Source organism: Micromesistius poutassou (genome assembly GCF_964030765.1).
Source record: "Micromesistius poutassou genome assembly, chromosome: 11".
Classification (NCBI taxonomy): domain Eukaryota; kingdom Metazoa; phylum Chordata; class Actinopteri; order Gadiformes; family Gadidae; genus Micromesistius; species Micromesistius poutassou.
The window spans coordinates 14,885,947-15,010,946 of NC_140281.1; the positions used below are offsets into that span (position 1 = coordinate 14,885,947).

Genomic DNA, 125,000 nt, shown 5'->3' on the forward strand with positions numbered 1-125,000 from the left:
ACCTACTGCCTTTGATGTGTCAGTCTAAAATTCCCACCTGCGCAACTGCGCGAACAGCGAAATGTGGGATCCTCTTTGAGGATTTTTAAAATAGTTTTTAGATAAAGAGTTTGCCTCTGTATTATGGAATGAGTGCATTCAAAGTAGTATATAGTAAATTAAAATAATTATTTTTGTCTAGTTGTATACTATATTGCAGTAGGCTATGGTTGTCACAAAATCCCACGGCACACTTGGACTTGCCTCACGGCACACCAGTGTGCCGCGGCACACAGTTTGGGAACCACTGACATACAGTAATGTTCTTATGACGGGAGAAAGGAGCAGAAATATAGTAGGCCTATAGAGACAACTTGGAGCTGTGTGTGCGCGTATGTTTGAGTGAGAGACGGGAGTGGATGAGAGACAGAAAAATCTGACCCCCCTCCATTCTACCTCACAGGTACAGAAGGTCTCCGACAAGGATGGGCCACTGAGTGCAAATAAAGCTAGTGCATCCCAGAACAACAACAGACCAAGGAGGACGCCAGAGCAAAATGCATTGTACACACAGGATTAGCAGTCCAAAGATGAGGACTTTGTTTTAATGATTGATACAGTTGATAGGCTGACTGTTCCCCAGAAAACTAATAAGCATCTGATTGACAAACATTATGAATCATCATTGGTGTTTTTGCAATTTTTTATTTTTCTGCAAAGAAAAAGCAAGGCCATATTTCTTTTTTATATGAAGTTGTTTCATATCACAACAGTTTAGTCTGTATTTATATTTCACGTTTATTTCATTAATACACAGGAGCAGATGTTGTAAAAAAAAAAAAAATCCTTAATTTTAGAAGAGTTAAAAAAAATAAAAATTATTAAAAAATAGAAATATATATATATATTTCAAAAATCAATCAATACATTTTTTTGACCTGCACGCATGTTTTTTTGGACCTGCGTGCGCATGTTTTTTTTTTAGACCTGCGCGCATGTTTTTTTTTTTTTTTTTTTGCTACTTCAGTGTAGCAGCTGCTAACATACTTGATTCAAAGCATCATAGTGCAGACACATCAAGTAATGCCTGCATTAAAGTCATGAAGTAATGCCTGCATTACTTGAGGGAACCAAGTAATGGAGGGAAGCACGTACCACGTGTACGATATTACTGGGGTTGGTCTCCTGAGACTCCAGAGACTTAGCACTACAGTATTCTGGTGTCGTACTACAGTACTTGTGGGGTCTCGTGTGTGGAGAGGGGTCTGACCTGAGAGCAGGCGAACCCTGCAGCGGTCCACCAGGTGTTGGCAGTAGCGGACCTCGGCCCGCGCGGGGCTCAGCTGGGCGTGGTGCTGGCGGTACCGCATCCTCAGGGCCCCCAGACAGCTCACCAGGGCCTCCTCAGCGTCCTGGGACTCCTCGGCCTCCTGGACCCGGCCTGCAGAACCACAACCCCAGCTTTATTGGCAAGGTTAGCCTTCAAAAGGCCTTCGTCACACTGGATCTCCATCCAAACCCCTGTCTACGCCGTCGCCATGGTTACACACCGTGAGTGTCCCGGTGCCGGCGCACGGCCTCCGCCGCCGCGTCTATGTCCCTCTTGGCGGCGTTGAGCTCCTGGCCGAGGAGGCGCAGGTCGGTGCGGCGCTCCTGCAGCACCTCCTTGTTGCTCCGCAGGAGACGGTGGAGCTCTGCCCCGCCCGACGCCTTGAACTCCTCGAAGGCCTGGGCCTTGGTGGGCGGGGAGCTGCAGGGGGGAGAGGAGAGATGTAATACCCACACGGGGACCCGGTATCCAGGCATGCCTCACCTCAGGGCCCGACGCCATGAACCAGGAGCTCCAGGTGAGCGGTATGGGCGAGAGAGAGGGTGGGACTTTCAGTGACATGGGTTTAGTGGAGAAAGAGGGCGGGACTTTCGGTGACATGGGTTTAGTGGAGAGAGAGAGGGGGCGGGACTTTCAGTGACATGGTTCAGTGGAGAGAGAAGGTGAGACTTTCACTGACATGGGTTTAGTGGAGAGAGAGAGAGGGTGGGACTTTCAGTGACATGGGTTTATCGGAGAGGGAGGGACTTCCTATACTACAGAGGGATATCCGTTTGCTACAATTCATGATCCTCTCTCCGCCTAGCAGTAACGTGGCTCAAGTTAGCGTACATACTCTGTCTTGATTGGCTCTACTCCCAGAGGTGGTGCGTCTTGTACTTCCTGGTCGGGGGGGTCCGTCTCTTCCTCAGGGGTCTGGGGCGGTTGTATCCTAGGACTGGATCCAGTCCCTGGTGTCTTCCCAGGAACAGGACTCGCGGCTCCAGGTTTTCTCCCCCGGCTGAACCCACATCCACAGAGGAAGCATGTCAAAAATATGAAAATCACCACACACATTTTCCAAAATAAAAGTCCTGTTTTTCCATTCAGTAGATTGAACTCATTAGTTTGTAACTCTGGGTTCGAACCCTGATTTCAAATGTAGAGGCAACACTTTAAGAATGTTATTTATTTCCAAGCATTTAGTCTCTGATGTTCATATCCTTTGTGTGAAATCACTCGTTAAACAAATTAGTTTCTGTTTTCTTATTGTTTTCTATTCTGCCCACCAAAACACTTTCAACACCATTTGTGAAATATTTATTTTGTCTAATTCCGACTACAAACTTGGTTGAGCGCATTCCCCATGGCTCTCCTGGGTTGGGGACTTACCTGGGCGGGGCTTCTTTAGCCTTCTTGCGTTTTATCTTTGCGTTGGCGCGGCCGGTCATACCCCCCACCCTGACGCGGCCACCCACCACCTCCTCCTCCTCCTCCTCCTCTTCCTCCTCCTCCTCCACTTCATCCTCCTCAGGTTGTAGGGATGGTTCACAAAGCAGAATGAAATAAGCACTGCTGTCATCAGGCCTCAGATCTGGCATCACTCTTTAAAATGATCAGGAAGCTGGATAGGTCTACACTACAGAACAACTTCCTGGTTTGCTGTTCCTGACCTTGTGATTGGCCGAGCCGTCAGTCGGGTCTCTCTCCACCAGTGTGTAGGTCTGACAGAGCTTGTCCTTCACTCTCTGCTCCTGCTCTCTGTTAGCACACACACGCACACGCACACGCACACACACACACACACACACACACACACACACACACACACACACACACACACACACACACACACACACACACACAATAGCAGGATATTTACAAGGAGAGCAGGTAAGGGGGAGATAATGTATGCTCAAGGATGCCCTACTGGTAAACTGTTGAGTTTCAAACCCAGAACTATTGGCCTGAGAGTCAAACACCCTCCCCACTAGACTATCCTGCCCCATCTAAAAAAGCCCTCCTCATTCTGCTGTTGTCTTGACGATGGCCCCAAGCCATTCAGTAAACAGAGCCTGCGGTCACATGACTACTCACTGCACAGCCAGTCTGAACTGAGAGAAGACCTCCTGCAGCTGTCTGACACTGACCACCTGAGGAGCAGGAGGAGGAGGTTAATCTACTAATTTACTACTCATCTAATCTGGGTGTTTGTGTGGTTAACCTGTGTATGAATCTGGGTGTTTGTGTGGTTAACCTGAGTGGTAATATGGTCATCTGGGTGTTTGTGTGGTTTACTTGAGTGTAAATATGGGAGTTTGTGTTAGTGGTAATCTGGGTGTTTGTGTGGTTAATTTGACTGTTGATCGTGGAGTTTGTGTGGTAGTGTTAATCTGGGTGGTTGTGTGGTTAATCTGGGTGTTAAACTGTGTGTGTGCGTGTGTGTGTGTATGTTGGGGTTATACATCTCTCACACTGATCTCCTCAAGACTTCCTTCCAGGTAACTCTGCACCTGGTCCTGGAGTTCAGCCCGTTGGGCCTCGGAGAGAGGCTGGTACCTTGCCCCCCCTCCATTCACCTTGAGTTCATTTACACACTATAAGTAACAGTTTTTACATACAAGGAAAATATGTGAAGGTGATGTACTAGGAACCCATTTGGGTTTATTTAAAACCACAGCAAACATGACAACTAATTAAATAATTTAAAATAGAAACTAGGATGGAGGACACCCATAACATTCATCCATTCATTTTTAAAGGATCAACCAGCGAGGAGGTGGTGGTGATGGTGGTGGCGGAGCTACTCACCAGGAGATTTTGGATGGACAGCTCATCCCTTAGCCTCTCCACTTCCTTCTGGAGCCTCTTCACCTCCAACTACAAACAGTTCAACACATTAATCCCATGTCAAGATCCTGTGTCTCTGTGTAGGCAGCGGTGGCACTCAGTATAATGAAGATTATGAGAGTGCGTGTCTCACTGCAGGGTCAACGTGTTGGTTGATGGACGGTTGGCTTTTGACACTCTTCATCCGACTGGCGAACCGCAGCGTGGAAAGCTGCAGGACACAAAGCAGATAAACAAATGACACGATGACAACCACCAACCATCACCTTTAGCAAACCACAAACAAACACCTCAGACAGCCAAACAAACACATCAGGCAACAAACAAACAAACACCTGAGGCAACAGCCGAACAAACACCTCAGACAACAGGTAAACAAACACCTCAGACAACCTAACACACTTCAGACAACTGTCAAATAAACAACAGCAGGAAATCCGATCTGGAAAGAGGAAGTCGGAGCCGTGATGCTCACCGTCTCGTCGATCTGCGTCTCCTCTCCGTAGATGTTGGCCACCAGCACTGTGTTGCAGTTCCCTCCTGATGAGAGAAAGCAGACATCCAGACGTTAGACAAGAACCTTACGGTGCAGGTTCACCGCACAGACCTACATCATCATCAGGGATCAAAGCCCAAGCTGCTGGTTCCCAACCTTTCTGTGCCTATGATCCCTTAGGCCAGAACATTCTTTCTGACCCCAATGGGCACCATTTGACCCCTATCACCATGGCGCTGCACTAACGCCGCGTTCACACTGCACACGTCCATCGACGTATGACGTGACTGCCTGAAATGCCTGAAAAGTGGAACATTTCTCAACTTTTTTTCGCAGGCAACGGAGCTGACAGAACAGACGGACCCACAATGCATTTCGAGAGCGCCCCATGCAAAGTCAATGAGATCCAACAAACGTATTCAGTGTGTACGCCGTGTAAGAGGTGAGCAGTCTGTTGCAGGGTAAGCATCATGAGGGAGTCTGTGTGTATTCACAGGACCTTTAAAACACTTTCCAAAGTGTGTGTGTGTGTGTGTGTGTGTGTGTGTATGTGTGCATGCGTGCGTGCGCGCGTGCGTGCATGCGTGCGTGCGCGTACCCAGGGAGTGTTTAAGTGCGTGGGTGAGCTTGCTGTGTCTAAAGGGGACGTGGTCTCTGCGGGGGTCCGCCAGGGCCAGGATGGTCTGCTCCAGGAAGGACAGAGACTTGTTGATGTGTGTCGCCTCCCGCAATGTCTGCCCCGCCCCCTGCACACACACAAACACACACACACACACACACACACAAAAACAAAAGCAAATAACACACACTCATAAGGAAAACACCTTTTATATACACGTGAACCACATACATCCATAACGAACACGTTTTATGTACACATGAACAACATGTTGCAAAGAACATACATTTAAAACACACACACACACACATATATATAAAGAGAACAAACTTTAAATACACTCACATACACAAACACTCACATACACAGCAACAAAATCTATCAACACAGATGAAACATACAAAAACACATTAAATGTATAGACCCTTCAAACACACATAAATTGAGAACACACACGTTTAAATGAACAACCTATTGAAACACACAGACTGCTCTTATGTGGAACCCATTAGAGCATTATTACCAGTAGAACCAGAACCAACAGTAACCATTGTAATCAAGGATGAGTCCTCACTGGGGGGCGTTGCACCATGCACATTGGATGTACACACAGTACTAGCACCGTTTTCTCCCAGCCTCGTTCTCTCCTGTAGAAGACACGCCCACTGATGTCGTCATGGTTTCGCACCTCAGGTCAAGGTAAACCTGCTATTTTTCGGCTCCAGTTCGACACCAACCTTTCGAGGTGCCGAAGCAATACATTTTCAGTCTTAATGCTCCAAACGGTTAAATTGAGGTGCGCACACCGGAACAGCAACCCCTTCCACGCTGTCTGCAAAAGGGGGTCTCAGCAGACCGGACCACTCACCCCAGTCCTCCCCAGGCGCTCCGACCCGGCCAGGTCCACCAGGCTCAGCTTGGAGCGCAGGTACGTGGCGCCAGAGAGAGACCTGGAGCGAGACTACAGCCAGCACAGAGACGACACGCAGACATACGTGTGTTAAGAAGCTGGAAAAGTGTTGATAAAGAGGTTCAAATACGTGTCATAAGACTACTTTGATGTAGCTGTTTCCCGCCCACTATGCATACAACCTACACACACCCCAACCCCAAAACATACACAAACCCACATTCACACCCTGGTACAGAGGTCAAAGGTTAAAGGTTAAAGGGGAGGTACCTGTATGTGTAGGGTGAAGATACAGTGGGACCTGGAGGAGTGGTTGTTCATAGCGTGAGCTCCCATGATGCGATTCAGCTCCCCCTGAGACAGGACACAACAACCACACACCAACACTATGTTAACACAACACATGAACACCACTCTGATCCCTCCTCGTGAGTGCGGATAGTTCCTTTAAGGAAAACGAAACGAAGGAAGGAGATAAAAATCTAAACACAGCCAGCCAAAGTACAAACCAATTACAGTGGAACACACAGTGTCTTACAGTAGAACGTGTTTCACACGGTGTCTTACAGTGGAACGTGTTTCACACAGCGTCTTACAGTAGAACGTGTTTCACACAGCGTCTTACAGTAGAACATGTTTCACACAGCGTCTTACAGTAGAACGTGTTTCACACGGTGTCTTACAGTAGAACGTGTTTCACACAGTGTCTTACAGTAGAACGTGTTTCACACAGCGTCTTACAGTAGGAAGCTTGTCACACAGCAACAGCTCCCACCTCAAACAGCAGGTCCAGGGCCTCCTCCTGGCTCTGGACAGGGTGCAGGGACAGACCCCTAATGGACACCCGTCCACCGGGCTCCTCCATCAACGCAAGACCCGGCCGGGGAGCGGGGCCCGGGGCGGGGGCCAGGTGCTGGGGCCCGGCCAGTGTGGACAGCAGGTCCGTCAGGGTCTCGTTGTAGACCTCCAGGTAGGACAGCTGGACAGAGAAGATGTGGTCGCTACGCTTCGCCACTTCCTGAAACACCTGGGAAAAAAAGAACAAAATAAGTACAAAAGTAGACACAGACATAGACAAGACCAGAAGTGTGGGTCACCTGCTCCAGACAAAGACCAGACCATACGTCTGTGTTACCTTCTCCAGACATAGACCAGAAGTGTGTGTTACCTGCTCCAGACCAGACCAGAAGTGTGTGTTACCTTCTCCAGGCATAGACCAGAAGTGTGTGTTACCTTCTCCAGGCCAGGCCAGAAGTGTATGTTACCTTCTCCAGACCAGACCAGGCGTATGTATGTTACCTTTTCCAGACCAGGCGTGTGTGTTACCTTTTCCAGACCAGGTGTGTGTTTCATTCTCCAGACCAGGTGTGTGTTACGTTCTCCAGACCAGGCGTGTGTGTTACCTGCTCCACTGCACGGGGGATGATCCCTCGCTGGCAGTAGGACTCGGTGGCGCCCGTCATGGTGTAGGTCTTTCCTGCGCCCGTTTGGCCGAAACACAGGACCGTACCTGGTGGGAACAACACAACAATATTAATATAAACCTACACTATCTGGTCCAGTCTCACAGGGGAGGGACTGAGGGAAATTTACTCCAGCAACCACACAAAAGCACAGACACAGTCTTCACTTCATTCTCATTGATGCTAACATTATAAACCAAATAATGAAAATTATTCTGCAATTATCCGGTAAACACTTTGCTCTTCTTGTATGTCTCTGCTGAATAACCTGTTTGTGTTTTAATGGGATTCACTTGGAAGAGGATTCTCTTTCCCACCATCAACTACTATATGATAAAACATTTCCACGTCCTAATTAAGAACAGAATCAGTTACAAACTGATTATAAACGTTATAATGGATATAAACGTTTTAATAAAATGCCGATGTTTGGACGGACCGTTGTATCCGTCCAGCGCCCCCAGCACCACCTCCTGGCCCACCCTGGCGTACACCTCCTCCTGGGACAGGAGGTGCAGGACACCGTCCAGCTGGAAGCACCAGGAGCTGGGGGCGTGGTTAACTCCTCCGCACCGCCTCCCTTTGCTCTGGTGGATGTTCACCGTCTACGGCAAGCCACAGAATCCAAAGGGTCAGAAATGGTTTTAGCCCGGGTAAGCTAGATAGTCTTTTTTTATTATAACATTAAGAATAAGCAATTAGCGATTATATTCAACTTCAAATTAAATATTGACATGACATAGCTTATAATGACTGTATACATGTAGTCTTATCTCCATTTCCAACGTGAGAAGACATTTGACCATACCATTGGGCTTCTAAGTTGTATATCAAATGTACCGTCATTGCACCTGTATTTCTGTTTGCTATAATTCAGTGGTAAAGTCCTCATAGGGAAGGTGAAGCTGACGTCACACCGTGCTGACCGCAATGGGGACCGGCTCATGTTCAGAGGTCACTTCCTCGGTTGTAGCCTACTGATGGTTAACTGAGGGGCTATTGGGCTAATATTGTAAAAAAAACAAAAAACATAAAAAACGAACTACACGAGACACGGGGTTTAGAGACAGCACACCTGTAGCGTGCTTTGGGATTCAGATTCAGTGTGAAAGGAATTGGCTTGACGGCAAAAAAAAAAATCCAAACGTGTCAAGCTCACATTTAGTCTCATGTTTTATTAAAAAATATATATATATTTTTTTTTTATCGTCAAATGTTTACGTATAACGTAATGGATAACGTAAGGTTAGTGGCGTTTGTAATATTTCTTTTTTTGGTTTGATTGGACACATTGAGGAAACGTTCCGATTAAAGTCATTTGTCTTACTTTTTCATCGGGGAGAATTTCTATGAGCTCTTGAGCAAACTTGGCGGTCGGTCTGCTTCTCACGAAGACCTTCATGTTCCTGAAGACAGTAACTTATATCACGACCCATCCGCGGAACACCTTCAAGTTCCTGAAGTCCACCACCTTATATCACGACCCCACGATTCCTCACAGCGCTACTGCAGCATCAATAGTCTGGTCTTGTACCGTCAACCGTCACACGGTGAAGGGACATCGGCCGTTAATCTTTAGCACTCTTCAACATGTTTATGTTGACGTTCAGAGCCATGACAACGACCTGACCCCCCGCCCCCAGAACCAAACCTCCGCTCACTTATGGAGGGTTAACCTCAGCATTGAGTCTATGGTCTGTGTGCCGCGGGGTATAAAGTAGCCTAGGCTACTAGAGAGTCATACATGAGTAAAAGTACAGATGTCGTAGTTGACAGTGACTTTGATCCAAACAGAACCCCCTTCATTACGGCATTATTTGCTTTTTAGTTGGCGATATTTGATCAACCTATGTTCAGAACATGGCCACATAGGATAGCCTACTGTAGGCTATAAGATTAAGGATTTGTATCCCAGAACCCCTAACAGATATCACAGAGAGACAAAGACCTTTGATCGAAAGAAACATGTTTTAAAATGTTGAAACGTATGGATTCATAAAATGGTATTTTCTTGTTCAGATATGATGAAATTCATGACATTAATTAGTTGAAAGTAACCCACCCTTATGTTATGTAAGCGCACCACTTTGAGTCGATATAATAATCATACCTGCAAACTCATAAGGGTTGAAAAAGATGACAAACTAAACCGTTGTAGGGGGGTCTGGGGGCATCCCCCCCAGCCAAATTGTGCTATTTTAACATGTAAATTAAGCATTCTGGTGTACTCCCAGAAGAACATAAAGGGAAAAGACAACTTTTTCTTATAGTAAAAATGGCACATTTATTAACCCATTAACTGGTCAGTTACGACTGAGCAGTCCACTCCAGGACTGGAACGATGGGGAAAAAAACGCGCGCTGTGGTATCGATTGGTGGTAGTGAAACATGGCACGTGGAACGTGGAGTCATTTGACCAAAGATTTTTTTATTGTGAAGATAGCAAACTTGTTTCTCGCTCATTAGGCCTATACAGTGGGTTATTATCAGGGGTGCACATAACTTTTTTTAGTGAGTTACTCATTTGAGTACCAGGAGATGGTGTTCGGTACGCACTCCACACGTAGCGTCGTTTTGATAATAATAAAGGCGATTAATTAATTAATTAATTAATGATAAAGGGGGGGAGAGTGTTTGGTTGCGGTCGGGCAGGATTGTTGACGGGGGGGTCCAGTCCGTCACTGCCACGGAGCGATAGGATGTCTCACAGTGACGGATATTGCGATCAGCTGATTTTGCGCAGTTCTCCAGTGTGCGCGCGGTGCACACAGCGGTGCACACAGCGCTCCGGCTCCGTTTTGCCTTTTTTTTTTTTGCAGGTGGGGAGACGCAGAAGTAGTACATACACGTGTAGTTTTGTTTTGATGACCTGACGGTGAGTTACGCAAAGGCGCTGTAGTGGCACAAGTGACGTTACGCATCGCTGATTATGGGCGCGCTTGCGTACTTGCGTACCAGTTATGCGCACCCCTGGTCATATAGTCTATGGTTGGTTGATTGGTTGGTCGTTCAGCCGTCGTTTCTCCCCCCCCCCCCCTCACGATTCACGTAAATGATCTATTTTGAGTTTAAAACGGCGAAAGGTGACTAGTTTGCAGGTATAATATATATATATATATATATATATATATATATATATATATATATATATATATATATATATATATATATTATATATATATATTAAAATATATATATATATATATAAATTAATTAAAAATTTGACCTGCGCGAGCATCTTTTTTTTTTGGACCTGCGCGCATCTTTTTTTTGGACCTGCGCATCTTTTTTTTTTGGACCTTTTTGGACCTCTTTTTCAAAAAAAAAGATGCGCGCAGGTCCAAAAAAAAAGATGCGCGCAGGTCCAAAAAAAAAGATGCGTGCGCAGGTCCAAAAAAAAGATGCGTGCGCAGGTCAAATTTTTTTTTTTAATTTTTTTTAATAATAATTTTTTATAATAATTTTTGATTTATAATTTAATTACCTTTTTTTAATCGAATTTTCTTTTCTTCTTTTTTTTTCTTTCTTATATATATTTATATATATATATATTTTTTTTTTTTTATAAATTTCTTTTTTATATATATATATATTTTATATAATTATTATTATTATTATTTTTAACTCCCCGGAGTTTATTTATTTATTATTATTATTATTATTATTTTCGCGTCCTCCTTGGTCTGTTGTTGCTTTATTTGCACTCAGTGGCCCATCCTTATCGGAGGCCTTCTGTACCTGTGAGGTAGAATGGAGGGGGTCCGATTTTTCTGTCTCATTTACTTCCGTCTCTCACTCAAACATACGCGCACACACAGCTCCAAGTTGTCTCTATACTCAGAGCCGGATTAAATAAATGGACTACACTAGGCAGACTGTATTTTTTGGGCCCCTCCATCGATGGTATTCATAAATTGAAATCTGAAACTTACCAAAGTTACTAATAAAAGTTAATTCACATTTTACATAGCGTAGTCTTTGGTTACAAGTTGGTTACTTGTACGCCAAAATAAGTCATGTGTTGTATATTAAACAGTCTATCAGACTATTTTATGATTTTTATTATTTATATGTTATTACACGGCTCCATTAAATGCTATTAAATTATCCTTATCTCTTATCCATTGCCAGTGTCATTGTTGAGGCAGTAGTAGGCCTACCAGTAAATCACCAATAGGTGTCAGCATTGCAGGTTCACAGCTGTCGGACGGCTCGTGATTTTCACATGATTTTTGGGGAGGGGTTTGAGTCCGTCCGCCATGATGGCATCCACGGCTATCGGTTGCCAGGGGCAACGTTGTCAGAGCGGCATAGAGACAGATGAGGAAATACGCGACATAGAGACGCAGGAGACATTACGAGATAGAAATAAAGAAATAAATGGAGAAGAATAAGGCGAAGGAAAAGGGTCCTAGTGAAAATGCAGAGAACACACTCTCATCGACGAAAATCGGCCAAGATTATCCTGTCTCTAGTGTTCCAAGATATAATCTCATCAACTCCAAGAGCACCCGATCGCAAAATCGGGGTTATCCAACATGATAGATATTTTCGGAATGTTGAGTGAAGGGCAATTTCCACCAGAACCGTCACGGAAGCGGCACGGCAATAAAAACGTTCGCCGAAGACATTAAGCCCAGTTCAGACCAAAGATTCGCGACGCAACGACTTGCAACGAGACGAGAACGTCGCAGGGGAAAAGTTGCAGCAGTGTGAACTGGTCGTCGCAAGGCGTTGCAAGGAGTCGCCAAAGATTGAACATGTCAAATCGCCAGGTCCAGTTTTAGAACGCAACGATGTGGCTATTTCTCTTCAGCCAATCATGACACAGCACAGAACAATTTAGGCTTATTAAATAGGCCTACAAGTTGTAGATCCTTATCTTTGGTTCCAGAACAACGATTGTAGATAACGTTAGGCTTGAGCTGATTCATTTACATTATTTTAACGGGACCACCGTTACCGTGTGTTCACACCGCACTTCGCCCCGCGACACGTTTCAATGTTAAGTGAACGTAGAGACGCGTATAGGGCGAAACTTTTTGTCGCCGGGACCCGCGACAAGATTTGATTGACGGGGCGACAGTTTCCCCCAACACGGGCGGGCGCGTTCACGTGGATTTTGTCGCGCAAATGAGCGACAGATGTCGCAGAAGTTGAAATATTTCAACTTTTCCGCGGCATTCGCGTTGAAACAGCCAATCAGCGTTCACTGCCTGTGGGTAACGTGGGTGAAGTAACGTAAAACAGCCAATCAGCGTTCACTCCCTGGGTGACGTCAAGTAACAGCCAATCAGTTCACTCCCTGGGTGAAGTAACGTAAAACAGCCAATCACCGTTCAACCGTTCAGTGAACCGCAGCTTGGAGGAGAAAGTGATTGTTGCCGTTTGTGACTCCCGGAGCGCTATATCTATATATAATATATAAATATCTATATAATATAATATATACGATATATATAATATCATGGCACAAAGCGGTGTGCGCCTCCGGATTATATTATTAACCCGCGACACGTTAAGTGCACACAAATAAGCACACATTAAGCACAGCGACAGATTTCGCTGAGTCGCGCGACTCGGCGACATTTGTGTCTTTTGGTGTGAACGCACAGTTACACGTTAGCCGTTGTTATGGTTACATGCTGCCAGTCCGACGTGTTCCCATTCCGACAGTCCTGTACGCGTATGCAAATTAGCCATGTGCGCCAAACAGAAGAAGGGCCCTATCTTGCGCCCGGCGCAATTGACTTTCTACACCGACGCATGTGTCGTTGCTAGTTTGCACCCGGCGCAAAGCTGATCTTCCCCCGCAGCAACCAGGCACCACTACACTTGCATGTTAAATATGATGTCAAAGATTATTCATACGTGTGAAACTGCATAGAAATAGCGTGTGGATTGTGGAAACATTTTTTTTTACATAGGGCTGCATGAATGAACATGAATGAAGTATAGTAGGCTATGCCATGCGTTAAAATAATAATAATAACAATAATACATTCGAGCAAAGTATATTCCAGGCTTCCAAAACAAAATCTAGTTTTAGGGTAAATGATTGGTTAAATGATTTGGGAAAGAACAGCTGATACAGCGGTAAGTTGTAGGCCTACTTTTAAATCAATGCATCTGCAAACACCGTACAGCAAACACATATGTTCTTGACAAAGACATCGTGTACAAGCCCATTACTTTTAGGATTGATGAGTAGCTATTTGATCGTGAGAAAACATCGTTTTACCGCGAGTGAGTGTTTAAAAGAATGAATGAATGCGGGTGATGCTTGGTGCGCGTGTGTGTGCGCGCCCATCTAAACACGCGCAAATTAAACACGTAAGTGTATGAGAAGGAAATCGAGTCAGTCGACCTGCGATAAGCAGCTGATTCTGAACGAACTCGTCTTCGAGATGGACGTGTTCTAACGCATTTTTAATCAATGAAATGTTAACACAACAGTATATATCCGACCATTTAATTTTCGAAATTTTAGGTGAAGCCGAGCTTCCCTTGCAGTCGAGAAGTCGCCACTACGAAAGAATGCAATGTATCCAACTAGCGGGATCTAAACAAACTAAACTCCAGCGAATTACTACAATGCAGACGTAGTGGAGAATGGCGAAACACAGCAACTCTAGCCTACTCTCAACCAAAATAAAACTAATCGCAAACCTAAGTTAGGTTACTATTTAGCAGGATGGAAGTGATGCTGATGCGGCTCTCAGCTGTGCCAGAGCGTTCACAGTTACTAGGGAGACCACCTGCCGTCGCCGCCCGGTGCAGCGGTGTGAACTGCCCAGTTTTTAGAACGTCTCAGCCCGTCTCGTCGCAAGGAGTTGCGAGTTGCAAGCAGTTGCAAGCAGTTGCGTCGCGAATCTTTGGTCTGAACTGGGCTTTAGAAACAATTATAGTCAATGTAGGCTATTCCACTGGATACGGCAGCGGCACGGAACCAAACCGGCACTACTTTTTTTGAAAGTTGCCGGTTCGCAGCCGTGTCTCACAACACTTGTAGGCTACAGCCATTCAGTTTATGATGTTTATGATCTTTATTCATTAATTGCGCCGCGGCCGAACTGACACGGATATTCTCTGATATTATGTAAGCATAAGCACCGCGGAAACCACTGCTGTCAAAAGACGCTGATCCATCTTCACTGTTGACGCGAGTTGCTCTAGTTCTACCTCCACAGCCCTGCAGCGGGCAATTATCGGACAAGATTGCCCTATAGTGTGTGGTGTTCCGTCTTGTGTTCGAATCTCATGTATTTGTATTTACGATCGGAGAGCAACAATCGGCTGAGATTCTCTTTATGTGTGCGGTGTACATTCGACTCAAAAATCGTAGTGTGGGGCAGCCTTCAGTGCGTTGTCCATTTAGGGAACCAGACAAACTGTAGTCCACTGTTCTTATGGTTTCCTCGACGATCGTGTGAGGCATTGGAGCAGTTTTTAACGCAGCAGTTATTTCCAGGCATTGTTAAAACAGTAGGCCTACAGAATTGCAACAACCTCCTCTGCTAGCAGCTACCGTGTCAACAATAACGCAAAGCTCAGCTGCACTCGGAGGGGCGTACCTTCCAACATGGCGGGAAGGGGAGGGGCTCTGTGCCGTGACGACAACTCCTCATTCTCAATAGCCCCCCGCTGTCTCTTCTTTTGTTCCTCTTCATTTTTTTTCTTTTTACGTTTTGCCACACCCGAAAGCATCTTGAATGTTAGCCTACTCAAAAAACGACCTGCCTGCTAGCTTTATTGTTCCGCTTAGTCTTGTCCCGCTGACCTCCCCTCGGACTTAACTGATTGGCGTTAATGTGACGTAACGTTAAGATAAACAACGTCACTATTTTTAGTTAATTAATATATATTGATATATTAACACTGAAATAAATAGTAGATAGGACATTTGTATAGGCTATAAAAAAAAAAAAAAAATTGTCCTTCTGTCTGGGCCCCCCCCCTCCCGCCAATCAGGCCCTAGGCACGTGCCTAGTTTGCCTTTGGGTTAATCCGGCTCTGTCTATACTATATTTCTGCTCCTTTCTCCCGTCATAAGAACATTACTGTATGTAACCGTGGCTATCTGTTGCGTGGCTTTCCCACTAAGATAGCTTTCTTTATAAAACATTAGTATTCATTTTTAGTGTTTATCATGTCACAGAAACCACAGTGAATTCTGTGTTTCTGTGCCCCTCTGTGGTACCTCTGTGGTGTCGACAGCACAGAGCTCCGGTACCGTTACAGGACAGCGGTGGGGTTTTGAGAAAGGCCTATCTCGTTTTTATTTTTTCTTGAAAACTTCTCAGAAAGAGATTTCAATCATCATTTGGCCAATTCAGAAATACATAAAATCTTACTTTTCTCAGAAAACTGAGATTATAATCGTGTTCATTCAGAAAAACATGACATTTCTTTCTCAATTGAATTTCACACTGTTTGGAACCCTAACGCATTTTAAAACAAAACCTGCTAAATTGAGAGACTGACCAATGTTTGTTTCATTTTTGCTTCTTCTCCTGGGGTCATTTTTAAGGAACCAAAATCCCAGGATCCTTGGGGGTCTGTCCTGGGATCACGGGCTCTCACAACCCTAATCTTAAAACCAAATTTGGGTATCAGGCTGCAGCACCGCTCCTGGATAACAGGCTGTACAAATAAAGTTGCCTAGCCCCTCGTTCAGAGCCGGTCAAAGTGCACTTTAGGCTGATAACTCCGCCTGGATGCCCCAGATGGCCCCACTATAAAACTGAAGTCTGGATCGATGAGCCAGAGCGTTCGCTGTTAAGCCAAGACCTTGGAATAAAGATGAGAGCTGTGATATTGCTTTGTTTGGTGGGTCTTATTTTGGCACGACCAAAAATAAGTGTGGTAAGATGTTATTCTTATATTACCTATTTTATATTTAACCCTATATTTTATATACTATTTAATTAATATATAAACATAAAATCTATATATTATATATATATATATATATATATATATAAAATAACTAGGTTAGAATGGCATTTTTTTCTTTAAATTTAGCAAGGCTATGGAAAGGGACATTTGTGTGAATATCTTAATGCAATAGTGTTGTAGACATACATAGGGTGACATTCTTATCGGATCCCATTTTATGACACGGGAATCTGTAAACAGTGGCCTGTTTGTTTAACGGTCAGTGTCAACGTTACTGCAGTAACTGAGTAAACGTATTGATCAAAAATGTTTTTAGTAAAATAAAGAATTTCCAAATAAAATCCTTGTATTTGTGTACAATTGATTGTATTATTACGTTTTCTGCCAGCAGCCTGCGGATGGAAAGGTGGGGTCAGGTGTCTCCTCACAACCACCATCAAGGGATAAGAGTGTGGACCTGGTAAGTGGAACTTCACGTTAATTAAGTACAGTGGCACAGGAGCGGCACATACCAAGACAGCATGTAGGTAACCCTGGTGCAATTCTACACTGAATGTTGCATTTTGTTTCTTTCAGTGGTCTCAGCACTCCGGTTTCGAGTTCTACTTCGGGACAAAGAAAAATGAGACCTTCAACAATAACACAACAATGGATGAACGGCCGATGAATAAACCAGAGAAGCTATAGATGTTTGTTTTAAACACATTGTGACCATTAAACAGAGACTCCAGCAGACATTCAAACGAATAGTTACCTCCAACTGCAGCTGTATACCATGTTGATTCATTTGTGAAAATAAAGTCTTCATTCAATTTCAATAACATCAAGATAATCCTGACATTCTATTCTTCTAACCAACAAAAAAAAAAAATTAAATATTAAATTCCTGCTCAAACGACAGATCAAGACAAGCCGGCAGTCACCAGGATCACTTTATTGTCGTGTTACGGTTGTTTGTGTTGTTCCACCAGTGCTTATATAGAGGCAGATGTTCAGTTGTCAACTAGTGCCATCTTAAGTTTGCAATACCAAAACAAAGATCGGAAAGTACATGGTGGTCTGCCTAATTACGGACTATGTTAATTAACAAAGAGTAGACTGTAGTGGATCCTAAATTAAGCCTGTTCCATCTGCTCCAGAATTTTTTTTTTGAATATACTGTTTATTTTTAAAAGAAAAATCACAATCAAATCCAGATGTCTAATACGGGGAATGTGTTTCACTACACAGAGGACCAATATTAACCACACCGTAAAGCATTTGAACTGGAAATAGGATTTTAAATCTGTCCACAGAACCCAGAGGTGGCTTTTTAGACTCGCGAGTCGACCCCTGTAACATCCATGATCGCATGGCAACCAAACCAAAAACTAGAAAACTAAAACATGGAAAGACGTTGAAGTAGGACTGATTAAACACACCATTAGAGGAGTGAGTGGAGCCCAGAAGCATTAGGAGGATCACAGTGCGAGTGTGGAGGACAGACAGCCTGGTTGTTGCCTTCTGTGCTCCAAAGATCCAGAGACACGACCTGGGGCGTCTGGGCTTTTCGAAAAGAGTAAGGCCACGTTTAACAGCACTTCTAAATCACCACCACGACACTTTTTTATTTCTCCTCCATTAGATCTTTTACAGTCTCACCATGAAGAACAAAAACACAGAATGAAAGCAGCCATCTTGTATGTAAGGGCTAGATGTTGTAAACCCCTCCCCCCTCCTCCCCACCACAGCAAGTAGTTCAGTCCACTCAGCCTTGCTGTTGCCTGCCTGCCTGCACTGAGTGTCCAAACCACATCGTCCACACCCACCGAAACTTAACAAAAAAAACACCACCTGTGATTCGGGCAGAGGAGCCATCTTGCAAAAAAAATTGATATATTTCAACGCAAGTTCATAAAATCATCTGGACACGGAGTCATCTTAAACGCTCTGGGGGTCCAGAGAGTGAAAGCCACCGCATGTCCGCTGGGTTTCATCCCCCAGAGAAGCACAGCGTTGGGGGCCGCGGCGGTGGTAGAAGGTACGGGTGCTTGGTTGGGTCAATTCTGGTTCTTTTCTCTATTTGCCCCATGGTGGTGGCGGTGGTCTCACAGCCTGCAGCGCTGCCACCGGATGTATTAGCAGTCAGTCAATGTAAGGGGGAGGGGCGGGGGATTCAGGTGATGTTGGTTCCATGTCGGATTCAGCTGTGTGTGTGCGTAGGACAGAGTGTGTGCATATGAGAGTGTGTGTGTGTTTGTGTTAGACGGCGGCAGCGCAAAAGTTGTCAGGACTGCATTGTACATGGCTGGCTAGAGTTCATCTTCCTTCTTTGGGGGGGCGGGGCCAGACCACCCTATGAGGGAGGGGGCGGGGTTTGAAAAGGGGGCAGCTCTACTTATCCCCCAAGATGGCGTACTGGTTGTCGAGCTGCAGTTGTTGCTGAGTAGCTCCGCCCCCTTCTTCTCTGCCGCGGGTTTTGTGCTTCACCACCTCAAAGGTCTTCTCTAGCTCCCGGTCTCTTGAAAGGAGAAAACAAACAAACCACCTCATCATCATGGTTACATCATCAGGGTAACCTCATCAAGATAAGGAGCAAATCGTCCTAATAAGGTAAGCTTAACAAACTAGCAAGGTGAATTGCAGACAAACAGCAGGTACCCCTTTGTTTAGAAAGCTAGTTTAGCTGAATCCCGGGCAAAAAAGGAATTTGACGAGATGAGGTGCATATATTAAATATAGAGGAACATTCAAATATAAAATAAACAAGCCAAACTATAAATGATGGACCAAAATGTACAACAATTACCAATTAACAAAAGACCATGGGGCAGAACCTATTGGGTATAACATTTAGTAAGAGTTAATTAAATTGAATGTGCAGAGAATACAGCGAGATGATTAATTGTGTGGCCAGGTGTGAGGGTTCTTACTTGCGCGTCTCCACGTGCTTGGATGTGGCCAGCAGAGAGGGAAACTGGGTGTCGCTGTAGATCTCCGGGGGCCCATGGGCGGGGCCTCGTTTAGTGCTGGTCAGCCGAGCCCCCGGGGGGCGGTACACCCCACTGGGCTTGGACTCTGGCACCTCCTCCTCTTCTGTGAACGGAACCAACACTCAGTTACACACCCAGTCTTGTATTTTTGTTGGGATCCATCTATCTACATACACACTTTGTGCCCATTATCTAATGTTTATGTATTCATATCATGTTTTTTTGTGTTACTTGCCTTTGTTTCCCAACACTACATGTTCATTATATTTTGCAGAATTGTTGGATTTTACCTATATTTATATTCAGAGTTGGTTAAACCAATGAGCCTTAGAAATGTCTTCCATTTAAGAGCCGCCAAGTGTCATGGTTAGAACTCCCCGGCAGAATGTTCTGGGTTCGATCCCCCAAGTCTACCTCAAGATGCCCATACCCCTACCTACTCCTGAATGACTTGTATCTGTACTCACTGCATATCTGGAGAGATACTTCTCCCAAACGTCTAAATATTTGGATGGACGGGCAAGAGCTCCAAATGATCCCTTTAAGCTACAACATATGGTGGTCAATTTAACAAGTACTTTATCCTAGACAGGAAATGGATCTAAAGCTGTAGGAACAAGCACTTGAAAGCGCTCCACTAGTTGATACAACACTGAGCTGTCAAGCATCCGACAACCAACCAGAAGAAGTGGCCACTAGGGGGGTGTGGTGTTCTGACTCACCCACGGGTGCAGCGGGCTGGGGTTGGGCACCGGATTTGTTCCAGGGTCCGGACATTTTGTCTCCACTGACCAGTATGATCTCTCCATCCTCACCCACCTCCTCCTTCTCGTACTCCTCCTCCTCTCTTTCGTCGCTGCCAGCAACCAGAGGAATCATGGTCAGAGAGATTTTAAAGAGGCACAACATGCTACCAAAAGACCACACGTTACACTTCTGGGAACTGGTTACCTCAGTTATCATGTTGACAAGCATTTTTGTGTGATTGTGTGTATAAGCAAAGACAAAAGCTAAGAAATCATGCTTTGGATTGCCTTAATTGAAAATTTGTTATGGGGTGGGTCTCGTCATACTTTGGAACTGTATTTGTATTTGTACATTGTTAAAAGTACAAACAAACAAATGACAATGTCATTGTAATCCTATGCTTTGGTAATACTTGATTTGAAACTGCTATGTGCACTAATTTGTATATGACTAACTGTTGCCCAACAGGTGAATAAGGATTGGCTCTCTGAAAGCTCAGCAACAAGGCGGCTCAGTGATTTGTGTCTTTTGGAAAATAACGGACATCTGTGGCACTGAAGTTAGGCACACAAGGGATTCTTGTGAGCAGGAGTAAACATGGTTGGTTAGTTTAATTTGGGGGTGTCGGTTAATGTGGATAAACATGTACACACTACTAAGCATTGAACCGACCTGCCGCGTTCTGGATAATATCTTACCTGATCTGTAGAGCTTGGAGCCGCAGGCCGCTGTAGTCTACCTCCTTCTGCTCGAACTCCTTCCACTCCTCGTCCTCCTTCCCGCAAACAAAGACCACGGATAGACGGAGACAGAGTATAGCCGAGTTAACCTCACATTGTGACCTCTAACCCACAGACCATTTCAGTGACAAAAGGAATGTAGATCAATTATATATATTAAAAACCATCTTTAATGGACAATTGCCCGTTTGAGCGACGCCGGCTGTGGCAGAGCCCCCCGTCCCCCCGGATCTGATGAAGACACGTATGCTTAGTCTGTCGGGCGGCACCGGGCCACCCTTGCACCCCGTTACACGTCGTGTTTGGAGGATACATCACAGCACTCCACTATAAAGTAGTAAATATGAAGTTTAACTGAGGCTGTCAACGCCCAGATCCCCGCACAATGGCGGTGCGGCCTAAGAGACCCACCTACCCAGAACCCGCGGACGGCTAGCGTCCAGAGCTAACCTAACGAGGACCACGACCTCGCCGACTGGGCCCAGAGAGGCTCCATCATACTGGGCGGACACCTGCGAAGTGTCTGCCTTAAATGAGCCAACACATGTGAATCCTTTGGACATGTTTTGTGTGGTGAAAATTAGCCGGGGTGAACTTAGTTGGATAACACCGGTGTGTGGGAGTCTGCCAGCTGGGCCGCATTTACCTTCTCAACGGGCGCGTCTGGGTTCTCATTCTTGGCAGATTTTTCCTTTTCTTTCTTTATCTTTTTTACAAGGACGGTCGCAGTAGGGACCGGGGTCGCCTCTTTGGTCTTAGTCTTCTCTTTCTTCTTCTTTTTATCCCTTTTGGCAAAGAAATCGTCCAGGCTCTTCTCCGTTACATCCGCCATTTTCCCCCGAAAGCAACGCCGCTACCGCTAGTTAGCTCACACAGCGATGGGAGATATCAACAACCGGAAGTCGCGACAGCTGACAAAACCAGATAAAACCCGGAGAGTTCTCACTCCGCTAGTCGACTTGGGATTTTTGAAAGAAATAATACGTGTTCAATGTGTTTGCTTTGGGAATAAGGTAACAGCTGCACCACTGAATCGCATGGACCATGCGATGGATAGAGTCTCTCTGTACCGGAAGCACTTCCCCTGTCGCCCGGAAGTGTGCAACCTGCCGGCGTTTTGCACGCAAATCTCTTTTAGACTCGAGTATAGAGTATACAGCTAATATGTCACTTATATACGGAACATGTTATGTAAATAGGATCAAGTCTTGAGAAAAACCGTTCTTATCTTTTATTTTATTCATATCAATCAAAGTTTAGGAAAGTTTCCGACACTGTCCATGAAGGGCTTAATAGGCTGCAAGAAAAAACGGGTACACACTATGTATAGGCCTACCATACTATACTATACCATGCTATATTATACTTATCTTCCTATCATCTCCTAATTACTGTAGTTATTAGAACGTGTATATTCTTGTGTAGATTATTCTTTAAATTCAGGGATTGATACATTAAATCAACTCGGCCTGTGCAAGTTTAATCACATTGATATGTTGAATTAATTTTCGTCCAACACTGTGGTTTGCAACGTCAACAAGGCGATTTCCATTAGTAAAATATATGTTTATATTTTGTTTATACAGTATCAGAGATACGGTCCACCAGGTCCAATATGGCTGTTCCAACTGACCATGAAAGCATAGGCTAACAAAGACGACATTCTAGCTTCACAAGTTGCTGTTTTGCTTGGTCAGCAAGGCAAAGCCTCAGTGCACAGCTGAATTTCTTTTTGCTATCTTTCTATCTATCTAACTATCAATCTTTCTATTTATCTATCTCTCATTTGTCTCTATCATGTACATGTATCTATCTATCTGTGTAGTATATATATATATATATATATATATATATATATATCTGTGTATCTATCTATCCATCCATTCATCCAGCTACAGGTGCATCTCAATTACTTAGAATATTGTGGAAAAGTTAATTGATTTCCCTATTTTCATTTAAAAAGTTAAACTCACTTCCACCAACAGTGAAATATTTCAAGCCTTTATTTTTATTAACCTTGATGATTATGGCTTACAGCTCAAGAAAACAAAATCAGTATCTCAGAAATTTGAATATTACATAAGACCAGTAAAATAATGATTTTTAATATGGAAAAATCTGCCTTCTGAAAAGTAGGTTCTTGTATATGCACTCATTTGCATTAATTACTGCATCAAAGTGCAGCATCAGAGTTCACCCTGTTGCCCTGCTTAGGTGTTAGGGAAGACCAGGTGGCTTCGATAGCGACCTTCAGCATGCTGCATTGTTAGGTCTCGTGGCTCTCATCTTCCTCTCATACAATACCTCATACATTTTCTATGGGGTTCAGATCAGGCGAGTTTGCTGACCATAACCATATGGTCATTAAACCAGGTATTGGTACTGTTGGCAGTGTGGAGAGGGGCCAAGTCCTGCTGGAAAATGAAATCTGCATCTCCATAAAGCTTGTCAGCAGAAGGAAGCATGAAGTGCTCTAACGAGACAGCTGTGTTGACTTTGGACTTGATAAAACACAGTGGGCCAACACCAGAAGATGACATGGCTCCCCAAATCATCAATGACTGTGGAAACTTCACACTGGACTTCATGCAATTTGGATTCTGTGCCTCTCCATTCTTCCTCCAGACTCTGGGACCTTGATTTCCAAATGAAATGAGCGACAGACCACTGAGCGACAGACTACTGAGTGACAGACCAGTTCTCTCAGCCTAGGTAAGACGCTTCTGACGTTGTCTCTGGTTCAGGAGTGGATTGACACGAGGAATGCGACAGTTGTAGTAGCCCATGTCCTGGATACGTCTGTGTGTGGTGGCTCTTGATGCACTGACTCCTGCCTCAGTCCACTGCTTGTGAAGCTCCCACACATTTTTTAATGGCCTTTGCGTGACAATCCTCCCTGGGGAGCAGTTATCCCGTTGCTTGTGCACCTTTTTCTACCACACTTTCTCATTCCACTCAACTTTCTTTGAATCTATGAATCCATTAAAAGACTAAGGAAACCATTGCCGGCATTTTGAGGTAATTAGCAGATTAGTGTGAGTCTACAATATTGAACTTTTTCACAATATTCTAATTTTCTGAGATACTGAATTAGGAGTTTTCTTGAGCTGTAAGGGTCCGTTCGGAATTTATGGAATGGACCACTGGAGGAAAATAGGGGGGTTATGTCTTAATATTCTTTGTTGAGTGGTGGGTCACCCAACAATTTTTTGTCTGGGGGGGGGGGGGGGTTTCCTCAATTTTTTTCATTAAACAGCAACATTTCAAAGTGCTTAAAAAGTGTGTTTGGAGCATATTTTTCCATGTAGCTCTCAGTCTCGGCCCCCATGATGAACCACACCTGACCCTTCCCCCTTAATCACAGGCATGTTATCAACAACGAGCCAGGGCCCGGTTTCCCAAAACCTTCCTAAAGCCTTCTTAACGCTACGTCATTCATAACCTCTACTTTAAGTCCTACCTTAACATCACGTGTGTTTCCCGAAACGTTCTTTGCTACGAATCTCTTTCGTAGCCTACGTCGTTCGTTGGTAAAGTTGGTCTGAAGCGCTAGAACCTTCTTAGCTCTACCGTAGTGATGTTGCTCCTGACGCTAGTCGCCGTCACTAACCTTTAGAAATCCCTGTTGCGCATGGAACTGCCACATTGGCAGTGTCATGTTTCACCAATATTATATAGGCCTACAGTAGGAGTAGCCTACATATATAGGCTATGGTACAGCAGGCGAGGTCAGTTTGACTTGCTTCCAATTATTTAAAAAACTTGCAACTTCAAAAAATGATTGTATTTATTTTACAATTCAAAAATGAACAAAACCGTCTTCTAAATTAAGGAAATGATACTGGGAAACGAATAAACCATTATAAGCAATGAGTGAACTTAATAAGCGGTCTAAAGATTTTTTTCAACCACCGCATCTTTCCCTTGACGGTGCGCAAAGCCCGCACACAGACAGGTAGCAAAAAGCAAAACAGTCTCAGCATAAACAGTAGCCTATTATATAATAGGCTAAATAAACTATTCAAAATGTAGACACCTTTGTAAACAGAAAATCTAAAAATAGCCTAATTTGAACGGCTGCGACAGATGTAATTAAGGATGTAATCAATCTCCTTCGCTGCTTCTATATTAAATTATATTCTATATTATATAAAAAATCAGTGTAGGCTATGCTAAAATAAATGTTTAGGCCTACTAGAAGGAATTCGAGCAATGTTTTATTCGCTGCAATATTTTTTAGAACGCTATGCACCTGCGCATGAAATGGAAAAGCACATTTCAGCATGTTCTTTCTGGACAGCGCCCTTTACGAAAGACGTAAGGAGTGTTTCCTAAGAAGACTCCTAAGAGACTGTTCGGGAACCACGCCTATAGAGGTAAACAAATGATACGTCTAAACGTAGGAGTCTTCGTAGTGTGCTAAGAGTGGACGTTATCGGGAAACCGGCCCAAAGCTCTTCTGAATGCGCAGAGATTCCACAAGATGGATCATATCTGAAGCTGACTGATTCCACGTTGCCTAGCAAAGTAAACATTCGTTGAACGCTTCTACTACCAGCAGAAACGCTAGGAACATAAAGCATGTCAAATGTAAGTAACATAATTAATATAGGCTACCTTTCCCCAACTCTGTCTCTGGGACTTGCTGGTGGTTGATTGGTGTGCATTTACAGTAGATGCAGGCATTGCCCTGTGGTGGCAGGTCATAGTCCACGCATTCGTCAGACTTCAGGAACCTACCCCTCTGCATGCCACGTTTATCCTTCATGTTCGTTTTTTGCTGGGTAGCAGTTACTCTTCCTTGGCCTTGCGCTGTGGCTTTCGAGTGAAGCGAGAGAGGTCTGTTTGGACACCACCCGTAAATATACGTATTCTTCACATATTCTTTCATTGAGCGGTGATTATTTGTGAAATTGTGCAAACGACAGCCTTTTCAATGCATTTTAGGAAGGTGGTAGCATGTAGTTAAAGCTCTCAAATTGACGCTCGTCTGAGAAACAGAATGTCAGCTTCGGCTATAGACAAGTTATTGAGCCGTTTCCGCTCTACATCCTAAACTCCTCTCATCGATGCAATCCACTTCCGTTCTGGCGGGCTGGGTTTGTTTTGCTAGCTAGCTCCGTTGTGCCGAAAAAGCACTGATATCGCAGTGCTTTGTTGTCACTTTGTTGTTTGTTTTATATCACTTTGTTGACAAAAAACCAACCAAGGATAATCCTTTCCCAGAGTTGTGGTTGGGATACAATCGCCCTCCCCAGCCAAAGAAGCGTCAACTCACCCAGCGGACCACTGCCTCCCCCCAGATAAAGAAACGCAGACTTGAATCAGAAGTCAGAAAAAAAAAAAGTTCAGCAACTTTAGCTATGAAGCTGACAATACTGTTAATTATGAAGAAGTTGTCATACGCTAACATTGCTACCGATATTTTGCTAAGGCAGTTGATTGTTTTGGAGATGGGACAAACAATGCCCATGATACATCATTAATTGTGTGTGTGTGTGTGTGTGTGTGTGTGTGTGTGTGTTAGTCTACATCATAAATACAATGCAAGGTGGCAGGCTGTTGTGATGATGATTGTGTGTGTGATTGTGTGTGCGTGTGAGTGCAATGTTGTAGTACAAATTTTGCCATTGTGATGTTTGTAGTGAGAGGACTCTATGCCTGCATTAATTTTGCTCCATCCATGTTTTCTCTTCCCCTTTTTAGATGCTCCTGAAACCTGTCAGCCTGCCTGTGAGGCCGAGCCTGCTACACTAAAATTTTGAGATGCCCAGACCCAATGGGAGGATCCGTCACATATTGACCACACGTACTGTTCAACAACACAGTCTGTTAAAGTAGACAAGGCCCACCCTGGTGACGATGTTGTTGCCTTTCAGTAAGCCATCAATTACCCTTCCTGTTGTTGACCAAATCCTGATGACCTTGATAAAGCTAAAACTAAACTTAATATTAGGAGATATTGCTCACCGCTTCAATGTGTCTACATGGCAAGCATTGTGATTAGTCACTGGATTGACGTGATGGGTGAACAGTTCAAAGTCCTGATCCTCTGGCTTCCAAGAGAGACCATTCATGCCACCATGCCCTTGTCGTTTCAGAGGAACTACTCTCGAACCACCTGCATCATTGACTGTGCCGAAAGTGCCATGCAGAGAGCCACAAACCACGACTCAAGGAGTGACACTTTCAGCCAGTACAAATCACGCAACACTGAAATATCTCTTCGCTGTGGCCCCTAATGGGCTAATCATGTTTATATCTGACGCCTATGCTGGCAAAAGCAGTGATAAGTTTATCACCATGGACAGTGGGTTTCTAGACTATCTGAGAGCTGGTGATGAGGTCATGGCGGACCGTGAGTTCACCATTCGAGACTTGCTTGATGAGAGAAGGGTCAGTTTGAATAGCCCTGCATTCACCTACAGGCGCAATCAGTTGACCAATGAGGAGACACGCACCAGGCGAGTAGCCAATGTCCGCATACACGTGGAAAGAGCAATCCAGAGACTGAAGGTCTTTAAGATTTTATCCCAGACCGTTCCCATCAGCATGGTACCGAAACTGGACAACATCTTAACCATCTGTGCTGGCTGCAGTTAACCTGAAGAGTCCACTGATCAGAGTGCCTCGTGAGATTTTGAATCTTGCCTTGTTGTTCATTAAATACAGATAAACACAACAAATACTGTGTGCATTGTATTTTTTTATATTATATATGAATATTTTTATAGTGATGTAATTGTGTGGGCTGCTTTTGTAATTTAGTTTTTAATACCTGTTAGGATTAAACACGTGATCTTTCTTGTTGAAGCCATTTGTTTAGTTTCCTCAAAACAATGAATTCATCCAGTGTTATTTATGTACAGTATGAGCTTACTATGAATGATGAATTGTGTTAAAAGAAATTGTAGCACTCTAAGGAACATAAGGCCTATCATTCATGATCGTAGTTCAGTGCAATAATAAAATGAAATGAAATGAAATTACATCAAACTTTATTTTCACTCAAACAGTACAGGCACACTGATATATTGCACAGCATAAACAGATAATGTAAATTGTGCATTATGTAAACAACGGACATCTATTGGCTCCTGTGGGCATGACCTAAACAAGGCAGTTTATTTCGGTTTTAAAATGCTGAGATATTTACTGCAGAACTGTAACCTTCCCTCAACAAAATCATCAACAATTTTCGGGAGCATGTGGGCAAAGTAGAATGTGCGCAGCCTTATGATATGCCCCTGGACAAAGCCTTGGTCGTAGGGTACTTCGATTTCTAGGTGCTCAATTTTGTTCCAGATCACCAACTTGGAGTGCTGAAGCCCTGTGCAGTGCATCCCAATTTGTACCTGCATGTAGTAGCCTTTTGGACCATTGCAGGCAATATGGTAATCTACCCTATCTCCGTTTGCCACAGTTGTAATTTCGCAGTTCTTTGTTGCCAAAAATTCTGCAAGTGACTTGTTTCCCATCACAGGTGATTTGATCTGAATGTCTTTGTTTATCACTCCATCGGGAGATGCTGCAGGCCACGGTTCCTTTTTGCACTCCACTAAGTCTTTGGTTTCAATGCTGTTGCCCAGAGTTTCCAAATATTCCCTTGCAAGTTCCTCCTCCTCCGCTCCTCTGTCTTTATTTGTTTTTTCCAGATTCGTATGGCGGCCTTATTATGGTAAACTAGCTCATTGGTGAACACCTCGTCAGTTGTTAAACAGCGACACGCACTCGGAGACAGTAGGCTTAAAGAAAGACAGGTCCATAACTGCTATGCGCGTTTAACATCGATTTGCAGTGATCACTTTGCTGAAGGGTTTTATACAGGGCTCTCAAGTCTCACGCATTCGGCATGAGACACACGCAATTGAACCCATTCACACGCTCACACGCCACACTTCGTATTTCTCACACAGAGAAATTACCAGGATAGCGCCCACCAACTTGTGCCGCTATTTAACAGTGGAACAGGTAGGAATCAAATGGGTTTCCCGTACATAGGGTAACCAGACGTCCTCTTTTGCCCGGACATGCCCTCTTTTTGAGACACTTTAAAAAAAATGTGTGGCGGAATTTCAAAATCGGGATTTTATTAAAGCCTCATACATGTTCACATTGAATTTGCGTTGCGTTTCTCTGGGTCGTTCACAAACTAGATAGACTACGCCCTCCCCTACTCAGTTCTGTTCGCTTTGCATTGGTGAAAGTGAGTAGGGGGGGTGGTTAAGTAGAGCCTTCAGATTGGACGGTTTGACTTAGTTAGTTACCGTCATGTTTTGTATTTATTTTTTTACCATTATTGTTTTATAAGGACAAATATTAACACATTTCTCCTACAGGGGATTGATAAAGTTGTATCTATTGAACAGAAAGAAACACTTGGTCATACTTTACACACTTTACCACAACATTGGCCTACTGAATGCCACAGATATATTTTAAGCATTGGACTGAATGCCACATAAATATAAAATTATGTTTTTGCACGTTTGCAACGTTTAAAAGTTCAGGGGAAAGTATATGCCTCTACTGGTGTTGCTTAAGCCAATAGCCTTTTGAGGCAGTGTTGTTTCTGAATATTAGTGTTAAGGGCCAATAATGCTTACATTAGTCACCATGTCTGTGGACACATTTGTATACAGTCACATGTTAACAGGGGCGGAGTGGGGCACTAAAAGCCACCGGGAGAATTCTGACCGGCCCAGCCCAGCCCACCACCAGCCCAGTGGCATAGCGATCGCGATTGTTGACGGGGGGGGGGGGGGGGGGCGAAGGAGGCGAAGGAGAAGAAAGGAGGCGAAGGCAAAGGAGAAGGTGAAGGAGAAGGCGAAGGAGAAGAAGACCGAAGTATACTTCGGTCTTCTTCTCCTTCGCCATACTTTCAGCTACAGAAACCATTCAAATATCAAAACGTCCAGCTTTGTAACGACATGATGGCTATCTATGGCTATCTATCAGCTTTTTTCTATTCATTAAACTTTTCAAACTATTCTACTTTTTCCACCTTTATTTTTCCAATAAAAATCAATGAGCCTCTGATACTTTCACTGCATGCTTAAGACGTCGTAACCATAGGCGTTTACGCTATTACGCTGGGGTCGAGTACCCACCATTTTTTGTCAAGATTCACTTTGTACCCACCACTTAAAAAGACAAAAAAAACTTGAGTTTAAATATTATGGATTATTACACAGCTCTTCTCAGTGCTGTGGAACACTCCGTTCACTTGCATGGCCCTTCCCGACTTCCGGCGGTGAATTATTTTTTGATAATTGACCGTTGCTAAGCACATAATGACCGCTGTCAAGGAAAGCAAGCGAAGCAAGCCACCTCCGCTTCGCGTCGGTGTCCGGGTCGCCCTGTCGGGGCTTATTTTCCCGATAATGACCGGCGTTCTATACATTATCCCTTACTTATTTTTGTATGAGCTGCCAGCCTGGCTTGGACAATGAATGAGGTATTAATACTGATACTCTTTGGCTGGGATGCAATAATGAGGCATCAGACAATCAAGTCATTTTAGCCTGAATACATAGGTAAAAAGCACCAGAGCAGGTTGGTAGTACCATGGACATACAGAGCGATAACCTGTTGAACTAAATGGATGTGGCAGGCTACACCACGGGATGCATCTGCAGACCACTGCCACATAAATAAAGGCGTGATATTTATTGCTTAAGATTTTGCTGGTGCAGTGGGGAGGTCTTTTGTGTTTTTTGCACTCAAGTGGTCGGCTGTTTTAACTCTTGCAATTGATGTTAGCCATAGCCACTAAGTAGCCTAACTTATCCACGGTTCGGATAGTCGAAGTAGTTGACTGGTTTCAGCAATTGTTGAAAGAAAAGGGAGGACGAACGCTGCTATGCACCGCGTTATATACACGGTGCCATGGGGAATGTGGGCGGCGCCCACGTTGATTGGTGCATAGCTGAAATTTTAAGTGTGCGAGCACACGCACGGGACAAGCCCAAGGCAAAGCGTAGACGGCGTAGCCTACATGAAATAGAACGATCATGTTTGTATGACATGACACAACCGACTTGCTGTGCAGATATTGATATGCCTCGGAGGCTTTCAGATTGTCCATTGCTTTTTCATCTATTGCCATGGATTGCACGAAGTAGGAGCAAATCTTGCTGTACGTTATGCTGGGCCACGTCGTCATGTTATCTTCCCAGTTCTGCGCTGAATTCGGGTGGGGGAGAGTAACGCCATCTCCAGTCAAAGTAGTAGAACCGTGTTCCCAAGCTAGCATCGAAATCGCTGTGTTTACACCGGCAGACGCTGCGCAAACCACTTCCGGCGGAAATGAAGTGCATTTGTTAACTTGTGTATACCTGCTAAAATAAATAATGACATGGGTTGAATTTGTTATTACCCAGTGTGCTTTGTGGAATGGTCTCAATGTTTTATTGTTTTATTTCATGTGAATAGCCCCTTTTTTCACAAAGCAGATGTTTGTCACACAATGTCATTGATGTGAAATATTAATAACTGACCATTCGTCACTCAATATTTGTGATGTGACATATTGAGTTGATGAATTGTCCGGGGGGGGGGGGACATATTAATTCTGCCATGTCGATTGCAGGGTCATGTCAAAATAAAATAATGTCGCCGGGGGGGTTATGCATAAAGTGATGAGAGGTCCGAAAATCCCTCCGGTGGGTCTTAAAATAAATAACGACCAGTCCCTAAGCCATAATAATCAAGATTAATACAAATAAAGGCTTGAAATATTTCACGTTAGGTGTAATGAATCTATATAATGAGTTTCCCTTTTTAAATTGAATTGTTGAAATTAAGTACATTTTCCACCTGTATTGATCACTACATCTCTATCCGGCTGTCACTATCGGTGTGCTTGTATTTATCTAGCGCTGTCTTTGTCATATTGATAAAAGAAATGACACATGACATGATAAAAGAAAGATACACGTCATCCGATCATAAATAGAAAACGTTTTTTTCGTGAATATGTGCAATGAAGTTTATTCTTTGATACGATAAATTTGAAAATAATCTGCGTTTTATATTTTATTGCTCAGCAGTAAAAAGTACAGTGCATGCCAGAGTAGAAAAATACATCACATTGAACAACACTCCCCTGTCTCCCCCAAAGTCCGGTCAGAGTCCCTGGGAACCGCCACAGTCCACCACAAGTCAGAGTGTGAACGTCCAGTTCAGCAGACATCAGCGCATAACTAAATTAGTGTGCCACATCACCTGACCACACAGGTTGGTTCCTCAGCCACGATGCAGACAGCAGATTCTTCCAGTGAAACCCCCAGGAAGGCAGAATAAAACTGGTGCAGACAAATTCCTAATGAGAAAACACTTGTTTATTGAACTGCCTCACAGCTCACAGTGTGATTATATATATATATATATATGTGATTATATATACACATACATATATAATTGAAACAGTACTTATTGAACTGTACTGGGCTAGATGTTAAAAGGCATGTTTATATAGAGCTGAGAAGTCCCTCTCCAGACCACAATACACACATGTAGCAAGAGCAAGTGGACATAATGACAGACAAAAGGAATGACAAATGATAACCATTGCGAAAGACTGACAAGTCTTTGACCGACGGGGCAGTCATGCAGAAGAAACACACAGATTGTGATGAAAATAAATGCAAAGCGCAAAGCAAAGTCTCATTCTGCAACGTCCACATCCAACATATTTCAAGTGCAGTTAAAAAAAACAATCTCTCTCTCTCTCTCTCTCTCTCTCTCTCTCTCTCTCTCTCACACACACACACACACACACACACACACACACACACACACACACACACACACACACACACACACACACACACACACACACACACACACACACACACACACACACACACACACACACACACACACACACACACACACACACACACTTTACATGAGCCCAGATGTGTGGCTCCTTGTTGGACTGAACCTGCTCACACGTGGTAGAGGACGGGGTGGTGATGGGGTTTGAGGCGGAGGGAGGTGGTGGTGGTTGGAGGAGGAGGTGGTGGGGGGTAATGGAGGATGTTGGTGGAGAAATAGGTGGTGATGGTATTGATTATGGTGGTGGTGCTGGAGGAGGAGGAGGTGGTGGTGGAGATGATGGTGATGGGGTTGATGGTGTGTAGACAGAGGTTGGTGGTGAATGATGGGAGTTCCCGCCATGCAGGCACCACATCACAGACCACCTCCAAATTCTGCTTAGTTTAGTCATAAAACAAATTTATTTTTTTTGACCAAAATCTGACATCCAAACGTTTTACATCAACATGTCTGTCCCAGCCCAGCCCTCCCTAGCCCAGCACAGCCCAGCCAAGCCCTCCCTAGCTCAGCCCAACCCTGCCTAGCATGGCATAGCCCAACCCTGCCTAGCACAGCATAGCCCAACCCTGCCTAGCACAGCATAGCCCAGCCCTCCCTAGCACAGCATAGCCCTGTCCTCCCTAGCACAGCATAGCCCAACCCTGCCTAGCACAGCATAGCCCAACCCTGCCTAGCACAGCATAGCCCAGCCCTCCCTAGCACAGCATAGCCCAGCCCTCCCTAGCACAGCATAGCCCTGTCCTCCCTAGCACAGCATAGCCCAACCTGCTCTAGCACAGCATAGCCCAACCCTCTCTAGCCCAGCCCAGCCCTCCCTAGCACAGCATAGCCCAGCCCTGCCCAGTCCTCTCTAGCCCAGCCCAGCCCATAACGTTGGTGCACAATTCAAGTTCCACAGGTGAAATGTATTGGAATTACTTAGGGGACCAAATAAAAGTTGTACACTGACCCGATTCTATACAGCGTACTTCTCTCTAAAGCAGGGTTCACATGGCCACGTTCACAGTGTACTTACCATCAAGCCACTGTTCCAAAACAAAACTACATATACTCTGTACTTTAAAAAGACATAAAAACCCTTGTAACAATTACATTTTTTGTAGAAAATGTACATCAGAAAAATATGCAGGCGCATAGCAAATAGTCTGTTTAACTTTGCTCTTTTTCTTCTCTCGTCTTCGCGAATATACAGTAGTATAAAGTTGAGTCTGTGTGAATATTTACCATACATATATATCTATACAGATATATAAAATAGTTGTGAACAGCAGGTGGGTGTCAAAGGAGCAAGGTGTTTACGAGGGACCTTTATTTTCACGGTCCTCTGGTTCTTTGAGAAACTTTTATTTTGAAGGTCCTCGAAGGTAGCGCGGCAAGGTTAATTTTTCCGCTAGATGTTGGAGGCTTTGTCTCTGTTGATGAACAGCGTCTCCTGGCAGAAGGGGTTCACCAGCACCACACTGCTGCCACTGTAGTCACCGTTAGGGGGCAGACAGGTGTCCTGCTCCTAACACACACACACACACACACACACACACACACACACACACACACACACACACACACACACACACACACACACACACACACACACACACACACACACACACACACACACAGTTAGTGGTCAGGCAGATCAGCAGCATCATCAGTGGCCTTGGTTACACTTGTGGTTTCAATGCGACTTTTGTGATGGGATGCACCAGATGGGAACGCAGGTCTGACGCCCACACTTCAACGCAGTCTCTGGGGTGGATCTGTAGTCGCATTTCAGGGTCCCACAAAAATCTTTTCTGGTAAAGCCAATTTGCTGAAATGGTGCTGGTTGGACGAGAGGCCCTTATGTATGTTCTTGCTGTTTAAAACGGTATGTAGTGGTAGGGGCCCCGCACAAGTCGTGTGTATAGGGGGGTGTTGGTCAGAGAACTCAATGCACCAATGACAGAGACAATAGTCCGCCTGGACCACTGTGGGATGTGGTCTGCCTCATCGCGTCACGATGTGAGCAAGGTCCGCCCTTGGGACAGTAAGGACCTTGACAGTTAATCTGCCCCAGCCTGAACGGATGATAAAAGACACATTGAAACGACAAGTGTTGAGGGCTTCTAGGTATCCGGTCTAGACCACAGAGATGGGTCTAAACTTAACCGTGGACTTTAAATAACATCTAAACACTACGGCACTACAAGCAGAGAGCAGGGATTGGATCTTGTTTGGTTACGGAGGAAAGGAAGTGTCTCCTGTCTCTTTGGAAACACCCTTCGAATAAAGATGTCTGCCGGGACGACGCTACGACGGCACGGACGGATGGGAGGGAGGAAAAGGCGGGAAAGGGAGACAGAGGGGGCTAGAGAGAGTGAGGCGGGGGGGGAGGGGAAAAACATACAACTCATAAAAGTACAGAGGAAGGGAGGATGGCGGAGGTAACGTTTACAGATGGAGGGGAGAGAAGGAGGGAGAGGGAAGGAGAGAGAGGGAGGGCGGCTGGGTGGGCTTAAAATGGATGCTGCTGAGTCAGCATTAAAAGGTTATGGGGATAGATTTAAACGTGAGACAAAGAAAAAACTGGAGAAAAACAGCTAATATAACACAGAGGACAGGTTAGAGAGGAACCTTGAGGCTGTTGTGACTGTTTACCAGCTCAGCTACAATATTAAATATTTCACTTCTCTCTTTGTTAACTGTTAAAACAGCTAATATAACACAGGACACTTCATAGAGGACGATGCGCTGACCGTTAACACCTCAGATACAATATGAAATCTCTTACTGTTATAAAGGTGCTTGCACAGTGACTGGACCAACATTAACATCGGGCCAGTGTGCCAAACGCCTGGTGGTTGTTGTCTGTTATCATGGGAGGTTGGGGCAGCCTGCCATTGACAAACCAACTGCCAACATTTTGTAGTTGGGTGATGGTTTTTGTGGGTACTATGAGCACGCCCCTTTATAAAAAGGGGCGACCAATCAGGAAAAGGCATCTTATTTGAAATATGTTAGTGTTATTTTCGGACTTAACGTAATCATAACTTGGAGGATTTGAATATAAGGTGACAAAAATTTACTGAGGCTGACTATGAAGAGGGAGGGGGGCGGGACCAACACCTTGGTGTCAGCAGGAGCATCCTAAACACCATCCCACCCGAGGAGCCCCCTCCTTCAACAAACAGGGAGTGACACAAACAGGGAATAGGAAACAAAAACATGCAAAGGTCAGCAAAACACACCACCACGAGGAAGATGGAAGACAAATAAATGAACGAAAAATAGAACAGAAAATAAAAGTTTTTTAACGTTTAAATGCAACGTTGGCTTAAAAAGCCATACGTCGTAGCACTGAATGGCCAGCAGGCGGCACTGTGACACATCGTAAATATTCCACTAGTCGTACAGGTTGAGTTTGAGAATGAGTTCTGAAGGTTGGAAACACGTCACCCATTGTCAAAAAATATTTACTTTGATATTTTACAGCTTTAGTATTTCACATTTTGTACATAGGCCTATGTTACATTGCGTTTCTCGGGTTCAGGGTTAGAGTCAGGGTGAGGGTCAGGGGTCAGATACCTCGCTCTCCAGGGTGTGTATCTCGCGGGGCAGCTCCACGGCATGGCGGCTGAAGTAGTCCATGGTGATGGCGTTGTTCCAGTAGCTCAGATTGTTCTCCTGGCTGGAAGACTTCTTCTTCCTCCGCATGCAGCACACTGTCAGCAGCACGGCTACAGAGGGGTGGGGGGAGGACAGGTTAGTGGTCAGGGGGTCCACAGTCTACCTGTGGTCCTTAAACCCGACCAGGGCCTTAATGGCCAGTATCTGAATCAGCTTTGGATAAAAGCGTCTGCTAAATGAAATAGGAATAGACGAGAGCTTTAGCATGGCTAGCAGTAGTGTCTGGTGGCTTTTGCCCGTGATGCATCACATCTCCCATGGTTACTGGTTCACACCGGATGCATTTCATTTGTTCACTTTTCTCTTACATAAAAAAATAATGCATTTAAATGTAGCAAAAGGAGTGTTCCCAAGGCTCTCCAGTAGCACAAAATCCAAACCAAAGTGGCTCCAAGCCTCGACCGACCCCCGATGAGTCACAGACGGAAGAGGAGGAAGTCTATCCTTCACAGCGCTCCCTCCTCACCGCGCCGCTCCCCCCCCGCCACTGAGCCGTGAGTCGGGCCGAGTGGCCGGCGGCGCTCTTAGGACGGTGACTTACAGCAGGTGGACACGGGCACGCTGATGGCGAGCACCACCCACACGATGTCCATCCTGCTCAGGCAGATGTCCCCGGGGGCCCGCGGCGCGTCCAGGGTGGGGTCAGAGCCGTTCCCTCCGGTGACCCAGGGGTCGGTGGCCGGCACCAGCCGGTTCAGGAAGCTCCCGCTGGCGGTGGACGGAGGCTCCTCCCTCGCGGCGTCCTCCGAGCCGTTGGACACCCCCCAGGGTGAAGAAGGCGGTGGAGGCGGCGGAGGAGTGGTGGACGGCTCCGGGACGGAGCTGCCGTTAGCGGGCAGCCCCCCCTCCGTCGTCGTGGCGTTCCCCAGCGACGACGACGAGTGCGGCGGCGGGACGAGGGCGTCCGTGGCGTTTCCGCCAGCGGCGCCCTGCGGTGCGAGGGTGTCATTGGTCGGGCCGGGGTTCGCTAGCGAGGCGGTGGCGGTGTCGTCGACCGCTGGTGTGGAGGGCGGCAGGGGATGGGTGACAGTGAGGGGGGTGGGCGTCGCCAGAGGAGAAGGGGCTGCCGTTTGCTCCACCAGGCCGGCGAGCGGAGTGACCACTAGCTCCATGGTGGGGGGCTCGTTGGCGACGGGGTGCACCTCCCGGGAGGTGATGCTGTGGTGCCGGGGCACACCGGGAGGCCTCCGGGCCGGCTCCGCAGGGGGGAGCAGCGACCCCGGGCCGTCCACGGAGGAGCGGACTGAAGAAGGCTGCTGCTCCCTCCAGACCTCCAGACTGGCCGGATGGGTGGGCTGCTCTACGCTGGGCCTTTGCAACCCCGCGTGGCCCCTGAAGACCCCCGGGAGCTCCGGTCCCTGGGCCCCTGCTCTGTGGGCAGAGGCTTCACTGGACACCCGGTCCGGGGTCTTCATACCCCCGCCCCTGGTCGCCGGGTCAACCCGCTCTCTAGGCCTGCTGCTGTTGGATGTCTTAGTGCTGGTGCTGCTGGTGGTGCTGCTGGTGGTGCTGCTGGTGGTGCTGCTGGTGGCCTGGGTCTTGCTGCCAGGTAAGCCCAGGTTCCGGACTCCGACCCCCTTGGTTAGTTTAGCCACGAGGCCCCCGTCGGCTCTGTCCGTGGTACCAGCAGGTGTCACAGTGTTCAGGCCAAGGCGGGTCGATAGTTTGCGCTTGAGGGGAGGGGCTTCCAGAGCCGGACCAATGGTGTGGTGAGGGGGAGGCGGGGGGAGGATGTGAGGAGGAGGGATTTTGGCACGTGTGGGCGGAGCCTGAGGCCTGGATAAGAACGCCCCGCTTCCGGAACCCTCCTGCTGCAAGTCGGGATGGGTAGGGGGAGGGGGAGGGGGGGCGGAGGAGAAGATGAGGGCGGTTGCCATAGAGATATCGGAGTTCCAGGAAGAACGGCTCAAGTGCGGCTCCGGGGCTGATGACATCACAGCTTCTGGGATCAGAAGGAACGCTAGAACACCTGGAGAGAGGGGGAGGGAGAGAGATGGAGGGAGAGAGATGGAGGGAGAGAGGGAGGGAGGGAGAGAGGGGGAGGGAGAGAGGGGGAGGGAGAGAGGGAGGGAGAGACCCGTTATAGTATTTTTTAATAAACCTTTTAAACCTAGGTAGTTACATTTTCTACATGCTTGGCCAATGTAAAAGTTTTTTTTCCGAGTCATTAATATTTATAATACAATACAGAACAATAGATGGATATAGTGATGAGAAATAACTTATTTTCAGAACACTACTTGAGAGCAAAATATTTTATTTAATTTCAGAGCAGGATCATGGGAGGATACAGACAGCAATTTACCAAGCATTCATGACAAGGCTGCATGACAGTTAAAGAACAACTGAACAATCTGAACAACAAAGAAGTCAGTTGACTGGCCTCAGTATCAGACTTCTTCGCAACAGTGGCAATGCAAATGCACACTATCTTAAGGCCAAGGAGAAAGTATACAAATTACTTTTGAATTTACTAGTAATTATATAAACAAGCTCTATATAATTTGTATATAATTTTATATTATAGTTACGATTAATATTTTGACGATAGATAGATAAAAAGAGGGAGAGAAGAGAGCTGTTATTGAGGTACCAGACTGGACCACTACTTAGCAGGTCCAGAAGGTTCAGAACTTTATAAGAGGATGTGCAGTCGGAGATATAAAAATATAAAATCTAATCCTGCAAGTGCTATGATTAATCATCTTATATTTTATTTTCTCCTCATAATATTTATAGAGCATCGCTTTGTGTGTATGTGTGTGTGTATATGTATATGTGCAAGTGCGTGCGTGTGTGGGTATATTTGTGTGAGTGTCTGTGCGCAGTTGCGCACGTGCGTGCGTGTGAGTTTCAGGGTCTCCCTTTTAATTCTGTCCTTTAAAGCCAGGGTAGGCAATTTATTTTAGAAGCGTTTTTTGTCATATTTGTATAACATTTCAATAAAGCAATAATGCAATATATAAATCAACTTCTATGACAGAAAAACTAGAAATATCTGGTATCTGTGATCGCAGGGCTGTTATAAGCCTGTCCAATCATTCAACTCGGCCAGAATGAAATGATTGGACGGCCTACCTGTCTGTCTGCATACCCACCTACCGGGCTACCTGCGTGCAGTCTTCCACAAGGCTAAGCACACCTATTGCTAAAGCTAGCGAGCTAGTCATGTGTTTTGGGGGGAGTGGCTTCAGAGGGAGGCCACGAAGGAAGGGGGTTTGATTTTTTGTGTTGGATACTTTCAAAATCAAGCATACTCTGGCTTCAGATTTGCATCCCCTAGTTTTAAGGACTGAGGCTGAACACATCTCTAAAGCAGACCTCTCAGGTATACACTGCTAGCTATTCCTTCACCCTGCTTTCACAAATTGCTGTTATCCACGACATGCCTGTGAGTGTGTGTGTGCAACTGACACACACACACACACACACACACACACACACACACACACACACACACACACACACACACACACACACACACACACACACACACACACACACACACACACACACACACACACACACACACACACACCTTAATTAATGATAGCACTCCTTTGTTTGGTAAGAGAAGGATATCACTTTCAAAGTACAGCCCAACTTAAAATTAAATTGAACACAGCAACTACGTACCTGTCATTTACTAGTCTGAGCCAACATCCCACATAGAACACCATGAACATATCAGCTAGTGAGGGTTCTTTTATGTTGGGAATCTAACTATTTTCTGACTGCCTTTATCTGGCATATATTATTATACAGTATATTATTCATCTTGGACTTAAGGACCCCAGAATAATATACACACACATATATATATACAATATATATATACATATGTGTATACATGTACAAACATTACATGGATAGTACTAAAGAAATGGCAGCTAGGCACAGTGACTTTTTAACATATAATGGGCGGGCACACACACACACACACACACACACACACACACACACACACACACACACACACACACACACACACACACACACACACACACACACACACACACACACACACACACACACACACACACACACACACACACACACACACCAATCAGAGGCCGCTGTGTTTTAATCTGACCCTCAATCAGCATCTGAGACCTGCTGTCACTGCCTAGCAACCACGTGTCAGTCCCTAGCAACCAGACACTCTGTACCGCTACTGAATTAAACATAGAGTCCTGACGTGCTGCAAGAAACCAAGTTCCCATACACAACTCAGATGCACTGGTACACAGACACAGACACACACATACATACATACACAGTGTCCCTGTGATCCAAGGGCTAAGAGTGTGTGTTTTCATGCTGAACTTATAAATAAACATTATGTCCATAATATTAGGTTTGTAGCTCATGTTATATTTAATATCATCTAAAATGTTAAAGGAGCCAACAGCCTTAAAAGTAAGTTTGTAATACGACCAGCACAGACTGACGACACCATACACTCGTGTGCTCAAGTATTTGGTGCCTTAGTATTCTGTGGGTCCACTTGCAGATTAAAACAAGCAGTGGTTCTAAATCAATGTGTTGTGTTCTAGTCAACAGCATCCACACACCACCGTTCAGAACCCTCTGGGCCCCCCAGCACCCTTCACTGTACACACACACACACACACACACACACACACACACACACACACACACACACACACACACACACACACACACACACTAGGGTGACACTTTAGCCAATGTGTGAATATATGTGTGCATGTGTGTGGCGGTGAGGGGGTGGGGTAATTTGTCACAGTGATGGAGCGAGAAAGAGAGAAAGAGAGAGACGAGAGAGAAAGAGAGAGAGGGGAAAACGCAAAGAGAAAGAGCCTCAAACGGCCACCTCGCGGGCCACCAGCCTTGGGGGGGGTGTCGGGGGACAGAAGAGATGAGCGGGGAGGAGGTTGGGGAGTCAGGGGGTGAGAGAGGGGGGGGCAGTCTGAGGGGGGGCAGTCTGGGGGGGGCTCTTTACAAACATCCATTATTGAGTGCGGCGGAGAGTTAAGAAATTCCATTAGAAAATGAAAGGAATGAGGAGTGATGGAGGGTCGAGGAGAGGGTGGGAACAATGGGAGGGAGAGGGAGGGAGGGAGGGACGGGGAGAGCAGGTGTGTGCGGCCATTGAGAGTTCCACGCAAGAAAGCACGGGCTGATGTGAGACGCAGACGGAGGCCCGTCTCCTTTCATCCTATTTATTCTGATCAGTCAGCTGGTCCAGGATTCATCCGTGTGTAGGCAGGTGGCTGTGAGGAGGAGGAGGAGGAGGAGCAGCAGCAAGAGCAGGTGGATGAGAAGGAGGTTGAGGATGAGGAGGAGAGAGCCTCAGCTATCCCAACTGCTAGGTAACATTTCATACATTTTTAACATGTAATAAAACCAATACAGGTTCACAGAGACCCCCTCCCTGGAGGAACGGCGGCAGGTCGGGGTCGTTCTGGGGTCCTACAATCCTAACCTCTAACGATTCCTAGCGATGTTATCGTCCGTCGGGTGACATCATCAATGACATCACAACATGATCAGGACGAAAACGCACCGTAAACACATTTAGCATTACAAACATGGAGGCATGCATGATGGAGCTGGTCTGGAACAAAGTTCTGTGAGAGAAAAGGGTAAATACTCCCCACGGTAGTACCATGTAACGCTTCTTGTACTTACTTGAGGAATTCTACATTTGTCAATCTAGATTGTTTTGACTACACTTCATCCAAAAGCAAATGCTGCAAATACATCCTTTTATTTCACGACATTCACCGTACCCCTGAAGGTATAGAGTACTGTCTGTGTGTCGAAACAAGACAGACATGCAACCCCTCTTATCTCCACCACAAACCTGTTCCATCCATCCCATAAAACCCTAGTCCACTGTCTCTACCCTCCGCACAAACAATACCCCACTAGCCCACAATACCTTACCAGCATGACAAAGAGCAGCAGCTAACCGCCCCCCGCATAATGATGACCGATGACCTCCATTGTGGCTCCACCCCTTCCGGTAGGACTGCGATATCAGCCGACCATGTCGTTGCATTGGTGTTACTCTTTATTAAGGACACTAGCAACGTACGCACGAGTCCTTCAGCCAACAGCCGCCTAGACCTCAGTGAATCACACAATGGAGGGTTGCACCAGGTAGTTTACCGTGAAACCGTGAAGCAAGAAACAAACGCAGAGAAGTTGTCACATCGGTCTTCCACTAGTTCCCCACCAGAAGTGGTGGTAATGAGCCTACCAGTCGGTACAGCTCACTGGGAAGGCTGGGAGGCTGATCTATCTGTCCTTCATTCATCTCGGTGGACTCGCTAATTCATCAATGTCCCATCTGTGTTGAAACAGGAGCCGGTTAACAACCGTTCAGACCACTGGTCGGCTTAGCACAGTCCAGATAGATGATATTTCACTCAGTAGCAGCAGCAGCCTCAGAACATCCCATAATAAGCACTATCTATCCAGAACATGAGTGTACTAGACTAGGGAACGCTTCGCTTCATTCATGGCATCACCACCAAACCGTGAAGGTTTCTCCTGGAGATTTGCTTGCACAGAGCACGTGAAGCCCCCTCTCTACACTCCACAGTGCACATGAGCTGTGCACGTTGGGGATGCCCCTGTCAGTCAGGACAGGGGAAGCAGTCTCGCAAGGTTCTAATCTCACAGCCAATCGGAATACAGAGGAGTCGGGATTATGCTGTACCAGAGATCTGTTGTGCTTTGTTATGATGGTATAGTGGTCGGGGGAGTTCCACTCACAGATAGATGAAAGGTTCCGGGTTCGCTCCCCACTGTCAACACACCACCTGGAGGCATCCTTGAGCAAGTTGTCCTGACTCTCGCCTGCTTCTGAATGACATCTGAGGTAGCGACATTTTAGATCTGTGCGTGGAAATATAAACCCTTTTGATCATCATTCTGCTCCCTTTAAGACAACACTACGGCCAACAATGGCGTCCATCCCCATTCCTCTGTTCTTCCTTACCGATGAGCACTACCCCTGTTTAAGACAACACGTGATAAGGGAAAGTCCCCTGACTCCTCCTCTTCCTCGTTCCGCTGTCATAACCCCCCCGTCCTCCCAGCGGACCGCCGCCTCCGGCCCGGAACACATGCGCCCCTCTGAGCCGTGTGTGTATCAGCCACCATCTTCACCCGCCCCACAAACACACACATTCCACTGGGTTTGGTTCGCCTCTCCCGGCACGGCATGATTGCCAGTCTGGGTACAGAGCCATCCCCAGGGAGAGGGGCGAGGGCCACGTCCTGTGGCCCTCAGGGTGGAGGGGCTGGATGGATGGAAGGGGTTTATTTTTGGACTAAATCTTAAGACATATTGTGTATCATAAGCTTTGTCTAATGAAGTCCTGTGTATTCTTTGTGTTTGCTTAAATCTATCTGAATCTCAGATACTTTGAGTTGTTAACCACACACACATCAATACTAACACATTCTCTTTCTTGTTGAGTTGTTTTTTAGTAATGTGTTCCGCAGTTTATCATAAAAACGCTGCATAAATAAAGAATGATTGAATGAATGGAGGTGAAGGTGGAGTGGATCAGTGGTGGGTGGAAGGATGGAAGGTGGAGAAGAACCGGATGGAAGGGTAGATGGAAGGAGTGGATGGAGGGGTGGCGGAGGGGTTGGAAAGATGAATGTGGTGGGTAGTGGAGCAGTGGAGGGGTGGACAGTGGAGGGTCGAACAGTGGAGGTGGAGGGGTGGACAGTGGAGGGGTGGAGCTGTGAGGAGGGGAGCAGTGAAGGGTGGAGGGGTGGACAGTGGAGGGGCGGAGGGGCGGAGGGGGATGTGATGGAGGGGTGGACAGTGGAGGGGTAGAGGGGGATGTGATGGAAGGTGGAGGGGTGGACAGTGGAGGGGTGGAGGGGGATGTGATGGAGGGGTGGACAGTGGAGGGGCAGAGGGGGATGTGATGGAGGGTGGAGGGGTGGACACTGGAGGGGTTAAGGGTGGACAGTGGAGGGGTGGAGGGGGATGTGATGGAGGGTGGAGGGGTGGACAGTGAGACTTAGAGGGTGGAGGGGTGGAAGGTAGAGCAGTGGAGGGTGGAGGGGCAGAGGATGGATTGGTGGAGGGGTGGAGGGTGCATTGGTGGACAGTGGAGGGGTGGAGGGTGGATGGGTGGACGATGGAGGGGTGGAGGGTGGATGGGTGGACGGGGTGGACGGTGGAGGGGTGGAGGGTGGATGGGTGGACGGTGGAGGGGTGGAGGGTGGAGCAGTGTAGGGTGGAGGGGGAGCAACAGACGCAAGCCCAGAGATAAGAGCAGAAGCTATCGCTACAGAGGGATAATTCCTTCCTGTTTAAACGCTCAGCTAATGTTGGTGGGACGATGGTGTCTATCAGCTGAGAGAGAGACACTGAGACAGAGTGAGAGACAATGGGAGAGAGAGAGGGAGCGAGAGAGAGGAAAGAGACTGATGGAAAAATGGCCATAGAAAGGTAGTCAGACAGAAACATGGAACAAGGGAGAGAAAGAAAGAAAGACCCCCCCCCCCCCCGAGAAAGATGGCGGTAGTTGAAAGATATAATGTGGAAGTCTATCGCAATAATCAATAAGGAAAGCTGTATAATATGACAGCCTGCGCCTCACATGGCGATCCCACAGGAAGTAGAAACATTAAACAGGAAGCAGGCTCTGCGGGCCGTTGAAGATAACGGAACCACCACCACGCAGCTAACCTTCCTACCGCTAGCTCTTCTAGGACATAATGTCTCAACGACATCACCCACATTTAGCCTCCACGTCATTTTGGAATGTATATCTTCTATGAAGGCTGGTTCAATTAGATTTGATGGGTAGTTTAGTTACCATTGGAAATTTGGTCATAATAGCATCAAGCGAAAAAATATATATATTAAACAATATAAAAGACAATTTAAAGTATGGATGAAGTCCAAGAAGAATAACAAAAATAAGGATAACAATGTCCAATAATATATATATAAGAATACTAATACAGTCCAGTGCAGATGTTCAACAGCCTGTTGACTCTGTCAGTTGGTTTCGTTGGATGTATTTATTGTTCCTAACATGTTTTTATGTACGTGCATCTTTAAATGTTTAATTTAATGTTGTGGATTCTTGGAAGGATCGCCTGATGTGTTCAAAAGAGATCCAAATTAAAAAAACGACACAAACAACATAATTACCCAACAGTCCTTGTAATCATGTGAGCGGAGAATGTTAATTAGGGAGCTGGCTAAAATCCTTACACATATTTCATTGTTCCCATGATAAGTGTTAGTGGTGGGGTGTTAGTGGCGGCGTGGCCCCCCCTGGGAGCAGAACAAGCTGGAGGGCGTAGCTCGCTGCTAACTGCAGGACAACATGGTGGTGTTTACTGATGAAGCCATGAGAGCGAGGGAGCTCGCTAGTCTAGAAGGTTTGCAGTCTGGCACGCACACACACACACACACACACACACACACACACACACACACACACACACACACACACACACACACACACACACACACACACACACACACACACACACACACACACACACACACACACACACACACACACAAATATGAATTCTTCCTTCGTTTAACAACTTATTGTGTCGAACGGAACGGGAAGTCTGACTGAAGCAGTTGTATCTTTATGTATTTTAACTTTGTGTATTTAAACACATGCTACCATATAGCTCATACACGTACATAAAAACCCACAAACACCCTCATATTATGCAGAATTCTGGAAGCATCTTTTGGCCTGCTGAAAGCACCTCTTCCTTCGTCTGTTTGATCCATTTAGTTGTCCCTGCAGGCTGCAGCACCATGACAACACTACACCTCTACAACCAGAGACCGTCTGCTGGTTTCAGTTATGGTCACAGAGAACCAGTTTATACCATTATCAAACGGTACAGGCACCTGTTAGAGCACAACCGGCCACCACAGGCTGGAATCAATGCTTTTGTTTTCCCACAATCCACCAGCCCAACGCTGAGTGTTGGCTCCACCGCATGCCACCTGTGTTCCTGCTGTGACTGAATCAATGCGGGCCGGGTAACGCGCCTCTGTATTAACTCACTAACACAATTAGTGGTTGTCAAGCCGTATCTGGTTCTAAAGTATAGAAATGAGGGTTACTGAAATTTCTTCATGAATAAAAAGGGAGAAAGGTGCTAAGCTAACATGCTACATTAATGCTCTGAGCTACAGCTCCAAACGGCTTGAGTCAATCTTTCCCCTAAAAAACTAGATGATAGATAAACTACATGATGGAGGGAAGATGGTTATGGAGGACCAGGGTAAGCTTGAGCGTCTATCTTGGTTCAACCACCTATAGCGTTATGACCTGTGGTCCTTGGGCCCACACAGGGTCTCTTGGGGACATTTACAGGGGCCGGGGGAGGATTTGGCCGTTAGCTTGGGCCTCACCATGTTAATCCAAAGATTACAAAACCACCTCGGAATCACACCCCTATGTCGCTCTTTAGCAAGGCGCCGTCTACCATCAAACACTTGAAGGCGGAAGCGTGGTAAATTCCACTATGGGATCAATAAGCTATTATAATATTCTGATGAGGAATGGATACGCCGATCACATCTCACCATCTCCATGGTGATCGCTAGACTAACCAATCCCACTAGACTGACCAATCCTAGAACTTTAAGACTGATGATATTTACAGACTAACCCCTATGGAAACAAAAAGCCCTTTACAGTGAACACCTCTTCACCCCTCCATTCACCACACATGTGCATGGGCTGGACAGCAGGATAGTGGAGAGCACAGGGTGTTTGACTCCCAGCCCCAAGGTTTTGGGTTCGAGGGTTGGAGGACAGCGAAGTATGCACTTCACATCCAGATTGGCACAGTTAAGGGCCGGGGACAGACGGGACAGGTCGCCTACATAGTTTGAAATTATCCATTTGGTCCCCCAATAATGTTTTACCTGTGTTGCACTATTCTACAATAAATACACAACAAGGCCACTCTTCTTTCTTTACTGAGCGTGATGTGATTAAAACACATTATCAAAAATGTAAAATAATAATAATACAAAAATATAGAAATAATATAATAAACATAAAATGATGGCAGGTTTACAGAGGTCGTGATCTGTTGCCAAATGAGTGGTGTTGACTTTGGTTACGATAGCACAGGTTGGGGCAAAAGCACATTCAGCAATCAGAAAAAAAGCCCTTATTCCTCTGTCACTTGCTGACCTACTCCCTCCGATGACCTGACACACCAAATGTTCACCCCTGCATCCAGCGCTCCAGTGAGGTATACAGCACCGCCTTGTCCACCGGTAACGATGGGTTGGTCCCATTTAGTTTCAATTACGCCAGGTAGCGGCTCCGGACGGCGCAGTAGGCAGCGGTACTCACTCAGCAGCGAGGAGCTCAGGGCCTGCAGGCTTGACTTCATGGTATCATGTGGTCCGTCTGCTCCTCCAAAGTGCTCATGGTTCTCTGGGGGAGAGAGAGGGAGATGAGAGAGGAAAGAGGGAGACGAGAGAGAGAGAGAAAGAGAGAGAGGGAGACGAGAGAGGAAAGAGGGAGAGGAGAGGAGAGAGGGAGACGAGAGAGGGAGACGAGAGAGGAAAGAGGGAGAGGAGAGGAGAGAGAGCATGTATTGAGTGATCATACAAACAATACATCTCAACTAAAAACAGATCAACAGTCGAAAAAGACAACCCAAGGAAAAATGTGCTCTGTTATTAAATATATATAGAAAGGCAGAGACAGAGAGACAAGCAAAATGAACAGACACGCTGTAACAGGAGTCCCCCGGCTCAGGTAACCGTCAGATTGTAATGCTGCTCATGTTGCAGGGTGACAGGCAGTGATTGGGTCAACACATGCTAACAGCTAGAGGTCTGGAGGTCCACAGGAAACCAGCCTCCTTATTACCCTGCAGCCAATCACAGGAAACCATAGGTCGCACCGGCCAATTAGAACAAGACCTGGGTCGTCAGCCCTGAATAATCAGAACATCGGAAATGGATGAATTAGATTGTACTTCTAGGGAAGAACTGTCACGGTTGCCCTTGGTTACCTGGCGTTGGTGTATTGACACTACAGGGGTACTGACGTGAAGAGGGCGGGGTCTGTGATGGAGTGGGTGTGGCCTTGGCTAGCTAAGCGGATTCAATGACATTAAACATTGACCAGAGTACCGCAGGTAGAAGGACAAAGAAGGAGAGCTGAGATGAGGGGTGTGTGTGTGTGTGTGTGTGTGTGTGTGTGTGTGTGTGTGTGTGTGTGTGTGTGTGTGTGTGTGTGTGTGTGTGTGTGTGTGTGTGTGTGTGTGTGTGTGTGTGTGTGTGTGTGAGTGAGTGAGTGAGTGAGTGAGAGAGAGAGAGATGGTCAGAGGGAAAAAGAGAGGAAGAGAGGGAGAGAGATGCATCTCTCTCAGTCAATCCAATGCTATGATAAAGGGTCGACTACAATACAGACTCTCTCTCAAACTACCACAAGGTCTCTGTGGTATAGACACACAGCATAACACAAGAATTATCTCATATCGTTTAGAAACATAATGTATCGTTTGATTGTATCCCTTGTTTCAAAAGCTTCTGCTCTCCTTGTGTTTTGAAAGTAAGTTCAACTTCAAACGCTTTGATTCCTTTCGGTTCACAACGTTGGGTTCGTTCACTGTACTCTGTGTCCCCAGCTCATCTCTGAATGTGGTCCCTTGTGATGTGGAGTGGGGCGGGGGGGCAGCGCATGTAAACCAGACACGGCTTGACGACCGCTAATTGTGTTAGTGAGTTAATACAGAGGCGCGTTACCCAGCCCGCATTGATTCAGTCACAGCAGGAACACAGGTGGCATGCGGTGGAGCCGACACTCAGCGTTGGGCTGGTGGATTGTGGGAAAACAAAAGCATTGATTCCGGCCTGTGGTGGCCGGTTGTGCTCTAACTGGTGCAGGTACCGTTTGACAATGGCATGAACTGGTTCTCTGTGACCATAACTGAAACCAGCAGCCGGTCTATGGTTGTAGAGGTGTAGGGTTGTCATGGTGCTGCAGGCACAACTAAACGGATCAAGCAAGACAAAGGAAGAGGTGCTTTCAGCAGGAAGATGCTTCCAAAATAATTCTGCATAATATGAGGGTGTAGGTGGGTTTTTATGTGTTTGCTGGCATATGTCAGGTTATGTAAATATGAGCTATGTGCTCATAGCACGTGTTTAAATACACAAAGTTAAAATACACAAAGATACAACTGCTTTGGTCGGACTTTCGGGTTCAGTTCGACACAATGAGTTGCTAAACGAAGGAAGAAGTTTGATCTTTCTATTGTGTGTGTGTGTGTGTGTGTGTGTGTGTGTGTGTGTGTGTGTGTGTGTGTGTGTGTGTGTGTGTGTGTGTGTGTGTGTGTGTGTGTGTGTGTGTGTGTGTGTGTGCGTGCATGTGTGGACTGCAAACCTTAACCACCCTCATGATATGAGGGTGTAGGTGGGTTTTTATGTATGTGCAGGCATCTGTTTATGTTGTGTATTCATGTGTTATAGCATGTGTTTGAGTGTATGCATGTATGGTGGGCCAACATGCCTCTGTGTGTCCGTGTAGATGTATAATATGCATTTATGTCCCTGCATAATTTGAGTGTGTGTGTGTGTTTGCACGTCTGTATATTGGTTTGCCCTGCCTTTATGTTTGTGACTCCGCAGGTTTTGTACATTTATGTGTCTATTTCTATCTATTTTGTGTGAATCTGTGCATGTGTGTGTACGTGTGTTGTGTATGTGTGTGTGTACCTGAGTTGTGTCTGTGTTTTTAAGTACATAACAGGTCCACACACTGACCGCTCCCAGCAGACCTCCGGCAGAGCAGCTGAGTCACAGCTCAGGTTTCCCATAATGTAACATGACAGGCCATGTCACACCTTCACAGCTAAGCCACAGGGCGGGAGGCCTTGGCCAGCGGCTATAATGACGGTTGAAGAACCCGCACCGCTAATGGAAGGAAGGATGACTCTTCGGAAGACTAACTGCTGATTTGCCTCCTCTCCCATTTCCCCCCCATTTCACATCACCTTTTGGATCTATTCCATAAATCACAGCAACAAAAATAACAAGAAATACACAAATTATGTGTTCACTTTTACATTAATCACTTTCCCTTCCTCTGGACTAGACAAATGTTTCCAATCGCTTAACTCAGACCTGAGTCATCTAGAGGCAATATTGGTTAGTTAGTTGGGCGGGGAAACCTTTTAGAGTTTTTGGAGAAACCATGGCAACTCAAATTGAGTTGTCATGGTTTCCAAAGATCCTAGAAGGTTTACCCATAAATTGCAGGCTTCTCTTTCCACACATACACCTGGGTGAACCACGCCACACTCGTGAAGTTACACAAGGGTGCATTTACCACTAGCTGTGATGTTGATTCACCAGTACAAGCCATGTCAAAATATCCCCTTATGTAACATCACCAGTGTGGAGCGATCCACCCAGATCTATCAACACACACCTGGTGGAACACACTGGTCCGGATACATAAGGGGATATTTGGACATGGCTTGCTTGTAATGTTTCATCAACATCACAGCTAGAAGTAAAATGAGGGCCCTTAAAAGTGAGGAGTAGATACGAGAGGCTGCTAAGGTCTGTTCTGCTTAGTCTGTGTTCTCAGGGCTCCAGTCACACCGGAGCGTTTAGAAACCCACACAGAAGCCGGCCGCCTGGGTAATCCCTGAAAACCAGGCTGATAGATTCACCATGGCAACGCTAATAGTACATAATATTTGAGTCTATTCACAAGGACATCCAGGGGCTTAAAGAAAGAGCCCACGTCCCCTCTCCATAAAATAAGACGTGTTGGGAATGATAACATGAACGGCGGCAAGCAGAACCGACGCAGCCCTTATTGAAGATTTGTCAGGGGACGGGTTACTATGTTGGTGATTGGGGTGGTAGTGGCGGGGGTTATGATGCTGGTGATGGTAGAAGGGGCTGGAGACGTTGGTGATGGTGGTGGTGTTGAATGTGGTGGTGGTGAACATGGTGATGGTGGACAACATGGTGATGGTGGTGAATGTGGTGATGGTGGTGGTGAATGTGGTGATGGTGGTGAATGTGGTGGTGGTGGTGAATGTGGTGATGGTGGTGGTGAATGTGGTGGTGAATGTGGTGATGGTGGTGGTGATGAATGTGGTGATGGTGGTGGTGGTGAATGTGGTGATGGTGATGGTGGTGGTGGTGAATGTGGTGATGGTGGTGAATGTGGTGATGGTGGTGGTGGTGAATGTGGTGAAGGTGGTGAATGTGGTGATGGTGGTGAATGTGGTGGTGCTGGTGGTGATGGTGGTGAATGTGGTGATGGTGATGGTGGTGAATGTGGTTGATGGAGGTGAATGAGTGATAGTGGTGGTGGGGGTACTGGGGGGGGGGGTGTGTTGGCGGGGCTGTACTATAGTCCAGAGCCAAGGTCACCCGCAACCCTTGGCACCTTGAAATAAATCCATCACCCCCTGCGTTTCTCCTCACTCGACAACAATGCTGTTAATTTTGGACTTCCCTGTATTCTCTGGTCCTGTAATGGGGGGGGTTGCAGCCTGGCCTCCTGCCCGGATACACTACAGAAAGCCAGAGAGGAGGGGGGGTGGAGATGTGGGAGAACGGTCGGGACCACAGTGCTCTGTTCTCATCGCCAGCTGATAACCAGCCTCTCACTCAGCCCGTCTCTGTGACCGGCTGATAGTCCTGTACCTCTCTCTCTCTGATACGGCTGTTTCTTTTCCCCTAACAATAGCGGTCCGCTCGCTGTTCTTCCACACATTTGAGAGGTAATCAGGCCTCTCCGGCAAGGGGAGAAGAGATGTTCCCAGTTGTCAAAAGCGCCTCAGTGTTTCAGTGGTGATTTGAACGTTTGAGCCTCAAGCTTTCTCATTCATAATTCAACATCCCAAAAAGTATTTTTTCGTCAATTAAAGTTTGCAAAATGGTGTCTGGGCAGGCGGCAGAGATTTAAACACTAATTCACCATTTTTCCTTCTCCCTCGCCTCGATGTGAGGAAAGCTTTGTGTGTGCAAAGCCTGTTACATCAGCGGGTTCTTTCCCAGTACACCAGCGAACAAGAGTCTAATCTTGGGCTCCATTTGAAGTTCTGTTAAGCCTGTCTCCTTTAATCCCCGCTCTTCAAGCCTGACCTCTGGAGAACAGTCACAGCAGGGGGTCTCTTCTGTATTTTGATGCTCCTGGATCCTCCCTTTTGATGAGAACCAGCTAGCGTGGGGTGTGATAGCAGCCAGAGGGTAACGCCCCCTAACCCCGCCCCTCACCTCCCAGGTCCGCTAGCGTCCGATCACTTCCGGTTCTGTCGGTAACAAGGGCTGGCATGATGAGTCAACAGCCCCCCCCCCCGATGTGTCGATGGGCCCTGACCCACGGGGCCCATTAACATGTTCCATGCCCTGACAAAGAACAGAGATCAGCTGGATCACATGAGACCGTGGTTTACGCAGCAACAGGCTGATTATGGCCAGCGTTCCTGTTATGAAACTGTGATAATCATGTCCTCCGTATCCCTGCGACTAATCTGCCTGGACCCAGTGAGTCAGCGGACCCGGCCAGGTCCCCACCTAATTGGCCCAAACAAACCCGGCTGAATGGTCGCGACTATCGATTTGACACAACAACAAGCTTAAATCAAGCGGAGGCAGCTTGAGCTGCTGTGCACTATTTATAGTAAGGCGGAGCAGCTTTCCAAGTATCCTTCCAAAGCTCCCCGACTGCTCCAAACCAAACATTTGGGCTGAACTCTGAGACGCAATGCTGAGTCACTGTACTGCACCGCGTGAGTTAGCGCTGTCAGAAACAAAATGGCTGCTCGAGCAGAACCAGTTGCTAAGGCAGCCACTGGACTGTCTTGGGTCATCAATCAGTGACAGCACGCCGCTCGGGGCTCCTGCCTGTCGCACTGCAACACATTAAAAGGCCATTAACAAAGGGCGCTGTAGCCCCACAATGCCGTTCACCTCCTACTGAGGTGAGGACTGGCGATAGGTCATCCAGTCCCATTGTATCTGTCAATCATCTTGTTAGCCATGATGCTAGATGGGTAGTCCGAGTGTATCTGTCAATCACCTTGTTAGCCATGATGCTAGCTGCGTAGACAGTCACAGCGTACCTGTCAATCTCCATGCTAGTTATGTATCACTAGCCTGATCGCTAGGTCTCATAAACATTTTCAACGGTCATCTTCTTCAGTATATAAAACAAGCCAATTGCTTTGTATAGACTTGTGTATGATTATATTATTATATTATTTAGGTACTCATAGGTCTAATGCTAGGATAAAGTGGATGAGTGTATTGATGGGGATATTCTGCGCACACGCACACACACACACACACACACAGGAATGCACAAACAAACATGGACACACACACACACACACACACACACACACACACACTGAATGCAGTCACATTGTGCACTAACTTTCAACTGATTTAAGACGTCAGACACGTCGACTGCGCAGCCATCCAGCGGAGATACGACCTCATCAACACAGAGTCGTGCCTTTTTCGGTCTGGCGGTAAGGGGGGGGGGGGTTGGAGACCGCCTCCTCCCTGGGGGAAACCGAGTACAGAGACAGAGCATCGACACGCCGCTCGTCTCCAGAGCCACCACGGTCACAGTCGTAAATGCCCCCCCCCACCACTCCTCCTCCTCCTCCTCACTACTCTCTCCGTAATGGGTTGTCCTGACGTGACCCCCCCCCTCAACGTATTGAAGCCCCTCAGGCCGAGGCAGGAGGCTCAGGACTCTGCACCTCAGTACCCTGGGGAGCAGGGTCTTTGGGATCACCCCACAGAGCCAGGCCCCATAACGCTGTGGGTGAGGCTGCAGCCCGGCAGTCTTTAGTTCAACAAACACCGACCCGGTTACAAAATAAAAGTCCTTTAAACCCTTTATTTCCCTTTCAAAATATGCCGTTGGCAGTATAAAAACCAACATGAATAATTCATCATCATGTTGACTATAGATTTGTTAATATAATATTCTCAGGGTTAAAGTTCAGACGCCAATAAAGAAAACTCTCCATTCCTTTCGCTTTTACATCTCAAACCATCAGACCATAAGCCAAGCAGACTTTCACCTTGAGCCTCATCTGACAGGACCCCACTGCCAGGTGGGAACCTCAGAGTCCAGCCCCTACCAGCCCGGGCCAGACCCAGTCCCAGGGACAGGACAGCGCCTTCAGGCCAGCCTCTGCTAGAGGACCCATCCACTAGCATATTCGCTCAATATGACTTACGCTGCTGATAACGAGCTAGCTTTGTCATTAGCAGGTAGCCTCTGACACACTACCCGGGCACTAATGACATCCCATAATCTGAGTCCTCATGGGAGGACCACCGCTGAGGAAGAACAGTGCTATCTGACCTCATCAATCATGCCGTGTTGCAGGCTTCAGTTTTCATCTGCAGAATGTGCTGGTTGTCATGGTGACGAGGAGGAGACAGAGGCTGGCAGCTTGATCTGTTGTCTAAGGTTCAGTGACTCTGGGGCCTTCCAAGAATGAAGACTGAAATCTGAATTCTGAAGAAGGCCTTTCAATAATAACAACAGTTGGAAACCAACAAGGGGAAAGTGTTCAAAGGATATGCAATACTTGAGTACTAAGCTTTTTTTTAGTTCTGAAAATTAGTTTTACTGAAAGGATTTTTACACTCAAAGAGGAATACTTAATACTTAAATGACTAGTGCAAATACTTAAACTTGAGTGGATTTTTTTTTTAACGGAGGTTGCTGACCCGAATAATAGACCTGAATAAAAGACCTGAATTTTTACTTTGACTTTAAAAACAGAAAAGAGTACTTCTTCTTATATGCAAATGTGATCCCTGGCTACGTGTATCTGGACAGGGAATGACGTTGGTGACACGGGGCTCTTATCAGAGGGGTTTGATGGTTAGCCCCTCATTCATCTGCCCTATCTCCACTCTTTTGCTCTCCGTTTTTGAAGCCACACCGGCCTTTCATTCGATTGGCTGATTTGCCGTCCTCATCCTCTTCTCTCATATTTACTTCCTGCTCACCAGGGAAGGCCAGCTCAGGGCTTCAAGCTAAACGTCTCATGAATTTAAAAGTAGGAAGAATTGTCGTTGACAAACCAGGATACGAGGGCACCAAAGACCTATGTTCAGACACTATCTTGCAACCCCCCCCCCCCCCGCTCACACACAAAGTACCTATTCCCATGATGACACATACTGCCAGAGTGAGTTGATGTCACTTTTACCAAAACACACCGAGTGCGATAGCTCTACCCAGTGAGAAACCGAGTGCGATAGCTCTACCCAGGTGTCCCCGGATCCGCTCTGAGCCAATGAGACGGCTCCGCTACGGCTCCGCTACGGCTCCCTCCCAACACAGATGGAGGGGAAGGTTGTTTATCTCTCCGGGGAGCAGGTAGAATGTGACATGTCGCCAGAACCGTTCAATTGAGACAAACAGCCCTGTGGACATCGCCGAACGAGAGCATGACACAGCAGTCGCCACGGTGACTTCCTCGGGCGCTGTCAGGCAGTGTTTTCCCACCTGCGTGTTGTCACATGGTGGGGGGAACGTCGAACCAGTTCACACTCACTATTGACTCGCTGGATCTGAAAGCCGATCATAACCAGACAGCTACAAATACAGGTGAGAACACTCACATCAGGTTCAGAAACAGTTAAACAAAGTCACATTGGTGATACCCATTCCCACGTTCCACTGCATAAGACTTCTGATTGGGAGGTTAGACTGATGGGATCCACTCATGCCAGACATGTTATTCACCCTGCGTGGCCGACAGCCCCATCGGCAGGTGAATATTGTAACCCATTACGTTTCGGGAGCTTGCTTAGACATGTGTGGAACAACCAGTGGCTGGTGACCATTGTCACCCATGATGCGCTGTTAAGTAAATTCACTTCGGTAAAGTTTAATGAGTTACCTGGAACTCAACCACAGAGTCACACGATCTCCAAGGAGAGCAGAGGTTCGCATACCAAATACCAAAACCCCCTTGTGTCCACACTATTCTGAACGTGAGGTCATCGTAAATCAACCCTCTGCTCTTGAGGATGTGTTTTTCTAGTCTTGAGCGGTTTGTCTAAATGATGAATGAATTCTGAGGGAGTATCACGGACGTACATGAAAGTGTTCTCGCCGCTCGCCGCAGGGTTTCTGTGTCGCTGATTAAAGATGCAGGGGTTCAAAGCCTCCACTGAAGGAGTACGCCCTGCAGAGGACGACTCCGTCCACTACCTCCAGCTCCGTCCTCCGTAGAGACATAAGTCGTTTAGAGGCGGCCACACCCACACACCCACTGTGTACTAACCCTCCAAAACAGGCCTAATCCCCTTTACTAAATCAACACGACAGATGACACACACACAGGGAGGGTCGCGGGTGCAACGCACAGACAGGATTAGGATAAAGACCCGCCCTGCATGGTACCAGCGTGGCTGTTGTTCAGAGGTTTGATGATGCCAAGGTTCAATGGACGATTATCACCAAAGAAACCGCATTTCTGAAAGATACATTCTACTGGCTTATTTTATAGACAGGAGAGTGAAGAGTGACAGGAAAGAGGGTGGGAGAAAGAAGAGAGGGAATGACACACAGAACAGGGGCTTGGGGTGGGAATTGAACATGGAGCACATGGTCAGCACACTCATGGGTGGAGCCACGCACAGACACCAAACGTTAACGTCCACGCAAAACGCAACCGACTCATCCGCAGTCTCTCGCTTAGCAGCGGCAGATGTAGCGCTGAGTCACAGGCCCGTCGTGATTACGGATATCCTCCGCTTTCGATAACACTTGAAAGAGGCTTGAGCCAGAGTGGCTGAGCGGCCAAAACACGCTCACGGTCTGGCGTGGGGAGGCCTTCCTGTTGAAGTGGCACATTGTAATCCTCCCGTCCATTCTCTGGGCCTGTGGTATCAGGCGCTCCACTCACGTCCGGTGGTGGACAGGAAGCGAACGCAGAGGAATGTGTGTGAGGTAGACGCAGCAAGCATGTCTTCCATGTTACAACAAAAGAGTCTGCATGACCAGGAAATAACAAGCCTGTCCGCACTGTCTCTGCACTTCCTGTCGCCGTGCACACATAAAGAGCTACGCATACAGTGATGCAGCTACATACGTACGCAGGAATGTGGGATTAGACAAACACACACACACTCACAATGACACACTTAAACATACAGGAATAGACACATGCATAGGAAGACACACACATAAACAATCAGGAATACACACACACACACACACACACACACACACACACACACACACACACACACACACACACACACACACACACACACACACACACACACTTCAGGAAGTTTTTACTTCACACATTTTGAAATACACCTCCTCATGGGATCTGTGGTCTGGTAACAATCACAGGAAGAGCGGGAAGGAGGGTGGAGGGAGGGATGGGGGGGTATTGTATGGTGTTTTCCTGACTAGAGAGAGGGCAAGCCCTGCACAACCCCATCTAGGATGGCAGAACATCTGCAGAGAGAGAATTCCCACTAGGAATAACCCTGAGAGACGGAGATAGAAAAAGAGGGTGGGACATTTAGAGAAAGAGATAGAGTGAGAGAAGCAGAGGGTGGGAGAGACAGCAACAGAAGGAGAGAGGGAGAGAGAGAGAGAGTGACTATGGATAGATAGGGATAGAGAGAGAGAGACAGAAAAAAAAAATAGATAGCGGGATAAAGAGGGAGAGATACAGTGAAAGAGAGAGAAGGGAAGTGAAAGAGGGAGAGAAAAGAGAGAGGGCTAGGGGCCTATTGTGAGCAGGTTGTGGGGATGTATTGTTTGATAAGCTCCGCCCCTCTATTCCTGCTCCCACCTCGAGTAATGAACAATGAACGGAATAAAAAACACACAGAGAAAAACTCTGCCCTTGCTGTTCTCTACGACATCATGGGGATAACAGGAGGAAAAACAACCTGAAGAGCTGACTCACACCCAGCAGCTCAACACACACACACACACACACACACACACACACACACACACACACACACACACACACACACACACACACACACACACACACACACACACACACACACACACACACACACACACACACACACACACGTAGGAAGGGGTTAGGGGCATCATGTTGAAGGACGCCTATAACTCTGCAGACATAGGGGATCAAACCCAGTACCTTGAACACCCTGACCACTACACCATCCTGGGCCCATGTTAGACTTGGACACATGCCATAATACTGATGCAAGAATGCTGTTTGAGTCCATCTTCAGTGCCTTCATCACACTGAATGGCACAATAACACAGTGAACATGGTTTAGCGAGCGCACATACCAGGTCTCCTCGAGGAGCGAGTGTTTGACCCACACAAAAGGTCAGTACCGGTGGAGCCGGGATGGAGTTGACCTTTAACCCTCGGGCTCTAGCGGGCATTCCTGATTAAAGCGCTGGTGTGAGCTGGGAGGAGTGGGGGCTAATGGAAAGGTGAAGGTGGTGGTGGTGGTGGGTGTACCTGGAGGGAGATCGGGGCAGGACCAGGATGGGTCTGACATTTCAAAGTGAGGGTCCCTCATGGCCGGGATGGATTTAGTTTGAGAAGGGGAGCTGTACGGAGCCACGTGGGCCGCAGAAGGTTATCTCCGGCCAGACAGTTTCCCGCCTAAAGGCCTGCTAGCAGGGAAACACCCGTGTTGAGACAGCCATGACAGCATACAAAGTGAAATCAGAGTGTAACTATGAGGAGAATGTGTGTGTGAGTGTGTTTGCTTGCATACGTGTGGGTGATTGTGTAAGTGGGTGTAAAGGTAAACAACCTCTGGACAAGAAGGAAGAATAAAGTGTCAAATCTAAAAGCAGATCAATTCACACTTTACCCTCCTCGACATGAGACATCTCCTTCTCAAGGGGGTCCGTGAAACACAATTACAATTTGTAATTAAATTACAAATTAAATTCATTCATGAAATGCATACATACACATTTAATATCTAAATAATAATACAGTATCCTTCAATCGGTGGGTCTCCCATTCTGTTCCCAATGCCACCCTTAGACTGGTTACCAGGGCTCAGACTGATGCCTTCGCCGTGACATTAGCATATTAGTGTTTGGTAATTCCACTACGCCCGCTAATCTCCAGCTAGGAAGGCGTTGGCATCGAGATAGCCGGGATCCACGGATCATCTGGCAGTAACCACCTACATCTTTCAGTCTGCAAAGTGTAAACATCCTAGCTGGTGTGGGCGCTTAGCAATACTGTGATGTGTTATTAAGGAGCTTGAGTATGGATTACTGTCAAAGACACAGCATCCATCACCCGTCTCTCCCAGACACTTACGGGGGAAAATAAAGAAGCAATCAACTCACCCACTCAGCACGCTAATTGCTAACACTAGCCACGCCCCCTTGGGACTCCTAATCTACACTTCAGAGGGCACAGGATTGTATGTGTTTGGGTATGTTTTTGTATGTGGGTGCGTGCGTGCGTGCGTGCGTGTGCGCAGGTGTATGAATATGTACACACGTGCATGTCTAGTAATTTTCATGGGGCTGTGTGTATGTCTAGGTGTTTGTACGCGTGTGTGGGAGTGTGAAGGCACGTGCATGTCTAGGTGTGTTTGTGTTTCGCTAATAGACATTTAATTAGTGAAGGACTGAGCTCTGGTTTGCCAGTGTCATCACTCACCAACCAATTAGTGAGCAGGTAAACAGCTGCCTCATTCCCAGCCAAATACCACACACACACACACACACACACACACACACACACACACACACACACACACACACACACACACACACACACACACACACACACACACACACACACACACACACACACACACACACACACACACACACACACGAAATTTGACATACACACACAAATACTCAGACAAATTACATGAAATATAAATATTCATGAGCGGGCAATGGAAGCACACACACGCACCCACACCCAGACACTATCACACTGCGATAGAGGCGGTCGATTAGTGAGAGAGTGGTAGAGTAGTGAGAGGTGGTAGAGGAGTGAGGTGGTAGAGTAGTGAGGTGGTAGAGGAGTGGGGTGGTAGAGTAGTGAGGTGGTAGCGTAGATCAGTTTGCAAACAACACATCATCAGTGAACACATCCTTCTTAGAATTCACTAGAAGCCACTCCCACTAAATCTGAACAAATCCCAAAAAGGTGGGGTAACCACTCTTCATCCCAACCGTAACCTGGATTCACCTCTAGATCCCTCAGAATCTAGAGAGTGTTTTGATGTCATGCTGCGCAGGTCAGTGTGTTCTGGTGAAGTGCATCATGGGAGATGGACGGCAGCCAGACAGACATCATCACGGAGAATGCGAGCAAAAAAGCCGCCGGTGCTCGGCTGATCCGCTCAGCGTTAGAGAGCTAAATGTCAAACCCCTCCCCCCTGGGGGAGTTTGTTTCTGCACCAAGTTTGACAGAAGTCTTGTCTCTCTCTCTCTCTCTCTCTCTCTCTCTCTCTCTCTCCTCTCTCTCTCTCTCTCTCTCTCTCTCTCTCTCTCTCTCTCTCTCTCTCTCTCTCTCTCTCTCTCTCTCTCTCTCTCTCTCTCTCTCTCTCTCTCTCTCTCTCTCTCTCTCTCTCTCTCTCTCTCTCTCTCCATCATTGAATCACTGTCTCTCGACCGTGGACAACAGGGGTGATCAGCAGGGTCTATTAATAGCAGTATTCAGCAAAGGATGGACTGGAGACGGCCTAACTATTACTGACAGGGCTTCCATTGGTTACCGTGGAGACAGCTTGGCTCAAGGACCACCAAACCACTACTGTGTATTTCATGGTGTCGCATTTTGTGTTGCAGTGTGTGGTGGTGTATAAATGCGTGTCTGAAAGCATGCATGTGTGCATGTTTCGTGTGTGCATGTGAGTGCGTGCCATGCTCAGAAAACACGGTGACGCATACGGACCCGTTCCAACGGCAGCAGATGCAGAAACTCACTTACTACACAGAACAGGGGAGGGAGAGAGTGGGAGAGAAGGTGAGGCATAAACTGAGAGATGGAGCGAGAGAGCGAGGGAGAGACAAAGCCAGAGAGGGAGCTAAAGGTGAGAACGTGAGGCAAGAACCGCGAGAAAGAGAGAGGCATAAATCAGCGCCGTCTACACAGTTTGACAGCCAGAGTTTACTGCAACCGACTGCAGTGTTTTCCCTGTCCGCTGCGTCCAACTCATCCACTGCTCCTCAGAGCAAACACCAGACCACACTCCTCTCTCCTCCTCCCCCTCGCTTCTCATCGATTCTCTGCCCCTCTTCTATTTTCCTCCACGGTTCTCCCCCTCTACTCTTTCCGATTGTGCCTCCTCTGTCCTTCTTCCTATCACTCCCTCTCCCCTACTCCTCCCCTTATCTCCTTCTCCCCTCTTCTCCTCTTCCCCTCTCTTTTCCTCCACTTCTCCTTTTAGCTCCTCTTCTTTCCCTCCTCTCTTCTCCTTCCTATGGCTTCTCTTCTTTTCCTACTCTTTTCTCCTCTCCCCTCCTTGAGCGGAGCCTGTGCAGTCTAAACTACAAGGAGAGACCGGGTCTGCCTGTTTAGTTCTGGGTCGAGATGTACATCCGACTGAAGAAATTGGGGATCGAACCCAGTGTGTGTGTGTGTGTGTGTGTGTGTGTGTGTGTGTGTGTGTGTGTGTGTGTGTGTGTGTGTGTGTGTGTGTGTGTGTGTGTGTATCATCTTTTCTTTCTGCCCACAGAGTCCTTACAACACGCTGGTGGTAAACGCCATCGTTTCCATGGCGACGGGGCTGACTCACAACACCCCCCCCCCCACACACATCCCACAATCTGAACACACTATAAACACACATATGTGCATGCACACATACACACAGGCTAGGTAAAATGGCACTGTGTCATTTTTCTGTATCAGATTTTTTTCTATTGCTGAAGCCTTATTTCATAAATTGTCAACACCTCTGGAAATTAATTTCTGGGGCTGATAGAAGGCTACAGAGATACCACACAGAGAGAGAGAGAGAGAGAGAGAGAGAGAGAGAGAGAGAGAGAGAGAGAGAGAGAAGAGAGAGAGAGAGAGAGAGAGAGGTTGACATAGCAAAAAAAATCAAAAAGGAAGGAACAAAGGATTGATAGAATGCAAAAAAGGGTTAAGGTAGCAAAAACGTAACAAGAAAGAAAAGGGTAATAACGAGCAAAAGTAGAGAACGACACTGAAAAGGGATAGAAAAGAGACAGAAAAGGTGCAAAATAGAGGAAAGATAATGAAAAAGGTACAGCGAGAGAGAGAGAAAGAGAGCAAGATGAATAGCCAAAGAGAAGGAGATAGAGAGAGCAAGATGAACAGCCAGTGAAAGCAAGCCCGAGCGAGAGCAATATGAAGAGCCAAGGAGAGAGAGAGGGAGCGCGAGAGCGAGGGAGAGAGAGAGATTACATTCATATAAAGCACTTCCTAACAGGGAGTGACAAGGTGCCAATAGCCTCATAAGCACCAGCGGTGTCCCTGCGGTCACTCGATGATGACACGCCGTTTCCCATGATCCCGTGGGAGGTCAGAGGATATAACGGGAACGTGTTGCGCCATGCATCCCTGTTGAAGTAATTAGGCTTCAGGCTTTGTTCACATATGACGCTAGTTGAATGTGGAAACGTTTTTAAATAAAGGTTTTGCATCCATACTAGCGGTGCTTGTGTCTTCTCTCATGCCCAGAACACTTGCCCCTGTCGCCGATGTATAGATTATGTCACACACCTGTGTTTTCAAATTCTTCTGTTTTTAATCGGCCACACTACAACGAGAGAGACTGGCATTTTGAAACGTTTCCAATTGAGATGGCGTCCTTCAAAAATGAACGTTTTTCGGCGGAAGTAAATGCAGTTTTGGTGTGGACCGAAAGCCCTAACAGAGCCAAAAGCTATGTTTTCAAATGTATCTGCAGCAGTGTGGTAAGGTAAGCCTTTTAAACAATGGTATGTTTAAAGGGCATTGAGAGGGGAAACACACCAATTGAATAGGAATGATTGCTCACTGTGTTTGTATTTCTAATTCAACTATTGAACTATGAAGCATACTGTACAAGCCAAACAAAGTCCACATGTTAAGAATTCATCAAATGCCTCTCTAGGATTCTCAGAGAATGCAAGCGGGATAGAACTGTTTCTCAACCCAGCATAGTGAGGTAGACGTGTCTGAGAGAAGTTGCTACGGAAACAAAAGTCCAACCATTCACCAACCATTCCCTCCATCAAGGCTTTCACACACACACACACACACACACACACACACACACACACACACACACACACACACACACACACACACACACACACACACACACACACACACACACACACACACACACACACACACACACACACACACACACTGTTGTGTGAAGTGGTGGAAAAACAAAAACAACAGAACTCATAAGCAGGCTTTGTACACAGTCTTCTAGACTCAGTGGACCACCGCACTTCCTGTATCTTAATCCTCAAGCATCACATCCCGTAATAAGCAACACCTGCCAGCATTGTTCCCCTTCTGTCACATGACCCTGCAGGATAACCTGAGGGTGATGGGGAGGGGGGGACCCCAAACCCATAATCCCATTAGTGGTTCTCAACCCGGGGCTTGGGTTCCCCTTTGGGGTCACAAGATAGCATTTTGCGGGTCACTAGATCAGTCATAGAATTGTAAACCAGTTGACCAACCAAACAAATGTAAGGTAGGGCTGAAGTTAATTTATAATCTTAATTAAGGTTTTAATTGTAAGAACATTGATTTAAAGATACATATTTACAATATATACATGCTAACCAAGAGTGTATTTTGCAAAACAAAGTTAATCTGAGAAGATGGTTGATTTTCTCGGATGTATCAATGTATCAATGAGTTTAAAATAATCAAAACATTAGTTGACAGTGTAAATAGTTAGTTGCAGCCCAAGGAACCACTTAATAAGACCAAATACTGATCAATCCATTGAAATCGTAAATATGATACGGTTGCAGTTTTACTTACTACACATGTAGATGACATAGTGCTTTGGTCGCCTATAATGGCTTCAGTTTCGACATTCAAGTTTGAAACCCCATCATTGACAACACAAACATGTTTTCAAATGAACAGCGCTATGGAAATGCCTGTCAAGCTCTAACATGGAGGACTTATAAATGAGGAAAAAAAACAGGAAATGTTTACGCCCACAAAATTTCAGAGGAGGACTTATTGGGTTTAATTCTGTTTTCAAGATACAAAAATAAGTATGAGATTATACAAATTTTTCTGTTGACAAAGCGTAAAATGAGCATGTTTCTGAAAAGATGATGAAAAGATGGGAATAGTTTCTCCTGCGGTCTCTTAGGTACATTTATAGAGTTGATGCAATGTGTGGCTTGGTTCCAGACAGATCAACACACAGATTAGGACCGTGTGTGTGTGTGTGTGTGTGCGCACGTGCATGCATGCGTGCGTTGTCCGGAGGTTTTTTTTGGGGGCACGCAGTGTTGGGGGTTATCCTCTAAACCTGGGATATCCACTAGGGATTACTGACCCCAATGAAATATCTGCCCAGAATAATCACCTCTGTGTTCCCAATCTTCTTTAGTTAGTTGGTTTCTATTCCTAATATCTACAACAAAGATATGTAAATAGTATACATATAAAATACATTAATGCACAATTAATAAACATTAGTTGTCAGCCCCCAAATACTGACATTTTAGAAATAATTTATCATAATGTTGAATAAATCATTTGGTACAATTGGTACATAATTTTGGGACGTTTTCACTTTTTCCTAAAAAATTTTTAAGTAGCACTTTCTTTTTTTTAATCAAGTCTCATTACATAACCCACTCCCAGAAGCCATCAGCCAGCGAGGTGCTTATCAGGCCATGGAGCGCGGCCCCCAGGGTCCTTCCGGGCCCTGAGGTCCGGGCCCATCAGGGCTGGGGAGGGGGATCATAGTGGCATGGCTGGCTTGGAGGAATGTGAGGAATTTCCCCTCTAAACACCGGGTTCCGGGTGCTCGGTCGCTCACCCACCTCTTATCTCACCTCGGCCCCCGTTAATCATTCTCCCAGGAGCCCGGGAGGGCAGGGGGCCCACCGTCAACCTCCACCGGACAGTGTCTACTGCCGATGGGGGGGGGGGGGGGGGGGGGGGGGGGGGGGCGGGGTGGAATCAGTGCCACTGGACCAGGGTCTGGTTGGTGGGACAGCGAGGCAGCCCTCCAATAAGGCTGTGTTTGGTAAGAATATGGTTATTCTATATAACCAGGGATCACATCACTAACAAATGCCACACTTCTGGGTGGCAGTCTCGTGGCTAGCTGGAAAGTACTGGGTTCCATCCCCAATGTCTGCAGCTGGATTTGTATCTTTGACTAAGATGACCGCCGGCCTCTACCTCCTCCTCAATGACATCTGAATTCACTGCAAGTCTCTGGATAATAAAAGCATCTGCTTAATGACTGAACAGTCCCATGCAGCATCTCATCAGCACGTCACTGCCATGAGATGACTTGAGACAGCTCTCAAAAAAGGTTAATCATGACGCAACAAATCAAACCACAATACTCTCTCACTATACTATTGCACTCCAAAAACAGAATTACAGCGCCATCATACACCCTTAGCGTCAACGAGCGTTCTGGTTGAACCCGATTACAATAACAAGGACCGCTTCATAAACCGTCCATTAATAAGCACATTGTCGTGGCTTGGTGAATCGATACCATGTTGTAACCACACAGGATTAAGAATATCACGTGTGCGTATTGATATTTTATTACACAGCTAGACTCCAGCACACGCACAAACCCCACACACACACACACACACCACCCCCAGCCACCTCAGTCCGTTACAAACACCCCCATGTTGGGCAGACAGTGGTGGTCATGATACTGCTCTAATGGGATTGTAAATGTCATCGATGCTGAAAGAGGGACACGCTGTGTTCGCCTGCCGTGGGCTCTTTTCCTGCTGCCCTCTCTCGACCACAAGCGTAAGTGGCTTCATGATGGACACTCTCCTCTCCTTCTGTTTTTGGGGTTCATATATGTTTTTTGTCCTTCCAAACTAACAGCAGGTTTCAGCGCAGTGGTGGTGAAGCCTACCCCTCGTGTGGAACGCCGTCATGGCTGCTATTGAAATCTTTCATGCCATCATTTCATTCCCCCCCCCCCCTCCTAGTGTAACCCGCTCTTGCGGGTGTGTGGGGGGCTGTGAAAACACAGGAAAGGAAAGAGTAGAGGCTGGTTTCCCCTTGGTCCTGGTTCTGGTCTCTCTTCCGTGTGTATGATATGTTTTGTCAGGCTTTGGGAAGGCTGTTAACACCCGCCTGGGTACATAGTGGGAGCTGGGGTGTAGGTGGTGCTGGTGGTGGGGGGCGGGGGGAGTATTTACTCTGGGGAGGGGACAAGGAGCTGTACCATTCTCCACCGGTCATGAGGGACACTTAGGTGGCCACAGGAGAGATCTCCAAGGACCTTTTAAAGCTGCATTCCTTTCCAGCGCTATCCCATGGTGCCTTGAGGCCTCGATCGCTCCAGGCTTTAACACAGGTCGGGTCGTGGACTTAAAAGAGCAGAACTCTGTTTCCTGGTAACACATCCACTTGATAAGGCAGTTTAGGGCGGATCCAGTTTTTGCGGGGATGGGAACGCCGATACAATCTGAAGGATTTCCCAAGGCGTTGCAACATTTTCCAAAGTAAACTTCCGGGCACTTCCATGGCAGAGATGGAACAGTCCAATCATACCGCACGAAACATTTAGACAAGACAAGAGCTGTGATTGGTCAACTTAAGCAGTGTTCTTGAGCTCTAAATTCATTAATAATTTAGAAATGTTGGTTCTCTCAATTAATTATGCATTTTAACTTATACGGTTTGACAACAGCCAAGTAATACAAACCCTAACATCATAAAACCATTTATGTTGGCAACTAGGAATCAAACTGCCAAAAATAATTAGAATTGTACTAGGCTACAACTTCGAATACAAAAAAATAAGGATGAATAATTAACTCAGAAATAGAAGCAAGTTAACCCTTTGAAAATGATGAAACCGACCAAATATCAACTAGTAAGCTTTTCATCATGTGCGATGACAGAACGTGGCCCTCGTACGGGTCACCGGTTCTCCACCGCTGCCCTATGACCGTCCTGCCCAAAGCATACCACTCTGAACACATCATTAATTCCAAGTGCTTTGCCCTAATGTCCGCTAATACCCATTCAGCGTATCGCAGCGTGTCGGCTCGGCGTGCCCCGAAGGAAGCCGTCAGCCACAGATGTCAATAACCCCAGCCGACCCCTCCCCGTGCACGGCATCGAGGGGGGGAAGAGACTGTGGCCCCGAACAAAGGAGCGCGCGGGTTTCGACGGAGAGCGCGCCACCAAACATTCCGACCACAATGGGTGGGATGGAGAGCAGGTTCAATGTGTGTGCACTTGCTATGCACTTTACCGTCCACCATGTTGGCGGAAACAAAGAGCAGGCCGGCCAATGAAATGAGGTATTTGGGCATGGCGGCCTGGTTGTTGATGGTCGTAAGTGTTTTTAAAAGTGTGTGTGCGCTATTCGGCGCTTTGTTCCACACATGTTGCTTGGTAATCCCCCACTTGAACCGTGGAGACAGTTGGGACACAAGTTCCCCCCCCCCCCCGCCAGAGAATGTGTAACTTTTATAATACAATATACTTTCAAAACAATACATAGGCATATTGTTTTAAGATTATATATTTTAATTTGGATAGTAAATTACAGTATGTAGGCCGATAGTGCTATGGGACGGCTACATCTGGTCATCGCTTTAACAAACAGCCAGCCTAAGCAATAAATCTCTTTCTGACAAACCAGGTTCATTCGTGGGGTCACATTGATATGAATGTACCACCAGTCTCGTCCAGTAGCTTAAACACACACTCCTAAACGAACGGGATCCCGTGGAGGATCCACTGTATGGAAACGAGTCAACGCAGAAAACATAACTGGGGACATGTCCCGCTTTGGTCAGCAACTTTGCCAAACAAATGACATCCAAATAAATCATGAGCCTACCTGACCGTGGTAAAAGGGGGGAGCATGCTAATACGCTGTTTTTATACTGGCTCAGTCCGACACATCACTGTAATTAAGTTGGTAGTTCATAGTGAAACACCGTGTGGTGAGGTAGTTCATCGGGGATCCCTCGCCGGTGGATTCGATGCGACGCACCAACTTAATCACTCGTGGAAAGTTACGACCCGGGAATGACTGGGAAAACGTTAAGCACGGGGGGGACGGGTGATCATTCATCATCAGCGTGAATGAGAACATCGTACATAGAAACAGATGACCGTGTGACAGACAAATGGTTGCGGCGTGTCACGCTGTTGGCTACATCCCCCCCACACAAACACACTAAACGCTGTCTTATTCCCCAGTACCGGTTTGGTTAGCAGCTGGTCTTAAAACAGGGACATAAACGGATCGACTTACCCGCTGGACAAGGTGCGCTGTTACGTCGGCTACTCCGCGTTTAATCTGCAAGCCGCTGTGTCACAGTTCGCCCTCGCCACGCATGTCGCCGGGTCAGGAGGATCGAGCGTCACACGAGTTGGGAACACAAGCCAATGAAAGCCCAACTACTGTACCGAGTCGTGGCCGCATCCCCCGGGAGGCAGCACGGTGTGTCGGGTGCCACCCTCGCCACGCCAGACCTCTCTCTCCTCCGCACTACGCCCCCATTCCCTCGTAATCTTCACGTTGTAGACAGATGGAAGTCTGTGAACTATACCTGATGTAAGAAAATGTAATCGGTGGTGTTGACGGTGGATCGTGGGTATAAAAAAAGAAAAGAAAAAGGTGAACTGCAATTATGAACGGTGCGTTGCGCAGGAGGCGCGTGGATCGTCTCCGTGCCACCCACGAAATGACTATGGGCTTTTCGTGGCGAGTGGACGGCCGCGGAATATTAATGAGAACATTGCTGCAACAGTAAGCAGAGTTGGGGATCTTCTCTCAAATCGGTGTCATCAGTGATCTGGGGGCGGATTAACAGTCATGGGCATCCCGGGAGACCAAAGGCCCCTCCTGGTGGATCAATGTGTCGTGTGGCCACAAGGTTAATGTGATTCTCTCAGGTATTATTCCGTCTTGGAAGAGGTCCCCAGACATGATGTAAAATATGAATATTTGATATCATAACGTGATATGTCAAATAGTTGAATAGGTCACAGGTTCAAACCCGGGGCCCCTGAATTGATTATAAGCCGACTCTTATTTGCACTCAAGCAGTTATGAATGACCCTTAAAACCATAGCGTTTCTATAGCAATGACCAGTGTTATTCAACGGCTAACACCGAGGCAATTTCAACTGCTAAAACATCCGGTAATTTACCTTTAAACTCAACAGGTGTTTCATAACGGTCGGGGTGTACATCAGCTGGTTTTAACTAATCAGATAAGCGCAGCACAGGTGGAAGCTCAACATTACTCAACATTGCTCAACAAACGAGTAGTCCGATTATCAGCATCCCCATCGAGCATACAACGGAGGTTGTTTTATCAGAGTTATGGCGGGAAATGTTCCTCAAACAACCGATGGTTTGAAGCTTTAGGTCACGTGACTTAATATCACATCCACTTTTAATCCCGGGCGTGGAGTACACAGGCCTATTGTATTACATCTCCGAGAACACAACCACAGTGCATGCAGTCTCAGGTTTAATAGGTATGAATTATAAACATCAAATTCAGATTGCCAATTAAAATTGTTACTTTTGAATACAAATGACATAATTGGATAACAATGATTTTCCTGATCGGTCCAACTGTAAATGGGGCACCTAACCTTGCGTTATCTCTGCTATTATAAGGATTCACATTATCTCTATCGAGTAATTCATACATCTGCAACCATCAAGCCCTTGACTAACTGGTTACTATTTATAGACCCTCGTTACCTGGGGAACATCTGCTGCCCCCAAGTGGTGAAGGTGTAGAAATGCAACCAATTAGGAAGGGTGACTCGACATTTCTGCTCGACTCGTCGGCGTTAGTTTCCCATGATGTCGGCATTCATGTACAATCAATACATTGAAAAACATCAAAACGACGAAACCATCAACTTTATGTTAATTTTATTTTTGTACAAGAAATAACAATCTTATATACAGACTTGAATTCATCAGGATACGACTTTTGCTGCGGCTAGCGGTGAATATCATTGCAGACGAGACTTCTTCACGGCGGAGGCGTCGGACGAGACTTTGCGTTTGCGGGACGGGGTGGTCCCTGGGGCTTGTTCGCCTTCGGAGGAAGCCTCGGGCAGATAGTACAGGTGTATGGGGGGTATGGGCTCCTGTAGAAACCAAGATTACACCAGGATGTTAGTGTTAGCCTCAGCTGATCCGCTAGCTGTGAAATCACTGAACTGGGTTGGGTGTTGCTGCCTGCTAGAAATAGCCGAGAGGTTGTTAACTTGTTAACTGCAATAAACACGTGCACACACTAACATTAACAGCCTAACACACACACACACACACATACCTGCATGAGATAGTCAGCGATGTACTCTGGCTTGACGCAGGTCACCCCCTGGGCCGAGGCATGAGACACGTCCACCCTGAACTCCCCGGGCTTCAGGCGGCTGAAGTCAGCAAACAGGTGGGTGGCCTCCCGGTAGGAGGAGGTGTCCACACCGGACAGCACCTGGAGGACGGGTTAACCATAGATCCTCAAATGGCTTCCCTAGTTGGTTTACTTCATTTTGATCCTTTGAACCCTTTTTCAACTGCCTTTTTTTCCATGATTTTATCTGATAAACTTTATGAACTACTAAGTATTTCCTGAAAGATGTTAGTTATTATCATATTAGTTATGTTACATAAGGCACAGTTATTTAAGAAAATATGAGGAACAATTAATACTGAAGAAGCAGTGCCATCTCTAGTAAAACAAAGGTCATTGCAACAATGGCTGTTCCTCATCAGTTGTACTTGTGCCAGGAGAATGATGATGTGTGAGACGGTGATGACATGGCCACTCCCATAAAGATACATCTCAAAGCATGACGGCTCATATCCATCAACTGTACTTCAACTGTACAATACTTAATAAACGGCAAGAGAGCCATGGGAGGCGTACCTTGGCTCCTCCAGACTGCAGTAACCGCCTGAAGCCGGACTCTCTGGTCTGGTCGATGTTGAGTATCACGGTCCAACCACTGAACGCTCCCTGAGGAAAACATACAGGTTTATAGGAGATACCAGTACACATACTGGTTCGTAGGACACTACCAGTAGATACTGGTTTAAAAGACACTACCAGTACAGACACTGGATTATAGGACAATACCAGAAATTATACTGGTTTATTACTACTACAAGCACACATAATGGTTAATGGACACTACCAGTACACAAACTGGTTCATAGGACACAACCAGAAGAGATACTGGTTTATAGACTACAAGTACACATACTGGTTTATAGAACATACCAGTACTCCTACTAGTACATACATAGTCGTTCATAACTACTGGATTATGATACCCAACAGGGAATAACCAAAAGAGATGGCTGAGTGCGCATCACTACCTGGTTATATTGTAGAGCTTTTTTTAAACCAACCCAATCTATTAGTCTGTTCTCCCTGCAACATTAAAAAAAATCCCAGGCCGCATCTATCCTCATATTGCTGCCGATATTATAAATATTTGATTGCAGAGCAAGTGTGTGTGTGTGTGTGTGTGTGTGTGTGTGTGTGTGTGTGTGTGTGTGTGTGTGTGTGTGTGTGTGTGTGTGTGTGTGTGTGTGTGTGTGTGTGTGTACCTCCAGGGTAGCGTGGTCCTGCAGGGCAGTCCTCCAGCGCTTGGCAGCCAGCGCCAGCCTCTTCTTGTGAGGACTGATGGAGGGAAGAGCATCCAGGATGTAACCACTGCCCCACTCATACTCATCTTCCTGGGGGGAGAGGAGGGAAGCGGGGAGGGAGGAAGGGAAAGACAAGGATGCAAGGTTGGAGGTAGCGAGAGACAGGGGGTTATGGTGGCAGGGGGAGGGAGGAAAAGAAAGTTAGAGGGAAGGAAAGTGGGAGATGGATGGGGGAGAGAAGGTTGGAGTGGGGTGGGAGGGAGAGAGAGAGAGTTAAGAGGGAGGAAGGAATTAACATGATTGGACAAGGACACCATTTCTCCACAGAAATGTTGAGGTAAACTATTCATAGAACTCTTTCTAGTGCTTTATGAGTTCTAGTAAAATGAAAAGTTCTCTGTGATCAAGCAGTGCATGTATAATTAATGCCTGTTGGAGCCAGCTCATTAATCCTCAAGGGCACAGAAATGGTAAGCCCTTTCTCATGGCTCCCCCCCTTCAATTCATTCACTACAACCCCTGACCTCTCTAGAGTTGGACTCAAAGACCGGAACAAAGTCAATGTCTGCACTACGCAGGATCAATGTAAATAAAAAAAAAAAGTTTTCCGTACATGTTTTTCTGAGCTTAGTCTGTCCACATGGAAAGGGCGTAAATGCCTCCTTTGTCATCCCACATGCGTAGACCAATTTTGCCCATAGTCTGATTCTGATTAGTCACCTGTACCAGGTGAGCGGGTGTGATTGGCAGGTGTGTGATTGTGTACCTGTAAGAAGTGTCCGGCGGCGCGGCAGGCCTCCAGGTAGGAGCGGTGCAGGATCCATTTGCCGGCGGCCATAGCAGCCAGGTACTTTTCGTTCCGCAGGGGGTTCCCCACAATGATGTGGGTGCAACTGGGGTCGAACGACTGCTTGTCCAGCACCACGCCCCCTGCAGGCATGAATACAACACGTCACTTATAACCCAGTAGCGTACACTAGAAACCCTTAGCGATTGATGAGGATGAGGATCACAATTTGATCATTTGGGTATACAGTACCCAAAATATTTGGACATCAATAATGTCTCAGTTACTCCTATTGCTGCGTTTCTCTCCAAACATGGAGATGGTTTACTCTACCTAGCCCTGGATATTTGCCACTGTCACCGCATACAGCTGAATATTCAGACGATTTGGACCAGAGCCTGCAGAGAGCCGCTCTGATTTACAAGGACCTCTCACTGGGTAATGTGGTCACCTGCTGCCTCATCCATTACTTCCTGAACCACACCGTTCCTTATGAGGGGCCAGCTGCTGCAGCCCCCGCCCTGCGGCAGCTGGTTTCCTCTAGCGCCACACACTCCTTCATCGTTTGCAGTACAACACATTTAGGGAAGGGATGATGAGAGGTTTTAATCTGGATCCATTTTGATTTTGGTACCGAGTTTGTACTCTGGGATCCAGCCGTCCGACTTTGTAATAGCAGGACTTAGAGGAGACAGCACAGCTTCTTCTACCGAAGAATACTCCTTATCAGAAGTAAGTGTATTTAAGTTAGTGTATAACTACAATGGCAAGTCTACATGGAGTTGATTAAAAACCTTTACAGACACTTTTAAAGTTTTCTACTGCTGACCAAGTTTGTGTTCGCCAATTACACGCTAACAGATCCCCGCCTCCAGCGACATGATTGGTCAAAATAAATATCCAACAGATTTGAGTTTGCAGACTTTGGATGAGGAATATAAAGTTGGAGTTTCAGAGTGATCCACGGTGGAGGGTTTCATACCGAGCTCCTCGATCAGCTGGCTGTAGTCGATGCGCTCCTGGGGACTCAGGGAGGACAGCTGGAACCTGGGGGGCTGCTTCTCCTGGTTCTCCTCCTGCAGGGGAGGACACACAAAGAATGCATTACTACCTGCTGATGCTACAGCCAGCCGTATATGGAGCTTGTTCTCTTGCAAGTCAGTGTAACTGTCTTTGTTTCTTGTTATTCTGCCTTGTTTTGCATCAGCACCACTGTACAATAAGGGCACATTAATTGACCATTAATTCACTTAGTTAATTAACAGACTAACTGAATAGTTGAATAATAGTCTATTAATAATTTGCTAATGGTGTTCATGTTCAGTATGATTATGGTATTTATGTGCTGTTCCGATACCAAATATACATAATGCTTATTACTGTAATTATATATTATAAACTAATTAATTAATTAATGCACTGTATGTATATAGTGTAAAGTGTTACTGCATCGTTTCTACATGTAACTTGCTGCTGCAACACCTGAATCCCACTGGATTAATGAAGTGTTCTCTCATCCTATCCTCCATCTTATAGACATCACCAACCAGTCAAACAATTCTTCTAAACCCCCCAAAAAAGGTAAATGTTAAAAGAATTCTTGGTTCCATCCCCTGACTCCGTTGGAAGTGTATCTTTCTGGGTTCAACCTCCAAAGTCCTCAGTTGAACTGTAAGCATCCTTGTGTAATGTGTCCCAAAAAGTAACTTTGAATAAAAGCACCAGCTGAAGGAGATCACGGTGACACTGTGACTGTGGGATGTGAGGGAGAAGTTGTGGTGGGCGTGGCCAGATAAGCTCAACCAGATCTCACCTCAACCAGATTGGTGGATGTGTTTCTACCTGTGGCTCTGGAGGTACCAGGGGGTTGGCAAGGGGGAAGGCTATGCTGGGGGCTTTAGGGGTCAGGAGGTCATCGCTAGGCTCCTCCCCCTGAGGGGTCATCACTCTCTGGGCCATCTGCTGGTCAATGACATCACATGCGGCTGTGGACGTAAAGGAAGAAAAGGAATGGGTTTGATTGGTTGTAGAAACAAAAGGCTTAGATCGTTTTGGTTAGAGAAAGAATAAGTTTAGATGTGATTGGGTGAAGAAAGAAAAGGCTGGGATGTTATTGGTTAGAGAACAGATAAGCTTCGATAGGATTGGTTGTGGAAAGCCTCAGTAGTCATCACCGCCGAACCCTTCTGCACTCACCCATCTCCACCAGCTCAGAGTCAGTGAAGCTATCCCTGAACGAGGCCTTGCTCTCTGGCGGGTGGGCTGGGCCGACAGGGTCAGAGTGCTGGGAGGGGCTGCCGGGCCACTGGAGGTTATCGGCCAGCTTGGCCCGCTCCTCCCGGGCCGTGGGGTCGTCCCACACGATCTGCTCGCTCTGGGACGGCTCCGTGTTCATGTCCAGAACCGCATCCCTGTTCATCCTAGAGGGGAGGAAAGGAAACTCACTCATTTAATTCCAATGAAATTTACAATGTTTCATACTATACCTAAATAATCATCATTATATCAAAGAAGGTAGAAGTGTTAGGTCTCGAGTCTCCACTCTACCTGAAGGCCTCCATGGTGCGTCTGGTGCTGCGTCCGGCCCGGAGGCCCTTGGCGTCGGGGGTGTTGGGGTCGGTGTCGGACCCCGCAGACCCCAGCCGGCTGAGGCAGGCTGAGGACCTCCTCCCCGTGGTCAGCTTTGTGGCCGACATGATCTCCTGGAGCTGCTTCTGGAGCTTCTCCCTCATCTCCAGGGTCTCCGATAAGTCTGGACAAACATAAGTCAATGGGTTTCAGTCTCCTAGTCAGTTAGAGTCGGCCATCATGGTTCTTCTTGGTTCTAAATGGCTAGCTAGGTGGGGGAACTAAATGTGGAATTAAAAAGTACATACTTTTTATTTGGAACTTTTATACTTTCAACTTATACATAATCTACAGAAAGATTTTCTTTGAATGAAACCAAATACCAAATTCTTTCTGATTGGCTATGAGTTGGACCAATCAGACGAGCTCCTGTATAAGCTGTGTTAGTTTGTGGTTCTTGTGGCCTGAGGGCATTTGCTAGGACAGACCTCTGCTCTCTGTAGTGTCATGTGCCTCCTCCTCTACAAGCGTCTCTCCATTGCCTTGACAACGGGATGTGTATTCTTCTTCAGTGGTATTGAGATTGGGCTGTGGAGAGATAAAATGAGGAAATGAGACTTGCATGTTCACATTAAGAACAGGTTGATCACGCGTTATCTCCATTTCCTGGTGTACATCTGGTCCTGGTGTAAAAATAATCCTGGTGTAATAATCCCCCATTTCTCTTCTCAACATCTTCCATACCTGTAGCCATCTGTGGGGGGCCACAGATGGGGGGGGGCAACCAGCACTCACCTGGTTGCTGTGGGTGATGGTGAGGTCACGGAGCTGGGTGCGTGTGAAGGGGGGCGATCTCTGGGAGTTGTTGGGCACCTGGCTGAGACTCAGGCTCATCTTGGGGTTGAAGGTGAAGGGGTACAGAGACTCTGGGACCCGCTTCTGCTCCTCAGCACACTGGAGGATGCAAGGCAGCATTAATATCATCTGTCTTTGTTAAACCATTTAAATAAACACAACATGGAAGATACCTTTCAGAAGGTACTAGAGCCAAAAGAGATGATATCAATGATCATGCTTTGTACTGAAGAGTTGGATTCTACAATCTATCATTTGATGAGGGTTATTGACTGTGGTCTCTGTGTGTGTGTGTGTGTGTGTGTGTGTGTGTGTGTGTGTGTGTGTGTGTGTGTGTGTGTGTGTGTGTGTGTGTGTGTACCCACCGCGTGGAGCCAATGTTGGGACACCACATGCAGCCCCCTCTCCTTCACCCCCCGGTACTCTCGCGTGTTGTCCCCCACGCGGCCCTGGTAGATGTAGTGGGTCACACTGTCGTCACATGACCACCTTGATCACACACACACACACACACACACACACACACACACACACACACACACACACACACACACACACACACACACACACACACACACACACACACACACACACACACACACACACACACACAAATTCTAATTATTTCCAATGGCCGATCCACGTCACATCTGAAGAGAAGAGACTTAAGGAGCTATTAACCTAAAGTCTGCCCCCAGCGAGGCAGCAATGGTGTTGAGCTCTCCCTGCATCTTGCTTAGCTTCTTCCCCACACAGACCACCACTCCTGCCAGCAGGCCCTCCAGGATCTTCTCCGGGACCTGGACATGACACACAACACCAGAATCGGGGCTCTTAGTAACACACCTCATTGTGAGAACAAAAACTCCTTTTTTTTTTTTTTTTCTCCAGCATTAACATAAAGCCAGGGACTGAAACAGTCCATTCACCCACACAGGTCAAGCATTTACCAATATGCTCAGTCAAATCATGGTAATTAAAATGATGATTAGAAAGACCCTCGACAATTTAAACACCTGCTGTTGCAGAGCCTGCTGCTACCCAGCAGGCTCTGCTCAGAAATGTCATTGAGTTTGATAACTCCAGGCTGTGCAACTGTTAATAGTGTTAATGGTAGCATAAACTTTTCATTCATTATTGGTTGGGATTATTTAAGGTTTTTCCGTGTGTTTTGCACACACAAATACAAGTTAATCAATGCATCATTGGGATGTATAAATTGAGCCAAAACGACAATTAGAATATTAAACAACATAAACAAGCAGTTTGCAAAGGGAGCGTATACAGTTTCAAGTCTTCCCTCACGAGCTCAGCCCGGAAGTACATCTACAGCCGACAGTGCTGTAATAAAGGCTAGGCTTCAAGAAAGCCTCGGTTTGCTTCACATTTAATTATGACGACAAGTAAGTACTATGGCTGCAATGCTGTTTGGCTACATAACACTTGGGTTACGCAGTTTGGAAATCTCTCTCTCTCATCTTCCATTAAAGCAGAAGAGCCAGCAGAAGGAATTAGCAGAGAGAAGCCACGTCTTATGAAGATATAGATACTTATAAATACTTACTCAATAGTTTCGACTTACATGGGGATACGTGAATAATGACAAGTATAAGAGTATATATGCGCAAACCTAATAAATAAAACCCACAGAGGGGGGCGAGTAAAGCCCACTCTCCAGTGAGATTCAGGCTGGTTATTCCTATAATTGAGGTCAACGAAACTGGCTCTATGTTTATGGTTAAGTGTAGCCTACCTTCATTGATAGTCTGAGATTTGAAGAGGAATTAGGGTAAATGCAGGACAATCATTTATTTTCCCAGTGACTAAACATAATGATTGCGCGTCCCGTCCACAATTCCTCTTGTGCACAATAGTTTGAGTCACGTGATTGGCTCCTGAAATTGCTAGTTGCCATCCGACAACAAGGTACTGCTCCTCCGCGCGGCACCCAAATAGAAGTATGCAGCCTCATAATGGCCGCACAGCTTCTACTTCTGATATAGATGAGTGTGTACCTGTGGCTCAGGCCTCTTGCTGAGCTCAGGGCTGGCACTGAGGGCCTGCTGATCGGGGCAGCGAGAGCTGTTAGCCAGCGCCACCTTCAGGTTCCTGTTGATCATGTCGGTCAGAGGCGTCTCCGTTCTCTCCCCCAGCTTCACCCGGCCCCCCGGGGTGTCCAGCGCACCCAGTGCGTCCTGCAACGGAGCCATGAGACACAGAGGGAGGATTACACTGTTATATATATATACACATCAGCTCACTAGCTCTGATGCAAAGTTAAAATGTTAAACGCTAGTAAACAACAGCACCCTCTCTGGTCTATCAAGCTCCATGTTGTCAATGTTAAAATGTTGGTTTGTCTGTTTGTTTTTGTTTTGTTGTACTCTGTGTATGTTATGCAACGATGCACTGTGCCCAAGGTAAATTTCCACACGGGGACAATAAAGTTGAACCTTGAACCTAGGTGACAGACAGGTTTTTACAACTTGACAGTGAAAAACATGAATAAACATGCTGCAGACTTCATCAACAAACCAATATATTTTAGTTAATTAAGGGAAACTCTTTAAACTTTTTTAGTAACTGTAATAAGAGCAAGTGATATAATAGCCATATAAAATCAAGAGACCATTTAATTTGTCTTTTCATCGTATTTTGTTTCTATTTATGAACACAGTGTGTGTACAGAGTTTTTTTTACGTTGCTGATAAATCACTAATTTCATTGAATTGAATGTAATCTCCATCATTGGCTGGGCTACCTTGACATTGAAGGAGGGTCTGAAGAGCTGGTCTCGGCTGAGGAAGCGGGAGGGCGTGTCCAGCTGCAGGGGGGGCTCCTTCTGGAGGCCGCTCCCCCGGCCCGCCTGCGGCCCCGCCCCCGGGGTCCGAGGCCCCTCCCCCTGCTCGTCTCTGAGAGGCTTCATCTGGTCCAGCACAGAACGGAACACCTTGGACTGGAACCGGCCCACGTCCAACGGGGTGACCGCCTTGCCACACTGGCGCCCCAGCAGTGGGAACTCCGGGGAGAGGGAGCCCAGCGCAGGGGGGGGGGGAGCCATGCGCTGGGAGCCGCCCACAAAGCTGTCGTCGTCCCTCTCTGCCAATCAGAAGAGGAGAGGGAGGATTTAGTGTGCCCATCACCTTCTGTCTTGAGGTATGTTTTGAGGAGTCTGTATTCATCACTAGTTCTTCTAATCCTTTGAGTTATGATTAAGCTATTAAATTAAACTATGAATATGCAACCAACTTTATAACTAGAACCATAAATTATTATTTTAAAAAAATCATGTTTGGTAACTAATGTCATAATTTCAATCATTTTGAAACATAAATAAAGAAACAATTGATAAACATCCGATGTAAAATATTAGCATTTGTAATTTCTGCCATAGAGCCTCATGAGGCCTTATGAGCGTCCTCTCTCACCGGGCGAGGGAGGGCGGTCCACCAGGTAGCGGTCCTCATCGGCCCGCTGGCCGGTCCGGGCAGACTCCAGGATCCAGCGCATGGTGACGGCGGGGAGCCCCCACTTCTGGGCCGCCTGGTACTTGGTGCCCTCGGGGGTCTGCAGCACCAGGTGGCTGCTGGCCAGCATGCCTTTCTTCTGGTTGGCCGTACGCACAAAGTAGTCCTGGACACTGGAGGTGGGGGATATAGGATCATTAAATAAAAAGAGACTAGTAGACAAAATAATCCCAAAGCACAAAATCATGATAATCATAGTTTTCACAAGATGAATGTACAAATGTATATACGTCAAACTATACTAATGAACCAATACATTCTAAAATGTAATTCATTTATCTCCAAATGGAATAAAGTTATATTATAAATCAGCCTTCCCGACAGTCAGCCTCCAAAAAAGTCATCCACTACATTATTCTTCAGCCTCCAACACTCAGCCTCCACAACATGCGTCGGCACCTGGCTCCGAGGTGCTTGGCCAGCTCCACCAGGCACTCCCTCTCCGCTCCGGTGAACTGGCTGACGGAGAGCACGCAGGACATGAGTGGGGAGCAGCCGTCCTTCACCTCCACCGGGCTGAACAGAGGGTTGGAGAGGACGGGCAGCACACTCTTCTTCTCCACACACATGACCTGGAGGAGAGACCCGAGACAAACGATCACACAACTAACTGGTTATCATTTCATTGTAGTACTTAAACCCTATCGAGTTAACAGCGGGTATGTCTGATTGAGTCTTTGGTTTCCGTCTTTCATACGCAATGATAGTAAATCATAATCAAGTCAATCATAAGACAAAGACCAATGGGAAATCAATTGTGATACAAAACTACTTCATGTTCAGAATCAGATACATTTTTCTTCTGCAAGTACCCTTGAGCGATATAATACTGCCATAGACATCATGTTTATTTGGTTAGTATATACTGTATATTTTGTATTTTTAACATAATTATTAATATATTATATGTTCTATGCAGCCACTACAGGTGCAACCCTTCACCACACCAGACCAGAACCAGAAGACCAGAAGCAGAGGCATCTCACCAGCCAGGTGTCAGTGACCACCTCATCCACGGTGGCCTCCACCTCACAGCCCAGCAGTGGCACCACGCCGTAGTCCGCCACGGCCCTGGTGCGGCCCGTCAGCACCTTGCCCCCGTTCTCCATCACCAGGAGGGCCAGCTGGGCGTCCTCCTCTGAGCCGAAGCCCAGCAGACGGAAGCGCTTCCCGGTGAACAGCAGACCCCCCTGGCTGGCCTGGTGCAGGGTGGAGTCTGCCTCAGTGGAGTTGCTGGGTTCTGCCGGGGCCCAGCGATCTGGCTGGGGGTCCTGGAGTATGCTCATAGAGCCTCTACTCCCTGGTGGGGGCATCTCCACTGCAGCGTGGCAAGAGGGGATTTATTATGTAACAGGTAAATATGTTTAAAAACAATAAGCAGCATCAGTCATATTAACAATTCCTCATTATACTACAATCTTTAACTCCAACTTTAACTCCATTTTTATTATAGTCGGACCAGCCTATGGTACTATGCCTTTCATAAATACAACTGTCTTTTAACCGACAATTACTTGAGAGGCTCAAGGCCCCAAGGAATAGCTATCGGCTCATTTGATTTAGCTGATAGATAAACCGATACCAACCAATTAAAATCCCATGAGCTCTAATTGGAGGTTGGATAATTGGTGAAGTGAAGCAGTAGTGTTGACTGACTCAATTATAATGAAGTCACGTTTCTGTGGAGCAATCTAGTTTTTGACACAATGAATACCTACCAGATTATAATAGAATATACTTAATATACTGCACTTAATTTAGTTGCATCAGTTACAATGACAAATAAAGATATTCAATAATGTAATATAATATATTCAGTTCAATACTGAAACCAAATACCATAGTTATACATTGCAAAGTACTGGTGAAAAAACATCAACTAAATAAAGCAACTACTCCTAGTGCATACAATTAACCAGATGTGTTCCAGTGAGGTTTATTTTCCATTGGTGTGGATACTTGCCTATAGTGGGGTCATCATCCATGTACTGGGAGAGCAGGTCCTCCTCCGCCCTGCGGTGGGTGGGGGTGCTGGGGCTGACGGCCGGCAGCGGCGGAGGGGCTGAAGTGGAGGCAGCTCTGGAGGTCTTTGGGGCCGAGGGTGGAGCTGGAGGCAGGCAGTCCTGGTGGAGGAAGTCCTCCTCTGGGAGCAGTGTCCCTCTGGAGTAGCTGTCCAGCAGCCACTGCACCGTCACCACGTGGGGCCTGGGGGGGGGGGGCGGCGGAGGAGAGAGGACTCACACTCTGGATCTGGGTCCCTGTGTGCGTGCTTGTCTGCTGCTTACCGGCCAGACTTTCTAAACCCACAGCCACAGACGTATGATCTTGTAAGATAAAGGGAACTTTAGCAGACGGTGGTCAGCTAAAGCCATCCCGAGCGATCGGTGCTTACGTATTTGTGTGTGTATTTGTTTGTGTGTGTTGCCCATGACGCACGAGACCGGGAAACGGCAGCGGCACTCTGTATCAAACCAAAATAAAATAAAATGTCTTCCCGTCAGTCCGTCTCCTTTAGTGAAGAACCCTTCAGTGGCAACAGACATTGCTCCAGTCATCTTTACAAAAGGTCCTTCATCTCAGAGGGCTGGGCTCAACTGAACTTTCTCACATGAATTGTAATGTATATATTTTACAATACTGACATTTATCATTCTGTTGAATAGGTCTTCTCTTTTTTTAAACCCACTTGATGGGGTCAATGGCAAAGATCCACCTAGTGGAGGACAAAGCTCTCCTTGACTCCATTAAAGCCATGGTGTTGCCAGTGGAGCAGCGAGCAGACCCAGGGAGCGCTGACCTGTGTGTGGCCTTGGCCAGGGAGGAGATGAGGTCCTTGTCCGGCTCTCCCATAACCACGTGAGTGAGGTCATCGCTGGGCTGGTTGAAGCGCAGCCCCCCCGCCAGGTTCACCAGCCTCCGCAGCTTGTCCAGCTTCTTCGCCGGCAGCCCACACAGATACAGCTGCACACAAAATAAGAGAGTGATCATTGCTCATTTCTAAAAAAGAGCACACACTGTCGCTATGCATGAATGTGATCTCCTTACCAGTTCAAGACAGACCCGTAAATCGTAAAATATAGGCGACTCCTTTAGCAGTTAAAATGAGAGCACTTTTGTCCTTTCACAACAAGAGTCTTCTTATAAGAGTCTTCTTGTATTCCGATTTCTTATGTTTAGGTGTCACACCAAGCAGTAAAAAGTCATGTAAGTCTTAAAAAAAAAAGGCCATACAGTTACTCCTCCTGTTACCACATAATGTTAATATTGAACTGTTAAAACTTTATGATAATATTCCTTGAAAACTGAGAGTAATTTAACATCACCCAACAGTAAAATCTTCACAGTACACACTATCCATTATTTAGCTAGGTACTGTAGGTACTGTATTTAGAGTAGGTACTGTAAGCAGCCACGATCGCCAGGGAGTCAAGGATGGAGAGCTCCAGCGTTGCTAGGTTACCTTGCATCCGTCTAGCACGTCATCCACAGGGCAGGTGGTCAGGTCGAGTTTGTCGACGGGGTCTTTGGCCTCAAGACGGGAGGTGGTGGTGTTGGTGAGGCCGGTGGCGTTGGTGAGGGCGGTGTCGTTGATGGTCATGCTGGTGTTGACGGAAATGTGGCTCAGACCCAGCAGGGAGGTGGCTTCTGGAGGAACAGAACCAGAAGCTCAGCACAACGACAATAATGATAGGCAGTACTAATGGTGAATACAGATACATAGTCATTAAGGAGCACGTAGGGCTAAGGGGGTCAGGCGTTGGACACTGGGGATCGAACACAAAAGCTGGGAGTGCACCAACCTAGCCAGTAGAGCATCTTTCCCCTGGGTGTACCAACTAGTAAATGGTGACACGGCTCTAAATACCTAAATATAATTAAAAAGTTCTAGTACAATTCTGAAAATGTTAAAAAATGGTTTGAAATTGTTTTTAACCATCAACTATAGACATTACCCAAGTGTAGGCATACATGAACACCACTTGACAAATACTTCCATGACTAACTTTCACCCTAGTAACAGGGTGTCGTGTACCAAGGCACCAATAAGACACATATGGTGTTCCAGATCTCTCACCGTCCTTCCTGCTGCCTCCGGTGGGTGTGGAGGTATGGGGCCGGCTTGGTTTGGCGGCGCCACGCTCCATGGTGTAGCGGGTCTCGTCCTGACAGAAACCCTTCTCTATGCTGTCAAACAGCCAGTGGAGAGACACGCAGTATATGTTCCACTTCCTCGCACACTCGTACTTCTGGCCTGTAACACACATTCAATGCACAAGGCTTTAGAGATGACGTGAATAGTTCTGAGTTAAGTAAGATTTGGTTCTGGTCGGGAACTAGGTAAAGCAAATCATCACGGAAATCTCCCTCAAACTCATACACACAACATCATACACAATCATACACACCATTATTGCACTAAATAATAAGTAGACAAAAGATACTAACACACCACAACTACACTTATACACACAAATGTACTAGTTACAGCAGTAAATGAATTGAGCCGAATTGAGGACTACTTCTTATTCACATAGCACCTTTGCAATATAGGTACCAAAGTACGTCCCAATCCAGAGAACAGAGAATGAGGAGCAGAGAATAGGGAGCAGACAATGAATATCAGAGGATGAGGAAGAGAGAACAAGGACCCGAGAATGAGGACCCGAGGGGGGACTACCGCTTACCCGTGGGCTCGCTGACGATCAGGTGGGTGCACTCGTTCATCTTGAGCTGCCCGGTGTACTGAGCCCCGTGCTCCTGGCAGAGCCGCTGCACCTCCTTGCGCTCCACGCTGGAGAGCCCCGTCACACAGAGGATGCAGCCCCGGAGCACCGGGCAGCGGTGGGCCTCCAGCGGCAGGTCGGTGTACCTGAACAGACTGGAGGGAGCGTTTACATGGTTAGTACTGTTGTGTTTTGGAGATTATATATATATATATATATATATATATATATATATATATATATATATATATATATATATATATATATATATATATATATATATATAGTTATTTTCTGCTACTGTCCACTTCTTGTGGTCAGGATCGGATTTCCGTTGTGGGATTAATAATTGACCATCACTTTTGAGAAAAGTACGTGAGAACTACGTACGTGAGTAAGTGAGAAAACGGTTCTCTCCTGGAACCGTCACCTTATCGTGGTGGAGAGGTTTGCGTGTCCCTGTGACCCTGAGGGCTGTGTTGTCTGGAGCCATGTGCTCCTGGTAGGGTCTCCCATGGCAGAGTGGTCTCAGGTGAGGGGCCAGACTAAGAATGGTTCAGAAGACCCCATGAATACACCAAAAAGAGGAGGAGAGACCCTGCCCGGAGGAAGCCCGGGGCCCCCGTCTGGAGCCAGGCCCAGACGAGGGGCTTGCCGGCGAGCGCCTGGTGGCCGGGTTTGCCACGGAGCCCGGCCGGGCACAGCCCGAACAAGCTACGTGGCACCCCCCCCCTCTTCGCCCTGTGGGCCCACCACCTGCAGGGAGACCCGCTGGGGTCGGGTGCGCTGCCACATGGGTGGCAGTGAAAGGCAGGGGTCCCGACGGACCAGACCCGAGCGGCAGAAGCTGGCTCTGGGGACGTGGAACGTCACCTCACTGTGGGGAAAGGAACCGGAGCTTGTGAGGGAGGTGGAGCGCTACCAGTTAGATCTGGTGGGGCTCACCTCTACGCACAGTCTCAGCTCTGGTACCGTACTCCTGGATAGGGGTTGGACTCTATTCTTCTCTGGAGTTGCCCAGGGCGTGAGGCGCCGGGCGGGTGTGGGGATACTCATAAATCCCCGGCTGAGCGCCGCGGTGTTGGAGTTTACCCCAGTGGACGAGAGGGTCGCCTCCCTACGCCTAAGGGTGGTGGGGGGGAAAACTCTGACTGTTGTTTGTGCGTATGCACCGAACAGCAGTTCAGAGTACTCGGCCTTCTTGGAGACCCTGAATGGAGTCCTGTATGGGGCTCCGGTAGGGGACTCCGTAGTTCTGCTGGGAGACTTCAACGCCCACGTGGGCAACGATGGAGACACCTGGAGAGGCGTGGTGGGGAGGAACGGCCTCCCTGATCTAAACCCGAGTGGTCGTTTGTTACTGGACTTCTGTGCTAGCCATGGATTGTCCATAACAAACACCATGTTCGAACATAAGGGTGCTCATAAGTGTACCTGGTACCAGAGTACCCTAGGCCGAAGATCGATGATCGATTTCGTGATCGTGTCAGCTGATCTGAGGCCTTATGTTTTGGACACTCGGGTGAAGAGAGGGGCGGAACTGTCAACCGACCACCATCTGGTGGTGAGTTGGATCAGGGAATGGGGGAAGAGTCTGGACAGACCTGGTAAGCCCAAACGGGTAGTGCGGGTGAATTGGGAACGTCTGGAGGAGGCCCCCATCCTAGAGATCTTCAACTCACACCTCCGGCGGAGCTTTTCTAGCATCCCTGTGGAGGTTGGGGGCATTGAGCCAGAGTGGGCGGTGTTCAAAGCCTCCATTGCTGAAGCTGCGGTGGTGAGCTGTGGCCTCAGGGTCTTAGGTTCCTCAAGGGGCGGTAACCCTCGGACACCGTGGTGGACACCGGTGGTCAGGGAAGCCGTCCGACTGAAGAAGGAGGCCTTCCGGGGTATGTTATCCCGGAGGACTCCTGACGCAGTTGCAGGGTACCGGCGGGCTCGAAGGGCTGCAGCCGCTGCCGTGTCGGAGGCTAAGCAGCGGGTGTGGGAGAAGTTCGGAGAGGACATGGAGAAGGACTTTCGGTCGGCACCAAAGTGTTTCTGGAAGACCATCCGACACCTCAGAAGGGGGAAACGGGGAAACATCCAAGCTGTGTACAGTAAGGGTGGGACTCTGTTGACCTCGACTGAGGAGGTAGTCGAACGTTGGAAGGAACACTTTGAGGAACTCCTGAATCCGACTAACACGTCCTCTATGATGGAGGCAGAGCTCGAGGTTGATGGTGGTTCATCGTCAATTTCCCTGGTGGAAGTCACTGAGGTAGTTAAACATCTCCGCAGTGGCAAAGCCCCAGGGATTGATGAGATCCAGCCAGAAATGCTAAAAGCTCTGGGTGTTGAGGGGCTGTCTTGGCTGACACGCCTATTCAACATTGCGTGGGAGTCTGGTACAGTGCCAAAGGAGTGGCAAACCGGGGTGGTGGTTCCCCTGTTCAAAAAGGGGGACCGGAGAGTGTGTGCCAATTACCGGGGTATCACACTTCTCAGCCTCCCTGGGAAAGTCTACTCTAAGGTGCTGGAAAGGAGGGTTCGGCCGATTGTCGAACCTCAGATTGAAGAGGAACAATGCGGTTTCCACCCTGGACGTGGAACTACGGATCAGCTCTTCACTCTCGCAAGGATCCTGGAGGGGGCCTGGGAGTATGCCCATCCGGTCTACATGTGTTTTGTGGATTTGGAGAAGGCATATGACCGGGTCCCCCGGGAGAAACTGTGGGAGGTGCTGCGGGAGTACGGGGTAAGGGGTTCACTCCTCAGGGCCATCCAATCTCTGTACTCCCAAAGCGAGAGCTGTGTCCGCGTTCTCGGCAGCCAGTCAGTTCCGTTCCCGGTGGGTGTTGGCCTCCGCCAGGGCTGCGCCTTGTCACCAATCCTGTTTGTGATATTCATGGACAGGATATCGAGGCGTAGTCGTGGTGGGGAGGGGTTGCAGTTCGGTGATCTGAGGATCGCATCACTGCTCTTTGCAGATGATGTGGTCCTGATGGCATCATCGGCCTGTGACCTTCAGCACTCACTGGATCGGCTGGCGGCCGAGTGTGAAGCGGCTGGGATGAGGATCAGCACCACTAAATCTGAGGCCATGACTCTTAGCAGGAAACCGGTGGATTGCCCTCTCCGGGTAGGAAATGAGTCCTTAGCCCAAGTGAAGGAGTTTAAGTACCTCGGGGTCTTGTTCGCGAGTGAGGGTACGATGGAGCGTGAGATTGGCCGGAGAATCGGAGCAGCGGGGGCGGTATTGCGTTCGCTTTACCGCACTGTTGTGACGAAAAGAGAGCTGAGCCGCAAGGCAAAGCTCTCGATCTACCGGTCGATCTTCGTTCCTACCCTCACCTATGGTCATGAGGGGTGGGTGATGACCGAAAGGACGAGATCGCGGATACAAGCGGCCGAGATGAGTTTTCTCAGGAGGGTGGCTGGCTTCTCCCTTAGGGATAGGGTGAGAAGTTCAGTCATCCGGGAGGAACTCGGATTAGAGCCGCTGCTCCTTTGCTTAGAAAGGAGTCAGTTGAGGTGTTTCGGGCATCTGGTAAGGATGCCCACTGGACGCCTCCCTTGGGAGGTGTTCCAGGCACGACCAGTGGGGAGGAGACCCCGGGGAAGACCCAGGACTAGGTGGAGAGATTATATCTCAACACTGGCCTGGGAACGCCTCGGGATCCCCCCGTCAGAGCTGGTCAATGTGGCCCGGGAAAGGGAAGTCTGGGGCCCCCTGCTTGAGCTGCTGCCCCCGCGACCCGACCCCGGATAAGCGGACGACGATGAGGATGAGGATGAGGATATATATATATATAGTTATTTTCTGCTACTGTCCACTTCTTGTGGTCAGGATCGGATTTCCGTTGTGGGATTAATAATTGACCATCACTTTTGAGAAAAGTAAATAAATTACCAAATTGTGATTAGTAGTAATAACATTTTTTGGTGTCTGTGCTGTATTTGTATTTGTAAACAACAGCCAAATACAGTAATGCAAATGTAAGAGACATCCCCTGAACATGACGGCTTCCACATGCACACTCCTGTCCTCAGTGCACGTACCTGTCCTGAGATCTTTCCCAACATGCTTTGACCCAGGAGGGCAGCAGTACAGGTTTGCCCAGACTGGCAGCCACCAGGTACTTCTTACTGCCCACTTCGCCTGCGACCAGGTGAGTGACAGACACGTTGAGGTCCAGGTAGACACGCCCACCCATCAGCTTCACCAGATCCATTACCTCCAGCTGGACACACACACACACACACACACACACACACACACACACACACACACACACACACACACACACACACACACACACACACACACACACACACACACACACACACACACACACACACACACACACACACAAATAGCAAATAAAGTAACTATTACTAAAATAACTCACAATATGGCCTCCCATCGCTAAGCAGAAGGTCTCCGAGTGTGTGTAAATAAAACAGCGAGCAAGACAAAGAGAACAGCCCATGAAAGTGACTGACCCGTTCGGCCTTGTCCAGGCTGGTGCAGGAGATGGTGATGTCAGCCATGGCCATGTTGAACACAGGCTTCTCCGCCCGGGGAACACATCGCTGCTGCTGCAGACAGAACAGCACCACCAGGGGGCTGACCACCCTGCAGCCAAGCTACAGACACAACGACACAGAGGGAGAGAGACAACCAGAGATGATCCTTCATGGATGGGTGTACACTTTATCAGTACACCGATACTATCGGTACCGTCCTATCACGAAATGATAGGACATTTCGATACAAAATATCTTCAGTCTACCTGTAATCATCCTTAAGCAAGATGTCCCCTAAAAGATCAATAATGTATCTACACATTCAATTAAAGTCACTTTGAATAAGAATGTCAGAATGCAGAATTGCCTTCATTATAAATACTTAAGACTGGATTTGTGTCACATATGACAGAATATTGAGTGTAGCATACAGTGGTACGACTGACTCTCTAGATATAACAACCCTCAGACTTGAGCCCCACCTTCTTGCAGTGGTGGAAGGCAGGCGTGGTGAAGCTGCTGAACACAAACAGGGACTTGTCTTTGTGGTTGCAGTCTAGAGCGGTTTCCTCAGAGATGCGCCTCACAAACTTCCCCGACTGCATCTCCAATATGGCCTACACACAATGCAGTTTAGTAAACACAGTTTTAATTATCTATACAGGGCATGTACATAAGAATGGATTATGGGATTTTTTGTTTATACTCCACCATATTGAGAGGACTTGGTAGTAGTAGTACTGTAAAATCATAAATCAACGTGAATATACAGCAGCCTAGGCAAATTAAAACTTGGTTTTGCCAGGTCTCACATGAGTAATGATGCAGCTGTTTCAAACAAAACATTTTCATCCCATGAAGGCAAACGATTAATTACTAAACAAGACCAACACACCCTTACTACCAACATACAAACTAGCATTATAATGCTCTCAAAATGTTGTCATTAACTTAACTGACAACTTGTTTTGGTGTGCAATACTAACAGAATACAATAAAAGTTATATGTAGAGCCAGGTCAGGATCATATTACACCATCGTATATTGAGATTATCCAGGTTTAATAACAGTCGGTACTACAGTCCTATGGATACAATACCTCATATGCCTTCTCCGCATAGTCCGTTTTCTGTCCTCCAGTTTCAACAAACTTGACTATTAACGATTCCTTGGCCGGTGATGACATTGTTGTGCTGTATTAGGAGCCTGCACAGCAGAAGAATGCATGCTTATGTCAACATGTTAGAAAACACAGAAACCAAAGCTAGCATGACAGGCTACAGCCGCCAGCGACCAAGAGGACGTCCGCATCACAACCTCTCAGGCGCAGCTTCCTCCATGGAGCAAGTAGATAAGTCTCATCATGCCTTGGTTTTCACAAACATTACACGTTCGTCATGTATGAGCAACTTTCTAGTTGTAAGCAAGTCTGTAAAGGGTTCTATGTTTCTGAAGTGATTGCTCGCTTCACAGACTTGTTGACTTTAAATACAAACAGATAATTATATTTGCATGAAGAGTACACCCCATATAAGCAGCTGGTGGAAGACTGGTGGTATTGTCGTTATTGAGAGCCAGACGAAACTCTACGTCTGTTGTCGTATTGGCTAAGTATAAACAAATGACAATGACCAGAAAAACAAGCATATAAGGGGACGGACGAGGGCAGCTCGTCACCTACCGTGTTATTAACAGTTATAAGAAGCACAGGAGCTCAGCCGGGGTTCAGCACCGAGTGGACGGGACGGCTTCCTCTGGTCCTCCGTTCAGTTCAACATGGCGATAACGCGTACAATTCATCTCAAAGGATTAGCACTCATGTTATCAGAGCCCGAAAAACGCCCTTTGTTGACGTACGGACGAGTGTATTACATACTCAAATATTATATTCCGTAGTTGACAATGGCTCACACAGAATCGCTTCAATGTTGTCATTCGCGCCAACAGCGTCAGTTCCGGTGTGTGTCACACGCTATTATGTCCGCCTCATAACGAGAGAAAGGTGGTCGGTATGAACTACAGAGCAAAATGCAAGATTAACTTTTTGGTTCAAATTAATGTAAAAACGTTTTGAAAAATAATATGTATAAATGATGTATACAAATATACCTGTCTGCACGGTCCGTGTACGAAGTATAATTAATTTACAGTTGTTCACGTTGTATAATGAAACAGGCCAGTTTAGGGGGTATTGCCTAATTTCATTGTCCGAGACGTGCAATGCAATTCAGCGCGCCAAAGCGTCAGCTTGTTCCATTATCCAAGTTGTACAATGATATTTGAACAAGGAAGTCGAGAGCCGGAAACAGAGACAGCTCGCCTTCAAAGTAAAGCTCGCCTTAGAAGTAAAAGTCGTGGGCCGTGTCCCAATTCAGGGGTTGCATCCTTCGAAGGATGCGTCCTTCGAAGGATGCAGCCTTCGTAGACCGCGAAGGCTGCATCGAAGGCCGAACGAGCGTTGTGGAATGGGACGGTCTAGCCTACGGAGCATTTCCGGATTGCGTAACCAGCCGTTAACGTCCTTTACCTTGCGTGACCACGCGCCGCTCCTGTCTCCTAGCAACCCTGACAGCTGCGGTTCAAACCGGACAGTGGAGGAGATATATGGAGCCAGAAATTATCATTTTATTGGTTATGTTTTATCTTTTATTGGAGGAGTGGGAGAAGATTCACCGCCGGAGCCGGCGGGTGAAGAGGAAGAGAGGACGTTGGCTTAACGTTAATTAGTTTAACGTTATATGTCTAGCGTTAATGTAATTGAACTTTGACAATAAAGTTACATATTTAAAATGGTCCCAACCTTACTTTTATATAAAAAAAATGTTTTACGTAGTTTTGTCATTAAATATGTATTCGCTGCAGCTGCTGCTTCCGCTCTCTCCGCGCCATTTCTGAAAAAATATCCAACGCGCAATGAATGTTGGGATACGTCGGGCCGTGAAGGATGCATCCGATGCGTCCTTCAAATCCGGGAAACGAAGGCTGCATATCTCGGCCACATTCGAAGGACCCTTCGAAATGGGACAGCACTTGACGCGCCGCTGTGACGTATGCAGTCTTCAAATGCGTCCTTCGAAGGATGCAACCCCTGAATTGGGACACAGCCGTGGACTCACTCGACAGAGGGAACATCTGAGGGGTGTTCCACAAAGCCGGTTTTATCACTTACCCAGCTAAGTTAACCCAGGGTTAGCGGCAACCCTAGGTTTTCCGTTCCAAAATGACCACGGCATGTAAGTTGCTATGGAAACATATGCTCTCAATCAAACCTGGTCGGAGCAGGTTTTGCGCAGGTTAAGTTTGGAAGATAACCCGGTTTTTCTCAGAGTAGGCTATTTAAACCCACGTTTATCGCAGCTTTTACGTGTTCGCCTATTGATATCGGAGCGCAAATAATTTGTGCAATTCACAGAGAGATTAATTAGACCACGGCTCGACATATTGTCCTTTCCGGATGACTTTTTGCTGGAGAGATATAGTTTTTCACGTGATTATTTGATATATTTAAATAGCCTTCTCCAACCCTACATTGCAAATGTTACCAATCGTGGATCTGCCCTCAGTTCACTACAAACAATTTGCATAGCTTTCTGTTTTTTTGCGACGGGTAGCTTTTTGTACAGTGTAGGAGATGCTGAGCACATAGGCAAAGCTACCGTCTGCCGCTCCGTGCGTCTGTCTTGCGCTGAAGCGGTTGTTGCGTAACTTCATGGAGTTTCACCAACTTGCAGGTCAGCATTATCTACTTTAAGTGTTCCCAAATGGCTCCGAAATTATCCTTGTTGACTTTTCATCTGGGTGTTATATTTCAGGATTTCCTAATGTAATTGGGTGCATTGATGGCACACATCCAATGTGAGCAATACATTTCAACAGGGTGCGTTGCATTATGAACATATCATAGACCTCATATAATTGTTGTGCTTGTGCAAGATAGCTCAAAGTTTGTATTTGATCGCAGGGCAATTCGATGGGGATCTCATAGGAGATCGAGGGTATCAATGCCTCCCGACGCTCATCACCCCGTACCCTAATCCCGCTCCTGGACCATAGACAACATTTAACCTGGCACACAGCAGAACCCGCGTTAAGATTGAAAATACATTCTGGATATTGAAGTCCAGATTCCAATGCCTACGTGGACTAAGAGTTTGTCCGGAACGGGCATGCGATGTAATTGTTGCATGCGCCGTCCTCCACAATATAGCCACTCTGCGCAAAGAGATGCCTCAACACTTTACCCATTCCTCGAGGAGGAACACATTCGCAAATGTTTGTAAGGGGCTGACAAAGGATGCGAGACCACATTTGCAGAAATCATTTAAATAAAAAAAAATAAAAAAAACACTTTTCTTCCATCATTTTTATTCTTTAGTTGCTGAGGGAGGAAAAAGAATAATTAGTACCTTGATCGGTAAAATATGCGGCCCGTTTCGCCATTTTGATCAGGATTTCCATGATCCATACATCATGTCTTTATAGGTTTGCCGTGAACGCGCACAACCCTGTGTTAACCAACCCCGTGTTGATTGAACTAATTCATAACCGGTGCTGTGGAACCGACAGCTCTGGGTTAGTCGGCACAGGATCGGACAACCTAGAGTTCAGCGTTAACTCTGTGTTTGTTAAACCTCCGTTCTTGGAACACCCCTCTGTATGCAGCTGTGGAAAGCCTGGGAACAGCACCGGTTACACTAAAGAGCCTTCTAAATCCCACTGAGAACCAGCCTGGGACTATAAAAGCTGTCCTGGACTTCATAACGGCCACTGGATTACTCCTATGGAAATAGGATGGACTGACTGCGTCTGAAATATATATATATATATATATATATATATATATATATATATTTATTTATTTATTATTAATTTAATTTTATTTATTTGTTTATTTTTGTTTAGTGGTTTATTTATTTATCTAATTATTGGTCCTGTGGGTGGCAGCAATGTGCCGCAAAGGCATACAGACTGCCGGAAACTAAAAGAAGAAGAAGAAAGTAAAAGTCGTGCGTTTTGAAGCGTGAATTTAATTTAAGGAGAGCTAAACGAAATAAATAAACAAATAGCCTAAATATAGAGTTGTTCAAAAGTTTCAACCATGCAACCAACTATATCATTCATTTGTTCACTTAATTTGTTATTATCGTTGTGCAACCAGGACTGTCGTATCGCAAGTTGTTTAATGAGAACACAATTCTGTGTTTAGCTAGGCTAGTTGCACACGTCTTTTTTTATGTAGACTAGCCTAGTCAAGGCCTGCGGTTCGATGAATACTTTTCTATTAGATGTAGGTACCCAATGTGTTCGCGTTATCCATGCAACATGGCCTTTTCATGCATTTTAATTGCCCATAGATAGGCTACACCAGCGGTCCTCCGCGGGACATTCAGATGTTAGCAGATCTTAGCTAGATTCCTGACCGGGCCTATGGCCGGCGGCGGAACCCCGACCGCGGAGCCCCCCGGCGGCGGAGCTAAGATCTGAATATTAGCCCCAGCTTGATGATTCGGATCTTAGATTATGGTAGGTGAAAAGTTTGGACCCCTGGGCTACACTATCCATTGGAAATTGACACAGTTTCTCGTCGGTGAGTTCCCCTTAGCACTACAGGCATCATGCACGTGATCAGACCACCAGCTCTGTCCTTGGAGTTGTAGGTCGTAGCACATTGAGACTAGTGCCGCGATCAGTCGACCGCCTATTTATTTTTGTTCTCCCGTCAAACGGCTCACTGTAAATTCACCTCCGCACAAGTCTGTGCGCTGTGCGCGCCCTGCTGGTTAATCTGCTATCCTCTTTCTTCCCCCTCCCCCCGCCTTCACTGCTGCTTTGATATGAAAAATGGCTGAGGCAGGTGAGTCCTCCGAATCAAGTCGAGTATTTCAGGCCAACTGGTAGAGGAGTGTCACAGCTTTCAAACACACAAACCATAAAGCCTATGGACGCCTCAGAACGGACTAGTCAACGCGGTGCGGCATCACTCGGGCAGGTTGGTGTGTGTGTGTTTTCAAAGTAACAAACTCAAGGCCGATGCATGCGTCCAAAACTATTCGTTCAAAACCAAATAAACAACAAAAACAGCGTCCCTTATTCGCTTTAAATACTTTATTTACCGCGCCGTATTAATTCCCAAGTTTTGAAAAGAAAAGAAAGTATTTGAAGCGAATAAGCGACGACACACACGCACGAACACACGTGCACGCACGTTCATTCACGCAAGCAGGCACCCACTACAACCTGGAGAGGCTGTAAATGCTTTTAAAAATGATAATGGCTATAGACAATTTTTGACAGGTTACAAATTCTCCCAATTTACTTACTATTCCTCTGTACATATTTGTTTTTTCCTGCATTTTACAGATTTGTGAGGAGTTTTTCTGTATTACAAACAAAGATCTACTCGGAACATTCAGAACTGCTGTAGAAAAATATGCGCCCCTACTGCTGAGTTTCTACCGCGCCCGAAAAACAGAGTTTGGCAAGGACCTGAAGGAGATACTGAGAAAGCTTGATGATGAGGTGTGTGCACAGTACAGTACCAAACAATACTTTTGCCCAGATGAAATTCAATCTGTTGAATTACAATTAGTCTTGCTATTATTAGAGCTATCTTTCTGTTTTTTCTTTTTTTCTTTGAGACCACCAACATCGTCAGACACGGCAAGGAAGCAGCCATGAAAGGACTTCCTGTGTTCCTACGTGAAGATCCTAATCTACTTTTCAAGCAGTGTCTTGTAAGTATTAATGGTCATTAATATAAATTTTACAAGCATAGAGATACAATTGTAAAATGAAGATACTGTAATTGAAAATACTACACAAGTAGATACTGTAATTGAAAATCTGAAAGTTTATTTCTGTTTCGCCCTCGGACTGCTTGAGAGAGGGAAGGGAAGTTAATTGCTTGTCTTATATAAAAGCTTATTGGTTGTGAAGTGAGTCCCTCTAGCACATTTGTCAGGGGTTTCAGATTATACCATGAGGAAGATGCTGCTTTGATATACAGGTTGTTGTCGGCAGATGTTAGACCGAGGCTACCTGCTTTGGCTAGAACTAGGGGGCTAGATCACAGCCATATCACTCACCACCTGTCAGGTCATTCTTTTGATACTAGTGATTAGGTCTAGGCCTCTACAGGCTACAAGCTATTATTTTTCTTACAGTCCGAGTTTAATGTTCTGGGCCACATAACTACAAGGGTGATATACTCTTCTACATTGGGTTGGAACCATTTCCTTGGTTTTGTGGACATTGCAGGTTATGCTGGTGAGCTGGCACACATCTCACAGGGGTGAATTATACCATAGATTATAGATAGATAGATTATACCATGAGGGAAGATGCTTTTATTGAGCTGGCTCCTCTCTGCTCTTTTATCTGTTTAAATGTGCGCTATGCATGATGGTGGAAGTTCAGTTTGTATTATTTGTTTAAATTTCTTGGTTGATGCTTTTGCCCAACAGAACGTAGAGTAGGTTTAAAGTTTAGGATCACTTTGAATGTTCTTGTTTTCAATGGAAACACACATGAGTTATCCTGCATAGGAAATATAGGAGACCAAATCCTGTCTTTATTCATTTTTTCCAGATTCATATGGCGGTCTTATCATGGTAAACTAGCTCATTGTCAGGTGTTTAACAGAGACACACACTCGGAGACAGTAAAGAAAGACGGGTCCTAGCTGCTACGCGCGTTTGATGTGCTCTCACCGTTCTCATGCACACAATTGTTTTTTTAAATACATAAATTAAAGGCTTGCGGTTTGTCCACGATGCAGCCTATATGCGGGAAATTACGGTAGTGTAGTTTACATAGTTTTCATAGTTATCAGCCTACATGCTGCTGAGAAGACCATAGTTTTTTGACAACACCCTCAGGGGTCGCATAGCTATTGGATCATGAGGAGATATTAGCTGAATGCTAGGAAATGTTATTTGTTTAAAGGTCCCATGGCATGCTATTTTATGGATGCTTTAATAAAGGTGTTAGTGGGCCCCTAATACAGTACTTGAAGACGTTCAAGAAATTCAGCCTTGGTGCAGAGTTACAGCCACTACGAGCCAGTCCCACAATGAGCTCTCCACAAACGTGCCGTTTTTAGAGGCGGGTCAAGGTGTAGGGTGAGAGTGTGGCCCTGAGCAGCTTGCAGCCACGGTACCATGCGCTAGTGTTTACAGTGGAACACTGAACACTCCGGGTGCTCCGGCGGGAGTCCTGGAGCTCTATATCTAAATAATATCATATTATATTTAGATATCTATATAATATATATTATCATGGTCAAAAGCTGTTTGCGCCTCCGTATGATATTATGAATCTCAAACGACTGCGACGGGTTCTCAGACGCCTCTGGTTCTTCCACGTCAATATTAAGTAGGCTACAGATTGTTGCCCGCGGTTGTCTGCGTCGGGTTGGTTGAGAAGGAATTGGGAACCGCGACATGGAGGAGAAAAGGATTGTTGCCCAGGATTGTCCGTCGGAGCCCCGCGGAACGCTGGCTGCCCCCGGGGCTGCCCGCCCAGCCCTGCTGCCACGGCAGTGGTCCGTCGGAGCCCCGCTGCCCGCTGGCCACCCCCGGGGCTACCTGCTGAACGCTGGCCAACCCCGGGGCTGCCCGCCCAGCCCCACTGCCCGCTACAGCGGGGCTCCGACGGACAATCCTAGGAAACAATCCTTTTTTCCTCCATGTCGCGGTTCCCAATTCCTTCTCAACCAACCCGACGCAGTCTAGTCTTTTCACCAAATGGGAGCTTTATGCAAGCTTGCGTTATTGTGTTGCATGTTATGCGCCATGAAGGCCGCCTCATACCTCCGGATCCGGACGAAATTTGTCCGTCCGTACTAAACGTTGTCTCCGGGACTACCCTTCATACCTGCGTCCGGTTTCAGTGTTATGGATGTTACGCAAAACAACCTCTAGAGGGCAGTGACTGTCGTGTATAAAATGACCGGCATCGACAATCGCAAACATGGTATCTGTAGAGGAGATGATTATGCTCTGTGTCATCCGGCACAAAGTGTACGTGGAGGTGGCATGTGGCACCCCTCACCAACCTGCAGATTCTCTGCTCAAAATTTAAATTCAAAAAAGTTTTATTGGCATAAAAAATATACATTTGCATTGCCAAAGCAGGTGAACAATAAAATTATAAGGTCAAGTATATAGTATAATATAAGTATAAAACGTTAAATACAAAATATATATACATATCAGTTATTATAGGCCTACTACTACGTGGTTGGGACTTCTGCCTCTACTGCCGCCTCGATCTCCGGTGGTAGTGCTCCGGTTTGTCCGGAGCACTCCGGATTCGTAAGCTCAGAGGTGACAGACCCACTGACGGACGACCTCCGGGACCAGACAAAAGCGTCCGTATCCGTATTTACCGTAGGGTGTGAATGGGCCTTTACACCAACAGCGGAATGGTTATCCAAATAACAAAGAACACTTGTGTTACAGTGTGTATTCACACACACACATGTGGCGCTCGCACGGTCCTAGCTCATTGTCTCATTGGCGGGCCAAATTCTCTGGGCGGGCCAAGCAGAGAAAGGGGAGGTAACATGGCCCCATATGACGTCATATGGGGCCGGAAGCCAAATCGAAGCGTTTCAGCGATCCTTTTTTCAAAGACGGTACAAGATAGCTACTTCTCGGTTTACACCTAACGCAATTTTTAGCTACTGGGGGACCATAGGGAGGCTAGGGGAACTCAACTTAATGTTAGAAAACCTCAAAGTGAAAATTTCATGCTATGGGGCCTTTTAAATGGCTTATTAATTCATAGGGCTCCTTTTTAGGTATAGGCCCATTTGATTGTTGTTTCTGCTGATCAGGTGCACCAACCCATTGCAGCAGCAAATTTGATGATGGAGGTGTGATTGCTGCTCTGCAGCGGGTGCATCACATAGCCCTGGGCAGAGCCGTATATAGAGAGAGTTCTGCCAACTGAAATCATGGGTGCCATCTTGTAGACCCAAGTCAGCTCACTGTACAATGTCTGCCAATGGAACGAAGATGGGATGTTGCAACAAATCGCTCATTATCATCATAAACTGTTTGTGAATGTTAAAAGGTTTCTCATACTTTGCTAAAATATAAACGATTTTACAAATATATCACGTTGAACGTCTCGAGAAGACTATTATTAAAGACAATTATGCCTACATCACCTACAGGGCTCCAGACTAACTTTTTCACAGGTAGCACTGGTGCCACCTAGCTTTTCATTTAGTAGCACCAAAAGAAATTAGGTAGCACCATATTTTTCTTTGTATAGCGTGTTATTAATACATGACCTTATGTTTATGAAAGATTGACAAATAAATAGATGAAGAATAAAAATAAAGATAGATAAACGCCTTAAATTAAGCACATAACATGGAATATTTATATTTACACACACACACACACACACACACACACACACACACACACACACACACACACACACACACACACACACACACACACACACACACACGGAAATTATAATTAACCTATAGAGCATTTTTCCATATAGTTATTATCATTTGGCTATATGAGACACACTCCTTACCTTCTGCATGGGCATGTTCAACCACAATATGGCCAATAAGAATATTGGTTTTCCATCTTCAACGATACGGGCATATATAATCTCGCACTCTTTGGTGGATTTGTCAGTGGAACCATCAAGCATGAACGAGAGGTAGGGGGCGGATGCGACTTTGTCAGCGGTCTTTCCCTTGAGTGTGTCTGCTATAACTCCCACAAATTGTGCACACGCATTGTCGTTGGAATATGTGGGGTTGACGTTCAGTCCGTTATTCTTCATCATTTTGTGAACAGGAGTTCCTCTTTAGCGATGTTGTAGGCGGTGTTAAACTTGATGATCATTTGTTCATTCTCCGCCGAGCGATTGGTCTCATCTATCCGATTAAATGAGGTGGGGAGAGACTGGGAGCTTCATGTGATGCAGCGGTCCCTGCACGTCTTGTGCTTTTGGCTTTCATTGTGTAATTTTAATGACTGAACTTTGAATTGTGTAGACCCATTTACAAAATGTGTTTTGCCTGCAACGGACGGGCCACATGTCCTGCAGTACACACACCATGGTTTGTCCCTCATAACGCAACCACAGGAACTGCGCCAGCCATTTTTGTTGAAAACAATACTTTTTTTTTTTCTCCCCACTCCTCCCCGCCTCTTTCGCCAACCTGTCACTGTCCTCTTCAGAATAAGAATCTGAGATTCTTTTTGCTTCCTCTGCTAACCCTTCTCCAGCACCAACAACAGCCTCATTTGTTTCCTCCTCCGAGACATTTTTCTTCTTAAAATAATCTACTATCGACCGCTTCATATCTGCTCGTCCTCCTGCAAGTAGCACCGGAGCGACCTCATTAAATTTTAACTCACACCTTAAGAAATTAGGTCGCATATGCAACCTAATAGGTCGCACTCTGGAGCCCTGATCGCCTATCAGTGGAGCCGCGTTCACCTTCTCCGATAGTCGTCGCCGTGTAGCCTACGATTACTTATTGAGACATTGGCTAAAAATTACAACTTCTTGGTTATTTATTTTAATCTAGACTATAAATACTTCCCCTAAACATCAAATGAACCCTTCTCGTAGCCTACTTAGGTGTCATGATCAGACTGTGTCTATTGTTAAAAGTCTGACTGATGACTAATGCCCAAGGGAAAAAAGACCATACACGTATGATTTTGTTTATCAATTAAAGAGTTTTCTTTCATAAAAAATGAATCAGACGTTAGCAATATAAAAATAACTTTGGTTACTTCTTAGACTATAACTTATAATACATTCTGAATGTTTGCATTCAAATCCTAGCAGTACGCAATAATTTGTACAACATTTAAACAACAGACTCTCAGGAAGATCCTCCAACAGGAAAATTCATATTCAATATTCATATTAAAATATCAACAGTGAAATCAGGGAAGAGCCATTAAAACATCTCAAATATTACGGTAAAAGTATACATTTTGTATTAGACAATCTTTAATATCTTTACTTCTTACACTATATAGCGTATAATACATTCTGAATACATTCTGAATGTTTGCATTCAGAGATGGTTCATCTTCAGTCCGTTTCGTTTGGTGGGTCTGCTGGGCGGTGTCGGTGGGGTGAAGACGAACAGTGTTGGGATGGAATTTGGCTTGAGCTTCCTAACACCATCAGCTCTGTGACTCTAACTGTGTCTCATCGAAGTGGTCCTACAAATGGAGTCAGACATTTTAATGCAATTTCAAAGAGAAAGTAAATGATGGTAATGGATTTTCACAGAATGGCATCTAACCAATGCATAGTTATTGCATGGATTACATAAGCGCTTTGGCACCATGCTGTTTGCACTAGACTCTAGACAAGAGTAACATAAATCTCTCCAGCAAACATGAACTGACCATGTATTATCTGTAACTCGAGAAATAGCTGACCAAGCAATGCTGCAAAAGGGCATTTGTTTGCAATATATCCACATGATTTCCGTGCAAAGTTAATCACAATCTTTCTGACATGCATGAACATAAACAAAGACAATGCAGCCGGTGTTTTGAAAGAATGCAGGGTAAAATGCGGCAGTGCAGAAAGATAGCACGTCAAGTAGGCTAGCCTTGCAATGATGTAGTATTAATAGTCATTATTCTAAAAATTGCATAGATTTTCACAGAATGGCATCTAACCAGTGCATACTTATGCATACTTATGCATGAAAGAGCCTGGGGGGTATTCCATCAAAGTCGCTAACGAAAGCAGCGATTAGTTGATTAAGCCAGGTTAGAACTAGCGCCAACTTCCACTTGAGGCTTAAGCCGTTCCATCAACGCAGTTCAGCCGCGCCTTGCTCAGGTTAGTTCAAACCAGGCTCACGTTATCCTGGATTACGCGCGTTCACGAGATATGTAACCAGCCCAGAACCGTGAATGTCGAATCATGGATCAAATGTCCGAAAAGGACCGAGCGGGATCTTTTCCAGCGGCGAACAGAAGCTGCTTGTGGAGGTCTATGAGGAGTACACGCATATAATAACTCAAAAAGGGAACACCGTAACCATTAATAGAAACAGGGAGGCTGCCTGGCACAAAAATCGGCGATCAGTTGAATGCATAAGTAGTATTAAGCGTAACATATTTTAATTTAATATTGACCATGGATTTAAAAGCAGGGAGATAGTCTCGAGTTCTCGTGTCAGACTTGCACCCGGTCGTCCGGGGTTCTATCCCCACGCAAGTAATAGTAATATAGGAAGGATTACTAGAGAAATCAAGTAACTTTTCATGCCATTTATTTTCCATTTCTTTGAATATTCTTAATTAGGGAATTAATAAAGGGAATTACAAAATGTAGCCAACGCCAAGAATACTACGCATTAGGCTAGTCTAGACGCGAACTCAGGTCGTGCGTATCACAGGGCAAGTGCTAGACCATTCACCCAGCCGCTGATTACTGATGATGCGATAATACATGGATTTGTGTAAAAATGTGTTTGAAAAATAGCCACAGTGATAATAGATAGCAATTCATTGAATTATTTCATTTAATCTTAGACCCTTAGTGAAAATATACGCTGTTTGTACTTCATATATGTACATTTATGACAAAATTGTGAGGACTAGGCTTGGCGGAACCTTCTGATGGTACAATTGTTGCTGACAGGTGGATTTCTCTGAAACACCGCTCAAGTTAGCCTGACAGTTAACCTGCTCCCGACCAGGTTAGTTTGGTCGGATAAATTGCCATGGTTACTTAGCGGAAATTCCCTTAAGTGACGTTCATGGAACGCAACTCTAGCTGAAAGAAGCCCGGCTTTACGTTTAGCTTGATGGTTGTTTGGTCGGATAAGTTGCCATGGTTACTTAGCGGAGATTCCCTTAAGCCACATTAATGGAACGCAACCCTAGCTGAAAGAAGCCAGGCTAAGCAAAATAAGCCCGGCTTTGGGTTTAGCTTGGTTGATGGAATACCCCCCTGGTGGAAAAATACAGACGGCAGATGCAGGTTGTTTGTCCCGGAGTTCAGTGCTAGCATTAGCATAAAAAAGGCGCAAAGAGCTAGCGAGCATCGTGTAGCTTAACACTACTAGGCTAAGTTCAAATCAAATTCACTTTGGTTAGTACTTTTTTCGAAGCATGCCATGAATTGATGGGGTACAATAATATTTTCCAAATGTGTTTTCTTTACAAAGTCCATGATAGAAATGTTCTTACCTCACACAACAAGGAAAAATTATTCGGCTTCCAGTTCATCCTTCTGACCCTCTGCTCCCACAATTTCCTCCTAGTAGGGTCCTGAGGGAAATGATGCAGACGTTTACCACGTCCGGGCCTTAGAGAGCAACCATAGGCTACACAACACGGCATTTTCTTTCGAAAAGTAATGATATTACAGATATATATTCCTCTCTTGTAAGTTGTCGCACTTGCCTTGATAGCATGGTAATGACGATTGATTAATGTTTGGTCTGTAAGATGGCGTACACAAAACACGTGACTACCTTTGAACCAATCCACGACAGAATTGTCCTGAACGTTCTAAACAGAGTTGGCGGAACTCTCTCTATATACGGCTCTGGCCCTGGGAAGCACTTGTGCTGAGGGATAGTGGATGTCACATTTCCTACTCTGGCCACCTGTGATCGGTTCTTTTAAGCAATCTTACACAAGATGGCGTTCTTGAATGTCATTGGTACACAAAGCACAGCCGTAGGAACGAGGTGCTTGCGCCGAGTTCCGAAGTCCTGTGCTTCAAGTACCAATAATGACATTCAAGAACACCATTGAGTGTAAGATTGCAAATCAATAACACAAACCATCTTCATTATCAACAATATTGTAAAATGTTTTCATATTGTGGGTTAATTTGCCCTCAAATTCAAGCTTTCTGCCCGAGTTCATCTCCATCAGAAAATAGTTCCTATAGTAAAAGCGCCTCGTTCCTACTGCGTAAGTGAAACTATGTAACAGTTGAACGTTGTTATGGAAACTAGGCTCATGAAAGTAGTTTCGGCTAGTTAGCGTAGCGATACTTTCTGTAATTAGGCCCATTATTTTTGTCCGTTCTTTCACCAGGCATTTAAACACACTCTAGAATGGGAATTGACAAATCGGAGTGCTTGCTTAAACTTGTGTGTTATTGAATACCACATTAAGTCAGCTTTACAAATTTTCTCATTTTTCCCATGGACAGCACCAGATAGGCTTGAATGACGGGGATATGGATCAGTATACACCGGAATGGTCCTTCAACAACAAAGCTAAAATGACAGACAACTTCATATTGGATATGACAATCCAATTTGAGATGCCTGGCTCCCTACAAGACGTAGTATGTGATGTGAGTTTGAATTGAAAATCATATTTCTTAATGTCCTCAAACAGGAAACTGATCCAGATGACGTGGCTGCCAAGGGAGTCACTGTGGGAATTCTGTATGTCCTGTGTGGCTGAAGCCTCATCCCCCAAGATCCAAAACATCGCACTCATCTTAGAGGAATCCATAGTAGTAAAGGACCTTCCGGATACTCCCATGGCCTACCTTCTCTGCCTCCTTTATGCACTCAATATTTCCTATCCGGAGGACCTTAAGTACACCTTTGAAACACGTGTTCCTGGATAATGGCCCAAAATGCTCTAACTGTGTGCGATCTCTAAAGAAAAAGCTTTGTCTTGTCTAAACGTTGCAAAAAGAAAAGTGAAATAAAGAAACAGGTTTTCCCTCTTGGAGTCAGCTCTGATTAGCAGCTGTGAAATTTGACAAGTTTACATAATTGTTTTGTGTTGTGTTCTCAGACTAATTGTTGGTTAATAACTCAGAAGTTTGTAAAATGTGTGTTACACCCATTTGTAAGTTATGTAGTTATATATGTTTTTCAAGTTATACCTGAATATTTGGCCATATTGTTGAATTTGAAATTCACACTTTGATCACTGACAAGCAGCTGTGAATGACATTTAACACTGAACTTTTTCATGTTAATTCTCTTGATGCCCATAGTCATCTCTGACCAGTAGCTGGCAAACTAATGTTTTAAGTGTTTATCACACATTTTATTGTCTTAAATTGTATTTTACATGCATCTGAGCAGGGATGATTGTTCTAGCATAAGTGTAACTGCAGAATGTTTTTTCAAGTTATACCTGAATATTTGGCCATATTGTTGAATTTGAAATTCACTTTGATCACTGACTAGCAGCTGTGAATGATATGTCATGTGAAATTTAACACTGAATTTTTTCATGTTAATTCTTTTGATGCCCAGTCATCTCTGACCAGCAGCTGGCAAACTAATGTTTTAAGTGTTTATCAAGTGAAGAATGGGGAGATCGCACACTAGGGCTGAGAAGTTCCAAAAGTATTTTAAAAGCCGAAACAACAATTGCAGGACACATAAACAAGGGGAAACGTTTCGGGTCTAGCCCTTCATCCGTGTTCCTTGTACGTGATGCGTCACAGGGCGCAGCGGCCTTTTATAGGCTCGCCTGCCAATCACCCCAAGTACACATGAGTGTGTTTGGGGTCACAGTGTATCCAAATCACCAAAGTTACACCACACAGGGATGCAAACAGCGCGCTTTTTGGCGGCTGCCGCTTTTTTCACGGCTGTTTGGGTGACTTGTGTGAATCATGTAGATCCGATGAGTTTTTTGTTTTTTTTGGGGGGGGGGGATCTGGGAGGGTCTGAGGGTCTGATTATAATTTCATCAACAGTAATTCTGTATTGCATCAACGGTAGATACAATACAGAATTACTGTTGATGAAATTATAATCAGACCCTCCGACGCGGCGCCAAACTCCAGGGTCAGACTGTGAAAATCCTTGCAGCGCGAGATACTGGTGCGCGCGCCCTGCCGAAACAACTGGCTTCGCGTGCGCGGCGTTCTGATTTCCTGTTTTCTCATAGACTGTATCTATGCATTTACTTATTTGGTAGATCTACCAATCACGGGGGGGGGGGGGGGTTATCATCGATAATAGAAAATGCGGATCATTTTCTTTCTCGTGTGTCTCGTTTTTCGCCCGTGCCTAAAACCGCCACTGCTTATAATGCTAAAGCCCAGTTCAGACCAAAGATTCGCGACGCAACTGCTTGCAACTCGCGACTCCTTGCGACGAGACGGGCTGAGACTTTCTAAAAACGGGGCAGTTCACACTGCTGCACCGGGCGGCGATTATTTTTATTTTGGTTGAGAGTAGGCTAGAGTTGCTGTGTTTCGCCATTCTCCACTACTTCTGCATTGTAGTAATTCGCTGGAGCTTAGTTTGTTTAGATCCCGCTAGTTGGATACATTGCATTCTTTCGTAGTGGCGACTTCTCTACTGCAAGGGAAGCTCGGCTTCACCTAAAATTTCGAAAATTAAATGGTCAGATATATACTGTTGTGTTAACATTTCATTGATTAAAAATGCGTTAGAACACGTCCATCTCGAAGAGAGAAGAGTCCGTTCAGAATCAGCTGCTTATCGCAGGTCGACTGACTCGATTTCCTTCTCATACACTTACGTGTTTAATTTGCGTGTGTTTAGACAGATGGGCGCGCACACACACTCGCACCAAGCATCACCCGCATTCATTCATTCTATTAAATACTCGCGGTAAAACTATGTTTTTTCCCACGATCAAATACTCATCAATCCTAAAAGTAATGGGCTTGTACACGATGTCTGGGTCAAGAACATATGTGTTTGCTGTACGGTGTTTGCAGATGCATTGATTTAAACGTACAACTTACCGCTGTATCAGCTGTTCTTTCCCAAATAACTTAACCAATCATTTACCCTAAAACTAGATTTTGTTTTGGAAGCCTGGAATATACTTTGCTCGAATATATTATTGTTATTATTATTATTTTAACGGATGGCATAGCCTACTATACTTCATTCATGTTCATTCATGCAGGGAAAAAAATGTTTCCACAATCCACACGCTATTTCTCTGCAGTTTCACACGTATGAATAATCTTTGACATCATAATATTTAACATGCAAGTGTAGTGGTGCCTGGTTGCTGCGGGGGAAAATCAGCTTTGCGCCGGGTGCAAACTAGCAATGACACATGCGTCGGTGTAGAAAGTCAATTGCGCCGGGCGCAAGATAGGGCCCTTCTTCTGTTTGGCGCACATGGCTAATTTGCATACGCGCACAGGACTGTCGGAATGGGAACACGTCGGACTGGCAGCATTACGGGGGCGCGATTACGGGCTGGCGGAGTTACATTTAAAAATCGCGTTCAAGTAAAAATAAATAAGAAAAGCGGAATCCATTTGTGGCGCTCGTTGTTCAATATTGGCCTATGTGTGGGAAACACTGGAGTGGGCTTATTTAATCAACAGGCGGCACTGCTTTTTAAGGATACTAAAATAATTTAATACATTTTAATTCAGTCAAATAGATTGCTGAAGGTGGCGCAGGGCATATTGAGGAAAGGGGGCTGAGTGAACTACTTTGCTCTCCGTTATGATACAGAAAGTCTAGGGTGATCAGACGTCCCGGTTTCAGTCTGGTCGCGTTATGCTACAGTATGGCTAAAATATTCAACTCTTCATTTGCAGAATGAGAGAATTTGATGAGAGTGCGGCACTTACTGTGCAACAAGTGGATAAAGGATGTAAAACCAGTTGGAAGTGGCCTTGGCTAAAAGTTGAAACTGCAATTGAGGTCAAGGCAGTCAACGCAATTTCAAATTATCAGACTTTTTTTAAAAAATTGAAAAAAAGGGATGTGCTCTCTGCGTTAAAGAGATAACTTATGGTTCCAGAGGGCTGCATGCCCTGTTGGAACACTGCCAGAGCACAATACACACACAGAGAGTGGCCGCCATCGTATCTACCCAAAGTGTGGCCCAGCTCCTCTGTAAGGACAATCCTTTACCAGCTACCAGCCAGAATCAGGCCTCAGCAGCCGAAAAGATCAGGGAAAGTGTAGTAGGCCCCTACTCCCGATTCCAATGTGCAATCGGATTGCCAATGGAGAGGTGAGTGTGTGTGTGTTGAAGACTAGTTAAACAAAATTAACGTTTTGTGGATTTTCATTTTAAGAATTTCAGTTTGCACTTTGTCTGTGTATAGGGTGGGCCGGGGATGGCAGAGGTTGGTGGAAATGTCATTATTTGATATTTGCTGCGGGGGCGCGGGCTTCGAAAATCTCTCTCTTTTTTGACCATAGGTCTGTTTGCATCCCTGACCACAGGTACTATAATATCACAATTATATACAAACATGTACAGGAGATATAACATTTGTATACAGAAACATATAGTCACATTTTAATAGTGATACCATATTTAAATTTAAATTAAATATATATATATATATATTTAATTTAATTATATATATATATATATATATATATATATATATATATATATAAAACATAACAATATTTAGAAAAAGGTACACATCACCCTTATCAAAAGCAATATCATCATAGCACATTAGGTTATCTTGCGTCCATGTTGGCCTAGTCTATTATTCAACCAACTATTCTAATTACAACAGTTACAGCGAACATGTTAAGGTAAATTCATCATTGATACCACATAGACGGTCTCCTAAGACCAGTTCAGACCAAAGATTCGCGACGCAACGAGACTCTTTTGGGACGTCGCAGGGGAAAAGTTGCAGCAGTGTGAACTGGTCGTCGCAAGGCGGCTGATGCCGTTGCAAGGAGTCCCCAAAGATTGAACATGTCAAATCGCCAGGTCCTGTTTTAGAACGCAACGATGTGGCTATTTCTCTTCAGCCAATCAGGACACAGCACAACAATTTAGGCTTATTAAATACATGTTGTAGATGCTAACGGTATTATCTTTGGTTTTACACCGCACTTATTTAACATGCCCTGCAAATGTATAAATCAGTGTTCGAATTACGTGGGAGCCAGAGGGAACCGAGCTTCCAAAAAGGCAAAGTCAAAAAACTGAGGGGTCTCATATCTGAAGGTGTCTGCCATATTTGGCATTGTAATTTCATCTTAAACAACACTCATCCATCCCCGTGCAGTCTCTTACCATTAAAGATGTTAGATTAAAATATAGGCTAGCCTACTATACGTCACGTAGACTGACTAATTTCACGGATTCCTGTGAGACCGGGTTGCCTTAATTACATCGGTCGCATTTGTCAGGTGAAAACTAAATGTCAAGGGAAAGAGGCGGTGGTTGAAAAAAGTATTTCGATCGCTTATTAAGTTCACTCGTGGCGTGTAATGATTTATTCGTTTCCCTGTATCATTTCCTTAATTTAGAAGAGTTAAAAAAAATTATGAAAAAAATTATATAAAAAAAAATTATATAAAAAAAAATTATATAAAAAAAAATTATATAAAAAAAAAATATAAAAAAAAAATTATATAAAAAAAATGTGTTTTTTTAATAATATTTTTTTAATTTTTTAATATTTTTTTTAATAAAAAATTATTAATAAAAAAAATAATATAAAAAAAATAAATAAATAAATAAAATTATATAAAAACATTTTTTATATAAAAAAAATTATTTAAAAAAAAATTATAAATTAAAAAAAAAAAAAAAATTGGACCTGCACAAATGTTTTTTTTTGGATCTGCGCGCGCATCTTTTTTTTGGACATGCGCACGCGCATCTTTTTTTTGGACATGCGCACGCGCATCTTTTTTGGACATGCGCGCGCAGGTCCTTTTTTTGGACATGCGCGCGCAGGTCCAAAAAAAGATGCGCGTGCGCAGGTCCAAAAAAAAGATGCGCGCAGATCCAAAAAAAATCATTTGTGCGCAGGTCCAATTTTTTTTTATTATTATTTTTTTAATTTATAATTTTTTATATAATTTTTTTTTATATACATTTTTTTTTATAATTTTTTTTTTTATACAATTTTTTTTATATAATTTTTTTTCATAATTTTTTTAATATCTTTTTTTAATCTGTTTTTATATATATTTATATATTTTTTATAATTATTATTTTTTGATTATTTAATAATAGGTAAGACCGCACGGGGATGGATAATGAGCGTTGTTTAAGATGAAATTACAATGCCAAATATGGCAGACACCTTCAGATATATGAGAGACCCCCAGTTTTTTGACTTTGTTGCCTTTTTGGGAGCTTGGTTCCCTCTGGCTCCCACGTAATTCGATTTATACATTTCAGAGCTGCCAACTTGCACGGTTTCACCGTGTGACACACGTTTTTGCCTGCTTACACACGCCACACATCGAATTTCTCACGGCCAAAAAAACAAAAAACACGCGTCCCCCCCCCCCCCCGTCAATCCCGATCGTCGGTCCGTCCGTCCCCCCGTCAACAATCACGATCGCCCCCCCCCCCCCCACAGTCAACATTTACACCCGCGGACCCTGCTATAAGGTATGCATTACAAGATTCTACAGAATCTCACGCCAGTAATGTAATGCATTACTGAACTGGTCGTAGGAGACCATTCGGGAACCATGCCTATGTAGGTAAACAAATGATACGTCTAAACGTAGGAGTCTTTGTAGCGCGTTAAGACTGGACGTTATCAGGAAACCGGGCCCAAAGTTCTTCTGACTGCGCAGATTCCACAAGATGGATCATATCTGAAGCTGACTGGTTCCACGTTGCTTAGCAAAGTAAACATTCGTTGAAAAACACACAACATAAAGCATGTCAAATGTAAGTAACATAATTAATATACCTTTCCCATATCTAAACCAACTCTTGTCTCTGGGACTTGCTGGTGGTTGACTGGTGTGCATTTACAGTTATGGTCAACATTATGACAGCCTCTAAACTCACTTCAGTAAAGATATAAGACTATACAAGCTATAGTTATAGTAGGCACAGTTTAGTTTAGTGAGTTGAAGAGATTACTTCCAACGTGAATGATTCCTCTGCTTGGTCCTCCATTCAAGAACTTGATTAGCAGAATATAACCACAAGGTGTTGCAGTAGACTGTTTTATAGGCCTATTACAAGAATAAGCAGACTGTAAAGCACTGAAAACTACCAGCTTATATCAGAGGCACAATGGTAGTCTCCTATACTATATTCAATCTCCAAGTTGGAACTTGCAAACATGAAAGTAAATGAGACCAAAGTCTATAGGCTTGACAGATTTACAAGCCAAAAACTTTATTTGAAAAGAGGTTGAGCAGACTCATAAGGAAATTAAGGTAAAACATTAACAATCTGTTCCTTTGACAGCCACTTATCAATATCAATTTTGGTTAACTCGCCTTCACTTGACTTAACATCATGGAAGTAAATAAACCAACCCACTTAGAAGACCATGAAGAAACATCTCCACATTTATTCTGAACCTGCCTTCCATTCATCTTTGAGGTTTCTGCTACTGCAGTGTTTCAACCAGTTGTGTGTTGTGTTGTGTGTGTTCATATAAACCAACAGAATTCAGGCTGACAAGACCAACAGCTCAGCTCTGTAGCGGTAACCGTGTCGCTCTACTGCTTGCGTTTCCCTTTCCTCTGTTTGATGGTGAAGAGGTTTTCGTCGGCGGGGTACATGTCTGCGCCGCCGCCTTTAGATGACCTCCTCTTCTTCCCGCCGGCCCTCTTCCCCTTCTCCTTACAGCTGCTGTACGCCGTACAGCTGCTGCGGGGTGTAGGACTCGCGCTTGAAGGGCGACGTGCGCGGCTCCGCCGCCGGTCCCCAGTTCAGCCGGTTGGGGTTCTTCTTGTTCCTGCTCTTCTTCGCCGCCTTCTCTTCCCCACCCCGGAAGCACTCCTCCTCATAGAACGTGCGTTTCTGTGGTGTGGTGGCGCCGGCGGTGGTGGTGGAGGAGGAGGGCGGAGCCTTGGTGGCGGGGACGTCACGCTTGGGGACGTCACGCTTCCACTGGTTGGCGGCGCCGCTGACGGGCGTCGGCTTCAGCTTGGCGGACATCTTGGTCTTGAAGACGACGGCCGGCCAGCGGGGCGTGGGTGGGTGGAGCTGGAGCCGGGCGTGGGGACCCTGGCGGAGGAGGGGCGGGTGTTGGCATTCTCCTGCTGCCGGTGGTGGTTCTTCTTCTTGTAGTCGTGGTAGTGGCTGGTCCTCTGCCCCTTCTTCGGTGGTCCCGGGGCGGTGGGGGGGTTTGGGTGTGGTGCCGAGCAGGCCGGCTTCCTCAAGTTCTGGACGGGGGGGGGGAATAGTAAATAAAATCACAACGTTATTCAGTGGCATTCTGAAACTAGTGGGGTCAGGGTGCTGTGTGTCAGAGGAGAAGAGAGAGACAGAGCTTACCTTTGACCTTCCACTTCACCCTGTGCTCCCTCTGGTTGAAGTTGACGGGAGTGTCGTAGTGATTGATGAAGGGAGTGCTGGGGTAGGTCCCATTACACATCCGACGCTGTGTACATGCCTGAGACACACACAAACACCTAATACTGATCTTGCAAAAAGGCACACGCTCGCTATATTTTTTGATAATATTCATCTTTAGATCATAAATTTGATTCATTATTTGCTTTGGAGAAAATGAAGAAAGGGAGAGCAGGGTAAAGCGATAGAGGGAGGGACAAGAGGAGAGGCTGCTGCGGTGCAAACTGAAGCGGCGACTCACGTGGCCAAAGTGGCCCTTTCTGGAGCAGTTGTAGTAGTAGGCGGGCGTCCTGCCCTGGTCCAGGGGAGAGAGACAGAGAGCAGGGGAGAGAGACAGCGAGCAGGGGAGAGAGACAGAGAGCAGGGGAGAGAGAAGATGCACATAAATAATCACAAAAAAAAGGAAAGCCTATCAGAACGACACCACACTGCCTGTCAGAACACCCCTCCAGCGTCAGCGTGTTTAAAAGTGACATGTTATACCACTAGGTGTGAATGCGATTAGCCATTGCAAGCAGTTTGAACAAGTGGGCGTGTCCACCTAGATGTGCGCTGGATAGATCAGTCTACCATCGTACATCTAGGTGCACACGCCCACTTGTGATTTTTAAAAAACGGCTCGTAAGGGCTAATCCCACGCCCACCTGGTGGTATAATATGTCACCTTTAAGAGCAGGATGCTGGGAGTCCCACAGCAGGTTAGCCCTCTGCCGCTGTCACCCGATAGCCTCCATTAATATTTCACATCAATGACATCGTGTGACGAACATCTGCTTTCTGAAAAAAAGGCCTACTAGTAAACTAGGCCTAGGCTATTCACATGAAATAAAACAAAACATTGAGACCATTCCACAAAGCACACTGGGTAATAACAAATTCAACCCAATGGACTTGTGGTAAACCACTCGTGGTCTCCACAAGTAACTGTAAACTGTTGTAAATTGCAACTTACGTAACTTAGGGTTGGTTATTTATCCCGGAGGGATTTGGACCTCTGATCACTTTATGCATAACCCCCCCCCCGGCGATATAATTTTATTTTGACATGACCCTGCAATCGACCCTGCATGACATTTTCATATATATTTTGGAGTTGCCCCTCTGTAGATCCTATTTCGACCAACATTCACAGCATCCTGGAAACTTTTCAACCAAATAAAATCATAAATAAAAATAAATGAATGTTCACCCACCAACCCATGGCCCATTTATTGTGTGAGAGCAGAAGCCAGCGTGCGAGTTCTCGGAGTAGATGCCCCGCAGCCCCCCTCTTTTCCCCTTTCCTGTAGCCTGTCGCTAAATAAAAACAGTCCTTGTTAGAGGGCCCCCCTTTATTTTCTATGGATTATCACATTGAAGAAACCCTTGGTGTCTAGAAGTCCTCTGGTCAGTATTCTACCCATAGAGATACCCACTGTAAGGTTCTATTTTTGTGTCTCTTGAGTTTTATTACTTGTAATTGCAATGTTTACTTGTGTCAGTTTTAAACAGCTACAATTATTAGTTATTAAATTATTTATATCCATATTTATTATTCTTTTACTACTGCATGAGACCATCATTACTGCCTTATGGATGCCCATGGAATAGGAATAAATTTGTCTTCAAGTACTTGGTCAACACACTACAGTCTTTGCAACAACTTCTACAAAAGTTTTTTAAAAAAGTTTTCACTGCCATCTTTAGGTAGCAATAACTGAAAGAAGTACTCATTACATTTCCATGCATAATTTTCATACCTGGTATGCAGTTTTTGAAAGTCACCCTGCACTCTCCACACATATCCAGAGTGTACATTTTGTAAAAGTCTGCCCTGTATTGTGCCGAGAACATGGTCCAGTTTGCAACACCTGTTGCAACAACAATTTTGAGAATAAGATGATTTCTCAAATTGATTTAACATGGAAAACATGCAGTATGCAACCAGTATAGCTACGACCGTTTTTGTAATCTTACTGTCAAGCCACAGAAAATGCACTTTTCTCTTGAAGTATTCCCTCTCCACCACTTCTCTGAAGCAGGAAGGCACCAGGGACAGGGTCATTAGCTCTGTCTCCATCATGAAGAACGACCTCAGCAAAGATGATCTCCAACAGGCAAGATGGCAACTGAAACAAATAAGATTCTTCTATTGAATACATCATCTCCAGTTAGTATTAAGCCAAACAGCATTAATAGAAATACTGAAAGCATGAGCACTGAATGTATTCAATAAATATTATATTCCCCCAAAAAAGAAACACATGCAAACAAACAAAATCAAAAATAAATTATTAATAAATAAAAGACCTGCTCAATACATGTTGCCAACTCCTGCTCCTGCTCTCTTCCATGTGTCATGGGCTCTAGCCGTCTTCTCTTCCTACGTAGAAATGTCAAAGGGGTGACATTAGCAAGATGCTTTTCATGTAGGGGGGTTTGACGGTACACATGGTTTGGTTCATATTTCGGTTTAAGAGTCCATTTGGTACAGGAAAACAAAGTGTTATTATTGTTGACAAAATCCTCTTGCTGGGGACTAATACAAACTACAGTACCTTTCCTGTTCCTTTAAGCGCCCCCCCCACAGAAACACATCGTAGTTATCAAGTAAGAAGTTGTTCATACCTTTGGTGTTCAATGTTGTCCAACAGAAGCTGGCACCACCATCTCCTTATATGTGGCATATCATGCTAGTAGATGAAGAAAGATGTCATTGTAGTTTCAATCCTAAAATCTGTACATTAACAATTTCAGATTTAAATTGCTGACCTGAGTGAAGTCGAAGGTCCAGTCCAGTGCCATGTACAGTGCGTACTATAATCCATATTATAAACAATGGTTAACATATGATAGAACAATTGATACACAGTTGTTACTGTACATATAAACCATGTCAATGATCCTTTTCTCTTGGCACCTGCTTATGTTATTATGTTTGATGCCGAGGTGCACAATCCCATCACTTACCATTAGCATGAACACGCCACAGTCCGCGCTGCCTGCTTGTTCTGGAATAATCTGATAAAAAAGCCAGAAGTTATTGACAATTCAATTATATTTAAATATATTTAATACAATTACATTTCTTAGTACTATTCCAATGCATAGCACATTTCACAAGGCATATATAAATCCAAAATTTCCATCACCACAAATGCCCAGGATCCTGGCACTATCTTTTGCTGCAATGGTGCTATAAAAGACAAAAGGATAATATGATGAAATACACTATTAAAGACCTCACATGATTTTGATGTGACATTTGTGGTCAACATTTTAAGCCATTTAAGCTTGCTTAATTAATTGGCTTCCATTATTGGTTTAAGCAACAGTGGAGCAGGTGTGCATAGTATGACTCCAGATTGTGCTACCTTGATCACCACAAATGTAATGAACACATCACCAGAAGGCTTTTTTGAACACAGCAGAACCAACATTGAAGGGTTGCCAACATTCTTAACTCTACTAGGAACATTGAACGGTTCCTAAACATAACAATATGAATAATAACAATATAACACCATGCAAAACACAAAAACGAACCGAATATTAATTTACGGGAACAATGAACGGTTCCTCAATATTAGACTGAAACATGAACATGGATAAATAATGCCAGTCTCCATAGCAACTAAGCTTGGAGCAATCAAGACGTATCCTCTTAAATTTAGGCTTCAGGACAATATACATAAATTAATATACATAAATTATACATAAAATATAAAATTTTCAAGCTTCACTGTAATGGCTTTTTCATAACTTTTAAGTGAACATATGTGACAAAGCAGATTGTTTTACATGACATAGATTACACTTCTCATGACAATGTGTGGCTGGAATTTAAAAACTAAAAGTAGATATACAATATTTGAAAAGTCTGTCATGTGACCAAATAATAAAATGGTGACATTCTTATAAAAAACTCTGACATGATGCCTGTTAAACTTACACCTAGTATTCAGTGTCCTGGTTTCCATACAGGAAAAAGGATGCAGTCTCTAGATGCTGCATCTACCTGCATCATTCGAATGACAACAATAAGAGCTTGTAGTTTCAATGTGAAGATATTTTTAGATACGCAACCATAGTACGAGATACTGTCACTATGTACAGGGTTAACAAACTTAAGCCATACACAACACATGCATAGAACTTACTGGCAGCGAGAAAAACGGGTCGACATTGAGAGGTCTCCAAGTGGGAATAACATCCACAGCATGAACATACTTTCCCTGTAAATCACAGAACACCAGTTTAAATTATTTGGGTTTACATAAAATAAATAAGCACTATCAATGATAGAAAGTTGTACCTTGAAATGATACAAAAAATATCCATACACACCTTTTGCCTGGCAATCTTGATGACCAGTGATAAACAACAGTTGACGATCTGTAATAAAACAACAGAATGTTTTATGGATTGCAAAGACATTTTACTAAACAATTTTCAAATATTTGGGTGATTAAAAGTGTACTTACTGTTGCCTCCACTTCTCTGTCCAATCCCAGGGACAGGAAGTCCATCCAGCCTTTTTAAAACTGTGGTGCCCACTTTACAAATCGCCTCGTCTGGTGATTTTGTGTCATCCAACACATCATCCAACACATCATCAAGCTTTAAAATGACAGTCAGTCAAGTACTTACTACTACAGTATATCATACTTGACAGCAAAAAACAAACAAACAACAGAAAACCTCTTTAGAACTCAATTATATGAAGAAAATACTTCACTTTGTTTAATGTGGGCCATATTAGGCCTATTAGAACTAAATCAAGAAAAATAAAAAAATACATTTACCCATGTCAATTGTCCTTCGTCCATCTCATGCTCCGTTACTTCCCTTCTTGCACATATGTGGTATATGTGCTTCATTCCACAACAGTGTTGATTACAAACCTCAAAACCTCCTGCAATATGGTCAGAGAAGCCCAATTTCAGAAATGACAGGAGCATAATAAGCAATGTGTGGAATTTGTACCATAGCATGTCTTTCCAGCAACTGACTTAGTAAATAATGTTACAAGTTGTACAACATTATATTTTAGTGCATTAGATAGTGTAGTATTAGGTGCTACATTTTTGTACTGTGATGATCTCTGGAATACCTGTTGTGGTTGTAGCTGGAGCTTCCACTGCTATTGTTGCACTCATGCCAGAAGCTTCTACGTTAATTGTAAGGGCTACGTTGACAGCAGGGGTCGGTGGTGGGATGACGGCAGCGGCCTGGTTCGTACCGGTGGTCGGTAGTGGGATGATGGCAGCGGCCTGGTTCGTACCGGTGGTCGGTGGTGGGATGATGGCAGCGGCCTGGTTCGCAGGGGGTGCCACGGATTGTGTCACAACAGAGGCTGCTGCAGTGTTTACAGACTGGGCAGCTGTGCAAGATGCAGCAGTGGCTGCTGATGCTGTCAGCAGGCAAGGGAAACAATTAAGATTATAACATTTGACATTCTAAACAGTACGTGTTAACCAAAACAAACAATTACTGCTAGGAATTTCCACACATTGGATTAATAAAGCCTTTTTTATTGCAGGAGATGGCTTTACAAGACAATACCAGTTTGAAATCCGAATGTCACAACTATACTGTGCACGTACATACCTAAAACCGTCTGCCCACTGGAGTTCAACTGGATTTGCAGTGCACTCCCCAATGTTTTCTTCCATGTTCTCTTTTGTTTTGGCATTGCATCCGTTGTTGTAGTGGTGCAAAATGTATGGGACGATAGACTCATCATGTCTAAGAAGTGGTTGTTCTTCCTCAATCCACTGAAGAGCTGCTTGGCACACTGGCTATTGGCCCAGCCACGTAACTCAGGCACAAGCTCTACCTTGCGCAGAACATCCTTTGGGTCTTTGGTGTTCCTCATGAAAGCGGTCATAAAGAGCATAATGCTCTGATGACCCTGTAATAGGGTGGCCATTTTCATCAGGTACTGGCTTCTTTGTAGTTAGCCAAGGCAAGCTGACTTTCACTTTCTTTGCAGAGGCCAATCTGATGTTGTCATCAGTAGGATCCAGCAGTCTCCCCTCATGAGGGCTTAAGGGCGAGGACTATGGCTCTCTTATGTTTGTATGTATGTGTTGCCAGTCCCCTTGCAAAATCATACAAGGTCACATTGGGGAAATGCTTCATTGATAGCAGCAGATCAGCACAATCTCTTGGGCTCTCAGCCCTTAGGTTGAATTTAACTCCATAAACAACAGCACAAGGGCATGTGACCACAGCACATCCACCTGGTAAAAGAAAGTTATCGTACCTGCTATGAGTAACCATTACAGTGAAATGTAGTGAAGTCTGAAAGTTATTACTGATGCAAACACTTTTGAATATAAATCAACTCACCAGAAGCCCCCCAGACCTTTGCAAACACTTTGTCATATGCTGACCGGTTCTGCATTTCTTCACGGAGCCTCATAATAAGGTCCATCCTGGAGCCCTTGGAGTCTATGCCACACCCCTTGCAGAGACTTCGCACAGCTTCCACCTATGATGTTAAATAGCAAATATTACAGCCCTGATAGATTTAACAATGAGAAAAACCATACAAATACTCCACAGTGTGCAAATACCTTCAGTTTCAGAATCTCGTCAGTGGGTCCTCTGTAATTAAGAGGTCGGATTCTTCAACTGGGTTCCTTGGTGTGTGGATTTTGCAGTGTTCTGTGTTTGACACCACACTGGAGCCTCTTGTGTGGGGACCAATCCATGGTGCCCAGTTATGGTAACTGGGCCGTACCACAAACGGATTCTGCTTGTAACCTGCAGGAACATTTCAGAAGAAGAGTACAGAATATGTTACTCTAATTGCAGCACCAGGACTGCGCGCTTGGTTGCCATTGGCCTGCTTGCACTGTTTGTGGCATATGGTGGCATAAGAATGTGAGACTCAAATTGTTTCAGGGTGTTTTGGTGAACTACAAAATAGTAGGGAGGGATAATTATGTGAATAAAATTGATACAAAGCCACTAGTGGCAAGCTGGTGGGCAGCATGTCTTGGACTACAAGGGCAGAAGGAAAGGATGCAAAGCCCATTAGTCAAATCAGGCCTACTCTTGATTTGTAAAACTAAATAAAAAAAATCTGCCCTCAATGACTGAAGCTATTGGTTGTAATTTGGTTCATCAAATGTTTATTTTCAGTTACAATTGTTGCACGAACATCCTTTCTACTAGGGCTGAACGATTAATTGCATTTGCGATAATATCACGATATGACAAAACGAGATTTTGTAACCGCAAAGGCTGCGATTTGATTGGTCACGTGACTTGCGAGTGAGCCGAGCGGAGCAAAGCAGTGCAGGCAGGGAGAGACGCTGCGCTTTAACCTGCTGCACAATGGCCTCAGGCTTGTCAGAAGAGCGCACAGCTGAAAGTTTGGTACCAAAGAGGGGCGGCACATCAGTTGTGTGGAATTATTTTGGCTATAAAAAAGACGATGCTGCGCAACTGTCCCGCATTTCGATCACAGCCTCGTCGGCTTGAAAAAAAACCCACCTCAGCGCACCAAATCAGCCGACCGAGACCTCGCTAAAGAGTTTATTATTTTGTTTGTTTGTTAGTTTGTTATTTGTGAGGAACGGTTTACGAATGCACAAATGTGCACATTCTCAGATTATGAAACACGGGTGTGTGAATGTGTTTTGCACCAACTGCGCTGCAATGATTGTAGCAAAAGTGTGTGACTCTTTGAAGTTGTGATGCACAGGATAGAATTTGTGCACCTGTAACAAAGGACTTGTGAACTCGTAGCCCCTATTTTGTGTTTACAATGGTAGAAAAAAGATTTCCGACTTCAAATTTACTGTTTTAGTGTACACATACAGAATAAATATTTCCGACTTCAAATTTACTGTTACACATTTGTGACTTTAGTGTACACATGCAACATAAATATTTCCGACTTCAACTTTACTGTTACACATTTGTGACTTTAGTGTACACATGCTCAAGACTTTTGCTCCCTTTGCGTCTTTTAATTGCGCGTGAAATGTTTATTTTGAGTGAAAGACGTGCGTTTGGGAAGAAGAAAATAAATATTGGTTAACCTTTGTGTCGTGTTCATTTCTCCGCCCTTATTTTGGTGCTCCCGGTCAAATTTGACCGGCCTGTTGTAATTGCTCTTACATTAACACACAAAAAAAATTATCATCACCAAATTTTATTTAACTCCCCTTTAAGCTGTAAACAATGTCTCAGAGTCATGGTTTACATGAATAACTGCAGTGAATATACAAAGAATAGACACAGAAACTGTGTGTGCGTGCGGTGGTGATGGTGGACCACAGGTGTTACAAATACCACTCAAAACCACTCAAACCACTCAAAATTCAATGAAAGTGGTGATCAGCAATTGTATATGTTCAAATGCCTAGTGTGGAGGATATCATAAGGCCTTGAGACAATAAAATGTAAAACACAATATGTATGATTGATGAAAGTAGGAAATCGGTCAGATTTGACCCGAACACGACAGAAAGGTTAAGGTCTGAGAGCGCAAATAAATGCCTCAAACTAGTGCTGTCATTTTAAAATAACGTTACGTTTCTTTTATTACTGTTATTTTTTATGGCAATTAATGTGGATACTCTGCTATTTGGTTTCATTTACTTACTCAATACTTAACCTAAAATTACAGCCAGGGCATCAAAATGAACAAGAACATTTTTATGTGATTCCAAACATTTGAACAAGAGAGAAAGATGGCAAAAAGATACCTCAAAGAGCTTTTCAGAGAACTTCTCTTAAATGGCATGTGTAGCGGACGGAACCTACGTCCGCTTAGTAGGGGTAAATCACTCTTCCCTGAATGGCTGGAAATCAGAGGATCTAGGTCCCTAACCCCCAGGCCTATTAGTCTCGTGTCTACTCTGCCTGCTCAGTTGAAGTACAATAGCTTAGGCTTCAGAATTTAGACCTGTCACAGTGAAGACCTAAAGAATAGAATACCAGTAAGTAGCTGTGTGTGTGACTTACCCTGTATTCCCCCTAACTACTACACTTTAAGGACAGAGGGTGAGACGCCCCTACTTCAGAGAAGAAAAACTCCACAATAAAAGCAAAAGTGTAAAAGTTGAAAAATGAGTGGTTATTTATTATACTAGTTTTCTTATGCTAAGTAAAATGGAAAAGTAAATGAAAAATAGAAATAAACATACACACATATATACATACATACATACATACATACATACATACATATATATATATATATATATATAAAGCATAGAGGAATAGCTTCCCTATCAACCTGTAACCACCATATAATGTTCAAAACCTTACATCAACATCCACTTCACCAGCAGTGGCGTTTCTAGATGGTAGAAACAGGTGGGGCTAGGCTAATATTTTTTATTATTATTATTTTTTTAATAATTAATATATATATATATATATATATATTTTTTTTTTTTTTTTTTTTTCACTCCACATTAAATGCACGGATGTTTTTGCCAGCAGTTTGGCTAATGCCAAAATCCCTTGGATGGTGGGGACCAAGGCGTTTTACCTCTAATTTTTCCTCCAGACTAAGGGTCTCAAATCTGTGCTCCAACAGATGATCTACCTCAGGGTTTCTCAACGGGGGCGTTCATAGAACCTAGGGGGCGCTGTGAAACTTTGCTTGTGTAGCGGTCATTATTTTTTACTTTTTAAACTTTCATGGTTTTCAAATATTTTCGGTGCAAAAATAGGATAACTGAAATAAAAATCCTTTTAACCCCCTTTCTAACCCCTCTATCGTCTCATCTACTTTTTACTTTATGCTCAGTACCGTCATGATCGCCATGGTAACGCCGATAAACAAATCCACCTCATCGCAGCAGCGTGGTGCTTTCCGAAACTGTTTCGCCCTCCCCTGACTTCCACTGGTTGGTTTGCGGGACATGCAAAGCAAGCGGTGGATGGGGCATTACGCTAAGCAACATTAATCTCATCCATATTACACAGTAAGGCAACATAAGACGTGAATAAAGCTAACTCCGCTTAGCATGCTAATTGTAAACAATAGAACGTGCGCATTACATGTAGACCACTGCAACGTCGCTTATTACGTCTGCGAACCGATAAACACTTTCATAAAGTACGCACACCAACCGGCACATACGCATTTAACACTGATGTTACAGGCGCTTAACTTGTATAGTAACAAACTACTTTAATTACTATTTGAACTTAAACGTGCTACTCTCCAACTCAGAACGAAGTGGATAAAGGCTGCACATGCGCAGCGTTGCTAGGCAACGTCACGTAAACAAAGGGAGTCTTTCGTACACATATTGAACCCAAGTTCGCGGGTTAACAGTTCAATAACCAATAAAAATGTACACAAGCACTGTTACGTATTAAACGTCAATAGCTCAATAATAAAACCTTTTAATAAAATTCGTGAGGTGAGGACTAGGTCACTCGAGTCATGACTCATCACGCGCGCCACACACATTACGCTGTAGTGGAACGAACCATATATGTCCATGGCGGTGCCGGTGGGGCTAGCCCCACCAGGAAGTAAAATAATCTCCGTCCACTTCAACAGAGAAACACTCTGAGCATGCGCATTTCAAATTTTCAAGCCCAATACACATTACATTGGGCTGGTGGGGCTAGAGCCCCTCTTGCCCCACCGGATGAACTCAGCCGGAAGAAGCAAGCTAGGGTCGACTAAAAATGAACTAAAAGCGCCGAACTTATTATTTTACAGTACTTTCTGGGGAGATTTTTTTATTTTATATATATATATATATATTATTTTTTTATATAATATATTTATTATATTTTAATTTTAATTTTAATTTTTTTTTTTTTCTTGTGAGAGTAGGTGGGGCCGAGCCCCACCTGCCCCTAATGACCAGTCGCCACTGTTCACCAGAGTGGCTCAATAACACTTTCACGGTTTGGCTTAACAACACTATCACTATTACACAACAGTAACAAGTATGTCAATTGTAACTTCAGAAACGGTTTTGCACCATACACATAACACTCAATAACAATATGTCCACTCTCGGTTCAATGTTCCTTTTGGTTCGGATTGTCCACGTTACGTGTGTGCCGACCGTTCACCAATTAGACATCACGAGTGCGTTGCTGTCCGTTGAGAATGATAGCCATGTGTGGCAGCAGGGTAGCCTATTAACTCACCCACCGCACCGTGCATCAATGGCGGGAGAGAGCAGGAGCCACAGACACGTCCCGGTCTGTAGCAGTGAACTGGCTGGCTCTTCGTTCTTTGGCGTGACAAGCTTCCAACGTTGGCGACGGGCTAGTAATATAACTGAATAGTCAACACTTTGCACTACCTAGCGAGGACGGTCGCCTCGCACTACGCGAACTATACTTGTTAATAATACGACCCCGGATGAATCTTCAGCGCTGATGGCGTGGAGTCTTCCGCTCCTCCACACGCCACTCCAGCCGTAACTGTTCCGTAGCTCAGATTAAAACATGTCGCACACGCAATAACTAAGAGCTAAACTGTTATTCAACTGATCTATCATACCGAAATCTCCGTCAGCATGGGACCTCGCCGAGCGCCGCCAGCTTCTTCGTTCTTCCTCACCAACTCTCTCTGGTCCCGCTCTCTCAAGTCCCGCTCTCTCAAACTCTCTCCTCTCATTCGCTCTCTCCTCTCATTCGCCAGTGCACTGCATGCGAGTACCGATTGGCCGAGCCTATGGCGAAGTTCATGGGTGTGATTGGGTGAGGCTATTTTGAGGGAAAGGTTATCGTAGGGGCTACATATCAAGAAATATATGCACACTCTAGGCGTACACCTACACATGATCCTTTTCAAAAACTCTTCCAGTCTCTCTTCTTCCGTCCTTTCATGTCTTTTGTCTCTCTGCCTCTCTGTGTGGACCTTGTTGGATTTCAAATTGTTAGTTTGGTGTTACTTGGCCTATATTTTATTTATATTACAAGTGCCTTTCGAGCTAAGCACGGAAAGAACAAGTAGGCTTTATAGGCTAGATAATCCATAGGCTATGTTACAGTTTCAAATATGTTAATAAGGACATGTTATTTTAATTCTGATTTAACATTAATTCCATGTTGTTACTTTTCAATATCAGTCATTAGGCTAAATAAAGTCACGTTTGGCAATTAGCGGAGTCCAAGAAACCTATTCTCGCAATATAGACCCTAAAGGTCTAAAGGCCCTCCTCAAAACAAAATTACAAGGTGTCTTAATGTAGTGTAGGCTATCAACCAATGACCAAATTACTAAACTAATTAAAGGCCATGACACACTGTTACCTTCTGTTAAATTCCTTATTTCTGGGTCAGACTGGGAATAAATTCTGAGGTCTTGGTTAAATACATATCTATGGCAGCAGGTATCAGTATACAGCTGTGTTCCCATGTCAATGCATGATTAAATGCATGATTAAAACATATCTAAACACGCCCGC

At 45.5% G+C, this 125,000-nt stretch overlaps 6 protein-coding genes and 3 long non-coding RNA genes across 12 annotated transcripts; 2 read left to right on the forward strand and 7 right to left on the reverse strand.

The window, feature by feature from the left end:
* Positions 1–852: 852 nt before the first annotated feature.
* Positions 853–2,889, reverse strand: LOC311355670 (uncharacterized protein; the record flags this gene model as incomplete). The annotated part of the gene is made up of 4 exons (XM_084475476.1): positions 853–1,420; positions 1,530–1,729; positions 2,145–2,309; positions 2,681–2,889. The coding sequence occupies 4 exons, from the start codon at positions 2,887–2,889 to the stop codon at positions 1,056–1,058; spliced, it is 939 nt and encodes a 312-aa protein (XP_084331602.1). The 3' UTR covers positions 853–1,055.
* A 33-nt stretch (positions 2,890–2,922) lies between these two features.
* LOC311355669 (kinesin-like protein KIF9) lies at positions 2,923–9,103 on the reverse strand (the record flags this gene model as incomplete). The annotated part of the gene is made up of 13 exons (XM_084475475.1): positions 8,954–9,103; positions 8,066–8,231; positions 7,567–7,673; positions 6,939–7,190; positions 6,434–6,517; positions 6,122–6,214; positions 5,233–5,380; positions 4,614–4,678; positions 4,272–4,349; positions 4,100–4,168; positions 3,763–3,867; positions 3,386–3,441; positions 2,923–3,049 (listed from the first exon to the last, which is right to left on the reverse strand). Exons 1-13 carry the CDS (start codon positions 9,026–9,028, stop codon positions 2,923–2,925), a joined length of 1,425 nt encoding a protein of 474 aa, XP_084331601.1. The 5' UTR covers positions 9,029–9,103.
* On the forward strand, positions 8,265–17,347 carry LOC311355672. The gene is made up of 4 exons (XR_014637498.1): positions 8,265–8,279; positions 16,157–16,491; positions 16,916–16,984; positions 17,101–17,347. It is a non-coding gene; the product is annotated as an uncharacterized lncRNA (long non-coding RNA).
* A 93-nt stretch (positions 17,348–17,440) lies between these two features.
* Positions 17,441–22,050, reverse strand: cdv3 (carnitine deficiency-associated gene expressed in ventricle 3). Of its 2 annotated transcripts, none has more exons than XM_084475478.1 (5): positions 21,630–22,050; positions 20,942–21,015; positions 20,219–20,352; positions 19,437–19,599; positions 17,441–19,024 (listed from the first exon to the last, which is right to left on the reverse strand). In XM_084475478.1, the coding sequence occupies exons 1-5, from the start codon at positions 21,813–21,815 to the stop codon at positions 18,898–18,900; spliced, it is 684 nt and encodes a 227-aa protein (XP_084331604.1). In that variant the 5' UTR covers positions 21,816–22,050; the 3' UTR covers positions 17,441–18,897. The 2 variants fall into 2 exon arrangements, with proteins under 2 accessions (XP_084331604.1, XP_084331603.1); XM_084475477.1 differs by having other exon boundaries at positions 20,942–21,018.
* An 11,640-nt stretch (positions 22,051–33,690) lies between these two features.
* On the reverse strand, positions 33,691–69,186 carry tmem108 (transmembrane protein 108). 2 transcript variants are annotated; one of them, XM_084474941.1, is made up of 5 exons: positions 68,976–69,186; positions 47,866–47,949; positions 37,032–38,459; positions 36,389–36,540; positions 33,691–34,331 (listed from the first exon to the last, which is right to left on the reverse strand). In XM_084474941.1, exons 2-5 carry the CDS (start codon positions 47,903–47,905, stop codon positions 34,215–34,217), a joined length of 1,737 nt encoding a protein of 578 aa, XP_084331067.1. In that variant the 5' UTR covers positions 47,906–47,949; positions 68,976–69,186; the 3' UTR covers positions 33,691–34,214. The 2 variants fall into 2 exon arrangements, with proteins under 2 accessions (XP_084331067.1, XP_084331068.1); XM_084474942.1 differs by lacking the exon at positions 68,976–69,186 and adding an exon at positions 53,932–53,961.
* Positions 69,187–70,602: 1,416 nt separating this feature from the next.
* On the reverse strand, positions 70,603–91,285 carry topbp1 (DNA topoisomerase II binding protein 1). The gene is made up of 28 exons (XM_084475352.1): positions 91,002–91,285; positions 90,420–90,526; positions 89,803–89,937; positions 89,297–89,440; positions 88,853–89,034; positions 84,773–84,966; positions 84,163–84,339; positions 83,548–83,732; positions 82,885–83,048; positions 82,051–82,292; positions 81,074–81,405; positions 80,487–80,659; positions 79,989–80,200; positions 79,322–79,659; positions 78,576–78,755; positions 77,242–77,360; positions 76,926–77,049; positions 76,501–76,659; positions 76,194–76,293; positions 75,685–75,889; positions 75,334–75,557; positions 74,980–75,122; positions 74,120–74,213; positions 73,117–73,280; positions 72,312–72,440; positions 71,626–71,715; positions 71,029–71,190; positions 70,603–70,840 (listed from the first exon to the last, which is right to left on the reverse strand). Exons 2-28 carry the CDS (start codon positions 90,504–90,506, stop codon positions 70,703–70,705), a joined length of 4,596 nt encoding a protein of 1,531 aa, XP_084331478.1. The 5' UTR covers positions 90,507–90,526; positions 91,002–91,285; the 3' UTR covers positions 70,603–70,702.
* A 4,490-nt stretch (positions 91,286–95,775) lies between these two features.
* Positions 95,776–104,854, forward strand: LOC311355835. Its single transcript, XR_014637536.1, has 3 exons — positions 95,776–95,839; positions 95,959–96,054; positions 104,707–104,854. It is a non-coding gene; the product is annotated as an uncharacterized lncRNA (long non-coding RNA).
* A 6,634-nt stretch (positions 104,855–111,488) lies between these two features.
* LOC311355410 (uncharacterized protein) lies at positions 111,489–115,601 on the reverse strand. Of its 2 annotated transcripts, XM_084475181.1 has the most exons (9): positions 115,555–115,601; positions 115,357–115,401; positions 115,213–115,277; positions 114,895–114,967; positions 114,562–114,713; positions 114,345–114,455; positions 112,847–112,900; positions 112,528–112,645; positions 111,489–112,415 (listed from the first exon to the last, which is right to left on the reverse strand). In XM_084475181.1, the coding sequence occupies exons 8-9, from the start codon at positions 112,625–112,627 to the stop codon at positions 111,871–111,873; spliced, it is 645 nt and encodes a 214-aa protein (XP_084331307.1). In that variant the 5' UTR covers positions 112,628–112,645; positions 112,847–112,900; positions 114,345–114,455; positions 114,562–114,713; positions 114,895–114,967; positions 115,213–115,277; positions 115,357–115,401; positions 115,555–115,601; the 3' UTR covers positions 111,489–111,870. The 2 variants fall into 2 exon arrangements, with proteins under 2 accessions (XP_084331307.1, XP_084331306.1); XM_084475180.1 differs by lacking the exons at positions 114,345–114,455; positions 114,562–114,713; positions 114,895–114,967; ... (1 more) ...; positions 115,357–115,401; positions 115,555–115,601 and adding an exon at positions 113,799–113,835.
* A 1,513-nt stretch (positions 115,602–117,114) lies between these two features.
* On the reverse strand, positions 117,115–117,794 carry LOC311355374. Its single transcript, XR_014637429.1, has 3 exons — positions 117,698–117,794; positions 117,390–117,499; positions 117,115–117,204 (listed from the first exon to the last, which is right to left on the reverse strand). It is a non-coding gene; the product is annotated as an uncharacterized lncRNA (long non-coding RNA).
* Positions 117,795–125,000: the final 7,206 nt, after the last annotated feature.

Coding starts and splice junctions, on each gene's coding strand:
- tmem108 (XM_084474941.1), bottom strand. CDS start 47,905: ATGAAGTCAAGCCTGCAGGCCCTGAGCTCCTCGCTGCTGA. Junction 38,460..47,865: donor CCTGAGCTCCTCGCTGCTGA/GTGAGTACCGCT, acceptor CCCTCTCTCCAG/GTGTTCTAGCGTTCCTTCTG. Junction 36,541..37,031: donor CGTGCCCGTGTCCACCTGCT/GTAAGTCACCGT, acceptor ACCCCTCTGTAG/CCGTGCTGCTGACAGTGTGC.
- topbp1 (XM_084475352.1), bottom strand. CDS start 90,506: ATGTCATCACCGGCCAAGGAATCGTTAATAGTCAAGTTTGTTGAAACT. Junction 84,340..84,772: donor GATCGTCAGCGAGCCCACGG/GTAAGCGGTAGT, acceptor TGTGTGTTACAG/GCCAGAAGTACGAGTGTGCG. Junction 80,201..80,486: donor GCCAAGCACCTCGGAGCCAG/GTGCCGACGCAT, acceptor CCCCACCTCCAG/TGTCCAGGACTACTTTGTGC.
- cdv3 (XM_084475477.1), bottom strand. CDS start 21,815: ATGGCGGATGTAACGGAGAAGAGCCTGGACGATTTCTTTGCCAAAAGG. Junction 21,019..21,629: donor CAGACGCGCCCGTTGAGAAG/GTAAATGCGGCC, acceptor GTTTGCGGGAAG/GAGGACGAGGAGTGGAAGGA. Junction 20,353..20,941: donor CTCCAAGCTCTACAGATCAG/GTAAGATATTAT, acceptor GGTTGCTGGCAG/CGACGAAAGAGAGGAGGAGG.
- LOC311355410 (XM_084475180.1), bottom strand. Junction 112,646..112,846: donor GAAAGGGCCACTTTGGCCAC/GTGAGTCGCCGC, acceptor TGTGTGTCTCAG/GCATGTACACAGCGTCGGAT. Junction 112,416..112,527: donor GGTGAAGTGGAAGGTCAAAG/GTAAGCTCTGTC, acceptor CCCCCCGTCCAG/AACTTGAGGAAGCCGGCCTG.